Source organism: Arvicola amphibius, chromosome 8, assembly GCF_903992535.2.
Source record: "Arvicola amphibius chromosome 8, mArvAmp1.2, whole genome shotgun sequence".
NCBI classification, from domain to species: domain Eukaryota; kingdom Metazoa; phylum Chordata; class Mammalia; order Rodentia; family Cricetidae; genus Arvicola; species Arvicola amphibius.
Genome location: NC_052054.1, coordinates 66,621,001 through 66,759,506, shown reverse-complemented (window position 1 = coordinate 66,759,506; position 138,506 = coordinate 66,621,001). Strand labels below are relative to the sequence as shown.

Here is a 138,506-nt window from a genome sequence, read left to right as displayed (position 1 = left end):
TTAGACCCACTGTATTTGGCCATTGGTCTGTCTCTTCATTCCACACACGCTTCCTGAGACAGGGCGCGAGAACTCGGCGTGCTTTGGGCACTCTGAAACCTTCCGTGTGACTGGGGTGTTGGGTGAGATGGGGTGAGCCTGGCGATAAGACCGAGCAGGTGCCAGCTCCTGAGAGATTTGGGGCTGGGGTGGGGAGCTTTGAACTCTTCCAAGAGCAGTGGGGAGCCAGGGGAGGCTATGGAGAAGAGGAGGGACCAAGTCAGAGACCATCAGAACGATGCCCTTTTGGGGTTATGGGGGGCCATCCCAGGAAACAGGCTGGAGATGGGTAAAGGCTGAGGTGACAGTCCATTTAGGAGAGGGTGGGTTCTGGAGAGAAGCCCCCTGAAGCTGAAGATTGTTGTTGGTTGTTTTTTTTCTTTACTCTTTTGGGGGGGTCCACCTAGCTCCCAAATAAAACACATGGAGGCTTATTACTTCTTATGAATGCCCGGCCTTAGCTTGGCTTGTTATTAGCCAGCTTTTCTTAAATTATTCCATCTATCTTTTGTCTCTGGGCTTTTATCTTTCTCTATTTCTGTATCTCTCTGTCTCTCTCTATCTCTGTCTCTCTGTCTCTCTCTCTCTGTCTCTCTCTCTCTCTCTGTCTCTCTCTCCCTCTCTCTCTCCCTCTCTCTCTCCCTCTCTCTCTCTCTCTCTCTCTCTCTCTCTCTCTTCTTTCTCTGTGGCTTGCTGTGTAGCAGGGTGGCTGGGCCCTGATGTCCTCTCTCATTCTCCTTCTTCTCTTGTTTATCAATCCTCGCCCTGCCCCCGCCCCAGATTTCTCCTCCCATTTAGTCTCTGCCTGCCAGCCGTGCCTATCCTTTCTCCTGCCTTACTATTGGCCATTCAGTTCTTTATTAGATCAATCAGGTTTTAGACAGGCAGAGCAACACAGCTTCATAGAGTTAAACAAATTCAACATAAAAGAATGCAATACATCTTTGCATCATTAAACAAATATTCCACAGCATAAACAAATGTAATACACCTTTAATTAATATTCTTTAACAGAAGATGACATCAGTTCCTAGTCTGTGGTTTCCAGAGTTCTAAAAATATCCTAACTAGACTACAGTGGCATCTCTGGTCCCTGGATGTTCCCTGCCAAGATGTAGATGCTATATATAAAGTAAAATTAGCATGACATAGCTCAACTGGTAGAGTGCTTGCCTAGTATACACTAAGTCTTGGATTTGATCCATAGTACCACATTAACAAAAATCAAAACAACAACAACAAAAATCCCACAGGTATACAGGGCTAGAGAGATGGCTCAGTGCGTAAGAGCACTTGCTGCTGGCGGGGTGATTGTGGCTCACGCCTTTAATCCCAGCATTCAGGAGGCAGAGGCAGGAGGATTAGAAGCTCTGGGTCATTGTTGGAGGTCAGCCTGGGCTACATAAGATCTGGTATCCCAAAAATATGTGTGTGTTGGAGGGTTTCTTCCAATACTAGGTATTAAAGGCTTCACACATGCTGGATGGAGCAAGTGCTCTACTGCTGAGCTACATCCCTAGCACAACCACCGTGAATGTGTATGTGTATCCATGCGTGTCCAGTTGGGGAGCAATCTTGGGATCTTACACATTATTATTATTATTATTATTATTATTATTATTATTATTATTATTATTATTATATTTTGGTTTTTCAAGACAGGGTTTCTTTGTAGCTTTGGAACCTGTCCTGGAACTTGCTGGGTAGACCAAGTTGTCCTCGAACTCACAGAGATCGGACTGTCTCTGCCTCCCGAGTGCTGGGATTAAAGGCTACTACATTTCCCTTTGAGACACGGTCTCACAAAATGGCCTTGAACTTTCTAATCCTCCTGCCTCCCTCCACCTTCCCCCAAGTGCTTGGGTTACAGACCTACACCATCGCCCTGCGGCAGTTGTAGTCTATAAAATTGCCCAGAATACAGAATGAGCCATGACCGAACCACTGTCCTGAGGGAAGGTGAGAGTCAGGTTCCCAAAAGAGTGGCTACATTTTCATCAGCCAGTCAGTACACAGCTTTGTTTATTTGTGGGTCTTTGTTCAAATATATATCGTTAGAAGCCAGTAAGACGGCACATCCAGTAAAGGTGCTTGCCACCAAGGTGACAACCTGTGCTTGATCCCAGGACCCACAGAGGAGGAGAAAACTGACTCCCCATATACATGCTAAGGCACGCACGGGCTTGTGTGTACACACACATAAATAAATACCAATACACATTTTTTACTTCTCTAATGTTATTACATTTACTTGTTTATTGGTTGTATGTGCATATGTAAATATGTGGGCACTGGTGTGCCACAGTGCATGTGTGGAGATCAGGGGACAACTCCTGGAAGTCATGTGGGTCCCAGGGGTTGAACCCCGGTCATCCGATTTGCTGGCAAGTAAACAAGCTGAGCCACCTCACTGACCGGTAAATAGATACTGTTGCTTCATTGACACTGAACTCCAGACAGCAGCATCCAGCTCCTCTCCGACAGAGCTTGTCTAACACAGACTTGTTACTGTTTGTTTTCTTTTGATTTTGATACAGGTGGATCACATAAGGTCAGCCTAGGCTACAGAGTAACACAGTCTTAATTAAACAAACAAACCTTGATAGTATTTTTGTTATCCTTTTTTTGTCTTATTATTGGTGCTAGGGATGGAACACTTGCCAAACAAACATTTGAACTATTTCCTCAACCCATTTTTTCTTTCTTTTTTTGAACAAAGATTCTCTGTGTAACAATCCTGGCTCTCCTGGAACTCACTTTGTAGACCAGGTTGGCCTGGAACTCACAGAAATCAACCTGCCTTTGCCTCTTGAATGTGGGGATTAAAGGTGTGCACCACCACTATCCAGTTCTCGGCCCACTTTTATTAGTCGATTATTATTGTTATCATTTTGCAAAGATTTGTTTTTTGTGTGGGGAAGTAGGGGATTGGAGGGTGGGTCCATCCCTGCAAGGGCCAGAAGAGAGTATTGGGCCCCTAGAGTGGAGTCACAGGCTGTTGTAGGGCACCCAAGACTCAGGTCCTCTACAGGAACAGCAAACGTCCTTAACCACTGAACCATCCTTCCAGCTAATCAAAGTTGGACCTTTGGTCTGGGAAAATAGAGCAAAGGTCTATTTTCCAGGATTCTCAAGTTGGGTCATTCACATGTCAAGTCCTGAAGGGCCACTCGTCCTGCTTATCGGCTCTTTGTTAGAGAATGCAACAACCTTCAGCTTTCCTCAGATTGCCAAGTGGGCCTATGACCTCAAAGAGTCATAATAGAAAATCTAAAGTCAGATGGGAGGGCTGTGTGGCAATGCCCAAGAAAGCTGCACGTTCTTTCTCCTCTGACTGAGGAATTCTCCGTCAAGGCCAGAGCGAGTGAAAATGTGTCGCTTCTTGAAATGGGGGACGACATTAACAGGCAGCAACACGTTCAGGCAGTGCCGCCACCCCTGCTTATGAGGCTGGAACCTCCCGCGTCCATGCTCAGCAAACAGTGCATCGGAGACAGTGTGTCACATGCCAGACTGGGAGACTTGCTTGGAAGGGAGGAAACTCAACTCATGAGTGCTTTGTTGAGCTGCTGAGGGTCAAAGCAAGTCACAGAAGGTCAAAACAGGATGCTATTTATACAAAATTGAAAAACAGGCAACATGACACCCTATGGCAGTGATGGATTTATACACATGGAGCAAAATGGAGCAAAATCTTTTTTCCATTTTAAAGTCAAGGGTAGCAGGCACCTCACTGAAGCTAGTGGCTGCCTCTGGGAAGAAACAGCAAGATTTGAAGAGGAAAAAGCACACAAAGGGCTTCGGTTATTTGAGAAATTGTGTCTCTTATTGCATTGATTTATTTAGCATGGGGTGTGCCTGTGTGGCATGGCCCACATGTGGAGATCAGAGGACAACTTGCTGGAGTTGGTGATCTGCTTCCACCCTGTGGGTCCTCGGGATCAAACTCAGGCTGTCAGAACTGAAGCAAACAACCTTACGGACTGAACCATCTTGCCAGCCCTTCAAGTGTCTCTTTAACAATGTTCTGAACAGGAGCTGCAAGTACCTCTACATCAGATGGAAGGACCCTGAGGCGGAGGCACATTCATCAGAGTTTCAAAGATCGACAGGAAAAAACAAAGTCAGGAAAGGGTCCCAGGAGGAGCCCTTGGAGCTGGCAGGCCAGAGGACTGGAGGAAGAAGGCTTGGTTCCCAGAGCTCAACTCTGAAGAGGGGAGTTGTGTGTGTATGTGTGCACACCCTAGTGCCAGGCCTGGACTTTCCCCTGCCACACCTGTGTGCTGAGGTCACTCTGGGTGACCCCGCGAAGCAGTTGTTGCTAAATGGGGAGGTGCAAAGCTCCCCGGATCATCAGTGAGCTTGAGGGGAGGGCTGTGACAGGCTGGGGGCCTGAGGGGGCCCCTCCCTGGCTCCTCCCAGCAGGCCCAGGTGGCCACCTCTCTAGCCTGACCTTTCTGTTCTAACTGAACGAATGTGACTGCCATCCCTGCAGCCCAGGTTCACACCACTGACCCTAAATCCCCTGAGCCAGAGAGCATGGGTAAGCCTGGAGATATCCACAGAAGCCCTCTGGATGGGAGCCAGAGAGTGGCCTGGCATCTGCAGACCAGATGGAATATTGACACTTCGTGTCCGTGACCAGTGACTGTGTCTCCATGACTCAGTTTCCCTGCCAGTAATCTGAGAAATATCGTTCCGATCACTAGTGCGTGTCGGGCTTCACAAGCTCTTGGATAAAATAAATTAAGAAAAAGAGAGTACAGTGCCCAGGACCTGTCGTCAAGGGCGTAATATTATCCTCGTGTCATCTTCCGCTAGTTTGGATTTTTTCATAAGCAACACAGACTCATGAGAGAGAAAAGTCAAATAGTGCAAAGGAAACAGCTTTTTGGAGGTTTCCCAAAAGACGTGTAAGGGCATGTGTCATTTATGAAGATAGGTGTGTGTGTGTGTGTGTGTGTGTGTGTGTGTGTGTGTGTGAGAGAGAGAGAGAGAGAGAGAGTGAATGAGTGTGAGTGTGTGAGAGTGAGTGTATGTGTGAGTGAGAATGTGTATGTGAGTGAATGCGTGTGTGAGTGTGTGCGTGTATGTATGTGTGTCTGTACATGTGTTTGCTACATGCGTGAGAATGCCTGAAGAAGGCAGAAGAGGGTGTTGGATTTCCTGCAACTGAGTATATGAATGTGGGTGTGGGTGCTGGGAATCGAACCCAGGTCCTCTGCAACAACAGCAAGTGCTCTTAACTGCTGAGCCATGTTTCCAGTACTGAATGAAGTTAAATTTTCTTTAAAAGAAAAAAATTCCAGAATCTCACTGTGTACCCCTGGCTAGCCTGAAATCCACTGAGATCTGCCCAACTCTGCCTTCTGAATTCTGGATCTAAAAATATGAGCCACAATATATATATGTATATATATATATATATATATGCACATGGGCTCCATCTTGAGGTTAGAGGCTAATCGTACGTGTGGGAGTCAGTTCTCTCCTTCCAAGGGCGGGATGACACTAAAGTTGTCAAGCTGGGCAGCCAGTATCATTATCTGCTGAGCCATCTCCCCAGCTCTGCCATGTATGGGCTTCTGCCTTAACTAGGATATTTAAAGGAGCTGTGAGGGTGGTGTTGAATGCACACTGGCTCTTGGTGGGTTTTAAGGGACAGCAATGTGGTTAAATGGTGATAATGGGCCTACATAGATGGTGCAAAGAGACATATATGCAGGCAAAACAACAAATACACATTTAAAAAAAATTCAATATGTAAATGATAGCAAAATTGTAGTTGACTTGTGCTTTGTTTTATAACTTATTATTCTATGAAGAAAAGCATAAATGTGCTCATATTAGGGGCATTTTGTGCTTTCTCAGAGTCTCCAAACCTCTCTAGTTGCCGGGCGGTGGTGGCGCTCACCTTTAATCCCAGCACTCACAGAGATCCATCTGCCTCTGCCTTTCAAGTGCTGGGGTTAAAGACATACTCTAACTTCACCAGCAGGCTTGCTTTTTTGCTTTTCTTTTCTTTTTTCCTCTTCTCTTCTTTTCTTTCTTTCTTTTTTTTTCCTTTTTCTTTTTCTTGAGACAGGGTTTCTCGTGTAACAGCCCTGGCTGTCCTGGAACTCACTTTGTAGACCAGGCTGGCCTCGAACTCAAAGAGGTCTTCCTGCATCTGCCTCCCAAATGCTAGGATTAAAGGCGCACACCACCACCACCTGACATATTTTGCTTTCCTTTTGAGATATTCTTCCTAAATTGTCCAGGCTGCCCTCAAGCTCATTCATTACCCTCCAGCCTCAGCCTCTTAAGTGCTGTGGGTACAGGGTATGCATCACTATGCCTGGCTCTCTGGAATATTTCACTTAATTAATTAGTTAACTGAGTTCTCCTGAGACAGTATTTCAGTTTGTCCAGGCTGACATTCAACTCTCCACGTAGTTCAGGCATATCTTGAACTTGTGACCTCCTGACTCAACCCCCCAAGTCACTGACATGGAAGGTCTACACCACCATACCTGGCCAGATCTGTTTATTTGATTGTGGCAAGTCTTACTGTGTATCCCAAGCTGGCCTGGAACTCGCTAGCTCAGGACAACCACCTCTGGATCACAGTCCTCCTGCCTCAGCCTCCTGAGTGCTGGGATTATAGGCCACAACACCTGGCTTTACTGGAGTATTTTGTTTTTATTAATTTTATGGCTGTTGTGTGTGTGTGTGTGTGTGTGTGTGTGTACACATTCCACAGCTCATGTGTTGATGTCAGAGGCCCACCTGTGGGGGTCAGTTCTGTCCCTTCACCGTACTGGTTCCAGGGGTTGAACACTAGTTGTCAAGTTTGGTGGCAAGTCCCTTTACCTGGTGATCCATCTCTCCAGCCCCTTGGCGATCTTTCTATGCCTTTGCTGCTTTCCCTAATGGAACACGAAAAAGACAAAGATCAAAGAAAACTCTTCTTCAGTCCAGTCAGGCTCCTCAGGGGCAGCCACCTCAGCCACTTTCCTGGGGATCCTTCCAGAGCCCCGGAGTGCTGTGTTGTGTCTATATTAATAGCCGGCTGTAGTAGTAGTGGAAATTTGAGTGGTGCCCACGTCAGGGTTGTGAGTCACCCAGGCCTGGCACTGAACCTGGCGCCCTCTGCCTTAGTGTAAGGCGATGCTGCTCTCGGAACCTCAGTTTCCTGCTCTACAGGCTGGGGACAAAGCCTGGCGCTGTGGGCAGCTGGGAGGGAGCGGTGTAAAGCCCCTGCTCGGACCAGGGTTAGGGCGGGTTGTAGAGTGCAGAGAGATACTGAGATACTATAACCCACTGTATCCCCAGCAACCTCTGCTCCCCTGTCCCTAGGTGGGATGAGGGTGGACCGCTGGGTCTAGGAAGGAGGGCTGGAGTTTGGAGGAATCCTTTGGGTCTGAGAAAGGGAGGATGGTACTTGGACCCCGGAGTCTGAGAGAAGAGAGGCTGCGATCTGGATTCCTGGCTATGTAGGAGTAGGTCTGGGTCTGAGGGAGGAGAAGCTGGAGTTTGAGGAGTCCTTTGGGTCTGAGAAAGGGAGGATGGTACTTGGACCCCGGAGTCTGAGGGAAGAGAGGCTGTGATCTGGATTCCTGGCTATGGAGGAGTAGGTCTGGGTCCAGACTCCTGGGTCTGAGGGAGGAGAGGCTGGAATGTGGAGCCCTGGGTCTGGGTGTGGAGGACTGGGGTCTAGACTCCTGAGTCTGAGGTAGAGGGCTGAGGTCAGAGTGACCCAGTTTGAGAATGGAGGGTTAAGGGTCCCTATTCCCAGGTCTAGGGGACCTGGACTCCTGCGTCTGAGGAAAGAGGGTTAAGGTTTCAACTTGTATGTTTAAGGCAGGCTGCGGCTTGGGCTTGGTGTTTAGGAGCAGGGCTGTGGGAACAGTCCTGGCTTCTGGCCTTCAATACTCCCAGCCCCTAAAGGAAGGTCCAAGCCCTGGACCAGTTACCCCTGCTAGCTTTGAATGAGTCTCCTTTGCTTTTTCTTCTGCTCTCAGCCTGGCTCTTGGGGGTTCACAATATGTTTCGTCCCCTCTGTCCTGGGACCAGCGCCCAGAGTCCAAGCTGGTCTAAGTTTGGAAGAGGGAGGGAGGGGACAGCGAGTCAGGGGGGTGAGGGAGGCGTGTAGGGGGGACAGGATGTCTCTGTCTCTGAGCTGTCACACACACACACACACACACACCTCAGCCCAGAGAAAGGGAAGGACAAAAGGCTTGGAGAGACAGAACAAAGACGGACCCAGAGACAGCCCAAGAGAGTCAGAGAGAAGGGGAGGCAGAGGAGAGAGAGTGGGGACATCCCATGGGCAGACTCGGTTGACAAGTAGGGGAGGAGTGTATAGGGAAGTCAGAGGTCCCAGCAAACAGAGGCAGGGTAGAGAGAGGGAGAGCAACCTGGGAAGAAACAGGGAGAGGGAGGTGGGAAAAGAGACAGGCGAAAAAATAGAATCAGATATGATCAGAGAGTGAAAAAAAGATTGAGAGAGAAGGAAGAACAAAGACACAAGAGGGGGAGAAGAAGAGAGAGAGAGAGAGAGAGAGAGAGAGAGAGAGAGGAACAAAGACACAAAAGAGGGAGAAGAGAGAGAAGGAGGAGGAAGAGAGAGAAGGAGGAAGAGAGAGAAGGAGGAGGAAGAGAGAGATTCAGAAGGAAAGAAAGACTGCCATAGGTGTAGAGAGGAGATAGAAGTGTGAGAAGATTCAAAAGAAATAAGACAGCAGAAGAAGACACTCCCTAGCAGATGACAGGAAGAAGAAAAGGGAATCTGGGAACTCTCAGGGCCAGGAAGATTGTTTCAGACGGTGACACCAAGGCAATCCTCCCACAGCTTCCCCACACTCAACTGGGAAAGGACCTGTGTGGGTGCCCAGGGTCCCTCAGGCTGCTTCCTCTTTGGGGGGTCTAGATAAGGGGTGCCTACCAAGGTCAGCTGACACCAGGCAACCTGAGATGGAGCTCAGGGCCCTCGAGACCCCTGAGGATGGGGATGCAGAGGTGAGAAGGGGACAGAATGGAGGCAGAGAGACAGAGCAGAAAATAACAGAGGGAGAGACGAAGGACAGAGAGAGAGACAGAGACAACACAGATAAGAGAAGAGAGAGAGAAGAAAGAGAGCTGGAAGCCCAGATTCAGGGAGGGACAGCAGCACAGACCCAATTGATCACTCTCTGGGATCAGAACACAAAGATCAGAATGCAAGGGAGAGAGGATGAAGGGGTCCCATTGGGCTAAGCACGAAGCCATGGTTGGGGTTGAGAACTTCTGGCTGCCTCCCTCAGGTGGGGCAGACAAAGCCTCTAAGCCCAAGACCCCTAACTTTGCTAGGACACAAAAACAGGTGTCCCCAGGCTGGGTGACTCACTGTGACTCATCCTTCTCTCTAGGGACAGTGACCCCTGTCCCTGCATCCACAGCTTGGTTCTAGGCTTGGCCTCTGATCTCTCCTGTTGCTCAAAGAGACCCCAGATGTGCCTCTCAACCATCCCATTCCTTCTCCCCGCAGGAGGACACAGCCACAGCCCTCCAGCGACTCGTCGAGCTGACAGTCAGCAGGGTGGCATCGGTGAGAAGCCTGTGTGTCCAGTACCATCTCATCCGAAAGCTGGGTTCCGGTTCCTACGGCCGAGTGCTCCTAGCCCAGCCTCGCCAAGGGGGTGAGTTCAGTCACCAAGGGGTGGACTTCACATTCTTCCGTCATGAGCCGTCTCTGAGATAAGCCAGACCTGGTAGGAACTCGGAAAGTACAGAGCTCTATGATCTGAGAGACATAGGCCACCCAGGGAGAGCAAGTGGCCGCCTCCAGGTCACACATCACACAGCAAGGCAGGCGAGCAAACTGAACTGAAATTCATGCCACCACCATGTCACTTTATGTTATAGGGAATGGAGGACCAGAGAGGGTAAGGCAGTTATACAAGAAAACACAGCAGTCCAAGGCAGAGCAGGAGGGACACAAGGGAAGGTCTAGTTCCGACCTACACGTCACAGGTGGAGACACTTGATTTTTACATGCAGCTTCTCAGGCTCCAAGAGGTAAAGTGGTTTGCTGAAGATCCCACAGCATGACCAGCGTGTCCCGGGTTCTCATCTGAGCCCATCTTTCTGACAGGTCAAACTGTGGCCCTTAAGCTCCTCCGGCGGGACTCAGTCCTGAGAACAACGTTCTTGAGAGAATTCTGTGTGGGCCGCTGCGTCTCTTCACACCCAGGCCTGCTGCAGACCCTGGGATGGCCCCTGCAGACACCCCGACATTTTGCCTTTGCCCAGGAGTATGCACCCTATGGGGATCTCAGCGGAATGCTCCAGGAAAAGGCAAGACTGGATAGGACGGCTCAGGTCCCTCTCAGTCCCTAACCCCAAATCAGTACCCCATTGAGATCACCCTGAGACCCCAGAATGACCCCCATTTCTAAGTCTTAACACGGCTGCCTACCTGACCCCAACGCTGATCCTATGATCATCCAAACACAAGCTGAAAGAGTTGGCTGGGTTGGTGTTCGGATGGATTGCAGCTACTTGGGGGTGGAGAAGACACAGATTTGAGGCTCCAGCTGGCATAGGGACTGGGAGGTGGAAATGGATGGGTGGGATGGAAGGGTTTATGGTTGGTCATAGGTGGCCATGGTTGTAGAGGAGGAAATTCAGAACAATACTGTGACAAGGGCAGATGGGCACAGGCTGTGTCTGCAGGTCAACTTGGGTTGGTTTCAAATGTTGTTTCCTCTAGAAAGGATACTAGGTCAGGACTGAATCCAGGAGAGTCTAGTCCCTTTTGTGCTTGGAGAGAGGGTACATGGAGATATTAAAGGGGTGGCATTTTGGGTTTGAGATAGAATTAGGGGTAAGGGAAGGATGAGAGGGAGAAGGGAGAGAAGATAAGTGGGGGGATGGATGGATGCATGCATGCATGCATGCGTGCATGAATGGATTAGTGGATGGTGAGTACGTACATGCATGGATGGACTGCTGGATGGCTAGTTTGATGTGTAGAAGGATGGATTCATGGATGGATGGACAGCTGTGTGGGTGCATAGATAAATAAATAGACGACTGCATGGATGGCTGCATGGATAGTTCTATACACACATAACTGCATGGTTAGTAAGATTCATGGATGGACGGATGGATGCATGTATGAATGTATAGATGTATAGATGGCTGTGTGATTGGCTAGTTGTATGGATAGCTGCATGGTTGGCTAGTTGTATGGATGACTGCATGGTTGGCTAGTTATATGGATGACTGCATGGTTGGCTGGTTGTACAGATGGTTGCATGGTTGGCTAGTTGTATGGATGGCTGCATGTTTGACTAGTTGTGTGGATGGCTGCATGGTTGGCTAGTTGTATGGATGACTTCATGGCTGGCTAGTTGTATGGATGGTTGCATCGTTGGCCAGTTGTATGGATGGCTGCATGGTTGGCCAGTTGTATGGATGGCTAGTTGTACGGATGTCTGCATGGTTGGCTAGTTGTATGGGTGACTGCATGGTTGGCTGGTTGTACGGATGTCTGCATGGTTGGCTGGTTGTGTGGTTGGCTAGTTGTATGGATGGCTGCATGACTAATCGGATGTATGGATAGGTGGGTGGGTTGATGGTGGGTGAGTGTGTAGATAAAGTGAATGGAAGGAAGATAAAGAGGATGAGTGCTGGATATGATAACAATAATCAGTTGCTGCCTGGATGCGGAGTGAGTGTGGGGTAGAGTTGTGATTTAACACTGTTGGGTGGAGGTGTGGCTGGCCAGTAAGATAGACTCTATTAGGACATGAGTTAGAAATGAGTTCTGCGTCAATATAGGACTAAGACCAGGATTAACTAAGGGGTTTAGGTTCTCACTGAGACCTTTACTACACTTGGGAAGCAGAGGCAGGTGGATCTCTATGAGTTCAAAGTCAGCCTGGTCTACATAGTGAGACACTGTCTCTAAGAACCAAAATAACACACACATACACACACACTACAGAAAGGAGGGAAGGAGAGAGAAAGAGTTTGAGAATTTTAGGATCAGGAGGAACTTTGAAAGATCTTCTGTGGCTGTAGTTCAGTGGTAGAGAACTCATCTGGCATCCATAAAGCCCAGGGTTTGATCCCCACCACAGTGTAAACCAGGGACATTGGTGCATGCCCGTGATTCCAGCACAGGGCAGGTGGAAGCAGGTGACCCTCAGCTACCAGGTGAATTTGAGGCCGGTCTTGTCTACCCAAAATCCTGTGTCAGAGAGAGACAGAGACAGAGAGACGGAGAGAGTCACAGAGAGAGACAGGGAGAAATAAGTTCTGATGAGAAGTGGGGTTCTGTTGGGGGTGAGTGGAGGGAGTGATAAAGGGTGGCTGGTCTGCAGAACTTGGCATGTTTGTGGAGATATTGGATGGCTCTGGGGACCCTGGGTCCTGTACTTTCAAACCTCAGGAGTCAGAGCCTTCAGGAATCAAGAACATGTCCAGGATGATGAAGCAAACAGCAAGTCCTTTTTTTTCTCCCCAACCTCAGGGCCTCCCAGAGCGGATGGTAAAGAGGGTCCTGGCCCAGCTGGCTGGAGCCCTGGACTTCCTCCATGGCCGGGGGCTAGTGCACGCAGATGTCAAGCCGGACAACGTGCTAGTCTTCGATCCTGACTGCAACAGAGTAGCCCTAGGTGACTTGGGTTTGACCAGACCTGAGGGCAGCCCAACTCCTGCCCCACCAGTGCCTTTGCCCACCGCACCACCTGAACTCTGCCTCCTGCTGCCTCCAAACACCCTGCCTTTGCGACCAGCTGTGGACTCCTGGGCTCTGGGCGTGCTTCTCTTCTGTGCCGCCACAGCCTGTTTTCCTTGGGATGTAGCATTGGCCCCTGATCCTGAGTTTGAGGCCTTTGCCGGCTGGATGACCACCAAGCCCCAGCCCTCTCGGCCACCGGCACCCTGGGACCAGTTTGCACCCCCGGCTCTGACCTTGCTCCAGGGACTTCTAGACCTGGATCCTGAGACTAGGAGCCCTCCACTGGCAGTCCTGAATGTCTTAGGGGATGACTGGGGGTTGCGGGGGAGCGGAGAGGGAGCTGGGAGCTTGGTGGGTGTGTCCTATAAGGATGGGGAAGAAGATGAGGGGGGATCGAGTTTGGAAGAATGGACAGAGGAGGAAGATGAAATTAAAGATGGTGGGAGGACAGGGACGGACAGCAGAGGTTCCTGACCAGGTGACAGAGAGAAGAGGTCAGAACAGAACCCTGGGAAAGACGGGGGGAACACACTTCACTTTTCCCTTATGGAGGCTGGACTTGGATGTATAATGCCCGCCCCCTGCAATGCACACACACACAACTGAGGCCTCAGGGGTCCAGAGTGTGCGCCACTGTTGCTGTGGTCTCCTCACCTCTTCCTCCCCTCCTGCGCTGTTCCCCTCCTTCCCTCTTTCTCTCCTCCCTCCTCCCCTCCTCCCCCTCCCATCTTTGTTTTCATCTTCTTCCTTCTTTTCTGTCTTGCGCTCTCTCTTTCCTCCCCTTCCTCCTCCTCTCTTCTTCTCTCCTCATCATCCTTCCTTCTCCTCCTCCCCTTCTCATCCCGATTTTTCTTCTGAGACAGTCTTGTGTGTCCCACGCTGGCCTCAGACCCACTATGTAGCTGACCTTGAACTCTGACCTTCTGGCTTCCATCTCCCCAGTGCTGGGATTATAGGCATGCATCGCAATGCTGTTTTTGAGGTGGTGGGTAGAGATGGAACCCCGGGGCTTCCTGCACACTAGGCAGGCCCTCTATCAAATGAGGCTCATCCCCTGGCCCTGAGCATCTTCCTGACAAAAGTTTCTGTTTCTCCTGCGATTGTAATTCTGTACCCGGAAACACTGAATGCTTATCATGAATTCTGATGGGACCACTCTTCTCCTCGGAGACCGTGGGTGGCTCCCACCAACTGGGGCACAATATCTGAATATATAGGATCCGATATTATGTTGGTCTAGCATTTCCTGGGTTCTGTGTTGGTGATGTTGTGGGAACTGTTTATGTATCCTGAAGTTAGCTACACACACACACATCACTGCCGACATCACTCAGTCACCTTACATGCTCCACCTGGCACATTTTACTTCCATCTTGGCCTACGGAAACTGGTCCCCACCCCAGCCATCTTGTCTATTCTCCTCCACCTCCACCCATCATCACAAATTTCTGGGATGTGCTTGCTTTTATCTCACTTCTAGACACTTCCAGTTTCTGTTTCCACAAAGCCCCAAGTAATCTGGCTCCAACTATCCCAGCTCCATCTTTGTTCAGGGACCCACCAATCATGAGAGCCGGGACTGGTTCCATGGCTCTTCCTCTCTTTTAAACAGCACACAGACCCCAGCTCAGTGTGCCTCAAGTGCCCAGCACCCGGCAGAGGAGCAGGACCTAGAAACATCCCAGGAATTTATACTTAGAACATCAGGTTCTCCTGTATCCCAGAATGTAGCAGAGGGTGACCTTGAACTTCTGATCCTTCTACCTCCACCTCCCAACTGATGAAATTACCAGCCCGTGCCCCCAGGATGATTTGTACAGCAATGCAGGTTTCAGCGGAACTCCAGAGCTTTGTGCGGGTCAAGCAAACACTGCAAACAGGTCTACATCCTCAGCCCAGAGAGGTACACTTTCTAGATTTAACAGTAAGTTCACTAAATGCACTACGGTGCCCCCCAGACTGGACCTAGGAACAGGAAAGGGGCCTTGAAGGCAACGACGGTGGACAGGTCGACTGTTGTTGGAAGCATAACTAACAGCCACAAATGTCGGGTGAGATGCTGATCTCGGGTGAAGCCAGGTGAGGGGTCCAAGGGACCTTTGCAACCCTGTGACCTTTGCAACTGTTTTTGTAAAACTGAGAACATTTACACGATAAAAAGTGCGTTTGGTCGATGAAAGGAATCCACGTCATCCCCAGTGCTTTAAACCCAGCAGACAGCGCAGCTGTCCTGGAGAAAGGGGAAAAGTCACCCTTGATCCCCAGTTGCTCTACCACCTGTTTCTGGTCCCTCGTCTGAGGTCATTTCTCATGACATCATTTTAGAATCCTGTCTCATTTTATCCCCAAACAGAACCCTAGTGTCTGGGCTTCTGGACATACCTCTGAAAATATTTGTGTCCGTCAATGGGCCAGCAGAGGCAGGAGCTGGGGAGCAGACCAGATGGGGCCAGGTTAAAGGACAGATGGGGCTGTCTGAGGGAGGAGGCTATGGTCTGCACCCCTAGATGTGAAAGAAGAGAGCTAGGATTTGGATCCCTGGGTCAGAGAGAAGAGGTCTAGCATCTAGTCTCCTGGATGGTGGAAGGGGGGCTGGATCCCTGGATTTGAGGAAGGCAGTTTAAGTGCCAGGGTTCTGGGCCTAAGGGAAGATAGCTGGGGTCTGGGATCTTGAATCTAAGGGTAAACAGATGGGGCCAGGACTCTTGAGTCTGAGGAAAAACGGGTGGGGTCTGAACCTTGAATCTGAGCTAAGAGGGTTGGGGTCTAGAGTCCCGGACTTGAGAGAGGAAGGCTGCCCGGACCCTTGGATCTGAGGGAGGAGGGCTAAGAGCTTGGATATGAGAGATAAAAGATGGGACCTAGACCCCAGTGTCTGGTAGGAGGGCTGCATTCTAGACTCCTCCACGGAGGAAGGAAGACTAGAGGGTGGACCCTGAATGTGAAGAAGGAGGCTGAAATCTGAACTTCTGGGTTTGAGGGAGGAGGGCTGTCTGGACTCTTGGGTCCTAGGGAGGAAAGCTGAGCCCCCCCTACCCCCCATCTGGGGCGGTTGTCCAACTACAGCCAGTACTAAGATTCAACACACGGTGTCGCTCTGCCCCTAGAGGGGGGCAGAAGGGGCGGGGCAGAGGGTGGGGCTTTACGACCCCCCAAGGTGGGGGCGGAACTTGTTTGTTCCTGGGCAAAGCGATACTGGCAGGAGCCCTGAAGTGCAGGGCACTAACCGCAGTAGGCAGAAAGGGGTCAGACAAGCCTTGAAGAAGGTGAGGTCTGCAACGCTCAGGCCAGGTCAGAAGCAGGGCAAGGTTAAGCGGTTTGAGGTAGGCTGCAGCTGAACAGGAAAACGGGTGGAAAGAGTCTTGGACCCTCAGCAGGACAAGAAACACCTTGAAGCAATCGGGTACTTGAGTGTTGTGGGGTCCAAACACCCAGGCTATGTGAGTTATAGACGTTCCTGGGACAGTCATAAGTTATGGTTTGGACCCTTAGGTCTCAGGGAGGAGGACTTAGGGCTGGACTCCTGGGTGTGAGGGAGGAGGGCTGGGGTCAGGGACCCTGGATCTGAGGGTAGATGGATGGGGTCTGAACTCCTGAGTCTAAGGAAGAAAGCTGGGGTCTGAACCCTGGATGTGAAGGAGGAAGGCTGGGGACTATATTTCTAGGAGGGGAGCTGGGGTCTAGAACCCTGGGTCTCAGGGAGGGCTGCTGGGCTGTGAGGCTTGGACCACAACATGATCGAGGGTTGAAGAACTGGGGACAGGTCCAAGTGACAGCTCCGGGCAGGACCCTGATATCTCAAGCAGCATAGGGCCCCACCCTTCCCTGGAGGCAGAGAGCACCTGTTTGCTCTTTGGAGGGAGCTTCTCATCCACTCTGGGCCCAAGTCTGTTTGCTTTGGAAACAAGATGGGGGGGGGGTGTCTCAATGGCTTGGTTCATCTTTCACCCTTGTGCCACCAAGTGGCAATGGGAATGGGGGGGCACCTGACCTCTTGATTGACCTCACCTCACACCAGTGACTGTTTTCCACTCCTTGGGGTCCCTCACAGGATGGAAGTGAGTCACACTGAGAACTGGCAATCAGGCCTCAGTCCAGGTCCAGCCTCCTTCAGACCCCAGCCCTCTTCACTTGGACCCATGGGTCCCGACTCCATCCTCCTCCTTCAGACTCAAGACTCCAGGTCCCAGTCCTCCTCCCTCAGACCCAGAAGTCTGGTTTCCTTGCTCTCCCTCCATTGGGCATAGGCTAGTGACCTCTGAGTCCTGAATCCCTTTCTTTGTCTGTCTTACAGAAATGCCGGGCAAACAGTCAGAAGATGGGCTGATGGAAGTGGCAGCTGTGGAGGATGGAGGTGACGAAGGCCTGGGGGGGCTCACAGTAGAGGAGCTGCAGCAAGGCCAAGAGACTGCTCTGGCCTTGGAGGACATGATGGCTCTGAGTGCCCAGACCCTGGTCCGCACTGAGGTGGAGGAACTGTACGAGGAAGTACGTCCCTTGGGCCAGGGCCGCTTCGGCCGCGTCCTGCTGGTTACTCACCGTCAGAAAGGTACTGGGTCCCTGGCACAGGTGCGCCACAGGGTACATTTGAGTGTAGAGACTTCAGGCAAGCTTAGCCGGGACTGGGGAGTCACAACAACATCAACCAGATCTTCACCACTTTATTTCTAAGCTGTGTGTTTTAGGAGTTCCTTTAACTCCTCTGAGCCTCAGCTTTCTGCTTTGCAGAGAAGCCTGGCTTTATGGTGTAAACCTTCATAATCACATCACTCTACCAATCAGGCTGAGGCGGGAAGGTTGCTGTGAATCTGGCCTAAAATGTACATAATGAGTTCCAGGTTAGCCATGGCTACATAGCGAGATGACTGTGTCAAACAAAGCCGGGCGTGATGGCTGATTCCTGTAATTCCCGTATCCCTGATCAGGAGTTTGAAGTCATCCTGTGATCTGTATGGAGTTCCTGGCCAGCCTGGGCTACATAAGAGTCTGTTACAAAATGAGAAAGTCAGGCAGGATGGCTCAGCAGCTAAAGGCACTTGCCAGGAAGTCCAAGGATCTGAGTTCAATTCCCCAGGTTCTACCTGGTGCAAGGAGAGAGCTAAGTGCCCCAAGGTGTTCTCTGACCTCTGCAAACCTCCTCCCAGCAAACACACAATCAAACAGTGTAAAACTAAAAAGAAAGGGGAAAAGAAAAAACTATTCATACTTAAAAAAACAAACAATGATTTTCTAACATACAGTCATGTACACTTATCTCCATTTCCTGGGAGTGTTTGAAACTGTATCTACTGTGTCATCCATCTTTCCCTTCTCTTTCTTTTTAAAATTTTATTAATTTTGTTTTAGTTATGCACATATGGGGGGCAGTTGTGCACATGAGTGCAGTGTCCAGAGAAGCCAGAAAAGGGCAACAAATCCCCTGAAGCGGGAGATACAGGTGGTTGTGAGCTGCTGGATGGTGGGTGCTGGGATTTGAACTCTGGCCCTTTGGAAGAGTAGTGATGATTATTCTGATTGTTTTTTTCTAACTTTTTCTTCCTCTCTTCCTTCCTTTCTTTTTGTTTTTGTTTCTTGAGACAGTGTTTCTCTGTGTAGCCTGGGCTGTCCTGGAACTCACTCTGTAGAGCAGTGTAGTGAATGGAGCGGTGGGCTGTGTTCCCGGAGCCCAGCTGCCCGGCTAGTTTTCACCCGAAATAATTACACAGAAACTGTATTCATTTAAACACTGCCTGGCCCATTAGTTCTAGCCTCCCATTTGCCAACTCTCACATCTTGATCAACCCATTTCCAATAATCTGTGTTGCACCATGAGGTGGTGGCTTACCGGGAAGATTCTAACCTACATCCATCTTGAGCCGGAGCTTCATGGCATCTGCCAGACTCTTCTTCTTCCCAGAATTCTGTTCTGTCTACTCCACCCACCTAAGGGCTGGCCTATCAAAAGGCCAAGGCAGTTTCTTTATTAATCAATGAAAGTAACACATAGACAGATGACCCTCCTACACCATTTCCCCTTTTTCTGTTTAAATCCACAAAGATCCACCTGCCTCTACTTCCCGAGTGCTGGGATTTAAGGTATGCGCCACCATCATCTGGCTCATTTAGTTTTATGCTATGGGTGTTTTGCCTGCATGCACGTCTGTGTACCACTTGCATGCCTGGTGCCCTCAGAGGCCAGAAGAGGACTCCATTCCCTGAAACTGGAGTTACTGATGGTTATTAGCTGCTGTGTTGGGTGCTGAGAATCGAACCTGAGTCCTCTGGAAGAGCACCCAATGCTCTCCACCCCTAAGCCATCTCTCCAGCTTGTCTGCCTGCCTTCCTTTCTTCTTTTCCTTCTGCCTTTTTCCTTCCTTCTTTCCTTCCTTCCTTCCTTCCTTCCTTTTTTCCTTCCTTCCTTCCTTCCTTCCTTTCTTCCTTCCTTCCTTCCTTCCTTCCCCTCTTTCAGACAGGGTCCTATGCAGTCTACAATGGCCTCAAACTTGCTATATATCTGAGGCTGGTTGGGCAGGGCTGAAGATGTAGCTCAGTGGTACAGTGCTTGCCTGGTACATGCGAGGCCCTAGGTTCAATACCCAGTTCTGGACAAAAACCAAAACACCTCATCACATTTCACCATCCTGCTGGGCAAACACCAGTAACTGCAGCACTCAGGAAGCAGAGGAAAAAGTGCTCAGTGGCCTCACCCACAGGCCACCGAGATGGCTCAGTGGGTAAAGCCTTGTAAGTCGTACCACCTGAGCAGAATCTCAGGGTGGAAGGACTAAATTTTCTGTGCAAAGTTGTTCCGTGGTCCCTACATGCTCACCGTGCTGCATGCATGCTCATAAAGTCTCTCTCTCTCTCTCTCTCTCTCTCCCCCCTCTCGATGGAGTCTAGGGGCTGGAGAGATGGCTTCATAGTTAAAAAGCATTTGTTGCTTTTGCAGAGGACCCAAGTTCTATTCCTGGCACCAACAAGATGACTTACCACCATGTAAATCCAATTCTGTAGGATCCAATGCTTTCTTCTGACATCTGTGGTCACCAGGCATACATATGGTTCACATACATACATGTAGACAAACACTCCATGCACATAAAATAAAACTGAAAACAAAGAAAGAATAGGGGGTAGAGAGATGGCTCTGAGATGGTTCTGCAGCTAAGGGGGTGTCGGTTGTGACACACACCTTTAATCCCAGCGCTCGAGAAGCAGATATCCGAGTTCAAGGCCAGCCTGGTCTACATAGTTAATTCCAGGACAGCCAGGGCTACACAGCAAAATCCTTTCCTTTAAAAAAAAAAGGACTGGGGGGGGGGTGTGGTCTTACCCTTCCAGAGGACCTGAGTTCAGTTCCCAGTATCACACAGCTCACAACCACCTGTGACTCTAGTTTCAGGGGCTCTAACACCCTTTTCTGTAGCACCCCACATATGCCTCATATGCTCACACACGCATAAAATACATAAATAAACATCAAAGATCACCCATCAAATTGAGACCAATGTGGTCAATGGAGACCCAGGGCAGGTGAAATTACCCAGAGATCTTGTCTCATAAAACAAAAAGAAAGGGAGGAAAGAAGGAAGGAAGGGAAGCCACATTGGGGGGGGGGGGGTCCTAAGAATTTGTCTTCCACTGTTTGAAGTTGAGGGAATGTAGTTTGGCCCATAACACAGAGAGGCAGAAAGAATGAGAGCGCCACCGGGGTCTGCTCAGAGCTTGGCGGCTTGAACAACAGCAGGGGAAGTGAGAGACTGCCGACGAGCCTTCAACTGCTCAGTTTCACTAGACGGATCAGTTACGCCACTGCAGCCCAAGCTCATGCTAGATCAGTGGTTCTCAGCCTGTGGGTTGCGACCCTTCAGGGGTCAAATGACCTTTCACAGGGGTAGCCTAAGACCCATCAGAAAACACAGATATTTACATTATGATTCATGTAATTTGGATGGCCAAATTACAGTTATGAAGTAACAACAAAAGTAATTTAATGGTTGGGGTCACCACAAAATGAGGAACTGTGTTAAAGGGCCGCAGCATTAGGAAGGGTGCTGCGGGTATGAAGCCATAGGCAGGACAGAGATGCTCACAGTGGGAAGTGAGCAGAGACCGTCAACACACTGGGCGAGACCTGGGGCTGTAGCTCAGGCATAGAGTACTCTACTTGTTTTGAGGGCCCCCAGCTCTGGTTCAGTCCCTAACATTGCCAAAAATAACCACAAAATAACTCAGAGGGTGATGGGAAGTCAAGATTCCTGGAGGAGATACTGCCCCGTCAGGCTGGAGTGTGCAGAGTTTGAACAGTGGATGTTTGTTTAAAGAGGCAGCCGGGTCTATCACTTCAGCCTTACAGGAAGCTGACGGAGTAGGATGGCCATTTCAGGGTTTATCTGAGGCTGCAGAAATCATTCGAGGCCCCTTAGAAACTTAGTGAAAACTTATATAAAAGCAAAAGTAAAAAGAAGTCTGAGGATATAGCTTGGGACTCTGGCACTTGCCTAGAATGTAGCAGTGAGAGGCCAGGGGCACGGCTCAGTGATAAGCGGTTGACCCAGAATCTACCAATGAGTGGGAAAAGCACTGTTCTTCCTTAGAGCCTTTGCCTAGAATCCCCAGTGAGGATGGGGGTGGAGGGGAACACGTGCCTAGCATGCCTGAGGCCCTAGGTTCAATCCTCAGCAATAAAAAAAGAGAAAGTTGGCAGCCTGCCTGCATTGTACAGCAATACAACCCCATGGTAGATAAGATTGCTCAAGAACTAGTAGTCGGCGGTTAAAAGCTTGACACTAGCCATTCTTACCTTGAAGGAAGAATCTAGGAAGGTGTTTCTCCATAGACTAGGATCGTGACCCCTTACCTGGACCTGTTATCCTGTACTCTGTACATTTTCCCCGGTTGCCCCAAGCATGTCTTTGCACCAGCCACGGTGGTCCATACCTACATCCCAACTGTGAGACAGAATGAGCAGGATCTGTTTGTGAGACTCCGAGCAGCGGGGTCAGCACCTGTCCTTAATGCTTGAGTTGGCTTTTGGGAACCTGTTCCTCACACTGGGTGTCTCACCTTGCCCTAATACAAAGGAGGAGCTTAGTCCCACCTCAGCTTGATATGCCATGCTTTGTTGATACCCATGGGAGGCCTGCCCCTTTCTGAGCAGAAACAAAGGAGGAGAGGGATGTGGGGGTACAAAGGGGAGGCCAGTGGAGGGAACAGGAGGAGAGGAAGGAGGGAAAACTCCCATTGAGGTGCAAAATACATGAGTAAAAGTTAATTAATAAAAAATTCTCCCACATGGGATTATTATCATGGGAAGTCAGTCAATGGAGGTTCCAGTTTCAGTTTCTACTCTCCCTGAGAATGGAAATGCAGAGTGGACATGGGTGGACATGGGTAGACATGGGTAGACATAGATGGACATGAGTAGACATGAGTGGACATGTGTTGAAATTGGTAGACATGGGTGAACATGGATGTTGAATGCTATCAGAATAGGTTGGTAGAAAGGCAAGGATTGGGGAACAAGAAGGCACTTGAGAAACAGATTCCATTCGGAAGCCTAGGAAGAGGATCAAGAAAGCTGGTTCTAGTGACCCTAAACTCTTACCCACCTCTGATATCCACCCTTGTTGCATCTGCCCCCACCTTCAGGAACACCCTTGGCACTGAAGCAACTCCCCAAGACCTCTACTTCCCTCCGTAGCTTCCTGTATGAGTTCTGTGTGGGCCTCTCACTCGGCACACATCCTGCCATTGTGGCCGCCTATGGCATTGGCATTGAGTCAGCTGGTTCCTACAGCTTCCTGACAGAGCCTGTCCTCCACGGGGACCTCATCACCTTCATCCAGCCCAAGGTGAGTAGGTGGCCCTGGAGATGGCTTTGTGAGCCTTACCAGGGTTCATGGGAGGCTCCAAACAGCATGAACCCCAAGAATTGCGTTCGCTGTGTTAGGCCACACTGGTCCCCATCTAACCCCAGCTTCTAGAATTGTTGGGTCACTTTAGACTTCGTTGACTATGTCCTATTGAGATTAACCAACTCTCACAAGCTCATAGTCTGATCTGCTGGAGTTAGCGGGCGTCATGGGCTCACAGGGACCCATGTGGCTCCATCAGTTCACACTAGGCCATCAGTTCACACTAGGCCTCACAGATCTCTCCAGGTCACACAAGGTGCTCATGCTAAGTCTCAGCATTCTTACAAGCCCATGGGCTCATACTAGGCCTCAGAGGCCTCAGAAGGTCACAGTCCTCACAGCTAACACCATGCCTCATGGGCTTATGCTGGTTCCTCCTCATCCCCCTCAATAGTTTCCCTCAGCAGCCTGGGAGCAGTGGAACTTTGTTATCTTTTCCTCCTGCAGGTGGGTCTTCCCCAGCCAGCAGCCCAGCGCTGTGCGGCCCAGCTGGCCTCGGCTCTGGAACATATTCATTCCCACGGCCTAGTGTACCGGGACTTGAAGCCAGAGAACGTGCTGGTGTGTGACTCAGACTGCTATCGCATCAAGCTGACGGACTTTGGCCACACCAGGCCCCGAGGGACCCTGCTCCGACTCACTGGGCCACCGATCCCCTATACCGCCCCTGAGCTGTGTGCGCCACCACCCTTCCCCGAGGGGCTACCCATCCAACCTGCCCTGGATGCCTGGGCTCTGGGAGTCCTGATCTTCTGCCTTCTTACCGGCTACTTCCCCTGGGACCAGCCCCTGGTGGAGGCGGACCCTTTCTTTGAGGACTTTCTCATCTGGCAGGCCTCTGGCCAGCCCCAAGACAGGCCACAGCCCTGGTATGGCCTGTCACCTGTGGCAGACACTCTCCTGTGGGGACTGCTAGACCCTCACCCCAGGAAGAGGAACCCTGTGAGCTCCATCAAGGGTTACCTAGGCCAACCCTGGAGGCAGAGGGAGGGAGAGGCTGAGGAACTGGCAAAGGGCCTGAGGGAAGATGATGGGTAGTGAGGCCTCGAGGCTGCCAAGGGGGAGCAGCGAGCATGCCGAGACCTGCTTAGCCTGTGCTGCCTGGCTGTGGCGTCCTCTCAGCTGTCAGTGTCTCCTACCTGTCCTGTGTGTGGTCTGTGTTCCTCCTCTATGCTCTGCACGCGTGCGTGTGCGCACACACACACACACACACACACACACACACGTGCGTGTTGTGTGAAGGTCGGAGGACTTTTGGGAGTCAGTTCTCTCTTTCCACCTTGGGGCCCAGCAAGGGAACTGAGATCTTCTCAGACTTCAAGCGCCTTACTTTACCTACGGGAGTCACCTTGCCATCTCTGGTCTTGAATCTGGATCCTCCTACATCAGAATCCTGAGTCCTGGGATAACAGGCATGCACCGCACTCAGCTCTTCTGCATGGCTGCGCCCCATCCCGCCCACCTCAGGTAGCCTCCCCCACCAGCCCCAGACTTCACGATCCCAGGCCCCTCCTTTACTACGTGTTCCTGGCGCACGCTGCATCTCTTCTGACCGTACACCCTCCCAGATGGGGTGGGTCTTGGCTCCCAAAGGACGGCCCTACATCTTCAGAGTAGTGCCGGGCCTGCAGCAAGCAGCCAAGTAAGCAAACACATCTGTTCACCAGAGCTTCCCACCGGGGCCCCTCCCACTCTCCACCGCTGTCTGCCCGGCTCTGATGTCTCATCTTCCCTCGTGGGGCTTCACGCCACTCGAATCTACTCCAGCTTTTTTCTCCCACCCACCTGCATGGCGGGACACTCCCCCCACCCCCAGCTTACCATGTGAGATACTTTATGTATTTTTGCCTCAGCTGCCCTCTGCAAATAAAGTCCCCCTGGCAACAGTTCTTGTGCTGTGACTCTTTCCATTTAGGAATGCGTAGTGTGTGCACAGGCAAAGAGTGAGACACAGACAGACACCCATCGAGACCGAGGGAGAGACAGAGAAGTTGTAGGACCAAGTGGTACTTGGGTAAGGACTCCCATTGGTTGACTCTTATATGGAGCCTGTGTCGGCAGGTACCAGAATATTGTTCAGACAGCTATTTAATTTTTAATTTTAAAAAGAATACATCAGGGGCTGGAGAGATGGCTCAGCAGTTAAGAACATTGGTAGCTCTTCCAGAGGTCCTGAGTTCAATTCCCAGCAACCACAATGGTGGCTCACAACCGGCTATATTGAAATCTGGTGCCCTCTTCAGGCCTGTAGGGCTCTATGTGTAGAGAGATCACCATATACATAAAATAAGCATTTTTTAAAAAAAGAATTCATTATTATATGCTCCTGTCACAGTGCCCCTGGAGCGATCAGAGGACAGTATGCAGAAGTTGATCCTGTCATGCTGACAGGCTCAGGGGCAGGTGCCATGACCTACTGAGCCTTCTCACCTGCCCAGTTTTTAAATTTTTGTTTTTTTCTTTAATTTTTAAAGATTTAAGTATTTATTATGTATATAGCATTCTGTTTGCATGTGTGCCTGCACACCAGAAGAGGGCACCAGATTTCACTGTAGATGGTTGTAAGCCACCATGTGGTTGCTGGGAATTAAACTCAGGACCTCTGGAAGTTAATGCTCTTAACCTCTGCAACCTCTGAGCCATCTCCCCAGCCTTTTGTTTGTTTTTATAACACAGAGTTTTACTATGTAGGCCTGGCTGTCCTGGGACTCTCTCTGTAGACCCGGCTGGCCTCAAATTCACAAAGATCCACCTACCTCTGCCTACTAAATGCTGCGATTAAGGGTGTGCCACCACTACCAGGCCTTTTTTTTTTCTTACATGATCTTACATAGGCCAAGCTGCCCTTGAACTCACTATGTAGCTGAGGATGACCTTGAACTCCTGATCCTTCTGTCCCTACCTCTTGAGTGCTGGAATTACAGTCCCGCACCACTGTGCTGGGTCTCTGCAGTCCTACTATTGCAACCCAGGGCTTGCGGTGTGCTAAACACACATCCCCAGTCCCATGAGCCACTTATTTCCTCTCTATTTTACCCAACCAAAGTTTGTGCGGTGCCAGTGTCATAGAAAACACAGTCCTGCCTGGGTAGATGTCTCAGCTGGTAAAGTGCTTATCAGAAAATCATGGGGTCCTGAGTTCCTTCCGCTTTTAAAGACATCCTTTAAAAACTCCTGCCCTGAGGAGGAAGAGACAGGCAAACCTCTGCGATTCGCTGGCCATTCAACTTTGCGCGCGTATGCTTGCATAAGCACAGCCGGGTGAGGTAGGTCAGACAGGAACCCAGCCAGTCCTCATCCACCTGGTGCCCCCCCCCACTCCTTCTCACCCTCCCCACACACCCTAGCCCCCTCCTGGCAGCCGCCTTGTTTGCAAACACTCTCTCTTCCTCTCTGTGCCCTGCTTGGCTGCAGGCCCAGAGGAAGGCTACAGCTCAGGGAGGGATCATGTGTCACTGGCTCCCTAGCCCCCTGCGCACACCCCTAGTGCCCCTGCTGTGGCTATGAGGTGCTGCCTGCGAGGGGACTGGCAGAGCATGTGTGCCCGTGTATGAAGTGACCCCAAGGACCCTTGGACTCTGGGTTGCAGCCAATGACGTAGGGATGACAGTTGCTCTCCTGGGCAGCCTGAAGAGTAAAGGATCGCTAGAAAGAATAGATGGGAACGCAAAGGGGGTGAGCTGTGTCAAGACATCCTGCCACCTCCTCCATGGATCGAAAATAGCATGAGCAATTAGGCCAAGAATGTGTCCCATGAACATGGAAGGTGCCTGGGATGAGGGGAACAGACCAGAGAAGGCGGAGGGGCAGAGGGGCGCCTGTGCGCCTGTTAATTGGTGGTGGCAGCTGAGGATTAGCTGGAAGGTGATAATGACAAGCATCGACCTAAGTGACAGGGGAGGATAAAAGATTCCCAGGAAGGGTCCAAGGGAAAGGACAACACTAATTATCAATGCTAACAACACCATTTCACACCAACAACACGGCTCACACACTCTCCCTGCTCTCTGATTCTCTCAGCACGCCAGAGGGGTCCCTGGGACTTTCCCTACTTCACTTCTGGGGTTGTGGTGTGGCACGGCAGCCAGACACTGGTCAGATCTCTCTCTCTCTCTCTCATACACACACCACACACACACACACACACACACACACCAGTAGTAGAACTGACATTCAAATCCCAACAGCACCCCTGCTGTGGATCTGCAGAGGTGTGAGAGGAGGGGCGTGGATAGTGTGAGAGTGTGTGTGAAGCTACAGCCCTGTTGTGTGTGTGTGTGTGTGTGTGTGTGCATCTACAGCCATGTGTGTGCAGCTACAGCCGTGTGTGTGTTCAGCTACAGCTGTGCACGTGTGTGTGCAGCTACAGCCATGTGTGTGCAGCTACAGCTGTGCTTGTGTGTGTGCAGCTATAACCGTGTGTGTGTGTGTGTGTGTGCATCTACAGCCATGTGTGTGTGCATCTACAGCCGTGTGTGTGTGCAGCTACAGCCGTGTGTGTGTGCAGCTACAGCTGTGCATGTGTGTGTGCAGCTACAGCTGTGCATGTGTGTGTGCAGCTACAGCTGTGCATGTGTGTGCAGCTACAGCCATGTGTGTGCAGCTATAGCTGTGCTTGTGTGTGTGCAGCTATAACCGTGTGTGTGTGTGTGTGTGTGGTGTGCAGCCACAGCCACAAGAGTGTGGATGAAAGTGAGAATGCATGTGCCTGTGAGTGTGCACAAGAGACTGGTGTGTGTGTGAGAGTGAATGTTAAGTGTGGGGTGTGAATATGGGTGTGGCTGTGAGGCTAGGCTTGTGTGTGCAGGAGTCAGCATTATGAAGCGGTGGGTGTGATACGAAATGCTGGCATGAGAGGTGAACAAGTGTGGATGTGAGCAGATGTGAGCATGAGCACGTGGACCTGAGTGATCACAGAGGTGCTGGGGCTAGTGTGCTCACAAATGTGGTTATGTGAGTGTGCAAGGATGCTGTGGGTGCAGTGTGAAATGAGTGGGCACATGGGTGACTGAGTCTGAAGTGTGGGATGTATAATTGAATGCACATGAATATATGATAGTGTTTGTGCATGTGGAAGTGAACACAAGTGTACGGAAGTGAGTGTGAGCACAAACATGTGGGTAGGTATGAATTTGAGTGTACACAAGTGTAGGAGTGGGAACGAGTGGGAGTGCATAGTCATAGGTGTGCATATGGGTGTGGAGGTGAGGGTTAGGGCTGATGTGATCATCAGTGTGGTTGTGTGTAAAGGTGGGTGTGACATGAGTGTGAATATGTACAAGAGTGAACTGGGCGGTGTGAAAATAAATGCACATATGGAGTGTGGGCAGGAATGAAAAGTGTGCTCGCGTATGCAGGAGTGTGAACCTGAGCATGAGAGAGGACAAGAGTTGTGATGTGTGTATGTACATGTAGGAATGGTTACTGCGTGCAGGCACACAACTATGTGTGAACATGAAGTGTGTGTGAGAGAGTAAGGGCACGTGTGAACATGAGAGGCTGATTGTAAGTGCAAGGGTGAACACAGGTGTGTGAAAGTTAGTGTGAATATAATCCATCCAGGTGAACATGAATAAAAGTATAGGTGTGGGTGTGAGCATGGGTAATGTAAGTGTGTGTGGAGTGAGTGCTAGGGTTTGTGTGATTGTAAGTGTGTGCATGAGCAGGAGTGTGAATAGGAAATGTGGGGTAGGCATGAAGGTGTGTGTTTATAGGTGTGTGTGAATGAGTGTGCATGTGAGTATGTTGTGTAAGTGTGTTCATACAGGAGAGCATGCTGTGTGTGCAGGATCATGAGTGTGTATGTGGACACGTGGTGTGAGGGTGTGGGGTGTGAGTGTGCAGGTGTGTGCAGGTACACTTGAGTGTGCAAGCATTTGTGAGTGTGGACACAAATGCATAGCTTGCTAGTATGATATGTATGATGGGAGAAGCAGCTGAGCAAGCCAAGATGTGAATGTGAGAGTTGGGTGTGCAAGGCTGTGTGAAGATGGATCTGAGCAGGCGTGAGTGAGCTCAGGTCAGGATAGAAACAGTGTGAGGTGAATACAGCTGTGTCACTGAGGTGTTCACCCCTTCTTGAGTTGTGGCACCTCACTGATAAACACTGAAATCCAAGCAAGAAATACTTCAGACTGGGGAGCATGACCACCACCAATACCGGACAGATGGGCGAGGACGAGGCAAACTGTGCCTCTCACAGGCTGGAGCAGGCTTTTTACCATCATCGGGGGCCAGTGAGCGGGCTCCGTGGCTAAAGGTGCTTGCCACCAAGTCTGATGGCTGAGTTCCATCCCTGGGTCCCACATGGTGGAAGGAGAGAAGAGACTCTTGCAAGTTGTCCTCTGACCTCTACACATGCGTGGTGACACGTGTGTCCTCTTCCCACATACACACACACATCACATATGTAACTCCCACCCATGAGCTACAACAGGCCAGCAATTCCACTCCTAGGTATACACCTGGGAGACATGGACAGGGCAAAGGGCCGCACAGAATGCAGATAGATGGTTCAGCCAGTGTGAGGACCCGAGTCCAGGTACCCAGTATCCACATAAACAAGCATGTGCAGCCAGAACGTGCCTGCAATTCTAGAGAGGTGTAGACTGGGGGATCCCCTAGCGAACCTCGTGGTGAACTCCAGGGCTAGAGAGACCCTGTTTCAAAAAGCTCAGGTGGATTTTTGCAATGGGCAGTAGTTGACAGAGAAATGCAACTGATCAAAATGCCAGGGACAAGGGCCTGAGTGGACCCCTAAATCATCCTGTCCAGGCCTCAGGCGGCCTGGAGGAAGAAGAAAGAAAGTAAAAGTTGGAGGGTGGGAGTAGCGCTGTGAAGCGTGACCTTCCAGATGTGGCGTGGCCGCTCACAGCTTTGCTTACCTGCACAAGGTAGGGCCCTGCAACACTATCCCCGCCCCACTCCCTACGCGCTTAGTGGCAGCTGAGGGGGAACGAGGAGCAAGGATCACTTTCTTCAGTGTAGTCGCTGATGACTGCCCATGCTGCTGCAAGTTACCATAACTGAACTCAGTGCAGAGACAAAATACAAACATGAAAGTAAGAAAACTATCTGGGAAGAACTTCCAACCGGGGCAGCAGGGCATGAGAGACAGAAATGGGGTGAAAATGACCAAAGTTCATTATTTACATGGATGAAACGGTCAGGTTTTTTAATGAAAAACAATCGAAGAGGACATCTGACATTGACTCCTGACGTCCGCACATACACACGTATGCTCACACGTATGCTCACACACACAAAGGCCGTACACATGTCTTCATAGCAACGTTCCCCAGAGAGTGGGGACAATGCAAACATCCGACGAACCCCCGCGTGAAGATAATAGTGTCTCACCTGTGCATGAGATACTGCCAGGTCATGAGAAACAAACATGAGAACAAACGGGACCCACAGCCTGGGGTCAGAGACACCAAAGCCATCAAAGCTAAGTCAAAGAAGCAGTCACAGGGGACCACGGATGGCAACTCCATTCATGGGAAACATGCAGAATGGACCACCCCTAGTTGTGATGGAGCTGATGGAGCTGGGTGCTGGGGTGGCAATGACTACTGAGGCCCATGGGTTTCCATTTCAAGGGCCCGGCATGTTCTTAGGTTAGATTTCGATGAGCTCTGCACAGTTATCATCAAATGCTCACACTCAGGGGGCTGGAGAGGTGGCTCAGCAGTTAAGAGCACTTGCTGATCCCTCAGAGGACCAGGGTTCAGTTCCCCGCACATACATGGCAGCTCACAACCACCCATAACTCCAGTTCCAGGGGATCTAATGTCTTAAAACCTCCGTAGGCATCAGGCACACCCATAGAGTACAGACATACATGCAGGCAAAACACCCATACAGAAGCCGAACAAACAGATCTATGTGAGTTCGAGGCCAGGTTCTCTCTCTCTCTCTCTCTCTCTCTCTCTCTCTCTCTCTCTCTCTCTCTCTCTCCCTCTCTCTCTCTCTCTCCCTCATCTCTCTCTCTCTCTCTCTCTCATCTCTCCCTCGTCCCTCTCTCGTCTCCTCAATCCTCCTCTCCCTCTCTCTCTCACTCCATCTCTCTCGTCTGCTCTCTCTCTTTTCTCCTCTCTGTTTCTCTCTCTTTCTCTCTCTTTCTCTCTCTTCCTCTCCCTCCCTCCTCCCTCTCCATCCTTCCCTCTCTTCTTTCTCTTTCTTTTCTTTCTCTCTTTTCTCTTCTTCTTCTCCTTCTCCTCCTTTTCCTTCTTCTCCTTCTCCTCCTTCTTCTTCTTCTTTCTCTCTCTGTATCTCTCCCTCCCTCCCTTCTTTCTTTCTTTTTTTCTTTCTTTTCTCCCTCCCTCCCTCCCTTCTTTACTCCTTCCCTCCCTCTCTCTCTTTTTATTTCAGACAAGGTCTCACTATATAGCCCTAGCTGGCCTCAAGTTCACAGAGAGCCACCTGGTCCCTGACTCCCAAGTGTTGGTATTAAAGGTGTGTACCATATACCAGTAACTTTCTTTTTAATAGCAACTGCACACTACCCAGGCCTCTTTCAGGAAAGAGGTTGAAGACTCACAGCATAGAGACTAGTACAGAGAGACCAAAGGCCCAGTCTCATAGGTACGATTTTGCTGTTTTGTTGTCTGTCTGTCTGAGTCAGTCTCATGTAAGCCAGGCTGACTTCAGACTTCTTATGTAGCCAAGGATGACCTTCAACTCTTAATCCTCCTGCCTCCATTTCCCAAGTGTAAGGTTACAGGCACACACCACTACACCTGCTTCATGCAGTGCTGGGGATGGAACCTAGGGCCCTGTGCGTGCTAGCCAAGCACTCTACCAACTGATCTATACCCCCAGACCCTGGTAACAAATGTTACCTAGATGTGCTAAGATGTAGGCTGTGATTTGACAAGTCTTTTGCATCTGTTCCTGACCAACTTCCAGAGAGCTGGATGCTGTGTGTGGTGTGTGGGTATGCGTGTGTATGTGAGTGCGTGTGTTGTGTGTGTGTATGTATGTGAGTGTATATGTTGGGGGTATGTGTGAGTGTGTATGTTTATTGTGTGGGTGTCTCAGTGTATGTGTGTTGTGTGTGAGAGCATGTGTGCATGGTGTATGTGTTATGAGTGTGTGCATGCATGGTGTGTGTATGTGGTGTGTGAGAGTGTGTATGTGTGGTGTGTGTATGTGTATGTGTGTGGTGTAGGTATCTGAGTGTGTGTATGTGTAGGGTGTGAGTGTGTTGTATAGGTATGTGTGATTGTGATGTGTGAGTGTGTATGTGGTGTGTATGGTGTCTGTAAGTATATGTGGTGTGGGTGAGAGTGTGTGCGGTGTGAATGTGTTTAATAGAGTTCCAGTTTGGAGTTTTTCTCCACCCACTGAGCTTGCTAGTCCTATGCAGCTACTGTTCTGGGCTTGTCGCAAGTTGGCAAGCAGACATGGAGCTCAGCTGTCCCCCGAGGGAGGTGTCGAGGGTCAGGGCTAGCAGTGGGTGGGGTTGGTTACCCATCCTGGCCAAGGGCCCTGGGGCCAGATGTTTGGGCTTAGCTGCCTGGCCAAACAGGGATAGAATGACTGAGTAATCAGGTACCCGCTTGTTTGGGGCTGGCAGAAGGTAACGGGGGTGGAGAGACCTTGGGCTAGAACACCCATCACACACCCACACACCCCAAGTTTGCAGAGAAACCAAAGCTGCACCCCAAGCTGGGCTCTCTGGCACTTTTGGAGAGATGACCCATAGCTAGGGTCCACCGATCCCACCCAGGGATAGAGAAGACTTTCTTCCAAGCTGGGGTACTGCTCTTGACACCCCAAATGAGCCGGGACAGGAAGGGGAAGGCAGCCCTACTCTCCCAAGGTTAGCTGTCAGCAGTTATTTAAGTCTCTGGCTTAATGAGCTATGGGGACCAGAGAGTTCCCTGCATGTGCCTTTTGCCTGTTGGCGGGATCAGAGTGTCCATCAATCAAGACCCCCGGACACTATCCCACTCCCTGCCCAAACCAGTAACTGGACCCTGCTGGCCTTTGCAGGAGTTCAGGGGCGCCAGGCTCCATCACCTTCCGTGACCTCTGAGCCATGATCTTGGAAGAGAAGAAGGACCAGTTTCCTGGCCAGGGCTGCAAGGGTCAGAAACTGGAGTGCTGGTGGGTGGGGCGGGGTGGGGTCTTCCAAGCTAGCCCTCGGTTTACAGACCAGTGAGGATAGGTTCAGGGGTAGGAAGGGACTTGCTCATGTCACTAAGACAGGGGAACCCAGGGCAAGGACAAAGCAGGAACACTGTCTGTCGTTGTCCCGGCTTGGGTCCCAGCTCTACCGTGAGGCTCTGGGAATGAGTTGGACAGCTCTGAGCCCTTTCTGCACTACAGATCAAGGATCCTCCCTTGCAGGGTCCAATGTGACTGGCTGGTTGTTTATCTGGAGTCCACGCTCCGGAAGGTGGTACCTGCCTGTAACCCGAGGACTTGGGAGACAGAGAGGGGATGGGGTTCAAACCTCAGCTTTGAAGCCAGTCTGAACTACTCTGTGTGTCTGTCTGTCTGTCTGTCTCTCCCTCTCTCCCTCCCTCACTCTCTCCCTCCCCCTCCCTCTCTCCCCCTCTCCCTCTCTCTCTCCCTCCCTCTCTCTCTCTCCCTCTCTCCCCCTCCCTCCCTCTCTCCCTCTCCCTCCCTCCCTCTCTCTCCCTCTCCCTCTCTCTTTCTCCCTCTCTCTCCCTCTCCCTCCCTCTGTCTCCCTCCCTCTCTCCCTCTCTCCCTCTCCCTCTCCCTCTCCCTCTCTCTCTCTCTCTCTCTCTCTCTCTCTCTCTCTCTCTCTCTCTCTCTCTCACACACACACACACACACACACACACCACATTGTTCAGCACAAACAGGCCGTGTCTGGTGTCTGGGGGAGTCACTCTTTTTTTCATCAATCCATTAACTTTACAGGGGACATATGTGGAGGTTAGAGGACAGCTTACCGTAATTGGTTCTCTCCTTCCATTATTTAGGTTCCAGGGAATCAAACTGAGATCACCGAGGCTCATATATCAAGTGTCTACCCACTGAGCCATCTCACTAACCCTGGGCTCGCTCTTGGTAAGTGGGCATCATCACATACCATCTCTGCCCATACATGAACTGATTCACTGGAAATCCTCCCCCATGAGCATGATGTGATTAACATTCCCATTTTACAGAGGACAAAACTGAGGCTGTGAGAAAGGAGCCAAAATTCCAGAGGTACGCAGGCTGACCACAGCCAAGCCTCGACTCCACTTGGTCTGATGTGGCCATGTAATACTATCTGAAGAGCAAGGTCCCTGAGCTGGGAATGAAGTTCTGTTGGCAGAATGCTTGCCCAGCATGCATGAAGCCCTACGTTCAACTCACAATGGTGCACAGATACAGCACATCTGTGATCCCAGCACTCCAGAGGTGCAGACAGAAGCTCAAGGGCATCCACAACACACTGTAGATCAGATTGGGCTCATGCATAAAACCTTCTCTCAGAAGGGTCTGGAGTAGATCAGTCCCCCAGCTCGTGTCCCTGAGAGTTTAAGCACCCTCAGAAACACAATGCTACCGCCCAGTCATGTCCGCATGCCCATGAGCCACACGCTATTATTATCCCCGTTTATAGGTGGGAACGGAGACCAAGGCTCAGGAGCTGGCTCAGGGCTACCCCCAGCAAGGGCTCCTCCCTGGCGTCCAGGCTGCGAGGACATCACCTCATCTGCTGAGCTGTGGTAACAGTACCCTCCTCCGTCAGTGTTAATGGAGAGGGAATGACAGCTGGCCATGGAGGCGCTAAACCAGTGGTTCTCAACCTGTGGGTCATGACCCCGCCGGGTTGCCTTTCACGGGGGGTCACCTAAGACCACCCTGTGTATTGGATGTTTGCACGACAGTTCATAATAGCAGCAAAATTCCAGTGATAAGGTAGAGATGGAAATGACGCCATGGCTGGGGTCACCACAGCGTGAGGAACTGAATTAAAGGGCCGTTGCAGCGTTAGGAAGGCTGAGAAGCGCTGCTAACACAGACACACCCAGTCAGCGATAGTCCCTGTGACCCGCCAGACACGGAGCGTGTGCTCTGTTTTTAAAGTCCCACCTGGGCAGATTCGTCACTGTCAGGGCTCATGGTGATCAGTGTCGTCGTCACGGCCCCACTATTACCGTCACCACCGTCTTCTGTCACCCACCGCTACCATCACGCTCACTGCCACCATCAACACCTTCATTGTTCCTAGTCACCATTATCATCACCTTAGCCATCCCTACCGCATCATCACTAGGATCGGCACCATCCCAGCCATCACCACCATCAGAACCCTCACAAGTACCACCATCAACCTCCACACCCGTCACCACCTTCGTCACTACACCCTCAACACCACCGCTCCACCCTTGTCGTCAGTCACATCGTCATACTTCATCATCAGCGCCCCGATCTCTAGCAACACCACCATCCCCATCATCACCATCACCATCAACGCGGCCACTGCGATTACTGCCTTCATGCCCAGGATTGTCACCATCACCATGACCGTAGCACATGTGAGGTTGACAGGTTAGGATCAACTTTGTGACGCTGTCCCCCCCAGTAACAACACCCACCCTCGGTTGGCAGATACTTTGGTTTTCTTTTGTCTGAGAGCATCTTAGGCACCCTGAATTTCAGAAAGAGTCACACATCTCCCCTCAGAGGCCTCTCCTCCTCCTCAGTGGTGGTGGTGGTGGGCACAGGGGTGCTGGGAGGCCAGGCCACCTCTGCCAGTCTCTTTACAGTCTCACTCAGCTGCCCCAGGCCCTGGGCAGCCTCTACCAACCGGACTAGGCCCAGCCCCAGGACTTGACGTTCCTGCCGGTCTTGTTCCAGGACCTGAGTCAGCCTCTGCAGCTGGTCACCCACCTCCCTCACAGCAGCCACCAGCTCCACCAAGGCAGGTGGCTCACAAGCCATGACCCTTACAGGGGGTACCGGGGACAGACACGGTCCAAGGGCATCTGGGTTGTGATTAGGGCTTGGCCCTTGAGTGAAGCCGTCAGGGGGAGGTTGGTCCACCGGGTGGGCCATAGAGGAGAGGTGAAGGTCGGAGGTCACAGTGGGGTCTGGAGGTGAGCGTGAGGTCTGGAGAGGTGGAGAGGTTAATTCGGGACTCTGGCTTCTGGGTGGTTTAAAGGCCTCCGTGGACGGTGGGTCCACGCTTGGGGCTGGAGAATGCCTAGAGGGGTCAGACTCCGAGGCTGGAGAGGGCTCCAGGTTCTTCATCTGGGATGTGCTTGTGGGAGGGGCTTCCTCAAAGGTCAGTTCCGGGTGTGGGCTAGGCTTGACCCTTGGTTCCAGAGTGAGAGAGGGAAACCCTGTCTCCAGGGAGGATGGAAGGGACTTCGTAGGGGTGGCAGCGGTTAAGGAAGCATGAGGGTTGGTGGGAGGTTGAGGCGTTGCGGTGGGGTGAGGGGTCCTGGGAAGCTGAGGGTCTGTGGTGTGTTCAGGGGTCATGGTAGGGTAAGAAGTTGTGGTGTGTAGAGGGGTGGTGGTGGGGTGAGGAGTGGTGGTGGGGTTAGGGGTGGTGGTAGGTTGAGGGGTTGTGGTAGGTTGAGGGGTTGTGGTAGGTTGAGGGGTTGTGGTGGGGTGAGCGGCTGTGGTGGGGTGAGTGGCTGAGGTGGGGTGAGGAACGGTGGTGGGGTGAGGGACAGTGGAAGGCTGTGGGGGGGTCTTGGGGCTCATGGGGACGCCTGAGAAGTCAGAACTCTCCGGGACTATTTTGGGTGTTGTACCCAAGCCTGGGGTTGTGTCGGATCCTGGGGTCAGTTCTGAGGTAGGGGAAAGGCTGGTCCCTTCTGGTAGCATGGAGGAGTCAGAGGTTAGTCCTTTAGGGGATGTGGATGTGGGGCTCCGGGAGTGCTGTGGGATCCCAGTGGGAAGCAAACTGGCATCAGAAGTGGACAAAGCAGAGTCAGAGGCTGTCAAAGAGGACAGCCCCGGCGTGGGTGGAGATGTTTGGGGAGGGCCTGTGGTCCTCTCTGGGTTTGTGGCTGAGCCAGGGATGAGCTGTGGCCGGGAGCCAGAGGTCAGCGGTGAGCCAGAAGGCGCTGGGGAGGTGGAAGGAGCTGGGAATGAGGTGGTGGGTGCTGTCCTGGCTGGGGTTGGTCGCAGCAGCCGGCGCTCCGGTTTTGGCTTCCTTGGGGAACCTGGAGGAGAAGGCAGGGGGGCAGGGGCAGGTCGGTCTGAGGTCAGTTTGCCCTACCCACCATGTCCTGCAACGCCCCTTGAGGAGCTGACCAATGGGAAGGCAAAGATCATCCTGACATCATGGGTCACCGGCAGACTTCACCAGGCCCTAGTGCCCCCCTCTTCTCCTCCTGTGAGGTTCCTGCCGCCACCTGGTGGTCTCTGCGGGGAAAGTACATGGATACAAGAACGGAGGAACTCTGGAGGATAGCGGAGAGTTTGAAGAGAAGTCCCAGACACCAGAAAGATGGATATGCTTTGGGATGCAGAAATACAGTAAGATACCTAGGAGACACCCACAGTGCGACTCTATGTGATAATTTACTTCCACTGTCGAGTTGACTGAGTTTGGATTCACCTAGGGGACACAGCTCTGTGGGTATGTCTGTGAGTGTTTCCAGAATTTTACTAAGAAGGGAAGAACTACCCCGATTATCCCATGACCTGGGGGCCTTGACTAAACAAAAAGAAGGACCTAGTGAGGTGTGGTGACACACGCCTTTAATCTCAGCACTCGGGAGGTAGATCTCTGTGAGTTCGAGGTCAGTCTGGTCTACAAAGTGGGTGCCAGCCAGGACTGTTATACATAGAAACCTTGTCTCGAAAAACCAAAAAGAAAAAGGAAAATAGAACAAAGAAAAAGAAAGAGAAGAAGGAAGGAAGGAAGGAAGGAAGGAAGGAAGGAAGGAAGGAAGGAAGGAAGTTATTATCTGTCATAGGGTAGACCAGTTCTTAGGTGTCCTAATAATTGCCTGCAACCCTAATGTCTTTAGCTATCACTGTGCGCTGGTTGGCAGAATTCTCTCAGGATTGTCTCTACTCTAGCTAATGACTCCTTGCTGTAGGCTAGCCCTCTGTCGGGTCTTCGTGAGGTAAGAATTGGGTTACCCCTGGGAACTTGAAGCCCATCTCTGCACCCCACAACACAAGCTCCCCAGGTCTCGTCTTTACCCCGCCTCACCTGTGCCTGCACGGGCCCTTGGAGCTGGAAAGGGGTGGCCTGGACTCTTGCCGGTGCCGCTGGTGACAGTGGGTCCGGGTTTGGTCGTGGTAGGGGTCCCTCTGGACAGAACCCTCCGTGAAGGTGTATCCCATGTCCAGGAGAGTTCATAACTGCTCTGCTCACCTGCAGATGTATGAGGAAGAGAGTTGGGTCTCTTCTTCTACCTTCATCTCCCCAGCAAATTACCACAGCCCCCCTCACAGCCCAGGTCACTAGGCCTCCTCAACAACGTGTGTCACCTAGGCCACCAGTGAGGATGCTCTTGGCTACTGAAAGCAGAAATTGATGAACTTCCTCACAGAGGAGACACAAGCATTACTTCCATTCCCCGAGCTTCCTGGCCTTGGGTACGAACCCTCACACTAGCTGGACTATCGTGCTGTCCCAATTTCTTTTTTCTCTTTTGAGCCATACACACATACACATACATGCACAAGTATAAATAAATGTAAATAGATAAATGGATGAATATAAATAAGCAATAAGGGGGCTGGAGAGATGGCTCAGTGGTTAAGAGCACTGCTTGCTCTTCCAAAGGTCCTGAGTTCAATTCCCAGCAACCACATGGTGGCTCACAACCATCTGTAATGAGATCTGGTGCCCTCTTCTGGCCTGCAGGCATATATGCAGACAGAATACTGAGAATACTGTACACATAATAAAATAAATAAATGTTTAATAAATAAATAAATAAGCAATAAGAAGAAAAATCAAATTCCCCAATTTTACAAATCCTTAGATCACAGAAACATTTCCAGGCTGAAGTGAACAAGAAAAAAATAAACACATAGTTAAGGCCAGAGAAAGACACAGAGCTGGCTTTGAAGATGGGAGGAGCTGCATCTAGAAAAGTCGAGAGGGCAGAGTCTCCCATAGGAACCAGCCCAGCCAATACCCTGATCTTGGCTCAGTGAGCTCCATGCATTCTGACCTACAGAAGACCAAGAAAATTAGTGTGTGTTGTTTAAGCTTCTGGATCTGTGGTGATGTTATTACTGCCAGAGAGATAAATGTAGGCACTTCTTGGAGCTTAAACCTACCTTATACGGGCAAGGGGGGTGGCTTTGGTGATTGAGAGCATCTATTGCTCTCACAGATGACCCAAGCTGGGTTCCCGGCACACACTTCAGCTTCAGATCGATGTCCTCTTCTGGTCTCACTGTGCACTGCATTTGTGTGTGTGTGTGTGTGTGTGTGTGTGTGTGTGTATACACATGTGTACAAATAAGCTAAGTGTTTTGAGACAGGGTCTCTGTATGTATCTCTGACTATTCTGGAACTTGCTGTGAAGACCAGGTTTGCTTCAAGCTTACAGAGATCCACCTGTCTCTGCCTCTGGAGTGCTAGGATTAAGTGTGCCACCACTGTCCAGCCATGTATGTATATTTGGTTTTTTGAGGCACAGTTTCTCTGTATAGTTCTTACTATCCTGGAACTCACTGTGTAGACCAGGCTAGCCTCAAATTCAGAGATCTACCTGTCTCTGTCTCATAAGTGCTGGGATCAAAGCCATTGCCACCACTATCCAGACATAAAATAAATCTTAAAAAAAAAAACATCCTAGTCCCGTGACTGTGCACGTTTTCTCCCAAAGGCCTTTGGTCCTCTGAGAAGCCCCGTCCTGGGGTCAGTGAGGAGATAGATGGCTCAGTGGGTAAAGATGCTTGCTGTGTGCCCATACGGTAGAAGTAGAAAACCAACTCATGCAAGTTGTCCTCTGAGCTCCACACCTGTGTCACGGCACACACCCAAATTAATTAAAAATAATTCCCCCCCTGCTCTCCTCTGCTGCTGGATAATATCACATTTCTAGGAGGCTTTTTTTCTTGATTTCTCTACTACAACCACCATTCCAACCTCGGGAACCTGCGCCTATGGGTCCGTGTCATACAGCATTCTGCCAGCAATGCTTTCTGTTATAGGTGAGTTCAAGTGCATTCTGCACATTGGCTTGGGACATGACATCACACAACTCACTCAAGTCCCCGTGGAGTCTAGACTGGTGTCTGCTGAGTGAATCAGACCCCAGGCTTGGTCCTTTGAAACACAACACGCATCACCCTAATGCATCGTGCTGCCTGCCTGCAATTCTACCACCAAGAGTTCAAGGCTTGCCTGGACGACATAGTTGACTTCCAAGCCAGGTTGGGCTGTGGAATAAGATGGTCTCAAAAGCAAGCCAAGAAGCACTAGAGATATCTCTATTTGTAGGGTGCTTGCTTTGCACCACAAGGAACTGAGTGTGAGTCCCAGAACACATGTTTAAAGAAAATAAAAAGCACTGGGTGGTGGCAGCACACACACCTTTAATCCAAGCACTCAGGGAAGCAGAGGCAGGAGGATCTCTGTGAGTTCAAGGCCAGCCTGGTCTACAGAGAGCGTTCCAGTGCTGGGCATTTGGTTCCTATTGCAATCCCAGTGCTAGGGAAACTAAGGCAGGAGGATCTCTCAGGCTTTTCAGCCACCAGCCTAACCTCACTGGCAAGCTCCAGGCCACTGAAAGACTCTGTCTCACAAAAAATGAGGCTTAGACAGTGCCTGCAGAATGGCATCAGAAATTGTCCTCTGTCCATACATTGCAGGGACACACACAAGCATGCCACACACGTAAACACATACATAAGACACAGGCAAACTATTTGAAACAGAGCCCCATCCTCGCCATACACATACTCCATACCTTCTCCTAAGCCTTGCTACATGGAACTTACCCGAGAGTCCCTTGCACCATTTGTTATTCTGCATTTATTTCCCCCTGGAAATCTGTCTCAGGGGCTAGCTGCCTCTACAGCGGCGGGTGCCTCGCATGTGATCAATTCCACCACAAGAGGGCGCTGAGGGACAGGGAAACCGCCCTTATTGCACAGAACAAAGGTTCTGAAACTCCGGCCGCACCTGATTGAGAATCAGGGTCTCTAGGAGATCATTTCCGGCTCCAGCATCTCAATGGTCAACAGTGCGGGGTCCAAGTCACAAATCCCTGAGCCCGCTCCCTTGCTTGACTCTACAGGTAGCAACGCTGGATCCTGGTGGCCAATCAAAATGCGCAGCACTCCTGTGATGCAATGAGGTGCCAGGCAGAGCAGCAGGTACCTGCCCCGCCAGGCCTGGCTGTGCTGATCGTCCCAGCAGTGACGGGCGGAGAGATACACAAACGGGCAGGCATTGCTAACAGTCGGAAGTGGAGAGAGTGAAATGTAGGAGACCGAGGCAAACAGAAACGGTGGTGGGAAAGGCAGGGGATAGGACAGAAATAGTGAAACCAAAGAACGGAAAACGTGACTCAGAACATGACAGGAGCTGACCAAAAAGAAGAGAGGTATATGTGGTACTCTGTGCCTGGAATCCCAGCATCTGGGAGAGAGGTGCAGACAGGGACTCGAGGCCAGCCTCAGCTACACAGGAAATCCCAGCCTGGGCTATAAAACAGCATATCAAAAGAGTGGGGGGAAAGAGTGAAGGAGGAAATGGAAGGAAGGAGAGAGAAAACGGAAGAAAGGGAAGGGACCTGGAGGAGGAACAGGAGCGGGCAGATGAGAGGGCTCACTGGGTGAGGATGGTAACATGCAGGAAACCCTAGTTGGGTACCTGGAACACACACACACATGCACGGTGGCACATGGGCGGGAGCATACTCACGCATGCACACACATACACAACTGATCAACGTAACAAGAATTTCGAAAAAGGAAATAGAAGTGAGACATGAAAGGCAAAGGAGCGAAGTACGGAAGAGATCAAAGGAGAGGGCATGGGAGGACAGTGGAGGGGAAACCCTGGAAGGCAAGAAGAGAGGAAGTGATAGGAACCACAGAGAGTGCCGGGCACGGTGCAGCATGCCTGTGATCCCAGGGCTGGGGAGGTGGAGGCAGGGAAAACAGGCAGGCGCTCTGGGCCAGCTGGGACAACAAAAGAAGAGAAGGAAGGAAAAACAAACTAGTGAGAAACTGGGTGAGGGGAAAACTGAAGGGAACACACTGCGCTGGAGAGATGGCTCAGCAGCTGAGAGCACTGTTAACTGTTGTCTCAGCCGGTACCACAAGGCAGCTCATGACTGTCTGCAACTCCATTTCCAGGGTCTCTGGCACCCTCACACAGACATACATGCGGACAGAGCAATGGTGAAATAAAAATAAATAAATCTCTCTTTTGTAGAAGGAAAGAAGAAGACACAAAAAGAAAAAAGAGGGAGGAGAGGCTAGAGAGATGGCTCAGCGGTTATGAACACTGGCTGCCCTTCCAGGACACAGATTTGATCACGCGCACACACACACACACGTCACGGAGGTCTTAGGAAGTGCCCACGAGGAAGACAGCTGGGTGGGAGGTGAGGAGAGAACACATGGGGCGGCAGCTGGGGACCAGGGTGTCTCTGGATCCCTGTGCTGGCAGCAGAGATGGAAGGATGCAGACAATAGCGAGACAGAGCCATGGAGCAGTCGAGGGACAGAGAGCCTGCTGGGCAGGCTAGGAAGGGCAGGGGACAGAACTCATGCCCCAGGGATCCCTGCCTGTGTCTGAGCTACAGCTGACAAGGACAGACTGTGGCCTGCCAGACTCCGTAGGACTCTGCTCACTTTCCCAGGAGCTGGGGTAGGAAGCTGCCACGGTAACCCTGAGCTGAGGATTCTGGGTCATTTCCACAGACGCTCCGGTTTGAGGAGGTCAGCCTGGTCGCTCAGGACTGGCCTCTCAGAGCCAACCGCTGCCTCTTTCTACTCTAGAGAAGACGAATACAGTCAAGCCCAAGCACGGAACACCTTTAGGATGTCTGGTTAGGTCCAAGGAAAGCCTGCAGGGCCTTGGAGGCCCCGGCCAGCTCAGTTAGAACCATCTTTATGGGTGACCACGTGGCACCCATTTGTAACGTCAACACTTGGGAAGGGAAGGACCAGGAGCTCAAGGCAAATCTCAGTTAAATAGCAAGTTCAAGACCAGTCTGGGAATACATGACACCGTCTGAAAAAACAAACAGGGTGGTCCATACGGCCCAGGGAACAAAAGTGCTTTCTGCCAAGCCAAACAATGTAAGTTTGATTCCTGGGACTCCATGGTGGAGGCAGACCACGCTCCCACACAAGTTCCCGGCCAAGGCCCTCACCTGTGTCTGGCAGCCTCTGTGTTCCTGATGAGGGGACTTCCGGGTTCCTAGTGGTAGCCGCCCAGGAAAGAGTCCGTCCAGGCCGTGCTGCGGTAGTGGTTCCTTTGGTCAGGTCCTCTCCTGAAGTGGGGTCCCAAGTCCAGGAGGGATAATCATCGTCACCTGTGTACCCTGGGGAGAGACTAGGTAGCATGTGTCTCCTTCCGCTATCTGAGGTCCTTGCCTCTGCTCTTTCCTTCCCGTCTCCTGCAGCGACCCTTACGTGTCCGCACCCTGACCCCATTCTGGCCAGTTCCTTAGATGACGCTGTCATCCTGTCCCACTCTGATTCCATCCCCTCAGCCCTCTCACTGTCCCCTGTACCGGTGCAGGAAAGCACCAAGTCCTCTCAGCCCCCCTCACTGTCCCCTGTACCGGTGCAGGAAAGCACCAAGTCCTCTCAGCCCCCCTCACTGTCCCCTGTACCGGTGCAGGTGAGCACCGCATCCCTCAGCCTCCCTCACTGTCCCCTGTACCGGTGCAGGAGAGCACCACATCTTCCTCGTGGTCACAGTTGTGCTTCCCCCACGTCCCCGAGGGGCAGTCGCTCAGTGAGGTCTCACTCCCCTTACAGCCCATGTCATCCAACCAGATGGGCCCGGTCCCAGGGCCATAGTGGGTTTTGCCTACTCGGGGCCGGACCTTTCCACAGCCCAGTTCCCAGCAGGCCACTGTGGCATCCCGAAGGTCCCAGCTGTCATCACAGACCGTCCCCCACAGTCCAGCATGCCACACCTCTAGCCGGCCAGCACACCTGTTAGGCCCATCAGCCAGACGAACCCGGAAGGGACCTGGGGGGCATGGGAGACCCTCGGGTTAGGAAGTAAGGGGATGGCCTCGTTGCTGTTCTCAATCCCTTTCACCCTCTGCTGCTCACCTGATGGTGTAAGGACTCCAGCAGATGGGGTGGGGGCTGGATCTCGGGAGGACTCCAGAGAACCTTCTGGGCTCTCACCAGATGGCTCTAAGGAGGCTTGAGGGATCTGTGTGATGGTGGCCTCAGAGCTCACGTCTTGGGGGCCTTGAGTGGACAGTGATGTTACAGTCTCTGAGGTCCACTCCCAGGGGACCCTGGGGGTCAGTTTTACAGGGGTATGTGACATCTGTCTGTGAGGAGCCTCAGTGGTCAGTCTTTTAGGTAACTCGGAGGTACGTGGGGTTAGATTTAGGGTGCTTGGGGTGCCTGGGACCCTGGAGCGTCTAGTGGTTGGCATCCCAGGGGGCGGAGTGGTTGGCCTCTTCGCGTTTTTAGTCACCCACTTCTTAGTGCTCTTGGGCGCTTTCCCTGGAGCCTTTGTGGTCTTCTCTAGCACACTGGAGGTGAGATCAGCAGAGGGCTTGGTGGCCAGCTCTCCTGGAATCCAGGCATCCTGATCTCTCCCCAGCCCAGGGAGCCAGGTCCAGCTGAAGGGGTCTGAGATAGTATCCAGGCCAGGGGTCCCTAGGAGGCAGGGAGGGAAGAAAGAGAAGATGTAGAAACCATGATGATGGGCTCACGGGACTCTACCACTAACCTCTAGCCCATGTCCTCAGCCCTCTTTTCACTTAAAAAAAAATAAAAATGAAAAAAGTGTGCTGGGCTAGAGATGTGGCTCAGTGGTTAAGAGCATCTGCTGCTCTTCCAGAAGACCTGGGTTTGAGTCTTAGCACCCATGTGGTGGCTCACAACTGTCTGTATCTCCAGGCTCAGAATCTGAAGCCTTCTTCTGGCCTCTGAGGGCTCCAGGCACACACATGGTGCACAGATGTACTTGCAGGCAAACTACCCATACACACAAAAACAAAATAAACAACACACACACACATGTACAAACGCACACACACAGAGAGAGGTTTCTCGAGACAGGGTTTCTGCCTCTGCCTCTCAAGTTCTGGAATTAAAGGTGTGTGCCACTGCCCAGCTAGCAATTTATACTAAGTATGTTTGTTCTCTGACAATTGCAAGCATGTCTATAATGAATGACTCTCTCCATCCACTCTCTCTTCTCTCTCCCTCATCCCTAACATCCCTTTTCCCCTTTCATAGCTTTGGGTTTCGCTGTGTGATCCATCAAAGGCCACCTGTGTTACCACTGGATTGGGGCTGTCATTAGAGCCTGGTACGCAAATTAAAACAACCTTAAGATCCTATCTTGCCCCATCAGAATGACCAACATCAAGAAAACAAATGACAGCAAATGCTGGTGAAGAGGCAGGGAACGAGAATTCCTATTTACTATCGGTGGGGGTGCGGAGTCACGCAACCACTGTGGGAGATCAGCGTGGAGATCCCACAGAAGGCTGGAAATGGGGGCTGCAGGGCCAGCTCAGCAGGGAGGAGAATGTACTCGAGATCCATTCCCAGCACCCATGCCTGCAGGCTGACAGCTACCAGAGCCAGGACACAATGCCTCTAGCCTTTGAGGGCACGGCACTTGTGTGTACAAACCTATGCATAAACACACGTACACGTGATTGAAAATAATAAAAATCAGTGCTTCTTCAAGGCAAGGCACAGAGCTACTTAGAGCAGCTATCCCCTCCCAAGTGCATACCCTAAGGTAGTGGTTCTCAACCTTCCTAATGCTGCAACCCTTTAATACAGTTCCTCATGTTGTGAGTACCCCCAGCCATAATTATTTTTGTTGCTATTTCATAAGTGTAATTTTGCTGTTATCAATCGTAATGCAGACATCTGATATTTCCAATGGTCTTAGGCCACCTCTGTGAAAGGGTCATTGCACGCACACGCACACACACACACACACACACACACACGCACACACACCGCCGCAGGGTCAGGACCCACAGCCTTCATATCTTACTAGTGTAGCAACTGCTTATCTTACTCTTTGAGACAGGGCTCACTCGTAGCCCAGGCTAGCCTTGAATTTGAGACCCTCCTACCTCAGACTCTCCAGTAGCTGAAATTACCGGTCTTCACCATCAAGCCTGGCTTCTCCACACTCAAAGATTTACTTTTATTTGATGTGAGTGTTTTGCCTACGTAAATCTGTGCACCATGTGTGTTCAGTGCCTGTAGGAACCAGAAGACAGCAACAGATCCCCCAGAACTATAGTTAGAGAGCTGCCATGTGGGTGCTTGGATACAGGCAGAACACCAATGTACATAAAAATAAATAATCTTTAAAAAAAAATAAGAAACTCTTTGTGTTTGGGGGACTTGACTTGTGCTATGTTAGTCTATACAGACAATGTGACTTCTGAACAGCCATGTACACATTCAGCTACATCTATGTGGTCAAGTCCCTAAAAAGAAAAAAAAAAGCTAGAATAATAATAAAGCTAAGACCACATGTCTGGTTGGCCATCCTTCTACGTTGTCGCACATGTTCTGGGAGGGTTCAGCACGGTCTGCTTCGTCCCACTGGGACTCACCCTGATCTCTGCTCTGTCCCCTTCCCCTTGCTAAACTCAATCCGACCCTGAGCTGATGGCCTCTCTCATGTCGGGGAGTCCCTTTAGCAAAGGATAGACCTCAGGCTGGTCTCAGAGTCTCCCAAACTCTACCTTGCCACACTGATTTGCAATAGTTTGTGTTCTTTCTCTCCATGAGTACTGTGCTTCTCAAAGACCCTTCCACTATGTCCATTCCATTTGCGCACCCAGCTCCTAGCTCAGTGTCAGAGACCAGAGTCCTAAAAATGGGGGGAAGCTAGTGCAACATTGATTTTCACTAGCTCTTACTTTGGCCAGATTTAGGCAGTGTGTGTATGTGTGAGTGTGTGAGTGTGTGTGTTTCCAGACAGGGTTTCTCTGTGTAACAACTCTGGCTGTCCTGGAACTTTGTAGACCAAGCTGGCCTCGAACTCACTGAGATCTGCCTGTCTCTGCCTCCCAAGAGCTAGGATTAAAGGCGTGAGCCACCACCACCCCACTAGACTTAGGCAATTTGAGTGAGGTTATATGAGCTAAATTACCCACTACAGGGCTCGGGCCTAGTAAGCACTCAGTTAGGTTAACACTACCCTTACTATCCATTCCTTCCCCTAGAAAGCCCAACTAGCGCCAGAAGATGGCTAGTGTGTCCTCACCAGTGCAGGTGACCCCGACATCCTCATTGTGGGCACAGTTGTGCTTCCCCCAGGAAGCAGCAGGACATTCTGACAGTGAAGCCTCCGTCCCCACACAACCTACGTCATCCAGCCAGATGGGGCCTGCGCCCCAACCGAAGCGGCCTGCTGCAGGGTCTGGTTGCCGAGGCCCCCCACAGCCCAGCTCCCGGCAGACCACGGCCGAGTCTCTCATGTCCCAGCTGTCATCACAAACTGTCCCCCAGCGTCCAGCATGCCACACCTCCAGCCGGCCAGAGCACCTGCTGGCACCAGCCACCAGGCGCAGCTGGGGAGACCCTGAAACAGAGGGGGAAGCCCAGAGTTAAGGTCGGAGAGCCCCTCTGGCATCTAAACCTTTACCTATGTGCCTTCCAACTTCCTTTCCAAATGTCCATCTACCCATGATAGGTTTTGCCTCATTAACCCTTCCGTCCAGACAGCAGGTGTGGATCAAGTTCTCTTCTGCATTGGCCACAGAGTCAGGCCTGGCTGGGTGACTCCTCAAAAAGCTAAATATAGAATTACCATATGATACAGAAATCCCACTGTGAGGAATATACCCAAAATACATTGAAAGGGATGGCTCGGTGGGCAAAGGTACCTGCCACAAAGCCTGACCAACCTGAGAGTCTGATCTCTGGGACCTCTGTGTGTGCACGTGTGTCATGATGCACACACAGAGGTAAACATCATCTTAGAAAACTGAAAAACTATATTGCCGTACCCTGGACAGAAATGGTCGTATTATATATAGTAAAGCAAAGGTGTTCCTTAGTGTACGAACAGGCAAACAGAAGATGGTGTTGATCTTTGCAACGCTCTCAAGAATACACAGTGCAGCCCATGCTGGCCTCAAACTCATAATCCTTCTGCCTCAGCTTCTCCAGTGCTGGAACTGCAGAAGTACACCACTGTGCCCACTGAACCAAGGGAATTATTTTACTTTTCTAGTGTTTTTAAAATATTACATTCATTTATTTACTTATTTGTGTGTGTGCATGCGTGCGTGCATACGTGCATGTGTGTGTGTGTGTGTGTGTGTGTGTGTGCATATGCCACCACATGTATGTGAAGGTCAGGAAAATTTGTGAGAGTTAATGCTCTCCTTCCACAAAGTGAGTCCTGGGGTAAAATTTGGGTTGTCAGGCTTGTAGCTAGCGCCTCCACCCACTGAACCATCTTTCCAGCTCTAGAGGATTTCCTGGGTGTTTTGTGGATAGATGGATGTGCATTCGTGTGGAGGCCAGAGGCTGACATCATTCTCTAAATTATTTTTTCAGGCAGTCTCTCACGGACCCTGTGTCTCACTCAACTCACTGGACAGAAGCCCCAGGGGCCCTCGTGTCTCCTGCTCCCTGCTGGAGTTAGAGCATGTCCAGGGGAGTGTCTTCCTGTCATCCCTCACTCACTCCCCCACACTGGAGTTACAGCAAGCCCCAGGGGCCCTCCTGTCTCTCCCTCCCTGCTGGAGTTGGAACAAGCCCAGGGGTCTTCCTATCAGTCCCCCCTCACTCCCTGACTCCCCCCCCCTGGAATTAGCACACGCCCCAGGGGCCCTCCCGACTCTGCTCTTCCAGTCCTGAACTACAGGTATACACTGCACACCCAGTTTTTTCCTCCGGTGCTGGGATCTGAACCCAGGTCCTCATGTTTGCACAGGAAGTACTTTACCCACTGAGCTATCTCCCTAGTCCTCATCACATGAAAACAATTCTTAAGTTGTGCTGTCACTTGGAGCAAGCCAGAGGACATTGTGACAGTTCCACCCCAGGGCATGAGAACCCAGAAGCTTGTGATGGTGGACTCTCATCCTCACCCTTCTGCCCTGCTGAGGGCAGCTACAGAAGGTGGGACCCGTGTGCAAACACAGCCCTGGATTTTAGGGTGTCAGAGGGCATTCAGGCCAGTACGTGTCCTAGTGAGCAGGGGCATGGGACAGTCTCACACACAGCCAGCGCAGAGAGGGACTCACCAGCTTCAGGCCCAGGCTCTGGAGGGTCAGTGGGAGAGGCAGGAGGCCGACTGCCGACTGGGCCTGGGGTCTGGCTCACTGAGGTAGACAGAAGCTGGGGTGCTGAGGTGTTGCTGTTGACTATGGGGACTGTGGGCTGCACATCGCCAAGTGGCATGCCTAGGTCGAGGAAGAAGACACTAATATTACCTCTGGGGCTGCCACCTACACAGATGACGCCCAGGGCCTCAAGGTCTCTGACCCACAGCAAGAAGTGGGCCAAAATAAGAGGGTAGAGGGAGCGCAATGTGCAGGGAGTTTAAAGGCCAGAGAGAAGAGGGGAAGCACCCCTAAGCAGGCAAGACTGGCTTGAACTAGGAGCAAGGAAGTTGGGTTCATCCCATCAAACAATATCCAGTGTCTGTTAGGGAGACCAAGCTACCCCTAGTTAACTTTGACCATGGTTTCACATAAGAATGTAAGATGGGGAAAGAGGGAAATCCACACAGAGGAAATGCAGCATGAGCAGGGACAATATTCTTTCCCATCCACTCCAGGTGGCAACACACCCACTGTCCCCTCCTTCTCCACTGATGTCACTCATAGGCCCTTACCATCACACACGGCCCCAGCATCCTCCCGATGGTGACAGTCATGCTGGCCCCAGGACCTCGAAGGGCAGAATCGCAAGGCTGTCTCATTCCCCCGACATCTGAGATCATCCAGGACAATGGGTCCAGCCCCCTCCCCAAAAAAGGCACCCCCTGGGGCGGCCAACGCGCCCCCACAGCCCAGCTCCCTGCAGACCACAGAGGCATCACGAAGATCCCAAGCATCGTCACACACTGATCCCCAGCGACCGCCATGCCAAACCTCCAGGCGGCCGGCGCAGCCATGGGGACCATCAGCAAGTCGCAGCCTGGGTGCAGGACCTGGATATAGGACAGGGGACAGGATGAGAAGAACTTAGAATGGATGAGGAGCTGCAGATGTTATACCAGAAGGGAAAACTAGAATGAGTTAGCAAGGACCATGTTAATGTTCTGTAGGAGTCTAGCATGGGAGCGCAGGTACGGAGTTAGACCAGTGAGGAATCAGGATGGGTGAATAGGTACTGAGTTGTGCCAACAGGGAACAAGAATGTGGAGGAAAGGGAGAAGGGGCAGTAGAAGGAAGAGAGGGAATGGAGGAGGGAGCCCCCAAGTGCCTTTCCATAACCCCTAGCCCTTTGTTCCCCGTTTCTAGCCTCATTGCTCCCTCGAATGCTGAAGCTAGGTAGGCTAAACCCAAGCTTTAATTCTGCCTCTCCCATTTCTCCAGAGACAGACTTGAGGCCAGACCTTTTACTGCTTCCTGGGGGAGGGAGGGACTGGGACCTGAGAACTGAAGAAAAGGGGGGGTAATCTGTGCCCCACCCACCCATCCCGCATACCGGTGCAGACCAGCCCTGCATCCTCAGTGTGATCACAGTTGCTCCGGCCCCAGGGGCTCCGGGGACAGTCCCGGAGAGCCTGCTCTCCTCCTCCACACCCCACGTCGTCCATCCACACGGGTCCTGCACCAGGTCCGAATCTGGCACCCCCAGGGGCGGCAAGTGCCCCCCCACATCCCAGCTCCCGACAGGCCACTGCTGCATCTCGGAGGTCCCATCCATCATCACACACAGTGCCCCAGCGTCCACCGTGCCAGACTTCCAGGCGGCCAGCGCATCCGTGGGGACCTGAGACCAAGCGCAGTCGCTCTGGGGGATACAGACAGAGAAGGGGAACTGTAAGGGAGACTATAAAAGGTTAGGTCTAATATCAGCTTCTTGTTCCTCTACCTGGGGAAACTGAAGCCCAGAAAGGGCAGTGGACTCAAGTTTGTCCGCCGACTGGCTCATTCAAAAAAGAGAACTGCCATAGGCAGGACCCCTGGGTCTCATAAGGGAAGGATCAGTTAGAGGGCATGGCCAGCCCTGCCTGAATCCTGAGGGAGAACACTGTGAACACTGGCCTCCTTGGAGGGCCACAGGCAGAAGAAAGTCTGGGAACCTCCCAGAGCACCCAGATCAGGGAGGGAGACCAGGGAGATCTGGAGGAAGTTACCTTGGCGGGAAGCTCCATTTGTCAGTACAGGGGCCCGAGTGGACTTGGCCTGCTTGGGTGGTCGGGGGTTCTTCTTGCGAGGGCCATTCTGGGAGCTTGCTGCTGGTTGGGGAGCTGAGAAAGCGACACGTGACCGGGAAGTCAGGGTCTGAGCTACTCACCCTTCCTGACTCCTTGGCGCCTGTCTAGGGCTCTCTCGCTGAGGGTCTGAAGTGTGGCCGACTCCTGGGTCATGCAGGACACTAGCTCACTAGCTCTCAGAAAAACATCTGCAGCAAGATAACCTTCCCCCATAGCTGAGACAGACCGGGTTGTGGGACAGGAGGCCTAGTCCTCTGTGCTCACCATGAGTCACTGGGGGCTCCTCTGAGCTCGGGCTCAGCTCTCCAGAGAGTGGTGGCCACGGATCCCCATCCAGTAGGGATGTTGCATCTTCTCTAGAGTTAGCTGCACGCTGACCTTTGGGAGAACACGGGAGTTGTGAGGATGGCCACGGGGTAAGGAGAAGACAGGTCACTTGATCCTTGGGACAGAAGAACCACCTGGATGCCTGAATTCCCTAGGGCTCAGAAATAAGTGATTGTAAGCTGGGGGATCCTGGGATGGGGCACCTGGCCTTATGGGGATAAGTAGGCACCTCTCAGCTTCTAGACAGCTTAGATCTACAGGAACTAAGGACTTGGGGGTTCCTGGGGCCATCAACATAAGAGGAGTTTGAGTCCTTTACCTACACAGACGACGCCTGCGTCCTCCTCATGAGAACAGATATGGGCCTTCCAGCCCCGGTGGGGACAGATACCCAGCTGTCCCTCACTGCCTCGGCAGGCCAGCTCACTGAGCCAGACAGGTCCAGTGCCCTCCCCGAAGAAGGCACCCCCAGGGGCAGCCAGCGCCCCTCCGCAGCCCAACACACGGCAGGCCACTGCAGCATCCCGAAGGTCCCATCCGTCATCACACACGGTGCCCCAGCGCCCGCTGTACCAGACCTCCAGGCGTCCTGCACAGCCGTGAGGGCCATCAGCCAGGCGTAGTCGCTCTGAGGGGTGAAGCAAAAGCTGTGACTCCAGACAGGAGAACTATAGTCTGGAGGTTAGGGGACAGTAAGGGAAGGGAGCTATCTTGTAAAGTACCATCAGGAAGCCAGCTACCCCAGAGACAGGACTCTGGACCCAGACTCCTGATACAATGAGTGGAGTGTCTTAGAGATACTGAGGGCTGTGTGGAAGGTCAGCAGGGACCAGCAGGAGAGTGACGACAGGAGACTTGCAGCTGGGTGAGGCCAACTGGAGAATTGGGACACTTACCAATAGCCTGGGTCCCCAGCAGTAGTGCTGCAAAGGAGGTTGGAGGGGACAGAGTGAGGAGTGAGTCAAAGGGGAGGGGTCCTTTCCCCAGGGCATGCTCCAGGCTTAAGTTCAGTCGCATACAGATCCAGTGGCATACTGATTCCTCACACCTCTGAGTCAGAAACCCCATGGCTAGAATGGACTTTGGGTGGAGGCTGGGATAAGTTACAGGTCCCTGGGGCGGGTGGGGCCCCAGAGAGATGCCTGACCCTTGAAGATGGGGCTGGGGACCAGATTGAATGGTAGGGAGTGATACCTCCCACCCTCTCCCCCCTCAGTGAGAACTGCCAGTGCAACAAAGGGCAGGTCGCTTGGGTTGCTAGGCAGGACACGCTAAAGGCTGGGTCCCTGAGGGTTAGGGTGGCCAGCCAGATGTCAGGCTATCCCAGAGCACCAAGGGCCAGAACTGGCTCCCTGAAGCCTGAGTCCCTAAATTGGACAAGCTGAAGGGTCAGAGGTGAAAGTCCAGGTCCCTAAGGTACTCACCCCCCAGGAATTGGTCACTCACCAAGGAGGCAGGCCAAGACCCTCATGTTTGCAGAGTCCGGGGCAGGGGATGGGGGTGAAGGGGGAAGGAGGGTAGGAGAAGGGAGGAGGAGGCAGCCAAGGAGGGAAGGAGGGAGGGAAGCCGGCTGCCGAGGCGCCCTGGACAGCTAGGAGCAGGCTGGGCTGAAGGCTTTGCCAGGAGGGAGAACGGCTGCAAGGAGGCAGCAGGGGACAGGAGGGGGAGGGGGCTGGCCGCAGCTGAGGCTGAGGGGGGGCGGTGGGCAGGCAGAAGGGAGGTGTTCAAGTGCAGACACCCACACTGGAGCGAGGCGGCCAGCCAGGCTCCAGAGGGCCACGTGCTCAAAGATGCTTATGGGGATGGCAGCTCTGGGAAGGGACAGGCCTGCCTGGGTTCTGGGGGGGACAAGACTGAGGGCACACCCTCCTGCCTCCTCTTGTTATCCAGCCAGGGAAGTGCGGCTGGAAGTGGACAGATTTGGGGGGAATCCTGCAGTAGCAAGAAGGCCTGCAGCCAGACACTAGGAGGGACTTCCTAGATTAAGAAAAGAAACGGAAAACAAACAAACAAAAAGGCTCTCTCCATTTGATACCCACTCTGTTAAATCTGCATGGGAAACGTCTAGTCCCTATCTGAGGAAGGAGTATCTAAACTCAGTAGTTCTCAGAACAAAGGTACGGAGGGTAGGGAGACCAAGGGGTCAAGGCTTCAGTCTGGAGGGGGTGTACACACACACACACACACACACACACACACACACACACACACACACACCAGGCAGCTGCAAGGGGAAAAAATGTGGTAATGGGGAGCATGACTCAGAAGGCCTGGCAGGGGCCCGGTGGCCGCTGTGAGCTCACTGCCTCTGCCTCTCCTTCTCCCAGCGCACTGCTGCACCGCCCCTTCCCGAGCAATTAACATCAACTTTGGAGAGGAGGAGCCAGACGGAAGGAGGGGGTTCGGAGGGAGCAGCTGGAAAAGGCATCAGAAAGGAGACAGACACGCAGAAGTCTCAGGCTTTATTAACAAACGGTAAAAAAACAGATGGGCTTGGAAACTCGGTGCTCCCAGCCCCACCCATTCCAGAAGATCTGTCCTTGGGGGTTCCCTGTCACAGACTCTTAACTCTGCCTCTCACTCTCCCCAAATATCCTTCGAGACCTAAAACACACACAACAGGGGTTTTGTAGAACCAGAGGTTTGTTTGTTTTTTCATTGTATACAGACTAGGGGGCAAAGAGTGGACAGGGTGACCGCTAGCGGTCCCTGGGGTTTGCCAAGAAGAGACCCTACTGCACCTGGCAGGTCCACTGCGGGGCATGTGCATCCAGCAACCTCAGTTCTTCACCGAGGGAGGGGATCTAAAGTGCCTGGCACAGAGTAGGTGCTCTTTAGGTGCCGGTTTCATGCCCATCTCCCCAGTGGGCATGGTCTATAATCACAGATCCTTGCTGAATTCTCTAACCATCATATAGCCCATGCAGCCCCAACCTCCCTCTGCCTGGTAACCACAGGCCTCCAATAACCCTGCCAGCCCCCAAGCAGCCACAGCCACTGGGACCACCAGCCGGGCCTGAGGCTCCCCCACACTCCCAGCCCAGGCTCGAGCTCTGGACTCAGCAAAGGCCAGCAGTCTCCTGCCTACGCCCCTGCGACGGTGCCACCGAGAGACCGAGAGGCGGGTGACTCGGGCTCCGTCCCTCACATTGGCACCAGGAGCCAGAGCCAGGACCCCACACACATCGCCGGAGCCGCGGACAGCCACCCAGGGTCCCCCCAGACCGCCTGGCGGAGGCAGAGAGCCCCATCGGGCTCGCAGGCCCAGCTTCAAGGCAGCCACGGCCAGAAACACCGGCAGCAGGAGGGCCAGGGCGAAGGAAGCCAGGACGAAGCGCAAGCCGCTGCTGGCTGCAGCCAGGAGGAGAAGGGCTGGTGGACGTGTCAGAGCGTGGAGGGCCACACGGTTTTCCGTGTCTTTTACACCAGCCTGTGGGTGGGAGTAGGGGCTCAGCCACTCGTTACATTGGACCGCCCGAGGAAGGGTTCCCATGTGGGAAGAGAAGACAGCTGTTGGGGTAGTTCCAGTCTGACCCACTGGGTATGAAGGGCTGAGTGAATGAATGAACCAGGAGGGCCTGGAGCCAATGAGTATGGAGGGCATGCTAGGGTAAAACACCAGACAAGACTTAACAGGATAGGGAAAGTGAGGTCGTGGGCTCTTCGCAGGAGGGTCTGGGGGATGAGAACATCTGTCGTTTGGGGGCTGGTGAGGCCGACTGGCGGTCAGGAGGCCTGAACATCCAGCCCCCACACCCTTCCAGCTGTTTTTTTTTTTTTTTTTTGAAAAATAGCAGCTGAGGTGTTAAGAAGGAACTAGAGATAAGGGACCATTTGAAAACAGTCGAGGCAAAGATATTCCCCCTTGGGAGGTCCCTGAGAGCGCAGGCAGGTGGGCGGGGCAGGTGGAACCCACTTTGAATGAACGTCCCTGAGGAGCTGCGCATGCTCACTAGTGCCCCTGCAGGCCTCTCACCTTCAGCATCTCCAGCACCAGGGGCTTCTCATCTTCCCTCATCTCCCGCACTGACAGGTGGTTGGGGGCCATGGTAGCCCCCAGGCCGCCGCCCCCTCCCCAGAAGGGAGCTGGCGTCGTGCACCTGCTGAAAACAAGTAGGTCTGTGTTAGGTGGGCACCTGAGTCCTCAGAGCCCTGGGAGGAACGGACTGCAGCATTTCCCAGATCACCAAGGACGCTGGAGCACCGCCAAAGAGGGCTGCCACAGTGGCAGGTCAGGCGCCCCTATTATACCCACTGGGGCTCAAAGTCTCCCCGAATCATCCTCCACTCCGGGGAAAGCATTCAGCCATCTGTCTGTAAACTCGTTCCCTCCCCACTCTCCAGGAGCCCGTCTCCTGCAGTGGTCCCCATGCGGCGAGCAGGAACAGGGCCCTGCAAGCACCTCGACGGGGTTGCTCGAATCCCTTGACAGCAAGGGGGGGGAGCAGGGTCAGGAAAGGGTCACCAGCGGAAGTGACGTCCACACTCCCGACTGGAGGCGGGGCCGGCGCCTTAGCAACTGTTGCCAAGTTTCCCCCACCACCGGGCAGGGGTTGGGAGTAATGAGGAAACTGCGAGGGCGAGGCAAGAGCAGTGACCTGCTGGAGGCCGGTGGGAGAACCATAGGGAAGGAGGAAGGGGGTGGGGGACAGAGAGGGTTTCTTACCCGGGCCGGCCTGTGGAGGGTTAGCACAGCTCCTTTCTAGCCGGTCCTTCGTTGCTAAGCGACCTAAGCGACTTCAGGAGGAGGAGGAGCCTTTGCTTGCGAACCTAGTCTCTTTGGCGCCTGGGTCTTCCGGGTAGGAGCGGGAGCAGTACTGAGCATCCCCATCCGCAGGAACCTTTATCTCAACCCGGTGGCACCTGGGTGTCGTTTGGATCAATAATAGCCCTCTACCTACCTTTCCGGTGAGGTAAAGGTGAAACTGACTTACACGAAAGCAGTGGAGAATCTGGAATTTGATCCCTGCTCCTCCCTACTACAGTGACCACAGTGACACGCATCTGCGCGGACGGACGGACACACACACACACTAAAGGATGGGAAAGGACCAGAGAAATAGTTCAGGGAGTAAGAGAGCTTGCCAAAAGAAAATCCACATGGCAGACGCCCACAAAGTCTGCGACCTCCACAGGTGTACCCACCCCACCCCAACCCACCCCACACACAATAAAACTCTTCATTAAAAATTTAAAGGATGGGGGAACTGAGCTGCACCCTGGAGAAGCAGCTAGCCTCCGAGTACAAAGTACGTCATCTCAGAGCCGGTGGCAAGAATGAAGACTTCCAGGTCCTAGGCAGGAGTTATGCCACATGGCTATCCTCTTCCCCCATGAAAACGAAACCAAGAAGAGACTCTGTCTTTATTAGCAAGCCCAGCCAGCGGCCCCCCTTGACTCGGCTGACCCCAGCCCAGCTGAGGAGAACAGTTAGTGCGGCGGGGGGGTGGGAGGGAGTGGAGGGGGTTTGTGGCAGACGGAGGTACTAGTAGGTCTCTTCAAAACGTGTGTACCAACTGGACTGCAGGCAGAGTCTGTACAATCTGGATAGAGGGCAAGCTCTGGGGAGCCATGACCCCCGAGCCAGCCACTGCAGGGACCACTTGTACCATCTGGGAGGTGGGAGCTACGGGCACCCCGACAGGGGCAGAGGCGGGGCCAGGTGTTGGTGGGGCCAGGAGCTGCAGGGTCGCGGCGCCTCCTGCAGCTCTGCTGCTCTCCAGCAGGTCGGTAGTGGGAGCGCTCCGAATGATGAGGAGTTTCTGTCCTGCCGGGGCAGTGGCGGCTGGCTCTGTCAGCCCAGGGGAAAGGGTTTCCACCTCCTGCACACAGAGCCTGGTCTGCTCGCCATCAGCTCCACTCAGCACCAGCACACTCTGCAGCCCTTCATCTGTCTGCAGCGTTTCAAACAGGACATCCTGAACCACACTGGCACTGGCTTCGCTGTCCCCCACCTCCCCAGGCCCAGGGTCGGCGAGCAACTCTTCAGCAGCCCCAGTCTGAACCACCAGCAGATTTGGAGTGTCCGTAGCCACAGCTCCTCCATTAGAACTGGAGACTTGGCCTGCCAGGGGCTGGAGCTGGACCGTGGTCACTTCCTGTGCTGGTTGGAGCTGGACCGTGGCCACTTCTTGTGCAGGCTGGAGTTGGACCGTGGCCACTTCCTGTGCTGGCTGAAGTTGAATCCCACTCACTTCCTGTGACCCTGTCTCCCCAGTCCCTACATTCTGCAGAACAATGAGGCTCTGGCTTCCCCCGCTAGCCCCTGCATTACCCCCTCCCTGCATCCCCAGACCACTTGGGCCTGGAAACCACATTACCCCTGTCCCCTGTCCAGTTTTCCCCACAGCCCGAGGGCCCTGTCTCGCAGCACCATTGCCCATACCCCCAGTATTAGCAGGAGGCAGCAGAATGAGTTTGGGGGGTGGAGGCGGTGGTGGAGGGGTAGGGGGGTGGACACTGCTAGGGATCAGTTGAAGGCCCTGGGCAGTCTGTACCAGGAGAAATGTCTGGGAGTTGGGGATGACTTGGCCTGGGGGTGTAGCCTGAGCTGTGGTCCCAGCTACTTCAAGGGAAAGTGTGGCCTGTAGGTTGGGGAGGACATGAACATCTTGGGCGGCCAGTGGAGCTGGAGCTGCGGCCAATGGGGCAGGGGGCTGTGGAGCAGTAGTGGTGCCCGAGGCTGCTGTGGCTGGGGTGTGCGTCCTCAGATGCCGCTGCAGATAGGCAGCCATGACAAAGCCACGGCCGCAAATGGGGCAGGCAAAAGGGCGCTCAGCAGAATGGGTGCGCTGGTGCAGCAACAGGTTGGAAGAGTGGGTGAAGGTCTTGGGGCAGAGTGGGCAGCGGAAGGGTCGCTCGCCCGTGTGCACGCGTTGATGCTGCCGCAGGTTAGAGGTCTGTGCAAAGCTCTTGCCACACACGCTACAGGAGTGCGGCCGCTCGCCAGTGTGCACGTGTCGGTGGCGCCGCAGGCACGATGTGTTCCGGAATGCTTTGCCACATTCGCTGCAGGCATAGGGCCGCTCACCTGAGTGCAGTCGCAGGTGGTACTGGTAGTGGGACGACCACTTGAAAGTGAGGCCACACTGACCACAGGTGAAGGCTCGAAGGCCCGTGTGCACGCGCTGGTGGATGGCCAGCAGAGAGGAACGCTTAAAGGCTTTGCCGCACTCCCCGCACTGGTAGGGCCGCTCGCCCGTGTGATCCCGCAAGTGGTAGCGCAGCCCGGAAGAACCCTTGAAGGCCTTGCCACACTCGGCGCATTTGTATGGCCTCTCTGCAGAAACAGGGGCAGGCGGGGGTGGAGGTGGAGCAGGAGTGGCTGGGGCTAGAGGTTCCTGGGGACAGGTGACCTCAGCAGCCTCAGCCTGAGGGGGCGGGCGTCCAGCGGCCGCCTCCTCCACATGGCACTGCTGGTGAGCCAAAAGGCTGGCCAGCTGTGGGAAGGCGCCATCACAGCTGCCGCAGCGAAAGGCCTGCCCACTGGCTGCGCCATGGCTGTGCTGGTGGCGGGACAGGCCAGCCACGGTCCGGAAGGACTTCCCGCAAGGAAGGCAAGCAAAGTTCGGGGACCCTGCAGTGGCAGGCGGGGACTGTGGCAGAGGGGGGTCGGCCTGGGGCATTTCAGCAGGCGCATCCTGGGGCTGGGCGGCCACGGCGGGACCCGGACAGGGCTGGTGCTCCAAGAGCATCTCCTCGCTGCTGAAGCCCTGCTCACAGCCATCGCAGCGGTACACCAGCTCCACGGTGGTCTCCGCAGCAGCCAGAAAGAGCTCAGGCACCACGGGTGGGGGTGGAGGGGGCGGGGCTTGGGGTGCAGGTGGGCTGCGGGGCTGCAGGTAGGCATCAGAGACCAGGACCTTGGTGCTGGCTCTGCTGGTCTCGCCAGCAGGGGTGGGGATGGAGCCAGGGGCGGGGCTGTGGGTGCGGTGGTGCAGCAGCAAGTTGGAGGAGTGTGTGAAGGTCTTGGGGCAGAGCTGACAGCGAAATGGACGCTCCCCTGTGTGTACCCGCTGGTGCTGGCGCAGATTGGTACTCTGTGTGAAGCTTTTGCCGCAAATGCCACAGGTGTAAGGGCGTTCCCCGGTGTGCACATGCCGGTGGCGCCGCAAGCTGGACGAGTTCTTGAAAGCCTTGGGGCAGTCTGGGCATGGGTAGGGCCGCTCGCCAGTATGCTGTCGCAGGTGGTACTGGTAGTGGGATGACCACTTGAAGGCCAGGCCACACTGGCCACAGGTGAAGGCTCGCAGGCCCGTGTGAACACTGCGGTGGATTTGCAGCAGGGAGGAGCGCTTGAAGGCTTTGGGACAGTCTGGGCACTGATACGGCCGCTCGCCTGTGTGGCCCCGCTGGTGGTAGAGGAGGGCTGAGGAACCCTTGAAGGCTTTGGGGCAGTCCGGGCACTTATAAGGCCGTTCGCCCGTGTGCGTGCGCTGATGGTGCAGGAGCCGAGATGACCACCGGAAGGACTTACCGCACTCCCCGCACTCATACTGAGCAGCGGGGGTGGGTGCTGGGGCAGTGGGGCCTGGCTTTTCCTCGGTTCCCTCGGTGGTGGAAGCTGGTGCCATGTCCACGTGGGAGCTGGCCATCACACCTGGTGGGAGGATTCTGATCAGAGTGGGCTAGCACTGGCCCTCATCACCTCTCCAAGGAACGGGGCAGCCTGCCTCCCTATGTCACCCACACTGTAGGGGTTCTTCCTTAGGGTTAGAGCTTCCAACAGCCTAGGCTTAACACACAGTATCACACACAGACTATGAGAAATAATGGAGTACCGGGGATGGTGGGCTGCAGATAGAGCACGGCCTTCAGGACACTTGTTCCCTGGACGGCAGTGCCTTCGAAGCCTCTGGCTTTGCTTCCTGCTCTGGTTTGAAGACTTGCCCCTACCTTTTCCCACCTCAACAGTTGTTCCCCCATCACACCCTAAACAGTTTAACTCAGTGACCAGAACCTCTCCCTCCCACTGCCCCTCCCCTCTGTCTTGGGTCCCCAAAATCTTCCATGTCGCCATCACTACTGTGACCTCCTCCCATCACGCCATCACTTCCGGTGTCACCTGGCCTCCGTGCACTCACTCCCAGGTACACCCCGGCTTTGGCCTGCCTGTTTCACTGTTCCTACACTCATGTGCACATTCTGGACACTGCCCATGCTCTCAGCTCACACTGCACTATCTGGTCCCTGCTCCTCAAAGGTGACCTTGCACCATCATTCACCACAGTGACTGGGAAGAGAAAAGGTGTCAGAACACATCTCGTGCTCCACGAGTGCTCTTCCCACTCAGGGGGCAGCCTGCGATGCCTGGAGACACTCACTGTTGCTTGTCTACCAAGTGCAGGGGACAGAGGTGCTTCTCCACACCCTACAGTGCACAGGATGAACCCCACAAAGATCCAGGCTAAAACAGCAGCAACACAAGGCTGAGGAACTTAGGATCCCCCCACACATGCTGCCCTGTGCCACGGCCTCTGACCTCCTGTGGCATCCTCCAGGTTTTCAGCAGCACACACAAAAAGTGACAGCCCCTCAACCTGTTCTTCCCTCGGTCACCTGTCGTCCCCAGCCCTTGCTGCTCAGATTTTCCTTAGGCACATCTTCCTAGCTTCAGGAGGCTGCCGCTCCTTCCTGTCACATCTCAGCCTCTGGGCTGGATCCTTCTAAACCTGGAGGTTGAGTTAGAGCACAGTCAAGAACTGCTCTTTCGCCGGGCGGTGGTGGCACACGCCTTTAATCCCAGCACTCGGGAGGCAGAGGCAGGCGGATCTCTGTGAGTTCGAGGCCAGCCTGGTCTACAAGAGCTAGTTCCAGGACAGACTCCAAAGCCACAGAGAAACCCTGTCTCGAAAAACCAAAAAAAAAAAAAAAAAAAGAACTGCTCTTTCTATCTACCCCCCTCTCTCTGGAAGCCCTCACCCCCTCTTAGGATTCCACAATCTATAAATAAAGGACCCCAAAACTACAGCTCCTGAAGACTCTCCTTTGCTACCCATGCTTGCTGCACTGTGCCTGAAACACCTTGCATTTAACCAAAATCTAACTCCAGGTTATTTTTTTCCTTCTATGCCCTGTTATCAAGTATTTAAAAGTAGGGCTGAGATGTGGCTCAGCTGATGGAGTGAGCGCCTGTCCATCACACACCAACCCAGGCCTGAACCCAGCACTGCACACACTGCGCTGAGATGTGGCTCAGCTGATGGAGTGCCTGTCCATCACACACCAACCCAGGCCTGAACCCAGCACTGCACACACTGCGCTGAGATGTGGCTCAGCTGATGGAGTGCCTGTCCATCACACACCAACCCCAGGCCTGAACCCAGCACCGCACACCCTGGGCTGAGATGTAGCTCAGCTGATGATGGAGTGCCTGTCCATCACACCAACCCTAGGCCTGAACCCAGCACTGCACACCCTAGGAGGATAAGGGGTGGGGGCAGCCTAGGTAGCAGTCACGCCTGTATGAGAAGAGGACGAACCTCTTACAGCAGCCTGCTGGATGTTCAAGACTGGTGGCCTTTCTCCCCTTTTGCTGGCCTCCTGTCCCTCTAGCCTCAAGCAGGCAGGGAGAGTGACCCCATCTTGGGGCTCCCACCTAGTACACCTTCTTTCCACCATCCACAATTCACTCTGTCACCCATGTCTGCACTAAAATTACCTCAGAGATGCCTCCTCAGACCACCCTCCTTAAGCCCCTTCAGCACTCCCTTGCTCTCTCTGTATACTCGGTTTGCTCCATTCCTCTCAGGGCCCATCAGCTAAGTGCTACCCAGCCAGAATGTCCCAACCTCAGCAGCACAGAGATTTGAGGATGGGGCATTCTTTGTCAGAGGGGCCGGCTCATACATTGTTGGGTGTTTGGCAGGATTCCTGACCTGTCAACCTGATGGATGCCACTGGCAACAAAAAACGGTACCAGCTTGATCCTGCCCTAGTAAACCCTCCAGTCACTGCTACAGTGCCCCCCCAAGACATTTAGCCTTCTTGCTGCCACTTTTATTCTGTCTAATGCTCGCACCATGTAAACAGGGAGCCCTTTCTTGTTCACGGTTGCATCCCAGCACCTACCAGAGCATCAGCTGAGTGCATGCTCAGTAATTATAGTCCAAGTGAACTAGGCATTCCCTTTAGACAAGCTATGGAGGATTTCTGCATTTAAAGGATGGGCAACAGGCTATGAAAGATTTCTTTTTTAAAGGATGGGTGTCTCTTTTGCCAAGTAAGCCACCAATGAGGTTAAGCTCCCATGTGCCTTTGAGAGGTCAGACTGCATCTTTTAACACGAGATGCCCAAAGAAATAGGAACCCATCTTAGCAGTAAGAGTCCCCTTTAAAAGGCTGGGCTTTGATACTCCTGGGGCCTGGGATGTAGCTCGGTTGTTAGTTAATGACTGACATGCATGAAGCTCCGGATTCTATTCTCAGTACAGCAGAAAAAACCAGGCCTGGTGGCACAGGCCTGTAATCCCAGCACATAGAAGGTGGAGGGAGGCAGGAGAATCATAAATTCAATGTCATCCTCGGCTATACAGTGAGTCTGAGGACATCCTGAGCTACATGAGACTTGTCTGGAAAAAAATAATAAAGGTTAAATGCCCATCTCTATCTTTGTTCAGATATTCTAGGGACCAGCAGGATTACAAAATTTTTCCTTCAATGTCTGGGAAACTGTCACCCTCTTTTAAGAGAAAGGGGGCGGGGGGAGACAGGAAGCTTTGCAAAAATGCATAGCTAAACCCAGTGCCCTTCTCCTTTAAGAGGGCGGGGCCGATCGAAACAGATTAACTATCGGAGGCAAGTAGCCACCTTCCCTTTAAGATACCCCTTCCGGTTTCCCGCTCGCCGTTGCCCAAACGACTCCGCCCTCCGGCCCTTCCCCCCTACCGCGACCTCGGGTCTCTCACCTGTGGCCCCGGCCTGGGAGGGGAATCAAGGAGAACCCCAGGGCCTTCCCGCGGGGGCTGACGGGAAGCGGGGCCCGGCACAGCGCTGCGGGAGCCGCGGCCCGGGAGGGGCGGGGGCGCGCTCCCTCCCCACGGCCCCCGGCGCGAGGCACTCAACCTTTATCGGCGGCCTCTCGCGCACACAAACCCCGCCGCCGCCGCCGTACGTCATGACGCAACGCGCCGCTCCCTGCCCGACCCCACCCCCCGCTGGGGTGCTCCAGGTGCTGCGTGATTCCTGGGGTCCTGGAGTGAGGTGTGTGTGGGTCTAGGTCTGGATTCCGTCCTCCTGGAGAGGAGTTCCTCGGACGGGGGAAACTGAGGCATGCAACCTTCCTGCATGGCCTGGGTCTCGCGGGGAGTTTGAAGTACCCCCTGCAAACCTGCCTTTTTCCTCCTGTTCGCTGGCATCCACGGTGTGGATCACGCAGGCTTTCTCAGTCAGGGCAAGGATGACTTAGGACAGATTATTTTGTTTTATTTATTTATCTATCTATTTATTTATTTATTTATTTTGTGAGGCCACGGGTTCATGTAGGTTGCCCAGTATGCAGCCCAGACTGGCCTTGAATTCATAATCCTCATGTCTCCACCTCCCCAGAGCTGGGATTACAAGTGTGATCCTGCATACTCACTTGAGATGAGTTTGGGCTTTGCTTGCTGGTTTTTCGTGGGAGCTTCTTGTGCATTGTAGTGTGGTCACCCGGAGCACCCGTCAATGCCCAATAGTTACCGCGCGCGCGCTCACACACACACACACACACACACACACAATCACAGCACCAGTTCCTTAAAACGCTCCAGAAAACCACTAGGTCAAAGCCAATGCCTCAAGCCAAACACTCTGGGACTTCGAAGCTCACACCCACACACCACCAGCTCCATGCTGGACTTGATTTCCTAATCCTGCCTCTATCTCTCAAGTGCTGGGATTGCAAGGGTGCACCACCGCAATGGACTTCTACAGGCTTTTCTCTATGTTTATTCAAAAGATACTTTTATCACTAACTCACGTCTGCCTAGCTCTTACTGGAGGTATCCATGATAACCAGGGTCCTCTTGTCAGTAGCAAGGGGACAGACCTAGTTCCACACAAGGCCAGCCTGGTTGACAAAGCAAGTTCCAGAACAGCAGGGTTGCACAGAGAAACCCTATCTTGAAAAAGAAAAGGAAGAAAGGAAGGAAGGAAGGACAGAAAGAAAAAGAAAGGAAAGGAAGAACTCAGAAGAAAGACGCATCCAATGTAGACATGAGCTTCCCAAGGGAGAGTCGGGGGATAAGATGCACTCAAGTGTAAGGACAGGCTCCTAACTGCCTTAGCATTAGCCACAAGGCCATTTCTTATTGACTCTCAGGTTACATCTCAAGAGGTTGCTAAGAAAGGACTCTTAATTCCTGGGCAAGGGGAGCAGATTCTTTAAGATTTGTTTGTTTGTTTGTTTTTTAAATATTTATTTATTTATTATGTATACAATATTCTGTCTGTGTGTATGCCTGCAGGCCAGAAGAGGGCACCAGACCCCATTACAGATGGTTGTGAGCCACCATGTGGTTGCTGGGAATTGAACTCAGGACCTTTGGAAGAGCAGGCAATGCTCTTAACCTCTGAGCCATCTCTCCAGCCCCCAAGATTTGTTTGTTTTTAAATTTATTTATTTATTTATTTATTTTCTGTGTATGTGCAAGTGTCTACATATATGTCTGTGCACCACATGTGGGCCTGGTGTCTGAGGAAGCCGAAAGAGTGTCAGATCCTCGGGAGCTAGAGCAACAAGCAGTTGCAAGCTGTCTGGTGTGGTCACAAGGAACTGCAACCCTGCTCTGTAAAACCAGCTATTGCTCTTAACTGCCGAGCCATCTCTCCAGCCCTGCATTAGCCGTCTTAACTAAAAGAACGACACGCAGAGGGCTGGTGAGACAACGTGGCAGGTACGGCCTTTTGCCGCCCAGTCTAATGACTGAGGTCTAATCACAGCCATCGGGTGGAAGGAGAGAACCAGCTCCCACAAATAGTCCTCTGACTTGAGCCCATGTTGTGTGGCATACACATGCTTGTACACACAAATGAAATAAGGAGATAAATGTAATTTAATTTTTCCCTTTTATTTCTTTAGAGTGTGTGTGCGCATGTATACCATGATAGTCTTGGCAGAAAAACACTTTTCTTAGTACAGTTCTTGCCTTTCATCCTCTCAGGGACTGAATTTAGGTGTTTAGACCTTTACCCAATGAGCCATGCAGATGACCATTAATTTAAAAAAAAATTAAGAGGACTGGAAAGGTGACTTGGTGTTTAAGAGCACTAGGTGCTGCTCCAGAGAATCTGCTTTGATTCCCAGCACCCACACGATGGCTCACATTGTCTGTAACTCCAGTTCCAAGGGACCTGTTGCCCTCTTCTGACCTCCAGAGACACCAGGCACATGGGCACAGACATAAATGGAAGCAAAGCAACTATACACACAAAAATAGATATATTTTTAAGTTCAAAGGCTCTCCCAAGATTCAAGGCAGTCCCTTAGCTGTGAGCCCCTGAAAAGTAAAAAGCAAGTTCCATGATTCTGATATACAAGGACAGAGTAAGCACTCCCGTTCCAATTGGAGAGCTGGAAAGATTGCAAAAAGAGACTGGACCAAAGCAAAACCCAAACCCAACAGGGCAGACATTAAATCCTGTACCTCCACCGGCAGCATGGGACACGTCATATCATGTGGGCATTGGTGCGGCATACATGGCCTCAGTCTAAGCACGTTCCTCCCAGACCACTTTCTTTACCCAATGGTCTACGCTCGTGCTGTCTTCAACATCCTCGGGCTTCCGGCACCACTTAAACTTCACTCCATGCGTTGTTCATGCCAGGTCTTCCTGGGAAGAGCCTGCCCTGCTCCATTGTCTAGTCTTCTGGGCTTCTCTCTCCCACCTTAGTGCAAGCTCCCATAACCTAATAATTCTTTTTGTTTGTTTGTTTGCGTGGTTTTCAAGACAGGGTTTCTCTGTGTAACAGCCCTGGCTGTCCCGGAACACTTACTTTGTAGACCAGGCTGGCCTTGAACTCAGAGATCTGCCTTTATCTGCCACCTGAGTGCTGGGATTAAAGGCATGCACCACCACTACCCAGAGAGGTGGGCGATTCTTGACTTCTGACCCAGACCAGAAGATCATTAAGGACCCAGTCCAAGAGCTGGAAAGATGGCTCAGAGGTTAAGAGCATTGCCTGCTCTTCCAAAGGTCCTGAGTTCAATTCCCAGCAACCACATGGTGGCTCACAACCATCTGTAATGGGGTCTGATGCCCTCTTCTGGCCTGTAGGCATACACGCAGACAGAATATTGTATACATAATAAATAAATATTTAAAAAGGAAAAAAAAAGACCCAGTCCGAGCATCCTTATCCCTCATCTCTGAATCCCAGGAGACCACCCTGAGTCCTGCCCGGTGGGAGGGAAGGGGTGGTTATGCCTCCTGCTTGAACAACTGGACTTGGAAATGCAAATGAGACTTCTGAGTGTGGAGGGGGTGGGGGATAGTGTTGGAGGAGGTTGCTTGTTTCACTGGGCACCAGTTTGTTGTGGGAAGGCCGCTTGGTCATTCTGGCCACTTGGCAGCTCAGATCCAAAATAACCACACAGAAACTATTAATTAAATCACTGCTTGGCCCATTAGCCCTAGCTTCTTATTGGCTAATGCTTACATATTAATTTAACCCATTTCTATTAATCTGTGTACTGCCACGTGGTAGTGGCTTACTGGGTAAAGTTCCCAGCATTTATCTCCAGCAGGGCTACAAGGCTTCTCTCTTGACTCCACCTCCTTTCTCCCAACATTCAGTTTAGTTTTCCCCACCTACCTAAGTTCTGTCCTTCTATAGGTCCAAAGCAATTTCTTTATTCATTAATGGTAATCACAGCATACAGAGGGAAATCTCTCATCACCTTCCCTTTTCTGTTTACATAAAAAGGAGGGTTTTAACTTTAGCATAGTAAAATTACATATAACAAAACAGTTAGCAAGCAAGAATTGCAAGTTACAATATTTATATCTATTTTATCTTTTATTATAACTAAGGAAAACTAACTATAGTTATAAATTCTTCAACTCCATCAAAGACTCCAGAAGGATATAATATTACCTAAGTAAACAATAAGTTCATTGTAAGCAACTTCCAAAACTCTAGAATTGACAGAGACATCTCGCTACCTGGACAGTCACCCAAAGTTTCTCTGTACCATTGGGGCATCCATCTTGAGCCAACAGGCCCATAGTATCCATCAGACTTTTCCATGAAGCAGGAAATTTCAAAGACAGGTCCGCCTATATTGGCAGTTTGTCAGTCACTTTCTTCTGTATCCTGCAGAATGTCCCACAGACTTTTTCATGAAGCAGGAACCCTGATATCAGGACTGAGGGTTGATTGAGGAGAGGTAGACTAGAGACTCTGCTCAGGTACACCTCATGAGGTAGAAAAGAAGTCTCATAGACTGGGACCAAAAACTGAATTTTTTTTTCATCCCCCTGCCTCTGCCTCCCAAGTGCTGGGATTAAGGGCGTGAGCCACCACCACCCGACCTGAATTCTTCCTTCCTGATAAATCTCTTCTCTTGGTGAGGTCTGTTGCGTCATCCAGAGCAGAGCCCAGCTATAACAACTTTGCCTGGCGGGGAATGGAGTGGAGCAGAACTGTAACATTGTCTCTGCGGAAGCAGAGGGGTAGAGTTGTTACACTCCGGGGGACCTGAGCAGAACTCTAACTCTTTCCACAGTGGAAACTTTCCCTTAGTTAGCCCAGCAGAGCTGTAACACTTTCGCTGGGTTAAGCAGAGTTGTTACATTTGCCTTGGGAAAACCTTTCCCTAGGGCAGGGCTGTAAGATGCTGCACTTAAGGTATCTTTGTGGTATTCTTTAGCTCCCAACTAGCAGGATACCTTTCGGTCGGAATTGCAATGCTTACAGTGAGGCCTTGGGACAGCGAAAGAGGGCCTGGTGAATTCTCAGTAGTACCTGTGAATGAGCAAGACTTCAACAGACACTCCATGAAGCCGGTCCCCAGCCTGGGAGATTCTCATACAAAATGGGACAGGAGGAAAGGGGGCCTGAAACTGAGTGGGACCTCCCAACATCAGCATGAACATTAGTGCCCCCTGGTGGAGCATACCCAAGATGCAAGCTGTGTGTGCTTGGGCCAGCTGTGGAGGATGTTTCTCTTGGCTCCTAGGAGCAAGGAATCCAAGTCAGTTTCTGGAGCTGGGCTAACAAGAGCACTGTCCTAGCTACAGCAGTGGTAACCCCTGGCTGGCCCTTGGACTATGAACCTTTCATTCTACGCCCCAGAGACCTGAGAGCACACTCCCAGCAATCCCCCAGCCTTCCCCCATCCATGAAGATTTGTAAAGAATGGACTGTATCTGAAGACAGAGACAAGCCATTGTCTCCTTCCTTAAGGTCTAGGAAGGCAGGTTCACCTTAGGATGATATACTTTCCATCTCTGAATTCTCACCCACTGCTGAAGTCCCAGGAGCCACCGGGAGCTTCAACTGGGTCTGTGTACCTTTCTTGGAAAAGTTTAATAACCATTTATATCTTTTTCTTCTTTTTTCATCAGACTCTGGCAGAGCCTAGGCATGCACTTAAACTCCCTAATCATGGCTTTGGGCTTCCTTGGTCTTTTTCTACAGATCTCATCCCTGCCGGGTGGCTACCTATTGTCCTGTGGATGACCCCCGTGATCATCATCATCTCCACCCTCCTCCGTTGCCTGGCAACTTGTTAGTAAAGGGTTTTCCTTTACTAACTCTGATAAATTGTCCTTGAGCTTCCGAGTCTTTTCTTAATTCTTTTACTAATGAAACTAAGGACAGGGGACCTTGATTTTCCCCTCCCTGCATCATGACAGCTCTGCTAGGATGCCTCAGGAGATCCTGGAATGTTTCTGTCCTGGCTTTTACTTCTTTAAATCAACAGAGAAAATGAACCTGTGTGTGCCTCACTAGATGATAACACACACACACACACACACAGAGAGAGAGAGAGAGAGAGAGAGAGAGAGAGAGAGAGAACTGACCCTATCGATTGGAAAGCCAGCCAGAGCAACAGTGAAGAGCATTCAGAGAATGGAGCGTGGGGGTGTACTCTTGTAAGGTGGAGGCAGGCGGACCAGAAAGTTCAGAGCCATCCTCAACTACCTATTGAATGAAAATAATAGCATGACCACTCCTAGGTATGGTCGGTGAGAAGGTTTTGTTGTATATATGAGATAGAGAACAGCCAGAGGCATCTGGAAAGTTCCAAATTGAACCGAGCGGTAAGGCGGGGTGGGGGTGGGGTGGCAAGAGTCAGAGAGAGGTGAAGAGAGGGGCATGTGGAATCCAAGAGAAAGTGTGTGGACCAAGAGAGTGACAAAGTGCAGAGTTCTGTAGGGAATCAGACTGGGGCGGGCGGGGGAGGGGAGGAGCCAAGCCACGCCCCTGGGAGGGGCTATGGTAAGGGGCGGGGCAGGAGGTACTGGGAGGAGCCACAGTTACTGAGACAGACTTGTGCTGGATTTCTTTGGGACCTGACACTTGTTAAGTTCAAAGTCAGCCAAGAACTACATAAGACCCTGTCTCAAAAAAATGAAATAAAAAATAAAAGCCGAAGAGACACAGGGAGTCTCCAGAGACTCTGAGAGGAGCCAAGAAAGACCAACACGGTGGGAGAGAAAAACAGAGATGCGAAAGAGGAGGGAAGTGTGGACCCCAGGGAAGGACTGGGAGGAGGGGGGACGACACCTCAAGAATGAGAGGGGCAGCTTGATAGCCAAGAAGCTAGTGAGAGTCAGGAAGGTTTTAGAGGTGGGAGAGAGTCAGGGACGGACAGAGTTCAGGGACGGATGGAGTTCAGGGTGGGACAGAGTTCAGGGTGGGAGAGAGTCAGGGACGGACAGAGTTCAGGTTAGGATAGAGTTCAGGGTGGGACAAAATTCAGGAAGACTTTTTCTTTAAGTGTGTGTGTGTGTGTGTGTGTGTGTGTGAGAGAGAGAGAGAGAGAGAGAGAGAGAGAGAGAGAGAGAGAGAGAGAGAGAGAGAGAGAGAGAGAGAGAGAGGAGAGAGAAGAGAGAGATTCCTTCCTGCAGCCCAGAAACCAGAGGCCTCAATTTCTTCTTCATGATTCTGGCCCCAGGAAAAGAAGTAGACCCTGGGGTCGGGTGAGCCTGGGGTGGTGGACTGATGTGGAGTTCTTTACTCTGGCCTAGAGGTGCTGGCACCCCTCTCAGAGACTGGACTCTTCCTCCAACCACCGGCAAACCCCTCCCCAAGTCTCCTAAAGGCCCTCGACATTAATCGCTGTGGTTGACTCTACGCCTGCCCCGGCCTTGCTAAAGAGGCTTTTGTCCCCTTAATTGGCTATCTCCGAGAGCTTTTCTCTGCCTCCGCACCCACGCGCCCCTATTTTATATCCTAGGCCCAACTATGTGTTAATTGGGCATATTGGAGATGCGTAGAGCGCCCTTTCCACCCTGCCCCCGCCTTCCTATAACAGCCCTTCACCTGCAGACATCGGAGTCCAGCATCTGCGGTGGGACAAGCACAGCGGGAGGCTCACCCTAACTGCCAGGGTGGCTTCTCATTCTGCAGTGCCAGACCTTGAGTCCGGATGCTCCTCCTGTCCCATCCCGGGTTTGGGGGTTGATTCCTGATCTGCGTTGTGACTGCAGAGCAACCGCCATGCACCCTGGATTCCCTGTGGCCCCTGGGCTCTCTGAACCAGGGCCCGGAGAGTTGTGCGCCTTTGTGAGCGGGGCTTCAGCCCACATCCTGCGAGCCCTGCAGCCCAGGCGTACCCGCCCCCCCAAGCGCAAGCCCAACCACCGGAGGTTTCTACACAACCAGATCTGCAGGTGAGGAGGGCACTGGAGGGGAGGCACCGGGTGGGCCCCGGGAGGCCCCTCGGCTGCATTTAGCACCGTTTAGCGTGCGTTTGCCATGCACCTTCTTCTGTGGGCTTCAGTCAACACCGATCACTGAGCAGGGTCAAGGAAATCTCCAGCCTGCACTGAGTCCCTGTGGTAAAAGGTAAGAAATGGCCTGAATAAATAAGTATATGAGCCAGGCATTGTGGCACACGACTGTAATCCTAACACTTCTGAGGTCGAAGCAGGAGGATTGCTATGAATTGTGGCACACGACTGTGAGACCGAGGCAGGAGGATGACTGAGCTTGCAGCCAGGTTAGGCTACCTCACAAGTGAAGTAAATAGATGAGAGGGTATGGCGCCACCGTGTGTATGGACCTTGAAAAGGCGATTCAGGAGAAAGTGCACCTCAGCTATCCAGCCGGATGCCGTGAAGACCCCACAAAACTGTCAGGCACACAGAGGCAGGGAGAGGGAGGCAGTGGTTACAGGTAAGAGGTTCCCTTTGGAGGGGATGAATATCCTGGAACTAATTAGAGACATTGCTTGTAGAAGATAGTGAACACTGGTCTATAACCCCAACACTAACACTCCAGAGGCCGAGGCAGGAGGATTTCTGCTAGTTGCATGCCAGCCTGGTCTATACATGAAGTTCAAGGCTATCCTGGGCTACATAGTGAGATCTTGTGTCAAAAAGGCAGGCGTGGAGGGGGGACCTGATGGGAAGGTAGGTGTGTGTGTTAACTCCAGTTTTTTGTTTGTTTGTTTGTTAGGGTTTTTTTTTTTTTTGGTTTTTGTTTGGATTTTCAAGACAAGGTTTCTCTGTAGTTTTAGTGCCTGTCCTGGAACTAGCTCTTGTAGACCAGGCTGGCCTCGAACTCACAGAGATCTGCCTGCCTCTGCCTCCCGAGTGCTGGGATTAAAGGCATGCGCCACCACCGTGTGGCTAGAACTCCAGTTTTGAACTATGTATTTTAAATCATTACGAGTAGGTCCATCAAACTTCCAGTTTTCAAAAGCAGAACGCGTTGACAGGAGCTGCGGGCTGAGTTCCCACCCAGCTCCAGCACGGCTAGCTTAGCCCCGGAAATAACAACACACAAACTGTATTTTTTTAAAAAATATTTATTTATTATGTATACAATATTTTGTCTGTGTGTATACCTGGAGGCCAGAAGAGGGCGCCAGACCTCATTACAGATGGTTGTGAGCCACCATGTGGTTGCTGGAATTGAACTCAGGACCTTTGGGAGAGCAGGCAATGCTCTTAACCACTGAGCCATCTCTCCAGCCCACAAACTGTATTCTTTTAAACACTGCGTGGTCCATTAGTTTCAGCCTCTTATTGGCTAACTCTCACATCTTGTTTAACCCATTTCTAATAATCTGTGTAGCACCACGAGGTGGTCCCTTACCAGGAAAGATCTTTTTTTTTTTTTTTTAAAGATTTATTTATTTTTTTATGTACACAGTGTTCAGCCTCCATACCTGCAGGCCAGAAGAGGGCACCAGATCTCAGTACAGATGGTTGTGAGCCACCATGTGGTTGCTGGGAATTGAACTCAGGACCTCCGGAAGAGCAGTCCGTGCTCTTAACCTCTGAGCCATCTCTCCAGTCCCACCAGGAAAGATCTTAACCTGCGTCTGTCTTGGAGAGGAGAAGCATGGCAACTGACTGACTAGGCTTCTTTTTTCCCAGCATTCTGTTCTGTCTACTCCGCCTACCTAATTTTCTGTCCTAGCAAAGGTCAAGGCAGTCTCTTTATTAACCAATGAAAGTAACACCTAGACAGATGACCCACCTACATCAAGAACGAATTGGGCTGTGAGGTTCTACCTCATCTGCTGTAGTCACCTGACCTCTGGACAACTGACTGCCACTTTTTCAAGTTTCTCAATCTGTGGGTTCCGAATGACCCTTTCACAGGGGTCAGATATCAGATATCCTACATATAAGACATTTACATTCTGATTCATAACAATAGCAAAATTACAGTTATGAAGTATCAATGAAAATAAACTCATGATTGGGGTCACCACAACATGAGGAACTATATTAAAGGGTCACAGCATAAGGAAGGTTGAGAAATATTGTTATGTATGGTATTTTTACATTTATTTTTAAATTGGTGTATGCTGTGTACACATAAAAAAACACATCGTTTTTATTCAAAATAGGAACCATAACGATCAACACATTTTTGCCAAAGAAAAATAAGGGTTTATTATCATCATCATCATCATCATTCCTGTAGTATAAAAATCCAATCTTGAAGGGGTGGAGAGCCGGCTCAGGGGCTGAGAGGGAGCACTGAACACACGTTCAGTTCCCACCACTTACATGGGAGATCTGAAGCCCTCCACCTTCAGTTCCCACCACCCACACTGGAGATCTGACGCCCTCTTCTGGCCTCCAGGGGTAACTACACTCATATGTGCTCCACAACTGACTGCCACTTTTTCAAACATTTCCATGTATGATTTTTTCCAAAGATGTCATTTATTATGTGTACAGTGTTCTGCCTACATGTATTCCTGCATTCCAGAAGAGGGCACCAGATCTCATTACAGATGATTGTGAGTCACCACGTGGTAGCTTAAAACTCAGGACCTCCGGAAGAGCAGGCAGTGCTCTTAACTGCTGAGACATCTTTCCAGCCCCCCACCCTCCTTTTTGAGACAGGGTGTCTGTCTCTGTGTAGCCCTGACTGTACTGGAACTCACTCTGTAGACCAAGCTGGCTTTGAATTCCAGAGATACACCTGTCTCTGCTTCCCAAGTACTGGGATCAAAGGTGAGTGCAAAGGTGTGTGTCACCACACCCTGCAACCCATCTTCTTGAGCCACCATGGGCCTGTTTGTTCCTTAGAAGTTCCTGGGCAAAATGCATTGTTGATCTTTTAAATCATCTCTTCTGCTTTATTTTGTACTCGGATTAAAAAAAAAAACCCACTCACATTTGCTTTCTGTATGGTGTCTTTTCCATAGTATAAAAACTATATAGAGTTGGGGCTGGAGAAATGGCTCAGAGGTTAAGAGCATTGCCTGCTCTTCCAAAGGTCCTGAGTTCAATTCCCAGCAACCACATGGTGGCTCACAACCATCTGTAATGAGGTCTGGTGCCTGCAGGCATGCAAGCAGACAGAATACTGTATACTTAATAAATAAATATTTTTTAAAAAAACTATACAGAGTCAATTAGCAAAAATAACATAAAGCGACAAGTGTGGGTAGAAACGATGTTTCACATAACCGCATTTGTTAACAATGTATCCCAATATCGAACTTCACCGTTGCAATAACACAAAACTGAAACCATTTTGTGCCAACCTTATGCCATGCTTGCTTAGCATGAATGAAGCTCAGGTTGCGTCCTCACCACAGTGTGAAGCCAAGCATGGTCAGCAGCCTGTGATCACAGCACCCAGGAGGTGGAGGCAGGGTGACCAGAGTATCCTGAACACCCGTGGATTAACTGACCCCCCTTTTTTTGACAAAGGGTCTTGCGTGTCCCAGGCTGGCCTCAAACTCAATTATATAGCAAAGGATGACCTTGAACTCCTGATCCTGATCCTTCTGCCTCAAACCTCTGGAGTCACCAGTGTCCACCACCACGCCAGTTCAATGGGGTAAGAAAATCAGGAATTCAGGGTCATCCTCTGCTACACAAGGATTTCAAGTCCGGCCTGGGCTATGCACAGACCCTGTCTCAAAACAAGCAAAACAGTGAATTTTACGTTACCTAAGTTTTTACCTAGACTTTAAAAGTTAGGCTTCATTGGAAGGTGGCAAATGCTATGGAGGAGAAATGGGCTAGGAGGGAGTGTGGCTGAGAGAGCAGGTTTGTGCAAAGACTTGGAGAAGGTGAGGGGGGCACACTCAGCCAGGGTAAGCGCACTGGTGCTGAAGATAGGGTGATGGTGGTGATGTGGCTGATGGTGATGATAATCAGGATGGTGATGACAGTGACAGTTATGATGGATGGTGGTGATGATAACCATGATGATGGTGGTGATGGTGATGGTGGTGATGAAGGTGATGATGATGGTGATGGTGGTGATGAAGGTGATGATAACAATAATGGTGCTGAGGGTGATAGTTGTAATGACAGTGATGGTGGTGATGGTGATGATAATCATGTGGTGAGGGTATGATGGGGATGTTGGCGACAATGATGACGCCTATGGTGACAATAATAACGGTGGCTATAATGATGATGGTAGTGATGACAGCTACATATGACACGTGTACCATGTGCTCCAATAAGCCCCTGACTTAATTCGTAGTGAGTCAGCACTCACTGATGAGTGTGCTTCTGATCCCCCTGCCTCAACTGATCAGGTGTGCACCACCACACCCAGTGTGTTCGGTGCCCAAGAATTTGTGCACGCTAGGAAAGCACTCCAACTGAGTTATATTCACAACCGTAAGGGAGTAATTATCCTCGAATTTATGTATGTGTGTGCATGTGTGTGTGCACGTGTGTGTGCGCATGTGTGTGTGCGCGCACGCACACGTGTGTGGGCTGTTGTTGCTGTTATTTTGAGATAGAGTATTTCTTTGTCCTGGTACATGTTATGTGAGCCAGATTTATCTCAAACAGCCACTAATTCTCCTGCTTTAGCCTCCAAGAAAATTGAGATTACATATGTAGCACTGTGCTCATCTGATTTTGGATTATTATTTAATATCCCCTCTCTCTCTCTTTCTCTCCCTCCCTCCCTCCCTTCCCCCTTCTCCCTCCTTCCCTTTCTCCATATCTCCCTCTCTTTTCTGTCTCTGGAATTCTTACTTTGTTGATGTGGGATCTCATATAGCCCAGGCTGTCTCCAAATTCAATATGTGACCAAGGATGACACTGGATGCTTGATCCTCCTGCCTCCATTTTCCAGTGCTGGGACTACAGGCATGAGCCCAGCACCTGCTATGAATGGTTATTAACAGAACTAAGCTAGCCTGGAATGGTTTGTCTCTTGAGTCTGCAACATCCTAATGTGTAAATCAGTCAGTCTTGTGTGTAGACTCTTTATTGCAGGTGTGGCTATTCCCTTCTCTTTTAAAATTTAATTTCAAAAAATAGTATACAAATTAAATTAGTATACAAAGTAACTGGTTTCCTTGTGGGGTTTTAAAGATTTATTTTTTATTTTATGTGTTTCGCTGCTTGTGTGTCTGTGCACCACACACCATGTTGTGCCCTCAGAGGCCAAAAGAGGGCGTCATCTCCCTTGGGACTGGCATTGACAATGCCTATGAACCTCCATGTAATAGTTGTGCTGGGGATGGAATCCAGGTCCTCTAGTAGAGCAGCCTGCGCTGTGAGCCCAAGCCAGCTCTCCAGCCCATCGGTGGCATTTCCACACACACTCAGTTTGTGCTGGTCCCACCCTCCTTGTTCCTCCCCCTCGTCTCCGTGACCCCGTGCCCCAGGCTCACTCATACCCGTCCACCCACAGTCGTGCACTGTCCTGCCCCTTCTGTAGCTCAGGTGTTGCTACTCTCCTCAGCTCCCTCCCTTAGAGCCACATTTCTCCTCTCACGGTCCGTTTCTAGTTTTCCTGTCTCGACCGACACTCACAGAATACACATATATACAGATTAGCCACTGCAGGCCAGCTAGACAGCTCAGCATGTAGAGACACGTGCAGCCAAGTCTGACTTATTGAGTCAACTATCAGGAACAGGGCTGAAGAGATGGCTCTGGTTAAAAACACCCTCCTGCTCTTCCAGGGCTGGATGCAGCTCTCAGCACATGCCAGATGGCTCGCCACTACCTGTAACCCTCTTCTGGCCTCTACAGGCAACCAGGCACACTCCCATAAATACATACACATTTAAAGAAGTTTTTAAAACAAAATCCATATAAAGCAGTGCTCTGACCTTCGTGTGTGGTGTGGAGAGAGGGGCAGGAAAGGAGGTGGAGGGAACATACACACAAAATAAATAGATGGGTTTTTTAAGTTACATAAAATTTAATTTTTAGAAATAAAAGAATTTGGGGGCACAGTTCCGCCCCAGTTGTTTATGAAAGCCACCCATGTGATGCTGAGGGCTGGAAGTGCCAGGAGACATCAGTGTCTTAGCTTCTGGCAAGAGACACAGGGAGTGGGCAGCACTGTAGGATGCACACTCAACACGGTGGTGCATGCCGGCCCACGGCTCCCTTTGCAATTATTGATTGGAAAGGCACTCTTCCCCCGAGACGGTTCGTTTTTATATATTGGAATAGGGCGATAATAAATCTTCACCGTCAGGATGTGCAGTGCACAACCCTACAGCAATCAAAACCTTCCTGAGAAGACATATTGACTTGCCAGACTCAAGAAAATGACGGCAGGGGCCAGGAAATGAGCCTGGAGGAAAAAGAAGGGGGGGTTGAAAAGAAGGAACAGTATCTCTGGGTAACGCCGGGGATAACTAGAAGAGAGGACTTTTGCAGGCAAAGCTGAAATTCTCTCTCCCTCTCCCTCTCTCTTCCCCCACCCCCAGGCAGTTTGCCAAGATTCAAGCCGCCACCCAGCACCTGGCCCTGTCCATCCTGTCCCAAACAGCGCCTCCCCAGAGACCACCACCCAGAAGACCACCTCCACCGCCTCCATCCCCCTTCCTGGGGGTGGCCTGTGCTGAGGCCCCTGTGGAAGTGCCCCACGACAACGGCCCCAGCCTAAGTCTAGCTGCTCTGGACACCTCGACCCTTGACCTCTTTGACGACATTCTGCTCACTCCTGCGTGTCCCCTGGTGGCTACTGAAGACCTCTGCCAGACACCCCAGGAGGCGTCTGAATTCACCTCTCATACTCCAGGCCCAGGAAACCAGAGAGACCCAACCCCAATGCAGGTTCCAAGGTTCTCCAATCCTCTGCCCCCTCCCCAGAATGCCCACGGGGGAAGTCTGGAGCCTACAGCTCTAGGCTGGGGCTGGGTGGACAGTTGGGAGGAACCTTGTGCCTGGGATCCTAGAGGAATTCTGGATGGCTGGGGGACCCTTTGAAACCTATTCGAGACACAGGCCCGACCCATCTCAGGTCCAACCAAACTCTCCCCTCTTGACAGACCTGAGATGTACAGCTCAGCTGGTAGGTTCCAGCCTAGAACCCACAAACCTGTAAAACAAACCAATCCCAGACACTCACTGGGTACCTCTGTCCACTCCCTGCCTATGCATTTTCCTTTCTCCCTTCCCAGCACAGGTTGCCTCCCCTCCCCTTCCCTCCCTGACTCTTCTCCTCTTCTCCTCTCTCTCTCTCTCTCTCTCTCTCTCTCTCTCTCTCTCTCTCTCTCTCTCTCTCTCTCTCTCTCTCTCTCTCTCTCTCTCTCTCTCTGTCCCCCAATTCTTGGTGTTAGAACCCTGCAGTAGACAAAGGTGGACAAGAGTCCACCTTGTGGCGCTCTAACAGGGGGTGGGGGTGGGGAGAGAATACATGAGAACCCTCAGAGAGCTTCCATAACCAGATGAAATTCCAATTTCTGATCAGAATGGCTGCTGGGATATAAATAAAATGTGCTGCTGACAATTGGCTCCTGGACATCAATCGATCAGTGTGGTCTCAGACGCCGAGCGGAAGCAAGCTGTAGGAAGGCATGGGATCCAGGAGCAGGAACAGCAAAGCCACTGAGGTGGGACTCTGGGGACTAAGGCTGGCCAGTGTGACTGGGGGTTCTGAGCTGGGGAGAATTTGGACCTAGTTTTTATTTGGGGATCTTGGGGCGGGGAGGTGGTTCTGAGACAGGGTTTCTCTGTATAAGTTTGGAGCCTGTCCTGGAACTCACTCTGTAGACCAGGCTGGTCTCGAACTCACAGAGATCCACCTGCCTCTGCCTCCGGAATGCTGGGATTAAAGGCGTGCGCCATCACGCCTCGCTCGCTCTCCTAGTCTTCCTGTCCTGACCATGGCAGGTCTTGCCTTCCTGTGTGTATGCCCGTGTGTCTCTTTGTCCAAGACACAGTCTTGGGTTTGGGAGATGGCCTGGGGTGGGGGTGGGGTTGCTGTCCAGTCCTCCAGCTCTCAGGCCTAGAAGGGAGGCCTACGATTTCTCCCTCCCACAGGAGCTGCAGGGAGTGGGGTCCAGATATCTGGGCGGTTGGAAGGCAGGCTCAGACTCCAAACTGGCCAGGGGTAGTGGCTAGCCCTTCTCCTCACTTCACCTCATTTTCTTCCCCAACTTGCACACCCCAGGAGCCACTGTGATGCCCCACAAACCCAATAACGGTTTAGTGCACAGTCACATCAACGTTTATTCGGAGTCTGGGGTCCAAGTCTGTGACACTTCTCTGCCCTTTCTTGATTTTTCCATCTCATGAGGTGGACCTGAGCTGAGTCCCTCATCCACCTCTCCTCAGTCAACCCCCTGCCCCCACCCCTTCCACACTCAGAAGTCTCATTTGCATTTCTAAGTCCAGTTGTTCAAGCAGGAGGCATAGCCACCCCTCCCCTCCCACCGGGGAGGCCTCAGGGTGGTCTCCTGGGATTCAGAGATGAGGGAAAAGGATGCTTCCCCCTAAAGTCAGGGTCTGGAGTTCAGCAAGAGGGGGTTCTGGCCTTGGAAGAGGCCCAGCAGCCCACTGTCTGGGACTGGCTCCTTAATGATCTTCTGGATCTGTAGGCAGAGAAGGTCTGGGTCAGAGGTCAAGAATCGCCCATCTCACTGGGCAGTGGTGGCGCACGCCTTTAATCCCAGCACTTGGGAGGCAGAGGCAGGAGAATATCTGTGAGTTCGAGGCCAGCCTGGTTTACAAGAGCTAGTTCCAGGACAGGCTCCAAAGCTACAGAGAAACCCTGTCTCAATAATAATAATAATAATAATAATAATAATAATAATAATAATAATAATAATAATTTGCCCATCTCCCTGGTCCTCATGGCAGCCTCTTTCCCCCAGCCAACTACTCTCCTAAAAGAGTTTTCCTTGGGGTAGGAGAGATGACCCAGTGATCAATTGCACTGGCTGCTCTTCCAGAGGTCCTGAGTTCAATTCCCAGCAACCACATGGTAGCTCACAACTATCTATAATGATATCTTGTGCCCTCTTCTGGCATGCAGGTATACATGCAGACAGAATACTATATACTTAATAACTAAATCTTCAAAAAAAATAGCAAAATAGGTCAGGTGGTGGTGGTGCACGTCTTTAATCCCAACACTTGGGAGGCAGAGGCAGGCGGATCTCTGAGAAGTCAAGACCAGTCTGGTCTACAGAGCAAGTTCCAGGACAGGTTCCACAGCTACACAGATAATAATAAAGGAAAAAGAAAGGCTCCTCTGGAGATGGGCTGAGGGGGTGACTCGGTGTCCAAGTGTGAAGAACCCACCTAAATTGGCAGAGACGGGACCCCCAGAACAAGCTGTCTGGTGAGACTAGCCACAGGCTCAAGCTGTAGGACTGACATGGAGACCCTGCCTCCGTGTGGAAAAGCAATCAAGGAAGATTCTGGACACAAACCTCAGGCCTCCACATGTGTGTACACACATATATGCTCACCACACACACGTGAATGCTCACATACACCCACTGTACTGAGATCTGGCGCACTCCTCTGGCGTGCGGGCATACATCGAGGCAGAATGTTGTATACATAATAAATAAATAAATCTTAAAAAAAAGAAATAATATTTCTTGCCGGGCGGTGGTGGTGCATACCTTTAATCCCAGCACTCAGGAGGCAGAGGCAGGAGGATCTCTGAGCTCGAGGCCAGCTTAGTCTACAGACTGAGTTCCAGGACAGGTTCCAAAGCTATACAGAGAAACCCTGTTTCTAAAAACAAGCAAACAAAAATAAATAAAAAAAGAAAGAAAAAAGAAAAGAGAAGAAAAGAAATGCTACTTTTCAGTACGGCATAATGTGCACAGCTGTAATCCTAGCGCTCAGGAGGCTGAGGCAGGAAATTCCCATGAGTTGGGACTACAGACTGTTTCAAAGGGAAAAAAGTCAAAAACAAAAGCAACCAATGAAACAGCAACAAACAACCAGAAAGGACCAGGGCTAGCAAAATGCTTCAGTGAACATGGGCTCCTGGGACCCAGCATGGGTGAAGGAGAGAACTGACTCCCTCACGTTGAACTCTGACACACACACACACACACACACACACACACACGCATGCGCTCTCCCTCCCTCCCTTCCCCCCCCCCTCGTATAAATTATAAATAAAATAGGAAGCCCTATACAGAGTTCTAAAAAGAAAAGCCAGCTGGATGTAGTGGCTGTAATCCTAGCACAGGAGGCAAAGACACAAACAGCGCGAGTTTAAAGCCGCCCTTGGCCACACGGTGTGTCCTAGGACAGCCTGGCACACAGGAGACCCTTTCTCAAATAGGAAGTATCCTTCTATTCACAGAAGCCCAAAGGGCCCTTTACCTCCTTGAACTGGGGGTGGGCAGCGTCCCTCACAAGCTGCAGAATGAGTGCCTCGCTGGTGGAGAGGAAAGCCCCACTCTGCCTCATGCGGGCCAGCGCCACCAGCCGGTCGACCTGGCTACAGGAAAGAGGGCAGGCATCCATGCTGTAGTGTGCCTGACATACATAGCAGGGGCCACCCCCACTGAGACTGTCTCACCTTCGAGAAGAGCAGGCGTCCACCACCACGTGGACCTGCAGTCCCCGGTCCAGGAGGTCCAGGGCCGTGTTCTAAGAGCAGAGAGGTCCAGGTCCAGACCCAGAGGAGGCTCAGCCAGCACCCCAGGGAAGGAGGGAGGGCCAGGAGGTAAAAATGGGGAACCCAGGGGACAGGCAGGGTCTCACCAAGATGCAGACTTGGGTCTCAATGCCACAGAGCAGCACCGAGCGCAGCTGGGGCCGGCCATCCAGCTCCTTCTGTAAGGTAGGCACCATGCTGAAGCACGTCTTACTCACTGGCCTAATGCCCTGAGCGCCCAGCTCTGGAACTGTGGGACCCAGGCCTTGTGGGTACTGCTCCGTCAGCAAGACAGGGACATCTAACAGCCGGGCCACCTACATGAGAAAGGACACATAGGGCTGGATCCCAAGGATGAGGGCTGCGGACCTGATTCCTGGGTCTGGGGGAGGAGGGCTTGGGCCTGAACCCCTGGGTCTTGCAAGACGGAGGTAGTTGGTACCTTGAGCATTCGAGCAGCCACCGACACGATCTGAGGGAAATAGGCTATGCTGGGACGGAACTTCTCCTGCATGTCACACAGGAACAGGACGGAGGACTCTGGGAGGATCCGGCCCAGGCTAGCCCTGGCTGCTGCCATGGTCTGGGGGTGGTAGGAGGGACAGTAGGCAGGATCAGGTGGGATTGTAGGCATTCAAGGGAAGTCTTCCGTGAATGGGAACTATTGGCATGCTCACGACCATGACAAAAATCAAACCCTCAGACCCATGGGAAATCGACAGATCCTTCTTCAGACCTGAGTGGGAATACTGACAGTGTGTGCAGAAATGTCCACCACTGCTTTGTTCCCCCACCCAGGACGAGACTGCCCCCTCCCTACAGAGATTGCCCTCTGCCTAAGGAGACTGCCCCCTGCCTAGAGAGACTGCCCCCTGCCTAAGGAGACTGCCCCCTGCCTTCAAAGACTGCCCCCTGCCTACAGAGACTGCCCCCTGCCTACGGAGACTACCCCTACCTAGAGACTGCCCCCTGCCTAAGGAGACTCCCCCCTACCTACAGAGACTGCCCCCTGCCTACGGAGACTGCCCCCTACCTACAGAGACTGCCCCCTGCCTAAGGAGACTCCCCCCTACCTACAGAGACTGCCCCCTACCTACAGAGACTGCCCCCTGCCTAAGGAGACTGCCCCCTACCTACGGAGACTGCCCCCTGCCTACAGAGACTGCCCCCTACCTACAGAGACTGCCTCCTGCCTACGGAGACTCTCCCCTACCTACAGAGACTGCCCCCTGCCTACAGAGACTGCCCCCTACCTACGGAGACTGCCCCCTGCCTACAGAGACTTCCCCCTACCTACAGAGACTCCCCCTACCTACGGAGACTACCCCCTACCTACAGAGACTGCCCCCTGCCTTCAAAGACTGCCCCCTGCCTACGGAGACTCCCCCCTACCTACGGAAACTGCCCCTTGCCTACAGAGACTGCTCCCCTGCCTATGGAGACTGCTCCTACTCCAGCCAGCTAAACCTGCCTCTTTGTGCATCCCTATCCAACACCCCCGCCCCCTTGTTTATCTGTATGCCACAACCGCCTCCCTGTTCAGCTGGAGATAATAAAGATCCTCAGGTTGTGAGGCAGGGTGATGCTGGAGCTTCTTCATTAGATATTACATAGCCCAGGCCACCCAGCCGCATGTTCGTGTTTGTGTATCCCTGTACCTTCCTTTTCTTCATGCCCTTGCTGCCCCAGTAAGGTCAATCACTGGAGCTTTGCACGATGCACCCGGGGATGAGGTTCAAACTCATCCAGGGTTCCCTCACTTGGTTTTGTGGTCCCTGTACCTTGTGCTCCTGCTCCCACCTCTAGGCCTTTCTGTCTGCTGTCATTGGCCTGAGATTTGCTCCCTCCTTCTCTCCCTCCCTCCCTTTTTCCTTCCCTCCCTCTCTCCTTCCTTCTCTCCTTCTCTCCCTCCCTCCTTCCTCCCTTCCTCTCTCCCTCCTCCCTGTTTTAGATCCGAGCACAGATACCTGCCTCAGCCCCCCCTCCGTGTCCCCCCCAGGACGCCCTCCCCAGCTCTCTCCTTCTGCACAAAGGTTGTACAATGTCAACAAGTGGCTTCCTCAGTCTCACCTGTCACTAGTGGCGCTCACTGAGGCCTCCACCCCTGGGGAAACTGAGGTCTAAGCAGTAAGGTAACCTGCCCAAGCACACAGATCTGGGACATTATCTTTGAGATTAAAAAAAAAAGCTATGTAGCTCTGGCTAATAAGCACATGCCACCATGTCAGGCTCTTTGAGACCCTTAAAGCCAGGCTTCCAGAAAGCTCAACAGTTGCATGCCAGCCTCAGTTTACCCACGTATAAAACACTGTTGCTGAGGGCAGTGGTGGTACATGTCTTTAATCCCAGTACTCTGGAGGCAGAGGCAGGCGGATCTCTGTGAGTTTGAGGCCAGCCTGGTCTACAGAGTGAGTTCCAGGACAGCCAAGGGCTACACAGAGAAACCCTGTCTCAAAACAAATAACCACCATCACCAACAACAACTACTGTTGCTGAACCTCCTGCTGGGACTCGGAAAGCTACCCACATGATGGCATATCACCCAGTCACAATGAAGCTCTACCAGGCACTACCACTCTGGCAAAGCCCAAAAGTGCGGTATTCAGCGTAAATGGTCCCTAAGAAGGGCCATGAGACTACTCACAGGAAATGTCCAGAATGACCCATGACTGTAATTTCTGCACTCAGGAGGCTGAGTGTTCAAGGCCAGCCTGGAATTAAAAAGAGAGCTCCAGGCCAACTAGGAATATGGAATAAGACTTTGTCTTAAAAAGCCAATGAAGGAACTGGATAGATGGCTCAGCAGTTAAGAGCTCTGGCTGCTCTTGCAGAGGACTTGGGTTTGATTCCCGGCACCCATGTGGAAGCTCACAACCATCTGTAACTCCAGTTCCGAGGGATTCAATGGCCTCTTCTGGCCCCTGCAGACACCAGCCACAGATGTCATACTGCCATACATGCAAGTAAACCACCCACACATGCAAAATAAAATAATAATTTTAAAATAAAAATGAAGACTATTAAACAACACAAAATTAATAAAAATTTTACAACAAAATTGAAGGTTAAATGCACAGAGGGCACATTTATGTGTGTGCCCATCACCATTAACCTAGGTACAGGGCATCTTCATGGCTGCAAGAAGAAATCCTACATCCATTAGCAGTCACCTCAAACCCCTCCCTCCCCACCCCTGGCTGGGTGAGCCTATGGCTTTGCCTGTCCTAGCCATTTTTTTATCTGTGGGGGCGGGGTGCCGAGACAATGTGGGCGTACACATACATGCCACTTGTGGAGGCCAGAGGTGCTGTCCACTTTGTCACGTGTGTGTGTGTCTGTGCGCGCGCGTGCACACGAGTGCATGTGCGCGTGCACACGAGTGCATGTGCGCGTGCACACGAGTGCATGTGCATGCCTGTGTGGCTGCAGCAGGATATCCAGTATCTTCCTCTACTGCTCTTCATTTTATTGCCTTAGACAAGGTCTCTCACTAAGCCAGAATCTCTCTGCCCTCCAATGTGGGGCAACAAGTACATGCCACCATGCCCAGCCATTTCTATCAGGGCCAGGGATCTGAACCCACGCTGGCTTTCTACATGGTGTTCATGCCTGTACAGCATGCACTTGGCTGAATGAGCCATCTCCCCAGACAAGTAGACAAGTTTATTTTATAGGTAATTTCCCACAATTTAAAACAAAGAAGAGTCCAAAGCCACAGAGAAACCCTGTCTCGAAAAAACCAAAAAAAAAAAAAAAAAAAAAAAAAAAAAAAAAAAAAAACAAAGAAGAGGTAAGGTGAAGTCACCTGCCCAGTAACACTCTGACAAGAGAGAAAGCTGTGTGCCAAAGGGCTTCCCGCTAGTGTCTGTACACCCACAGGGTTGGAGGTTTCGCAAGCCATGGCACGCGTCAGTCAGTGTTCCTAGGAAGCTGTGTTGGTGCTGGGTCCTCTAACTGCTACAGAACTGGGGGTTCCCATTGGGCTTTCTCTGCAGCTTTTCCCCACCATCTCTGTGTGGATCTGTTTGTACTCAGTCACCACCTATTCATTCAGTGGAGTGTGGGGACACAGGGACCCAGCAGAGAGGGGCACTGAGGGAGGTGGGGACCCAGCAGAGGGGACACTGAGAGAGGTGGGGATCCAGCAGAATGGACACTGAGTGAGGTGGGGACCCTGCAGAGGGGACACTGAGCGAGGTGGGGACCCAGCAGGGGGGACACTGAGCGAGGTGGGGACCAAGCAGAGGGGACACTGAGGGAGGTGGGGACCCAGCAGAGGGGACACTGAGGGAGGTGGGGACCCAGCAGAGGGGACACTGAGGGAGGTGGGGACCTAGCAGAGGGGACACTGAGGGAGGTGAGGACCCAGCAGAGGGGACACTGAGGGAGGTGGGGACCCAGCAGAGGGGACACTGAGAGAGGTGGGGATCCAGCAGAGGGGACACTGAGGGAGGTGGGGACCCAGCAGAGGGGACACTGAGAGAGGTGGGGATCCAGCAGAGAGGGGCACTGAGGGAGGTGGGGACCCATCAGAGGGAACACTGAGGGAGGCAGGATCCATCAGAGGGGACACTGAGGGGGGTGGGGACCCAGCAGAGCGGCACCAAGGGGGATGTTGCTGAATGACAGACTTATTTTTTTAAGCTATGTGGTAAGGGTGCAGATATTTGTTATTACAAGAACTCAGGCCAGGTGTAGTGGTGTAGACCTTTGGTCCCAGCACTTACATGGCAGAAACACACAGATCTCTGTGATCTACAGCTTGGTCTACATAGTGGGTTCCAGGACAGTCAAGGCTACATAGAGAGATCTTGTCTCAAAAAGCAAAAATAAAACAAACAAAACCAGGGGCTGGGGCTGTAGCTCAGTTGGTGGAGTGCTTGCCTAACATACACAAAACCGGGGGCTCATCCCCAAAGATGCATAAACTGGGCATGCTGCTGCATGCCTGCATCCTGGCACAGGCAGATGGAGGCAGGAGATGAGAAGACTTGTATCTTTATATATTGAGTTCGAGGCCAGCCTGGGTACTATGAGACTTGGTCTCACCTGCCCCACAATCTGCCAATGTGTCTATCCTAAGAAATATGTTCCCATGGGGCTGGAGAGATGAGGACTCAGGTTTGGTTCCTAGCACCCACATATGGGTGGCTCAAAACCTCCTGCAACTCTGGCTCTAGGAGACAATGCCCTCTGGCCTCCATGGGCACCTGCGTGCACGTACTGTGCATAAAATCCATGCAGGAACACACACGTAAATAAAAATATTAAGTGAATCTTAAAAAGAAATGTGTTCTGTTTGTGTGTGTGTGTGTGCGCGTGCGTGCGCGTGTGTGCGGAGGTCAGAGGTCAGTGTCCTCCTCTACTGCTGTCCACCTTATTGTTTTTGAGACAGGGTCTCTCACTGCAGCTGAAGCACATAGATTCTGATTGTCTGGCCAGACCGCTTTACCTGGCTTTCAGCATGTGCGGGCTTTTCCCAAGGGAGCCATCTCCCTGTCGCAGGTAATATATTCTATCTGTAAAACATGTCAACTTCAATAAGATGGGTTTTGTGTCATCCTAACTACTCCCGGGGAGGCTGAGGCAGGAGGATCCAAAGTTCAAGGCTAGCCCAGCCAACCCAATGAGATTTTTGTTCCAGTAAAAAAACAAACAGAAGGCTGGGGTGTGGGGTTCAGTCTACAGCGTATGAGAAGAGTGAAGCTCAACCAGATGTGTGACGCAAATTCTACCCGGTCTTAATAATAAAAACCGGAGTCAGATATTCAGGGTGAAAGCTGAGAGGTCAGAGAAGCAGCGCAGCCAGCCACATGAGTGTTCTCACCTCTACCAAAGGGGCGAGCCTGTCTCTACGAATCCAGACTGCTGTCTCAGACGACAGCTGAGCTCCTGTCTCTTCCCACCTTATATTCCTCTGCCCTCACCCTCTCCACCCCACGTCTCCACCTCCCTGGTGCTGGGATTAAAGGTTTGTGACTCCCAAATCCTGGGACTAAAGGTGTGTGCCACCACTGCCTGGCCTCTAGTCGCTTAGCTCTGCACTCCCATCTTCAGGCAAGCTTTATTTGTAAAAACACAAACAAAATGCGGCTACACAAATGTGGGCGTGGACATCTGTAATCCTAGTCTCCCCTGGAAGACGACAGTAACTACTATCTCGGCCACACCACCGCAGGCTGGTTTGCTACCTGGAGACCCTATACAAATCTTCTATTTATTTTTCACTGATCACCTGTTACGAGTTGTGCAATCTTGTTTGTTTGTTTGTTTGTTTGAAAGACCTTGTACCCCTGGCTGGCCTCCAAGGCTTGGCTCAGTCTCCTGGCAAACTCAGATCTCCCGAGTGCTGGCATTACAAGCATGTGTCACCATGCCCTAACCTCTATTCCATTTTTTTTTTTTTTTTTTTTTTTTTGTTTTCGAGACAGGGTTTCCCTGTAGTTTCTAGAGCCTGTCCTGGAACTAGCTCTTGTAGACCAGGCTGGCCTCGAACTCAGAGATCCGCCTGCCTCTGCCTCCCGAGTGCTGGGATTAAAGGCGTGCGCCACCACCGCCCGGCTCCATTTTTTTTTTTTTTTTTGGTTTTTCGAGACAGGGTTTCCCTGTAGTTTCTAGAGCCTGTCCTGGAACTAGCTCTTGTAGACCAGGCTGGCCTCGAACTCAGAGATCCGCCTGCCTCTGCCTCCCGAGTGCTGGAATTAAAGGCGTGCGCCACCACCGCCCGGCCTCTTCCAATTTTATAATGCTTGTAGTTCATTTATAAGAAAAAAATTTGAAGACGAAGTGGGACCTGGGGTGAGAGTTTGGGACAGAAAATGACCAACTTGACAACGAAAAAGAACCAGGGGAGAGTGTGTAAGAAGGAGTGGGGATGTCTGGATAGAGAGATTTGAGGGCACTGTAGAGGTTCTGGAAGGAGTCCTCGGTGGGGGAAGCCTGTCCTAGGATGAGGTGGGTGACCTCCTGTGGAAGGATCGCGATGAGGCTGTTTAATTCGGCAAGTGGCCACTGCACACACTACTGGAACCCAGATTTCCTAGCTGTGTGACCTTGAGTGAGTTTCACTCCCCTCTCTGGGCATCCTTTCCTTCCTGGAAGAAATAAGGGTGAGAGTCGCCCTCTCCCGGGGACTGATACAAAACTTAGCTCCGGGGAGGGTTCGAGTCCCTCCCTGACGGTCCATCCTGACACCAACTGGAGTCCCGCCTCTGTCGGGCAAGGCTTCCGTTTCCCGGTCTGCAAGGAGCAGCGGTTGGACTTACCCGGCGGTACCAGGTTCGGGTCCAGCCAACCCCTCCAACAGGTGCCTTCTGCGCACTTTCGTCACTAGACACTCACAGGTTCCGGGCTGAGTCACCGTTTTGCCCGCTTTGGACACTTGGTCCGCGCCCCTTACGTGTCCGCCCCTCCCTCCCGAGCAAGCCAATCCGCCCCGCGCCTCTGCGGCGGCCTGCGAGGGGCGGGGCGGCTAAGGCGAGTCAGATTCTAGAATATGATTGGTCTGCAGAAGCACGATGGGGCGGGAAGATAGAGTATCGGACCAATGGAGAGCCTATAAGGGCTTGAGTGGCGGTGAGGGCTGATCTAACAAGGAATGTGGGTGGAGACGCGCTAGGAGGCCTGGCCAGGTCGCTGCGCTTTACGCCCTTCCAAGGCTGCTGGAGTTCTAAACCTATTACATGCTAAGGTGGTAGCACCCGCATGTAATCCTAGCTCTGGAGAGGCTGAGGCAGGAGGATGTCAGTTCAAGATCATTTTTGGGCTACATAGTGAAAGCCTCTCTCTCTCTCTCTCTCTCTCTCTCTCTCTCTCTCTCTCTCACACACACACACACACACACACTACAGAATTAATAATGGGTGACACAAAATAAATAGATGAAAAAATTAAATAAATACAACGTAGGGAAACCCGGGCAGTATTTGCTTATTCTGACCCTCCTGACTTATCCCCAGCTCACTCCAATGCATGAATCTCAGGATTCCGTAGACGACCTCCTAACAGAAGTCAGCCATTCTATTTCCTGGAGTCATTTGGGCCTCAATTTCCCCTAAACTGATCCTGGACCTCGAGCTCTGGGGTGATGTGAGCCTGGGGGTGAAGCACTTGACCCACACCTGGAGGTGCAGACACCCCTCTCAGAGACCAGACCCTTCTTTCAACAACCCGCAAACACCTCCCCAAGTCTCCTTCTGAAGGCCCTCGACGTTAATTGCTGAGGTTGACTCTGTGCCTGGCCTGGCTTCGCTAAAGAGGCTTTGGTCCCCTTAATTGGCTATCTCCGGGAGCTTTTCTCTGTCTTCCCACCCACGCCATCTGTTTTGTATCCCAGGTCCAACTATGTGATACCCAGGGAGCCGGCTCCCTCCCTGCCCGCACTTCTATAATAGCCCCTCAACCCGCAAGCCCGTGTCCAGACTCTACCCATCTATCTGGTGAGATAGATAGGGGAAGGGTGTGATGGTTTGAAAGAAAATGGCCCCCATAAGAAGTGGCATTACCCTTTCTAGGAGTAGATGGGGTATTGAGGGGGAAGAGGGGTTGGGGAAACTGTGATTGGTATGTAAAATGAAAGAAAAAAAGACTTACCAAAAAAAAAAAAAAACTGGCCCAAATAAAAGTGTCACAGAACATGGCTGTAATTTCAACACTTAGACACCGAGGCAGGAGGTCTATTTGGAATATAACACCAGCCTAGGCTACATACCACAATCCTGTCTCAATCAGAACAATGAAGTAAACTACAAGGAAGAAAAACACTGTGTGGCTGCATCACGAAAAGAAGACGGAGAGGAAGTGATCACACAGTAAAAACCAGATCCAGGCATCAGGCTGAACATCCACCTGAAGAGATGTCCAGTGAATATGACCTTTAGGAGATTGAGTTCAGAGATGTTTCTCTGTCTTTACTGTTATTCAGTGGAGAGGATTAGCTCCTTCCTGGTCCTCCTGCCTCTGCCTCCTAAGTGCTAAAATTGTGGGTGTGGGGGCTGGAGAGTTTGCTAAGCACTGCCTGCTCTCCCCAGAGGTACTGAGTTCAATTCCCAGCAACCACATCTATAATGGGATCTGGTGCCCTCTTCTGGCCTACAGGCAAATATGCAGACAGAACACTGTATACATAATAAGTAAATAAATCTTTTAAAAAACTATGGGTGTGGGCCGCTATGCCCAATTAAGAGCCCGTTTTCCTTACCCCAGAGACTGCTGATGAGGGGATGGTGAGGATGAAGGTGATGATAACGGTAGTTAGGGTAATGGTTGTGACAGTAGTGACGATTGTTGCATGAATTTTGGGGGGGTGGGAGAGATGAACACCTGTTCCCCCTTCCCAAATAAGGCTCCAAAGAAAGACTAGGTAAGAATTTCACGAAGATCCATTATGGTGAGTCAATCTACTTATAGAGCAGAGGGAGGGGTCCTTGCAGGACCTCGGGTTATCCAAACAGCCTCCCCGGCATCAAGTCTCACCCCACAACCAATGACGACTTCCCCATGGCTGCATAAGTGAGCTTTCCCTTCACTTACCTTCCACGGGGATGCTCTGTCATCTCCTGAGACCACAGACCACGCGACAACAGGAAGTGTGGCAGAAACATACGACTGAGAAAGAAACACTGAAACGGGGCTGGGCTGCTCTTCCAGACGTTTTGGTTACCCGCTCTCTTTGTACTTTGGGGCCTGTTGGCTCCCTCTCCTCACATGGCACAGCTCAGTCTGGCCATGTCCACTCTGGACTTTCCCAGATGTTCCTACATCTGGCCATGCTCTCCTGCGTGTCCGTAATAAACCTTTCCCCTCCACCATACCTAAGAGCAGTATTTCCTCTCCTTTCCCTTTTATTTTCCTTTACATTCAGTGGTGGTGGTGATGGTGGTGGTGATAGTGGTGATTGTAGTGGTGGTGGTGATGGTGGTGGTGATGGAGATGATTATGCTGGTCACTATAGCACTGGTGGTGATGGTGGTGATATAGTGGTACCTACAGTAGTGTGACACTTACCGTGAGTCAGACATAGGACTAAGCACTTTAACGTTGGTTTATAATGAGTTAGCACTCCCTCACAATGGGTACCAGCTCCATAAGCTCCCCACTAACCCTGGAAGGCAGTTGCTAATTAATCCTCACTTCAGATGAGGAAGCTGAGGCACAGAGAAGTAAAGGGGCTTGACTCAGGACCTACTTTTCTGTAAACAGGTGGCTATCCCAGCAACCCCAAAATCTTCCCTCAGGAAACTTTTGACCCAAGTTCAAGTAAATGGCGGTCCAATACGCCAAGCCCTCCTTCTCCCAGGACGCCCAGCCCTGCCCGTGCCATCATCCTCTCCTACTGGGAAGAGGAAACAGGTTTCCTGAACAGCCCCAGACACCTCCACAACCTCTCAGACGCTTTGAATGTTCTCCGCACCCCACTCCTGTTCCAGGGACACCGGTACCTTTTGCAGGTTCTTGGCCTCAACAATTAAATAAAGCATACTCAAAGAGGCACTTGAAAACAATATTGGCAATCTGAGAAAAAACAGTTGGAAAGGAGAAATACACTGGGCAGGAAGTCTAAGTAGTGGATGTCTGTATGACTATATGGCAGTGTGTCGATTCTTGGGGCATATGAGTATTTATTTCATCAAGAGGATTATTCTGGTTTTTGTTTGTTTGTTTGTTTGAAACAAGGTCTCAGGTATCCCAGGGTGGTCTCCCACTCCCTATATTTAATGATAACCTTGAACTCTTGAGCTTCCTGCTTTGCTCCTGCCTCCCAAGTTCCGGAGTTGCAGGCATGTGTCACCATGGAACCCAGGGCCTACCCGGTGCATGTTATATAAAAAGTTAATTGCCACAAACTCTGGTGACTTGAGTTCAATCCCCGTGACCTATGTAAAGGAGGAAGGAGAGCAGCAACTTCATAGAGTTGACCGCTGACCTCCACACATGCACAGCAGGGGGCACTCATACCCACCCGCACACACAATAATACTAACTAATTTTTCCAAAAGGAAAAGCTCTCTGTCCCAGAATTCTGAGCATATTTACCCTATGCTGAGCTCTGCCTCTGCTCCCCAGGGTTCCAGGCCTCCCACATATAAGCCTTTAGGGCAGCCCAGGTAGCAAAAAGCACTTTGCCATGGGCTCTGTCTCAACCTAAACTATCTAGGTCAGAATATCCTTAGCATTTTCCCACACAATGCTGCATCCTAGCTGCAGGTTCCCCTCAGGCCCTGCTCCCCTGGGGATTACCCTGCATCTCTGCTATGACTTTTTGTCATCTTATTATGAAACATTTCAAACTTGCAGAAAAGTTCAGACCATTGTCTGATGGAATGGATCTCAAAAAAAAAAGGGGGAACAGAGCCAGTTTAAGGTCATCCTTGGCTACATATTGAGTTCCAGACCAGCCTGAGCTACATGAGATCCTCTGTGTGTGTGTGTGTGTGTGTGTGTGTGTGTGTGTGTGAGAGAGAGAGAGAGAGAGAGAGAGAGAGAGAGAGAGAGAGAGAGAGAGAGAGAGAGAGAAGCCCTATGTCTTCCCATGTGTGCCCAGGTCTTGTCAGTGGCAGAGATGCTGGGGACTCAGCTCCTACTGAAATCTGAGTTCTTCTCTGAGAATTCCACTCAGATAAGCTGGGATGCTTGACTTTGCAACAGAACAAATTTCAGGAAGAGTCAGTAGGAAACAAAGTTGGAGCTTGTTGAGAAGAGATTTTTAGCAGAGATTTAGGCATAGATGCTCATATAAGGAGGAGCTTTTGGAAAGGACAGTTCTCATCCAAGTGTGGGCGTGGACCTAAGTGTCTGTCTTCCTCCCTCCCTCCCTTCCTCCTTCCCTCCCTCCCTCCCTCCCTTCCTTTCTTTCTCTTTCTTTTTCCCTTCTCCTTCCTTCCTCCCTCCCTCCCTTCCTCCCTCCCTTCCTTCCTTTTCTTCTATTTTATGTGATAGAGTTTCACGATTCTGGTGCTTTTGAGACAGGATATCACATACTCTAGACTAGCCTCAAACCCAGTATATGACTGGGGATGACCTAGAACTCCTGATCCTTCTGCCTTCACTCTCAAGTGCTGGAATTACAGTATGTGCCACCACATCTTGTAATGTCATAAAGGCGGGATCCAGGCCTTCCTGAATGCCTGGCAAGCACTGTGCCAGGAGCTACTTCCCAGAGCTGTTCAAAGGGATTTTAAAATTACATTTATTTATTTGTGCATGCATGTGTGCACACAAGTGTGCTCAAGCATTTTTGGACATGCCGCAGGCTGTATGTGGTATCAGAGGATGATTTAGGGGTATTTGTTCTGTCCTACCATGTGTGCCCTGGGGACTGAACTCAGGTGACCAGGTTTGGTTGCAAATGCCTGTACTTGCTGAGCCAGCTTGACAGCCTCTCCTCCTCTATTTGTAAAATATATACATATTTTTTCTTGGTTTTTTGAGAAAGGGTTTCTCTGCAGCTTTGGAGTCTGTCCTAGAACTCACTCTGTGATCAAGCTGGCCTTGAACTCACAGAGATCCACCGGTCTCTGCCTCCGGATGCTGGGATTAAAGTTGTTCGCCACCACCGTATCATATGTGCACATGTGTGTGCCTGCATCAGTTTATGTGGATGCCTGGAAGTTGAGTCACAAGTGACTGTGAGCCCCCACGTGAGTGCTGGTAACTGAACTCGGGTCTTCTGCGAGAGCAGTACTTGATCTAACTATTGGTCCACCCCTCTAGCCTCTTACTACCTTTCTTTAAAGACAAGGCTGGCCTGGAAGTCTTTGAACTCCTGATCCTCCTGCTTTTACCTGCAGAGTTCTGGGATGACAGGCGGGGCCCATCATGCTGGGTGCTATACAGAACTGGGGAGTCCAGCCCAGTGGTGGTGGTTTAAATGAGTCGTTAGGCTTTTGAACACTTGCTCTCCAGCCAATGGTGCTGTGTGGGAAGTTTAGGAGGTATGGCCTTGTTAGAGGAAGCATATCACTGGAGGCACGCTTTGATAGTTATTTAAAGACACTCAAATTTCTAGCTCACTTTCTCTACCTTCACACTTACTGTGAAGGATGTAAGCGCTCAGCTCCCGTCCCAGCCGCCATGTCTGCTGCTTGCTGCCTCTGCTCCACTATCGTGGACTATTATCCAGGAAGCCAGAGTAACCTTTCTTCTATAAATTGTCTTAGTCGGGGTGCTTAATCGCCACAACAGGAAAGTAGCTAGCATACAGGGCTTTTTGTACATTCTAGGCAAGCACTCTACCCACTGAGCTACACCCTTGGCCCCTACTTTTTTGCTTTATTTTGATGGGGTTTTTTTTGTTTTTGTTTGTTTTTTGGGTTTTTTTTTTTTTTGGTTTGTTGACATTGGGTTTCTGTGTGTGACAGCCCTGGTTGTCCTGTCCTGGAACTCTCTTTGTAGACCAAACTGGCCTTGAACTCACAGAGATCAGCCTGCCTCTGCCTCCCAAGTGCCAGGATTAAAGGCTTACAACACTTCGCCAAAGCTTTTGGCGATTACTTTTGTTTGTTTGTTTTCAAGACAGGGTTTCTCTGTAGCTTTGGAGACTGTCCTGGAATGCTGTAGACCAGGCTGGCCTCAAACTCACAGAGATCTGCCTGTCTCTGCCTCCCCAGTGCTGAGATTAAAGGCATGCACCACCACTGCCCAGCTAGGCACCTACTTGTTAATAAGTCCCCCCAGGCTGACTTCGAACATGTAATCCTTCTCCCCCATTAACTGAAATTCCCAGGTGGGGGAAGAAAAAGCTTTGAAGCCTGGTGCATCATACAGCTATAATCCTAACCTTCACGAGATGGAAGCAGGAAGATTGAGAGCTCAAGGACAGCGTCAGCTACTGAGGCCAGCCTAGGATACATATGATACATATGGCCCTATTTCGGAGAGAGAGAGAGAGAGAGAGAGAGAGAGAGAGAGAGAGAGAGAGAGAGAGAGAGAGAGAGAGAGAGAACATATGTGTGTGAGCACATACACTCACTTAGACACACAAATAAAATGAAAGTAATTCTTGTTTCAAAGGGGGGAGGAGCAGCTAGAGAGATGGCAGTAACTGCTCTTTCAGGATGATGGGAAAGTAGATGGAATTGGGAAAATATATCAAACAGAGTAACTCTGGCTCGGGAAAGCAAACACTGCATGTTCTTTCTCAGACGTGAATTCTGGCTTTCACTCTTTAATATATGTGTATTGTGTGGGAATGAGTGTGGGCGGAGGCCGGGAAACTAGAGAGGGACACAGGAGGAGAAGACGCTGTGAGGAAGGGAGCTGGGGAGGGTAACGGAACACCTGTGGTGTGGAAGTGGAAAGGGGAGGACCGATTGTGGGTGGAAAGGGTACAGGCAGGGAAGTGGCAGGAAGACAGAGCGGAGAGGAACAAGTGGAATAGGAAATCAACCTAGAGTCAGTGTGCATGGAAATGCCATAATTTTCATATTTCTATGCGAGTTAATGTCTGTGCTAATTAAATAACAACATAAAAACTGCCAGAGTGCTAGGGCTCCATGGGTAAAGGGGTTTACTGCCAAGACTGATGACCTGCATGGTAGAGAAGCATCTCTATCATTATCCGCTAATGTCCACATGGGCACCAGCACCATGGTGGTCTCTCTCTCTCTCTCTCTCTCTCTCTCTCTCTCTCTCTCTCTCTCTCTCTCTCTCTCTCACACACACACACACACACACAAACGCAAAAGAGATTGTTTGTTTAAGAAAAGAGGGTCTGGGCTGGAGAGCTGGCTCAGGGGTTAAGAGCACTGGCTGCTCTTCCAGAGGACCCTGGTTCGATTTCCAACACCCCCATGGTGTCTCAAAGCTATCTGCTGACTCCACCTCCAGAGAATTCGACACCCTTACACAAACATGCAGGCAGAACACCAGAAAAAGAAATAAAACTTAGTCAGGATGTGGTGGCGCCGCCTTTAACCCCAGCACTTGGGAAGCAGAGGCAGGCAGGTCTCTTTGAGTTAGCCTGGTCACTCTGGTCTATGGAGTGAGTTCCAGGACAGCTAGGGCTACACATTGAGTCCTGTCTAGGGGAAGAAGCAGGAGGAGAAAAGAAAAGACAAACATCACTACAGTGTTAAAAAGTCTACAAAGTCAATTGATCCATGCTCCCTTAATAGCAGCTGTTCATGCTAGGTGCAGTAACGCAAGTCTGTAGCCGCAGCACCGAGCCCGTGGCTCTTGCCTGGGGTGAAATGGACAATTAGGAGGCCCCTTGTGCCTGGCGTTTCAGGAGATCCTTGAGAAGTGTGTGTGTGTGGGGGGGGGGCTCATGAAACCCATTCATATCACAGGTTGGGCCCCAGAAGAGCCCAAGGCAACCCCTCAGGAGTCCCCACCCATGTACTCCCTCCCTGGCAGAGCTGTGGTATAACTCTGTTAGTGAACACTTGCCCAGGATGCATGAAGCCCTGAGTTCAACCTCAGCACCACAGAAATCTGTACAAAAATAAACCTGGGAAAATAAGCCAAGCCCAGACTCCGGTACTGGACCACAGCGCCAGAGCCTTCTCGACTCAGGGCCCGGGGCTATCCCAGCACACACTGCTCCCCTCCCCACATCACTCTTCTCTGCCTGGTGTCTGCTCTCTTTCAACAGTGCCCCAGTTCCACTGAGAACTGCTATGGACCTGGCCCAGGAGACAGGAACTCGGATGCAGTCTGAGGATTCAGTCTGAGGGTTCCTAGGGACAGGGTCGTCCCTTTGGCATTGGTAGAGGTAAGAAGCAGGCTGACTGCTCTGCTTCTCTGACCCTTCAGATTCCATCCCCTAATACCTGACTCTGAGTTTTAATTATTAGAACCAATTAGAATTCATGCTACACTAGGTGTTAGGACTTTGAAGCAAAGTAGACAAGAACCCCACCTCGTGGAACTCAAGTAGGTGCATGTGAGATCACACGTGCATGTGCACACGCACACGCACACACACACACACTCACACACACACACTAATACACAAGAATCTGCAGAGAGCTTCGGACAGCAAGATGGAAATTTCAATTTCTGATGGGGACAAGTGCTGTGCTATAAATAAGATGTGCTGCTGACGGACTACATTGCATGGTCAGAGAAGACCTGGAAGGCTGAGGAGAAGCAGGCTATGGGGAAGCATGGTGTCCAAGAGCCAGGAACAGCACACAGACCCTGGGAGGCCAGTGTGGCTGGAGCTCAGACCAGAGAGGGTGGGAAGAATTTGGGTTGTGTGTTTCTTGCTATTTTGTCTTGTTTGGTTGGCTAGTTGGTTTGTTGGGGTTTGTTTTGTTTGAGGCAGCGTCTCTGGATGCACGCGTGTTCACTACACTGGAGAGACTAACGAACTTCTGCTATGATTCCCTCCCACTTTCCAGGTGCTGGGATTGCAGTCCTCACCCGTTGGGTTCCACTTCCCCGTATTTATATAGTGCTGGATACTGAAGCCAAGGCTTCACGGGTGCCAGGCAAGCGCTCTTCCACTGAACTACATCCCAGCCTGTAGCACAGACAATAATAAAAACCCAGAGACAGACATTGGGCCTCAAGCTGAAGATCAGAAAAGCAAAGCAGCCACAGCTGAGCCACTAGAGAGTTCTTACCTCTGCCAAAGCTCAGACAAACAAAGAGGCCATCCTGCCCTCAGTGTGACTGCAGACTGCAATGCTCCCCACCAAACCCCAGACTGCAGCTGCGTGGGACCCCGAGTGCAGGGCCAACTTTGTGTGAGTTCTAGTTCTTCTTTTTAGACAGAGTCAATCTCGTGTAGCCCAAACTGCCTTGAGTTCTTTTTTTATTTTAGACGAAAAGGAAAATATAGTGATATTTTATTTGTGTTTTAATAAATAAAACTTGCCTGAGGATCAGAGTTCAGAGCTAAGCCACTAGATGCCAGGGAGTGGTGACACACACCTTTGATCCCAGCACTAGGGAGGCAGAGATGCTGAGGCAAGAGAGGTGTATAAGGCAGGAGGAGACAAGAGCTCAAGGAGCTTGAGCTTTGGTGGTGGGCATTTCAGTCTGCAGTCACGATGAGGACAGGATCGCCCCTTTGCCTGTCCTAACCTTGGTAGAGTAAGAACTCTCTAGTGGCTGCTTTGCTTTTCTGATCTTCTTCTTGGGCCCCAATATCTGTCTCTGGGTTTTTATTAGTCTTGTCACACCAGCCTTGTTTCTTCTGTTTGCGGGACAGGGTCACTCGCTGTAGCCCAAGCTAACCGGGGACTCTATGTATATATAACTCTGACTGGCCTCAAGCTCTCCCCCAAAATGATCCCCTACTTCAGCCTCCCAAGTGCTGGGTTTACAGTTACCCACCATGCCTAGCCTTCTTTTCAGATCTTGAAATCAAAGAAATCCTCCTGCCTTCGTTTCTGAGCATTTGGGATCATGAACAGGAAGCACCGTACTCAGCCCCCGCCCCCATTGCTTGAATTTAAAACGGTCCTCCAGCTCGGATTACAGAAGGGAGCCTCCACACCAGGTTTATGTATTTGGACGGAAAACTCTGTCTCTTTTAACCCCCATTTCTAAGCCTAGCGTCAGTTTATTCGACCACCCAAAGAGGCAAGTGTTGAATACTTGGAAAAGGAAAAAACAAACCGGTTAACCGGGGGGGGGGGGGGGGGGGGGGGAACGACAAAATGTTCTTTTGTTGTTCTGGTTTTTGATGACAGGCTCTCACTGGGTAATCCTGCCTGGTCTTGAACGAGCAATCCTGCTCTAGCCTGCCTACAGCCAGGTTTACAGGAGAGCATTACCGCTGAACGCCCTGAGGGAGTGAGGAGGCCCCAGCTCTTTACACTCACACGGGAAGAGCTAGCAGCCCCTGGCAGCATCCACCCAGATTCCCGGTGAGACGCTGAGCTCTCAGTCAGGGGCACGCCCTCCGTGCATTCCCATTGGTCAGGTGCACTGTATCTCCGCCTTTTTGAGCTTCTACAGACCAATCAGATTAACAGAGATGAAAGCGTTCTAGAGGCGACTATTCATTGGCCCGAGGAGTGGGACAGAGTGAGGCCAGCACCGATTGGGTAGCTCGGTACGGGAGGGCAGGACCGTGACCCAAGGACCTCACGTGTCCCTACAGGGCAAAAAGGAGACCCAGTCCGGAGTCCGTGGGAATCCAGAGGAGAAAAGTCACAGGTGGAAAGCGACCGGATTCGAACCTGGGACATTCAGGGTAAGCCCCATTCGCTGAGCGCACGCTGCTTGTAAAGCCACTGTCTCAGTGAGAAACTGAAGTCTTGAGGGGCGTGGGCCGGGATTTGGGATGGCATTCCAATTGGTCCCGGGATAGACCCGCGGGAAGGGACTCCAAACCTCTCCAGAGCCAACTTTTGCATCAGCCCCGCGAGTGGGCTAACCCAGGAGGGAAAAGAGGCCCAGAGAAGAAGCGAAACTCACCCAGGGGCACACAAAGCACTCCCGACTTCTCCCAACTCCTCCCAACTCTTGTCCCCAGTCCGTCTCCATCACATCTGGCAGTACTGGAGAACTGAGCCTGGGGCGTCAAGAGTGCCAGGCAAGTTATCCCTCAACTACAGTCCCGGCCCCTTCGCCCCTGTTCAAGGCGTATGCCACAAGTAGCACGCCACACTAGGACGGAAGTCAGGCGAATTGTTACCGAGTGAACTCCCAGTTGTTCTAATGAGGAAGTGGAGCGTCAAGCTGAGAGTGAAGTTACTACATACCTGGAGTTCCTAGGACACGGGGTAGAGGCAGAAGGGTCAGGTATTCAAAGCCAGGCTCAGCTACATTGTAAGGTCTCTGTCAACCCAGGATGCATGACGCCCTGCCTAAAATAAATGAATGAATAAAGAGAACACAGTCAGGGTCAGTTAGCGCATGGAGATAAAGGCGGGAGGATTAGGGGTTCAAACCAGACTCAGCTGGATAGCAAGTTCTTGGTCAACCTAGGATACAGGATACCCTGCCATCCTTTAATTAATTAAAAAAGAGGACACAGCCAAAGTCAAGCTTCCTTCACACTGTGCCTACCAAAAATGGTTCCCAAGCCAAGATTGTGTGTGTATGTGTCTGTGTTTGTGTGTGTGTGTGTACATGCGCGTGTGCGTAGACTTAATTCAGTGGTTAAGAGCTCTTGTTGCTCTTGCAGAGGACCTGGGTTCAGTTCCCAGAACCCACATGGTGGCTCACAACCACCTGTAACTCCAGGTCTAAGGGATCTAATGTCCTTTTCTGGCCTCCACAGACAATGCATGCATCAATGTCATGCCAAACAGTCATACAAAATAGACCTAATAAACACACACATTTGTGTTCCCTGGGGACCCACATGCTGGAAGGAGAGAACTGACTTCCTCAGGTTGTCCTCTGACCCCCATGTGTGCAACATGGTGTGCTCTCTCCCATAAATAAGTTAAACAAATTAATGGATTGTTTTGTTGTTTTGTTGGTTTTTTTTTTTTTTTTTGAGACAAGGTTTTTCTGTGTAGCCTTGGTGCCTGTCCTGGAACTAGCTCTTGTAGACCAGGCTGGCCTCAAACTCACAGAGATCCATCTGCCTCTGCCTCCCGACTGCTGGGATTAAAGGTGTGTGCCACCACCGCCTGGCATAAATGGAAGTTTTTAAGAAAAGTAAAAACCTACATTTGCCATTTCGTGGGAAGCGGGGGCACAGACGGGAGTATCCCATACCATGCTTTCTCTTTTCATGTCTCTCGGGCGCTTTTCGAGGTGTCGAAGACCTTCCTTGCTGTTGTTTCCCGCTACAGAGAATTCACAGTGAGAACTGGGTCCTGTGCAGGCTTGTAATCCCAGCTGCTCTGCAGCCTCAGCAGGAAAATTGCAAATTGAATTCCAGGACTCCCCTGGGCAATTTAGCACTGTCTCAAAGTCAACAGTGTTGAACCTGATACATAGCACCGAATGCATAAACTGTTTGGTGATGCTGGCTGATAATTCTAACACTCGGGGTGGAGGCTGGAGGACCCGAAGTTCAGGGTCGTCCTTAGCCACGTAGTGGAAAAGCAAAAGAAAACAATTATCACAGCACGGTGACTCTGTACCTGTAATCCCACGCTTTAAACAGCTAAAACAGGAGGATTGCCAGGAGTCCGAGGCCGCCTTGACTACATGAGAGGCTGTCTGCTGTACAGCCATGTGGATGAGAATGGATAAAATACCATGGATCATTAGGAGTCAGTCCCTAAATGTTTGTGTAAGACATGGTAGATCACCATATGGGCCAGGCTGCAAGGGTCCATAGTCTCGGCACGTCTGTATTTATGCTTGACCGTTTGTCTCCGGAGCCCTGTCAAAGAGTCCTGTGATTAATAACCTGGTCCCTGTCAGATAATACTTAGGGACAGATCTCTGGATAGGAGATTTGTGTCTCTGTCGCTTTGAGGGCGCTGACCATACTCTTCAGGTTCCGACAACTGTCAAGCTAGGAGACATTCTGAGCCTCCAGTTTTGACCCTCTGGGGCTTCTTGCTGCCTTCAGCCAATTGTCAGGCCTTTGCGATCCTCCATGTGACCCTCCAGCTCATCGGAAATATCTCTTGCTGCCGGTGTGTTCCTTGTGCTCGGGACCAGGAGACAGCCCTGGGGATGAGAAGGGTCCTCCAGGGACTGGGTAGATTGCTCAGTGGGTCAAGTGTTTGCCATCCAAGCATGAGCAGTTGAGTTCAGGATCCTCAGCACCTATGTAAAGCCAGACATAACTATAATTTTAAAACTTACGCTGCCAGGTGGGAGGTAGAGATGGGAGACACCCCGGAAGTTCCCCAGCCAGCTAGCTGGCTTGGCCCATGCTGTAGCAGCCAACAGGAGACTTGCCTCAGGGTGGAACACCTGAGGTTGTACTCTGATCGGCACCTGTGGGCTCTCTTGCCCACACACAGGCACTCACTGGTCCTCCAGGAAACGGGGTGCAGGGGCTGTCGAGTGGGCTACAGCTAGGGCTCTGAATCCAGAGCCTTGTGGCCGTGTGGGCAGGGCTTGCATCTCTGTTCTTAGGACTGGGAGATGGCTGGAGTCAGAGGGAAGTGGCTGTCAGTTTTGGAACTCATCCCACGGCTTTTTTTGCTGGCTGTTGACTTTATCTCAAAGTTTGTGTTCATTCTTCACTGGACAACCTGTTATACATTGTGCAATCTTAAATCTCTTATTGTTTAGCTTTTTGGGGGCAAAGTTACTACGCAGCCCTGGCGGGCCTCCAGCTCTTGACACAACTACACGGCTCCCAAGTGCTCTGCCTCACACATTTATTCTCATTTTATAGCACCGTGTTTCAATTAAAAAAAAAAAAAAAAAAAAAGAGGGAAGCTGGATCCAGCCCCCATGGGGCGGGTAATAGCTGTAACTCCAGCTCCAGGGGACTTGATACCCTCTTCTGGCCTCGGTGGGTACTGCATTCACGTGGCCCACAGACATACATGATACACACATACACATAAAATAAAAAGAAATGTCTTAAAAATCAAAAGTGAAGGCTGAGCAGTGGTGGCACATGCCAGCCTAGTCTACAAAACCCCAGTGAGCTGGTTAATTGCAGTATGACACATACTGAGAGACAGCTCACGAAACCTGGCCTTGCGTTAGCAGGGTCTACAGACCTCTCCCTGAAAAGGTCATGTGTAGCCCAGGCTGCTTAGAATCCACTTGTAATGGAGAATGACTTTGAACTTCTGAGCCTCCTACCTCCACCTCCAGAGTTCTGGGGTTCCAAGCCTGTGCCACCACACAGTTTTTGTGGTGTGAGGCGTAGAACCCAGACTTTTGTGCATGCTAAGCAAGCACTCTACCAACTGAGCTACATCCTCAGCCCCTCAAAATAAGTGGGCGACTTCTCCCCCATGAGTTCTTCCAGGCCTGAGGTGCAAGTCGAACAGTCTCAGACAAGCCATGTTCCTACCTCAGGACTCTTGAGTGTGTGTGTGTGTGTGTGTGTGTGTGTGTGTGTGTGTATGTGTGTGTGTGTGTGTGTGTGTGTGTGTTTTGCCTGCATGCAAACCTGGTGCCCAAAGAATTCAGAAAAGGTCATTGGATCCCCTGGAACTAGGGTTAAAGACAGTCGTGAGTCACCATATAAGTTCTGGGAATCAAACTCTGGTCCTCTGCAAGAGCAGCAAGTGCTCTTAACCACCGAGCCATCTCTCCAGACCCCCGTGTACTTATTTTATAAGTGTGTGTGTGTGTGTGTGTGTACACCAGGCTTTCTTTTTTTGGATCACCATCCAGCTCCCAAATCATGACACGGAGACTTGACACTAACCTGGTCCAACCTCTTAAAGATCATTGGCTGAAAGAGATTCCCCTTCGTTTTTAGTTATGAATGCTCAACCTTAGCTTACGCTTGTTTCTTGCTAGCTCTTATAACTTAATCTGTTTCTCTTCATTATGTTTTGCCTTGGTCTTTTTACCTTTCTTTCTTTCTGTATGTCTTTCTTTTTTACATAATTTTATTGTTTTTATTGGGCTATACATTTTTCTCCCCTCCCTTCCTTTACTTCCCCCCACACACTTCTACCCTCTCCTGTGACCCCCCTCCATGCTCCCAATTTACTCGGGAGATCTTGTCTTTTTCTCCTTCCTATGTAGATCTATATATGTCTCTCTTAGGGTCCTCTTTGTTTTCTGGGGTTGTGAACTGTAGGGATTTTGGTTTTTTTGTGTTTTTGTTTTTGTTTTTGCTTTTGCTTTATGTCTAGAAGCCAGTTGTCTTTCTGGGTCTGGGTTACTTCACTCAGTATGGTTTTTTCTAGCTTCATCCATTTGCCTGTAAATTTCAAGATGTCATTTTTTACCGCTGAGTAGTACTCCATTGTGTAAATGTACCACATTTTCTTTATCCATTATTCAGTTGAGGGACATCTAGGTTGTTTCCAGGTTCTGGCTATTACAAATAATGCTGCTATGAACATAGTTGAGTACATGTCCTTGTGGTATGATTGAGCATTGTTTGGGTATATACCCAACAGCCTATTGCTAGGTCTTGAGGAAGACTGTTTCCTAATTTTATGAGAAATCACCATACTGATTTCCAAAGCAGCTGTACCACTTTGCATTCCCACCAGCAATGGAGGAGTGTTCCCTTTACCCCACAACCTCTCCACATAAGTTGTCATCAGTGTTTTTGATCTTGGCCATTCTGACGTAAGATGGAATCTTAGAGTTGTTTTGATTTGCATTTCTCTGATGGCTAAGGATGTTGAGCATTTCCTTAAGTGTCTTTCAGCCATTTAAGATTTGACTGTTAAAAGAGTTCTCTGTTTAGGTCTGTATTCCATTTTTTTATTGCTTACTTTCTTGCTTCTCAAGTCTAGCTGGCGACTGCCTGGCTTCTGGCCCTGGGTGTCTCTCTCTCTTCTCTTCTTGTCTCTAGATTTTTCTTCTCTCTGCCTGCCAGCCCCACTTATCCCTCTCCTGACTAGCTATTGTCTATTCTGCTCTTTATTAGATCAATCAGGTGCCTTAGGCAGGCAAGGTGAAACGAAGGCAACACGTCTTTACATCAATAAACTCATCCTTTCATCATGAAACAAATGTAACACACTCTTACACAGTGTAAGTAATATTCTTCAGCATAAACAAATGAACACATCTCTGCCTAGTGAAAATAATATTTCACAACATGTGGGGGTGTATGAAAGAGAGACATGGAGGTCAGAGGACGGCTGTGGGGTGTTGGTTATTTCTTTCCACCAGAGCCAGTCAACGACGGGTCCTTGGGTTCAGTGGTGGTTCCTTTTACCCACTGAGCCATCTTGTTGGCTCTGTTTTTGGCTTTTTGAAACTCTACAGCTCAGGCTACCTTAGAACTCACGTAGTTCTCAGCAAGTCTTGATGTTCTGGGCACTAGGATCACTGTGTGAGCCACCACACGTGGCTCGTTCTGGCCATTTCGAAGGAATGGATGGGTCATGCTCTCTTTAACTAAGCATAACATTTTGGGGGTTCTATGCCATAGCACGTGTTAGACTTTTGTTACTTCCTGTGGCTTATTAACACCCATTCTGTGGGTACACCACCCATTCTTTACCAGACCCAGAAAGTTCAGCCATGGTATTTTACTCATGGGTAAACTGAGGCTAAAAGGAAGTATTGGCCAAGCTGGGAAAGTAGGCTTTAAAAGGATCTCAAAGAATCTGGGATTGTGGCACATGCATGCTATCCTAGACCTCGGGAGGCTAAAGCAAGAAGATTGTAAGTTTAAGGCCAGCCTGGGCTACATAGCAAGACCTTGTGGCACTTTTTCTTATAATTTTTGGTCATGAGCCTAGTTGTTAATGACTGAGCTATCTCTCCAGCCCCTTGTGGCACTTTTTATCTCAAAGACAATATCCAAGATCTGTGTATCCCTGAGTGGGTTACCTTATTGCTTAAGCATCAGTATTCCCAGGGGGTGAAGGCCTGAGTGAGCGGGGACAGGTAGAAAGAGGTCACAGAAGCTGGGCGGTGGTGGCGCACGCCTTTAATCCCAGCACTTGGGAGGCAGAGGTAGACAGATCTTTGTGAATTCGAGGCCAGCCTGGTCTACAGAGTGAGTTCCAGGATAGGCTTCAAAGCTGTACAGAGAAACTGTCTTGAAAAACCAAAAAAAGAAAGAAAGAAAAAGGAAGAGGTCACAGCATGACTTGCAAATATTGTAGTCTTTGGGGAGAAGAAAAGGAAGGTGCAGTCATGGGGACAGGGGTGGCTGACACTGGCCCTGGGAATAAGGTAGACATGATCAGATAAGGCTTTGGGGGGCAAGTGTCCTCACCCATGAACTGGGCAGGAAGAAAAAATGGATCAGGGCAAATCCCAGGCCAAACAACAACAGGTGAAAAGGCCCAGAGGTAGAAACGGGAAAAATGAAATACATGGGCCACAGAGCCGAGTGCACAGATCCTGGATGAATCCCTGAACCTTCATCCCTACCTTACCCTGCCTACTGTCCCTCTCTCCACCCCCAGGCAATGGCAGCAGCCAGGGCTGGCCTGGGCCGGATCCTCCCAGAGTCCTCCATCCTGTTCCTGTGTGACATGCAGGAGAAACTTAGAGACAGAATCCTCTACTTCCCACAGATCGTGTCAATGGCTGCTCGGATGCTTAAGGTACATGCCAACTTTTTTCGTAAGACCCAGGAGTGGAGACCAAAACCCTTGGACCCAGGAGTCTTGTTCTCAGCCCTCATCCATGGGTCCCAGCACAATACTTTCCCTCCCATACAGGTGGCTCAGCTGCTAGATGTCCCTGTCTTGCTGACGGAGCAGTACCCACAAGGCCTGGGTCCAACAGTTCCTGAGCTGGGCGCTCAGGGCATACAGGCCGTGAGCAAAACGTGCTTCAGCATGGTGCCCCCACTGCAGCAGGAGCTGGACAGACGGCCTCACCTGCAGTCGGTGCTGCTCTGTGGCATTGAGACCCAAGTCTGCATCTTGGTGAGACTCCTTGTCCTCAGGGGTCCCTACTCTTCCCGTTAGCCCTCTCTTATCCTCTCTCCTACCCTGGGTCTCAGCTTTGCTGTGAGCCTCTCTCAGCAACTATTGTAGTCCTCTGTTCTGCTCTAGGGTTCTTGCACCCTCGCTGCTACCAGCTCACTGCTGTGGGGCTCACTGACCTTTCTCTGCCCTTAGAACACGGCCCTGGACCTCCTGGACCAAGGGCTACAGGTCCATGTGGCGGTGGACGCCTGCTCTTCTCAAAGGTGAGACGGTCACTCTGTGGTGAGTGGATGCTGGGGACATCTGGGAACCCCAGCACTCAGACATCTCCTCTCCCTAGAGGAAACCTAGCTGTAACCATTGCACCAAAGTCAGTGACTTTCTTGATTTTTTAAAATAATTTTATTTTATTTTATGTGCGTTAGTATGAGGGTGTCAGATCTGCTGGAACTGGAGTTCAGATGGTTGTGAGCTGCCATGTCGGTGCTGGGAATTGAACCCAGTCCTCTGCAAGAGCAGCCAGTGTTCTTAACTGCTGAGCCATCCCTTCAGCTCCACGTGTGGCATCTTGTTTACATCCCTGGAAGGGATGTTTCCATTGAGAGGAAACTGTCCCACAACACATATGTGGCAACAGCGTGAAAACTAAAACATGCCCTCTCCTCCTGCTCTGTCCTCCGCAGTGAGATAAACCGGCTGGTGAGCCTGGATCGGATGCGACAGAGTGGTGTCTTCCTGTCCACCAGCGAAGCGCTGATTCTGCAGCTGGTAAAGGACTCTACCCACCCACGGTTCAAGGAGGTAAAGGCCCTTCTCAGTCACCCAGGCATAGAGAAATAGTTCCCGTCCTCCATTTCTTTTTAACTTTTATTTTGTCTTACTGCACATTTTGCCTGCATGTATGTCTGTGCCCTACTTGTGTGTCTGACGCTTGGTGCCCTCAGGGGCCAGAAGAGGGTATTGGGTTCCCTGAACGAGAGTTAAAGACGATTGTGAGCCATCATGTGGTTACTGGAAATCAAATCCGGGACCTCTGGAAGAGCAGCCACTACTCTTAACTACTGAGCCAAGAAACCAGCCCTCTTTTTTGTTTCTGTTTGTTTGTTTGTTTGTTGTTTGTTTGTTTGTTTGTTTGGATAGGGGGTTTCTCTGTGTGGCCCTGGCTGTCCTGGAGTTTGCACTGTAGACTAAACTGGTCTCAAACTTACTGAGATCCTCCTACCTCTGCCTCCTAAGTGCTAGGAATAAAGGTGTAAGGCATGCACCATCACCACCCAGCTGCTCTTTTTTTTTTTTTTAAAAGATTATTTGTTTATTATGTATACAACTTCTGCTTCCATGCATGCCAGAAGAGGGCACCAGATCTCATTATAGATGGCTGTGAGCCACCATGTGGTTGCTGGGAATTGAACTTAGGACCTCTGGAAGTGCAGTCAGTGCTCTTAACTCTGAGCCATCTTTCCAGCCCCCGCTGCCCTTTTTTTTAATTTTAATATGGTGGTGATGGAACCTAGGGCTTTAAGCCTGCTAGGGAAATACCCTACTGATTGAGCTGTATCTCCAGCCCTATTTATTTATTTGTTTTATTTTTTAAAGATTTATTTATTTATTTATGTATAAAGTGTTCTGCCTGCATGTATGCCTGCACACCAGAAGAGTGTACCAGATCTCATTATAAATGGTCGTGAACCACCATGTGGTTACTGTGAATTGAACTCAAGCCCTTTGAAGGAGCAGCCAGTGCTCTTAACCTCTGAGCCATCTCTCCAGGCTGTCTAGCCCAGACTGGCCTCAAACTCATGATTCTCCTGCCTCTGCCTTCTTCAGCAAATCGTACTAGCGTGTGCCACCACAACTGGCTCTTTCTTCTGATAGTACAGGCGTGTGTGCCTCGCACTGTGCGCTGGCAGTGTGTGTGGTCAGAGGACAACTTGTAGGGGTCAGTTCTTTCCTACCTCCTGGGCTCTGGGGGATTGGACTCAGGTTGGGCTAGCATCGCAAGCACTTCTGCTTGTTGAGGCATCTGGCTGGTCCTCTGTCTTTTGTTTGTTTTAGTTTGGTTTTTGATTTCTTGAGACAGGGTTTCTCTGTATAGCCCTGGCTGTCCTGGAACTTCTCTGTAGACCAAGCTGGCTTCAGACTGGTAGAGATCTGCCTGCCTCTGCTTCCCGAGTACTGGGATTAAAGGAACACACCACCCCTGCCCAGCTGTTGCTTTGCTTTTGAGATAGGGTCTCACTATGTAGGCTGTCCTTTGGAATTTAATGTGGAGACCAGGCTATCCTTATGGGGATCCGCCTGCCTCTGCCTCCCCAGGTCAGGGGTTAGAGGTGTGCACCACCACCCCCTGTTGTGGCACTCCCGAGGTCTGGGGTTAGAGGGGTGCTCCACCACACCCCGTTGTGACACTCCCGAGGTCTGGGGTTAGAGGTGTGCTCCACCCCCTGTTGTGGCACTGTTGAGGTCAGGGGTTAGAGGTGTGCTCCACCCCCTGTTGTGGCACTGTTGAGGTCAGGGGTTAGAGGTGTGCACCACCCCCTGTTGTGGCACTCTTGAGGTCTGGGGTTAGAGAGGTGCTCCACAACCCTCTGTTGTGGCACTCTTGAGGTGCAGGCAGTAGGGTCATCCTTGGCTACTTAGTAATTTTGAGTGGTGCTATGTTGGACCCTGTTCCCCACCCCCAAAAAAAGGTCACCTCATGTTCATTAACAATATAACCTGGAGCAGGACTGCGAAGAGGAGTGAAAGAATGGGAATGGGGAACCTTGAGCCCGAGACCAGGAGACTGTTCCAGGAGGTAGCTGGAGCCAAGATCAAGAGCTAGGGCTGAGTTTGCCTTCTTCCAAGAATTTTGTGTAGCTGAGTGTGGCCAACACTAGCAGGTTTGGGAGGAGAGGGAAACAGGAAAAGATTTGGGGTTGCGCAATAGCCCCACTAATGGGGTGCCCCAGAGCAGTCCATGAATGTTGCTGCTGTCAGGTAGCTGTCTAGCCTTGGCAAGGCCCTACGCTCTATCCCAGCAACACCAACATTTATTTCTTTACGAGAAGTAAAGAAAGCCTGTGTGGGGAGTGTTTGCCTGGTCCATAGAGCCCCAGAGTGGATAGGGTAGGAGTCAGCTCCCTCTTGGTAAGACTGCATGCATGCTTTGGGGTTTATCTTCTTCCTACTAGGGAATCCCAGAGGCTACTGGGGCTGCAGGATGAGAAAAAACAACTCTCTTTGTTCCTAAAATCTATTTTAAAACATCTTAATAAACTTCAACTATGCTTCTTTTAAAAGAAAAAAAGAAAAGAATAGGAGCTGGCCGGGCCGTGGTGGCACACGCAGAGGCAGGCGGATCTCTATGAGTTCGAGGACAGCCTGGCCTACAAGAGCTAGTTCCAGGACAGGCTACAAAGCTACAAAGAAACCCTGTCTTGAAAAACAAAACAAAAACAAAAAGGAGCTGGCCACCATCGAATTGGAATAGCCAAGGGATTTCATTGGTGGCCTGGAACAGAAGAGAGGCCGGCTTTCACGCCTCCTCGGGTCAGTAGTGAGACTTAACTGGGAAGAGGCAGTGGAAATGCGTGATTTGCGGGTTTTGTTTAGTATTCTGGAGATACACTTGACTGAACTGGCTGGTTGACGGTAATAGGATTGGTTCCTCCTGTTCAACCAAGAGACACTTGTGAGAGTGAATTGAGAGTCCATGCTCACAGTGTGGGTCTGTGTGGGAACTGAGGGCTTAAAGGAATGACGGGAAGGTTGAGATTGGTGAAGAAGAGGGCAGTGTTGGCAAGAGAGCCCAAAGGACACTCCTCCACCCTTAGTGGTCCAAGGCAACAGAGCAGACCAACCTGGGGGTAGGGTGTAGCTCAACCTGGCGAGTGTGAGGAAGAGGCCACCAAGAAAACTTCTAAGTGGTTGACCGGAGAAGTGATGCTGTCAGAATAATAAGGGGATGAAGATGAAGAAGTGCTCCTCAGATTCGATATCATGAAGATGAGAGGAGAGTTCTTGACTTCTTGACCTCCTCTGCCTGCAGATTCAGAAGATCGTTAAGGAGCCAGTCCCAGACAGCGGACTTCTAAGCGTCTTTCAAGGCAAGAACAACCCCCTGTTGCTAAACTCCAGGCCCTGACTTGAAGGAAGGACCCACCCTCCTTGTCACCCAGACGTTGATGGATGCCTTTTCCTTCATCCATGGATCCCAAGAGTGGTGCAGTCCGCCAGGAGAACTGCCCCCGTGGGGGAAGAGGCGTGGTTTTGCTTTCTTATTGGACAGTTGGTCCCGGAAATGCAAATAAGACTCCTGTTGCTGGGTGGGAATTGGCTAAGGAAAAGGTGGAGGCGGGGCTGGGCCCCGGGCCACTTCACGGAGCGGGAAAAGGAGGGGGAAGGAATGTCACAACTGGGACCCGGTCTCAGAGAATAAACATTGATGTGGCTGAGGACCGAACCATTATTGCGTTTGGGGGTCATTATAGGGGCTACAGGGGTCTGTGGGAGGAAGAAAGTGGGGTCTCCTGCAAGTGGGGTGGGGGAGGCGCCTCTTCTGAGCTCCAAGCCGGCGAGACACAGGCGAGGGCTGGCGGCGGCCACATCTGCACTGGGGGGGCCGGTGCGCATCTGCACGAGAAAGAGCTGCCGGCCAGGGTCCCCGCCACGCTGCCTGCCGCCCCCACCCCCATCGGCGCGCGCGCGCGCCCAGCCCCGCTGGCTGGCAGACACGCGCTCGCGCTGCCTCCCTTGGCTGGCCCCCACGCTACCACCCCCGATTCCCCGAGGGTCCCGCATCCGGAAAGTGAGGTGAGCGCATCCGTACCTGGTGAGAAGGGGGAAACTGAGGCACGGGGGAAAGAGGGGAATAGGGAGGAAAGGACAAGTGTATGAATGGATGGATAGATGGGATGGACAGCTGCTGCTCAGTGGTTTGTACTCGCCCAAGACGCAGAATTCTGCAGCCCCTAAGGAGATCAGAGTGTTGAAACTCTACAGACTTCCCCCCTCAACCTCCACCGCCTCAAACCCTCACCCAAGATTTACAGATTCCTTCCCCAGTCTTGGAAGCCCTTAGAAGGAATCCTGTGTCCGCCAAGGATGCACGAACCAGTCCGATCCCATTGACAATCAGACTCACCCCACCACCACCGCGGATCCTGGCAGCCCAGCCCCCTCCCACAAGGCCTGTCACCCTAGTCCAGCATACCCTCCCCGGGGACCTAGGAGTACCAGCCATCCTCCGGAGCCCTTTGGGACACGGGCGTCGGAGCCCCGGCCCCCGCCTTCCGGATCCAGGTGTCCCCTCCGCACACCCAGCCCGAAGCCTGCGTCTCGAGGCCGCGCTCGCGTCGCCATGGCAACGGGAGTCTATTTTGCGCCGGGAACACACAGCTCCTCCGCAGCGCCCCCCACCCATCCTGCTTAAGAGTAGGGGTCTCAAAGGGCTGGGATGGGGAGGCAATGCCGTGATGGGAATCAGACAGAAGCCTGGGATAGGCGTGCAGAGATTGAGAGTCCGTGACAGAAGTACTGGGTGTGGAGACTACAGGGAGGATAAAGCTCCAGGCGGGGGAGGCTGGAGATGGAGGCCCCAGACAGAGATCCGGGACAGAGCCCCAGACAGACGCAGAGATGCAGAGGGACCGAAGCAAGGACCCGATAGCAGAGTCGGGTTAAAAGGAGAGAGAAAACAGCCGGTTGGATGGAGGCAGGGGTCCTGACAAGAGGATGCACTAAGTGTCTATCTAGGCAGGGACCTCAGACAGCCCAGATAGAGTAGAGCTGCTTGTAATGCTAGCGGGGGAGCCACTCTTTCCTCTGGCAAGGATTTGGCCAGGACCGGCTCCGCTTCCCTCCCTCTGCTTCTTCCACAGGTCTTCAGTTTTTCCTGATTTCCGCATTCCTACCTCAAACTGCCTTCCTAATCCCCGAGATTCCTAGGAACCCCCTCCACTTGCTCTCCAGCCCCTGCCCTGATCTGCTCTCCCGCTACCGCCTCCACCACTGCCACCTGCAGACCCTACTCAGGCCATTTTAAGAGGCTTTGGTCCTTGTTGGTTATGCCCTCCCTCTCTGGGTCTCACTTCTCTCACTCTCTTGCCCACCCCCCCCCCACTCCCCTGCCTCTCTGTTCCTCCCTCTCTGGGTCTCCCACTCTCTTTCTTTCTCTGTCTACTTCCCATCACTCTCCATCCTTCCGGTACCACCTTCCGTGGGTTTCTATGTCTTTCCTAGCTGCCTGGCTCTGTCTTCTTCGTTTCTATGTTCCCCTCTTCCTGGATCCTGTTCATCTGTCCCTTCACCAGCCTCCCCTCCACCTGCTGCTGTTCTCTTCCAGGACCCTCAGGAGGCACTCCTGCTCTTCCCAGCCCAACCCACTTCCGCCATCCTAGCCAAGATTCTCCACCCCCAGCTAGCAGGGATGGGATAGGACTTGTTGGGGGCTTCCTCTCTCCAATCTGGCTCTCTTTCTCTGTGCCTTGCGTCTCTCAAGTCCTGGGCTGGATTTGAGAACCAAGCAAGGTGCAGCAGCTGGAAGAACCGGGGGTTTGGGCCTCCCTTTCCACCTACTCCCTCTGGCTGTGGAGGAGGACATTGACTAGTGAGTGAGAACTAGAGGTTGGGGGCGGTCTAGGGCTGGGGGCGGAGTAGGGAATGGGGCGGGTACGCAGGATCCACAGGAGTTCTCACAAGCCAGTGCGGATTCTGCACAGCTGACCCGGAGTGTGCTTGCACCTAGAAGGCTGCATGAAAGCGATAGGATGAGCGTGGATGCCTGCCTGCCTGCCTGCCTGCCTGCCTGCCTGCGCCAGCGCAGGGAGCTGGCTTCTGGTGGTAATGTCTCTGGTGTGCCTTGACATCTGAGTCTTGGGTACTGAAGGCTAAAATATGTGCACATGTTTGTATGTCCGTGTAGAGTGATGTGTGTGTGCACACACTCACACATGCTCTGGAAGGAGGTATCGGTGCATCGCCAGGATGACACTGAGTGTCCTTGCTTTGGGGCCACTGCTTAGGTGTCCTGTTATCTGTTGTGTATCGAGCCTGTTATGAATCTTGAGCAGTGTTGTGTGAGGGAAACAGAGAGCCAGTCCCTCTGTCTCCAGTGTCTGCACTGGTTGCTGCATCTGCAGATGGTTGTCCTCTGTCAACTCCCAGCCTTTGAGCAAGGGAGACAGCTGCCTTCCGCCCCATCAGTCCAGATGGCTTTCATTCTTTCAGCCAAATTCTCATTGTACATGTCAGTGCTCAAAGAATGAAGGGATCTATAGGGCTGTGTCTGCCACTCTCAGAAAGACTGACTCTCTAGGTGTCTCCCCTCCCTTCTCTGTGTGTGGGATAAAGCCATCTAGACTCTTACCTGGAGACCCAGGTTTACAGACTAGCCCCAAGTCCGGGCACTGTGGGGCATAGGCAACCGATAGAACCTCTTAAAATTTTTTCTCATCTTGGGGGTGGGTGGGATATGAATATCCGCCTCTCATACCTGCTTCAACATTTCCCGAGATATAAATGTTCTCCCGAGCATTTACATGTACCAGACACTGATTCTGAGTGCCGTAGAAAAGCAGAGATGTAGATCCAGCCATCCGCCTTCATGAACATTCTAGTCTAGGCGTGAAAGGTGCATAGCAAGACAACGTGTGCATCCCGTGACAAATGCACAAGAACTCTAGAAGACACCGAGCAGGACCGGGAACCCCAGCGGGTCTGGGGCTGCTTGGGGACTGGCTGAGATGCTCAGTGAGAGGTGCTAAAGAGGGTGGGGGGTGGCTGACAGGCAAGAAAGTAGAGAGTTCTTCGGCATGACCCTAGAATGGCCTAGAGAAACGATTCTCAACCCCTTTGGGCTCTTGGGGGTCGCCTAAGATCGTTGGAAAACAGATATTTACATATAGTTAATAACAGTAGTGAAATTACAGTTATGAACTTATTAATTATGAAAATAATTTTATGGTTGGGGGTCACCACAACAGGAGGGGCTGTATTAAATAAAGGGTCGCAGTGTTAGGAAGGCTGAGAAGCGCTGGCCTAGAGGAAAATGAAAGGGAGAATACTTTGGGTACTTCAGGTGGACTGAGGCAAAAAGTCAAGACAGTCTCAACAGGGAAGTTGTTGATGTCATCTACCCATTTTGGTTTTTTTTTGTTTTGTTTTTGTTTTGTTTTTGTTTTTTTGAGACAGGGTTTCTTTGTGAAACAGTCCTAGCTGTCCTGGAACTTACTCTGTAGACCAGGCTGCCCCTCAAACTCACAAATCTGCCTGTCTATGCCTCCCAAGTGTCGGATTAAAGTGTGTGCCACCTGCTGTTTGCTTTTAAAGACAGGGTCTCATGTAGTCATGATTAAGCTTGAACTCACTGTGCTTTGAACTCTGACCCTCCTGCTTCTACCTCCCATGATAGCAGGCACTATCATGCCTGCCTCCATCTTTAAAGAAATTGGGTAAGATGTGATTGGATGTGGTGGCGCACACCTTTAATCCCAGCACCTGAAGGCAGAGGCAGGCTGATCTCTATGAGTTCAAGCCAACCTGGTCTATATAGTGAGTTCCAAGCACTGTTTCAAAAAACAAAACAACAAAAATGCTCAGAAAAATGATGGAAACAGATGCGGAGACCCATAGCCAAACAGTCCTCCAGGGATCCTGCCAGAGAGGAGGAAACACCACAAGAAAACCCACAGAATCAACTAACCTGGGTTCATAGGGGCTCACAGAGTCTGAGCTGCCATCCAGGGAGTTTGCTGACCTATGCCCTCTACACATGTTACAGTTGTGTAACTTGGTCCTCTTGTGGGGCTCCTTGCAGTGACATCTTGAGCTGTTTTTGACTCTGTTACCTGCTTTTGGGACCCTTTCCTGCTATTGGGCTGCCTTGTCCAGCCGTAATAGGAGAGAAGGTGTGTAGTCTCATTGCAACTTGATAATGCCATGGCTGGCTGATATATACATGGGAGGCCTGCCCTTTTCTGAAGAGAAACAGAGGAGGAGCAAGTGAGGGGGGGAAGAGAGGATGATGGGAGGGACATGGAGGGAAGGAGGGAAGCAGAGGAAATTGATTGGAGTGGACAAAAAAATAATTAATTGTTAATTAAATATTGGAAAAAATTTAAATTTACATTTAGCACCTTAAAATGCACAACTCAGTGATAGCTGGCATATTCCCTATGTTGTGTGATGATCAATTTTATTTTTGCTCATGTACACGCATGAATGTGCGCCATGGTTCACATACAGAGGTCAGTGAACAACTTTTAGGAATCCCCTTTTCCCCTTCTTCCATCTGAAACCCAGGGGATCCAATCGAGGTTGCCAGCTGAACAGTAAGCAATTTTACCCACCGAGTCACCTTGCCTGCTCTAGCTCCAGAACATTCTCACCACTGCAAAAGGAAGCCCTCTGTGTATGAATCCCTCCCTTCCAGATACAATATATAAGTAATAGGATTTCTGTCTTGGGCTTTACTATTGTCGGCACTTCATGTAAGTGAGCTTATATACTGTGTAATGTTTCATTTCTGGCTACTTTTTCTTAGCACACAGCTTCGAGACGCATCTGTGTTGTAGCATCCGTAGTTCTGGGTGTAACTCCTTCAAGGCTGAGTAATAGTCTACTGTATGGATGGATCATATCAGTTTAGCTAGCTGTCTGTTTCCCTAAGTCAGTTTTGCTTTCTCTTTATAATGCATAGAGATACTATGGACTTTGGTGCGTGCATTTTGTATACTCATATGTATTTAGTTCTTTGGGGGTGAACACAAGAAGTGGAGTTGCTGGTTTCTATGGTAACTTACAATTGATATGTGTGTGGTATTTAGGATTAAACCCTCAGACTCCAGCATGCTACACAAGTGCTCTATCACTGAGCTATATGCCCAGCTCACTTTTTGAGTCAGGGTCTTGCTAAACTGGGCTAGCCTTGAACCCACTATGTACTCGGGCAGGTCTTGAGTTTGCAGACTTTCTGCCTCAGCATCTCAAGCAGACTGGATGGCCACCAGATCTGTTTAATTTTTTTTATGTGTCACCAAACTCTTCAACCAAGTGAACCAAGCCACTTCTAAAGTACCAATAAACACCCATATGAGAGGACCCAGTAAGCCCTGAAATATTCTAGGCTGGAGTTTAGGGAAGAGGTCTAACCTAAAGCTAAGTTGAAGGCCAGGCATGCACTCAGGAGGTAGAGGCAGGATTCAATGTTAGCCTTAGTTACATAGTGAGTTTGAAGCCAGCAAGGGCTCCATGAACTATTACAATAAAATCAAGCAAAAAGTAAGGAGAAGGAAGGACAGGAAGGCAGAGGAGTGGCTGGAAAGAGTAGAAGGGATGGAAGGAAAAAGGAGGAAGGGAGGGAGAGAGAGAGAGAGAGAGAGAGAGAGAGAGAGAGAGAGAGAGAGAGAGAGAGAGAGAATGCATTCGTGCACCTGTAATCTAAATTCTTGGGAAGCTAAGGCAGAATGATTCACTGGTTTCCAGCTAGCCTGGGCTACATAGTGAGTTACAGATCAGCCTGGATTAGAGTGAGACTCAGTGGTTTAAAAGAAAAAAAGTTGAGACTCCATGTGATAGAAGAGTTGGAGCCAAATCTTAGGAAACCCCAGTACCCCAAAACCATCTTCCATACTGTCTAGCACTTTTCTTGACAGTAGTTACACACACACACACACACACACACACAAAGGAGAGAGAGAGAGAGAGAGAGAGAGAGAGAGAGAGAGAGAGAGAGAGAGAGAGAGAGAGAGAGAGGCATGCAGGCATGCACAGTGGATAGAACAAATTATAAAATCACCTAATGATTTTTTCTTTAATACATCCCCCATCTGCTGTTTTAGTTCCCTATGGGTCTGTCACTTCTCAATGTTTCTCCTCAGTTGTCTGAGCACACGTGATAGTTCTGTCTAGCCACTCCCTCATCTCTCTGGAAGGTCAATCCTAGACCCCCAGGAAACTGTGTGCTTGCTTTATTCGAGGTTCCAGCCTCGATGCTCCTGACAGCTCGGGGAGGGTGGTTAGGATCCTCAGGCATGGATCCAAGTTGTTTCCAGGAGTCCCTGTCCACGCACTAGGCACAGCCACGCACTGAGTCTGTGGAAGGAAGCTCCTGGGCAGCTGGTCTCTCTGGGGTTTGTCAAGATGCCATTCGAGAAGAGGGGGAAATTTTGAGGGGAACCACCCAGAGCCTGCCTCTGCCTGCAGCCCTGGCTCAGAGCTGCTTATCCTGCCTTGCGGTGGGGCTCTGCTCTCCCGGCTCCCTGCCAGACTGTCTCTACACCCCCGTAACTTCTCCTGCCCACTCTGGTCTGTTCCTGACCTGCCTGGACCGTTGCCATGGAGACAGCTAAAAGACCTGCCCTTCTGACCCACCTCCCCAGTTACGTTTCTCTTCTTATCACCCCCACATCGAATATGTTTTTTCCCAAACTGTGAACAGCAGTGACAGTTTTGTATATGAAATCGTGCGCATGCACGTGCGTGTGCTCGTGTGTGAAAGAGTTCGGGAATGTTTGGAGAATTGAGAACCAAATAGCTGTAAGCCAGTAGTTCCTAACTATACTGTGTCCCCATCACCAAGACAACTTTCCTTTGTAGGTTTGTTTATTTGTCTCCGATGTATCTTTGATTGGCCTGAAACATAACTCTATAACTCAGGTTGGCCTCAAACTTCAGACAATCCTCCTGCCTCCACCTCCAGAGTGCTGGGGTTACAGGCATGTGTCACCATACCAGGCTTTTTTTTTTCTTCCCCATACCAGGAGGCATCTCAGGTTGTCACATAGGGACATGCATGCCTGTCAACTGTTCTACAGGTTCATAGGACAAGATTGTATGATGACTCCCCACTTCAGTATGTGTTCCTGCACCCATGTTGAGAATAGGGGCTTAGCTCGTGGCTTAGCTCTGAACTAATTTTCATATTCTCATTCCCTCTCTCTCTTTCTCCCTCCCTCCTCCCCTCCTCACATCTGCCTCCTCTATTATCTTGCTGCCCCACATCATCTCTTCCCTATCCCTCTTTCTGCCCTCCCTTCTCTTTCCTTCCCTCTCTTCTTTCTTTCCCTCCTTCCTGGACTCCGCGGGTCCCTGGCTGCCGCTTACCACCCCCTCCCACACATCTTCCTCAACTCCCCCTCCGCCTTCTGCCTTCACACCTTCCTTTTCTGTCAAGTCCTCCCTTCGTTATAACTTCTGCAAGCCCCTCCTCCATCCCCGCCGACCTTTCTTTTCTCCCGTTTCACTCCCCTCTCATTGCTCCCTTTGCCCTCCCCTTCCACCCCTGCAGTTCAGCTCCGGGATCCGCAGCCTGGCGTCCCGGTGCGCACCATGCGGGCCCTGCTGCTGCTCGGGAGCATCGCGCTGCTGGCCTCCGCCGCGGGTCCAGCCATGGCGCGCCCATCCAACGATACGAGCGCAGTGGCCCCGGGCCCGCTGCCTGCGCTCCTCGCGCACCTGCGGCGCCTAACCGGGGCTCTGGCGGGCGGCGGGAGCCCGGCGGGCACCGGCGCTAACGCCACCAAGACCAGCCCCGCGGGTGGCGCGGGTGCAGCGGCACGGGCGCCCCCTCCGGCCGAGCTCTGCCACGGCTACTACGATGTCATGGGCCAGTACGACGCCACCTTCAACTGCAGCACCGGCTCCTACCGCTTCTGCTGCGGCACCTGCCACTACCGCTTTTGCTGCGAGCACCGCCACATGCGCCTGGCGCAGGCCTCTTGCTCCAACTATGACACGCCACGCTGGGCCACCACGCCTCCGCCTCTAGCCGGAGGCGCCGGGGGCGCTGGGGGTGCGGGCGGGGGCCCGGGACCGGGCCAGGCAGGGTGGCTGGAAGGAGGTCGGGCCGGGGGCGCTGGGGGTCGTGGGGGCGAGGGCCCCGGGGGCAGCACGGCCTACGTAGTGTGCGGAGTCATCAGCTTCGCTCTGGCGGTGGGCGTCGGTGCCAAAGTGGCCTTCAGCAAGGCGTCGCGTGCGCCCAGAGCGCACCGGGAGATCAACGTGCCCAGGTAGGTATGCGGAGGGGCTGGAGGGACAAGAGGGAGCACGCAGCCGGGGCACTGGGAGGCCAAGCAATCTGATGGAGGCAGTGCCTTAATGCTGGGAGGTGAAGCTGGGCACTGGGAGGCCCAGCAAACTGACTGGGGGTGTGGCCTGAGCGATAGGCGTGGCTGATGGGGCGGGGCCAACGCAGTGGGAGGTGGAAGCTTTGAGGTGTGGCTACACGGATGGGTGGGGTCCAAGTTAGTGGTGGGAAACAACTGGGGCCTGGCTATAGAGAAGAATTGGGATGGGAGAGGTCATTCATTCAACCAATATTTCTTTAAAAAAAAAAAAAAACTTTCTGGCCGGGCGGTGGTGGCGCACGCCTTTAATCCCAGCACTCGGGGGGGCAGAGGCAGGCGGATCTCTGTGAGTTCGAGACCAGCCTGGTCTACAAGAGCTAGTTCCAGGACAGGCTCCAAAGCCACAGAGAAACCCTGTCTCGAAAAACCAAAAAAAAAAAAAAAAAAAACTTTCTGTGGGGCAGTAGCTGGGAATACAGAATGGGACAAAAGCCCTGACCTTCTGAATAAACCTGTGTCCCAAGCCCAAGCATTCTGCTAGTGATCTATGTGATGTGGGGTCTCTGTGCCTAGGGTTCCTCGCATAGACAGTAGGGCTAAGAACAGACCTCTGTTTGTTCGGATTCTAAAAAATAACTGAGCTGACTCATATAGAGTCCTAGCTGAGTAAATGTTCATAAATATTTGTGGTAGATCCAGAAAGCCTACATGCCATGTAACTCTAGACGTTGACAACCGCTATGGGGGAAAAAACAATGTACAATGTAAAGAGTTAAGAGAAGGAGTGTTGGTTTCGGGGAGAGGTTTGTTTAGTTGAAGATCGGAAAGAGTCTGGGCAGGACCCTGAAGGAATTAGAGTCAGGCAGCTACTGTATGAGGTCCTTCCAGGCAGAGGGCACAGACACATTCCAGTGTGTACGTGGTGTCTGAGGCGGAGCAGAAAGGGGCTGCATTTCTTCTGTGTGCTATGAAGAGCCACTAGAGGTGGGCAGAGACCATTGCAATACCTAGACATCCTGTGTGAGGGTCGACTGTGATTTCCGGGTGGGAGGGGCGCTGAGCAGTGAATGGATGGCGATGTATTGTGGAGGTCTACTTTGGAGGACTGGAAAGGGGAAAAGTTCCAAAAGGTTTGAGGTCTGCCTAAGTGAACGAGTAAGGCATCTTTTATTGCAACCAGCAAGGCCACCCAAGAAACAGTAATAAGGTTCATGGTGGGGCAAGACAACACAGGAACGCGTACATGGATGGACCACAGATTTTTTTGGAGGACTATGTCAGTCAGGAAGTGTGGCTGAGAAAGGTTGACCTTAGAAGGCAGGCGCCTAGCCAGACGGTGGTGGCTCACACCTTTAATCCCAGCAGGAGGCAGAGGCAGGCAGGTCTCTGTGAGTTCAAGGCCAGCCTGGTCTACAAGAGCTAGTTCCAGGACAGGTTCCAGAGAAACCTTGTCTCGAAAAACCAAAACCAAAAACAAAACAAGGGCCTAGTCAAAGATGGACCACATCTCTGCCCTGCAGATTCCCTACAGAAGAGAGTAGGGAGGGGAAAGAAGCCTGGGCCTCTCCATCTCCCTCCCATCCCAGTCCCTGACTACCCATCCACCTATCCACCAATTTCAGAGCCTTGGTGGACATTCTGAGGCATCAAGCAGGACCAGCAACCCGCCCAGATCGGGCCCGAAGCAGCTCTCTGACCCCAGGGCTAGGAGGCCCAGAAAGCATGCCTCCCAGGACACCCAAGAACCTTTACAACACCATGAAGCCCTCCAACCTCGGTGAGTGCAAGTGACAGATGCAATTTCATCTCTGCCAGGCCCTCAACCCTGTGGTTCTGCCCTTCTTCCCCATGTGACACCCCCCTCCCGCTTGATTCCTTGGCCCCACTCTGGTCTCCATCCATAAGCCTTGACCCTCTCATTTCTCCCTTCACCGCCCATTCTACTCATTTAGGGAGAAATCCCAGAGGCCATAGTGGACAAGAAAGATTCTGGTCTTTGAGGCAGGAAATGGGGGAGGGTGGTGAGAGGGTGGTGGGGCAGGCTTTTCCCAGAGAGAAGAGTAACTTTAGCTGCAGGAACTCTGGGTGGCTGGAACAGAACTTATGAGAATCTCAGTCCTGAGACCGCAGACATCATGGCTTCTTTGGTGCCAGGCTGAGCTCGGGTACCCTGCTCTGAAATCAGTGGGGAACCACTGAGGTGTTTCAAGCAGGAAGCAGTGCAGTCAGATGTCAAAGCACTAAGTTGTAATCTCAGAACTCTCAGTGAGGGCTGAGACAGAGGGATCAAGAGGTGGAGAGCAGCCTGGGTTAAATAGCAGGAACCTATCCCAGAAAACCAAGGGGTAGGAATGCAGCTCAAGGGTAGCATGGACCAGTGAGGAGCTGGAAGGGGACCCATGGGTAAACCACGTGTCTAGCACCAACAGGAAGGGATTTGGGGTGTAGTTCAGTGATAGGGTGTTCACTTAGCACGCATAGCGCTCTGGCTCCCATCTCTAGCCTGGAAAAACATAAAACGGAAGTCAGATTTGGTGGCTCATGCTTTTATCTCAGCATTCAGGTGTTGGAAGAAGGTGAATCTCTGTGAGTTCAAGACCGGTCAGGGTTACACAGTGAGACCTTAAAAAAAATGATGATACCAGGCGGTGGTGGCACACACTTTTAATCCCAGTGCTTGGGAGGCAGAGGCAGGCAGATCTCTGTGAGGCCGAGGCCAGCCTGGTCTACAGAGTGAGTTCCAGGACAGGCTCCGAAATTACAGAGAAACCTTGTCTTGCAAAGAGGAAAAGAAAAAAAGAAATAAAGAAAAAGAAAAAAAAAGATGAGGTAAAAGAACTATGTTCTGGCATCTGCAGCCTCTGTTAAGGGAAGAGATGAGATGAACGAGGCCCACGCAGTGACAGAAAAGGGTGTGGGCCCCGTCAGGGGTGCAGGGAGGAGGTGGGTTTTTCGAGACAGGGTTTCTCACTCTATAGACCAGGCTGGCCTCAAACTCACAGAGATTTGCCTGCCTCTGCCTCTGGAGTGCTGGAATTAAATGGGATTAAAGGCGTGTGCTACCACCACCCGGCTGAACTTGAACTTCTGATCCTCCTTCCTACATCTTTCAAATGCTAGGATTACAGGATTACAGCATCAGGTTTTTTTCCTAGTATAAGGTATCACACTGTACCGCAGGCTGCCTGGAGCTTCTGTAGCCTGGGCCGACCTTGAATTCATGGCAGTGCTTCTGCCTCAGCTTCCTATGGACTGGGGCTGCAGTCATGAGCCACTTTGTGAAGGCTCGAGCTAGATCTTGAGGGAGGTTTCATTCTTCAGGCAAAGAGGGGAAAGAAGAGATTCGAGGCATTGAGACCAGTATTACAGAATGTGCAACAGCCCTGTGGCAAACCTCGGGCACCGCCCACACGGTCCACTTTTCCTGTTGGGGATAGTGAACCACAGAAGGCATGTGAGTGCCCGAGGGACAGCCGCTACGGGGCTTCCCACCTCAAACTGGCACATCTGATGATTCAGGGCGAGGGTGCCTGTGAAGGCGCAGATGTGGAGTCAGGAGCGGCCACTAGGTCTGAGTGGTGAGAGACCAAAAGGTGGTACGGAGACCATCAGCGTTCTGGCCTGGGTATTGGGGTGAATAAGAGGGACATCTCATCCTCAGCCATAATCCTGAGCCCCCATCCTGTTTCCTCGATGGGACCGATAGGATAAGTCAACCTGTGGGGCTCTAATAAGGGGGTGGGAGCGGCATGGAACTGGGAGCCAGAAGTGACACACTTCCGGGCAAGTGTCAATTGGGATGGCGATGACAGTGACGTCACCTCCCTTCTCGGTCCCTCAGATAACCTGCACTACAACGTCAACAGTCCCAAGCACCGCGCTGCCACACTGGGTACGCAGAGGGCCGAGGCGCCCTGGGAGTCGGGGTCCTTCAGGCCCTCACTGTGGGCAGCCCCAGCCTGGTGCTGGGTGGAGCCCCAGTAAGACCCCCGTGAGCCGATGCTCACGTGGGGCTGGCCACCAAGGCAGCTGCAGTGTCCTCGAGAGGACACCGGAAGTGGTGATCTCCTTCCCGTCAAGTTTTGGGAAGATGCGTGGAATGCATCCCCAGCTTGGGCCAGGATTCAGTGGGTGCTGACAAATGCCAGCGGTCCCCAACCTGGAATGTGATTTCATCCTCAACCACAACCCTGTCCACTGTGGTGGGAAACGAGGGGCTCCTAAAAGGTCGGAGCTCTCTCAGGCTAGAACCCAGATCTCTCACCTCCCAAGCCCCAGACCTCTGAAGGAGGAAGGCTGGAGCCTGAAATCTTGGGTCCGAGGGAGAATGGTTAGAGCGTGGACTCCTGGTCTGAGAAAGCAGGGCTGGGATCTGAAATCCTAGGTCTAAGGGAGAAGGGTTGGACTCTTCCGCAGACTCTTGAGTCTGCGCGGGGCGGGGGTGGCGGGATCTCCTGGGTCTAAAGGAAGAGGGCAAAGAGCTACTGGACCCTTGGTCTCAGGGAGGAGGGGTAAGACCTGGATTCCTATATCAGAGGGAGGGATGGAACCTGGCCTTTGGGCTTGAGGGAGGAGAACTGGGGTCTGGACTCCCGGGCCTGGGGGTGGAGGGTTGGTCTCTGGACACTTGGGTCTGAGGGAGGGCTTGACTTTGGGAACCTGGGTCTGAGGGAGGAGGGCTGGACGCTGGGTCCCTGGGTCTGAGGGAGGAGGGCTGGGCACTGGGTCCCTGGGTCTGAGGGAAGGAGGGCGAGGCTCTGGAACCTGGCTCTGAGGAAGAAGGGCTGCACTAACCTGGCCTTCCCCTGCCACAGACTGGCGAGCCATGCCACCACCCAGCCCTTCCCTGCACTACTCCACGCTGTCCTGCTCTCGATCCTTCCACAACCTCTCGCATCTCCCCCCATCCTATGAGGCCGCTGTGAAATCAGAACTGAATCGCTACTCCTCTCTCAAGAGACTGGGTGAGCTTGGGGAAGGGGAACTCAGCCAATGGCGGGGGTGGGGTGGGAGGGTGCGTTGAGTTCCAAGGACAGCAGTGGGGTGGTGGAGAGCTCAAAAGGTTCCAATCTTCCTACCGAGTTTTTTCCTAGTTTTACCTGAAATATTTTGGGTTGGGTTTTTGTTTATTTGTATTTAATTTTATTGTTCTGAGACTGAGTCTTCTTCGCCTTGTAACCCACTTTGTCCTGGAACACACTGTATAGCACAGGCTGACCTCAAACCCAACTTCCCTAGAGTTGGGGTTGCAGGTGTGAACCACCATGCCCTGCTTAGCTTGCTGACTCTTGTTGCTCAAACATTAAGACCTCCTGGGTGCGGTGACTGGAGAGATGGATCAGAGGTTGAGAGCATTGGCTGCTCTTCCAGAGGTCCTGAGTTCAATTTCCAGCAACCATCACAGCCATCTCTAATGAGATCTGGTGCCCTCTTCTGGCCTGCAGGCATACATGCAGGCAGAACCTGTATATGTAATAAATAAATCTTTAAAGAAAATAAAACCTCCTGAGTTGAGTGCGATACGGATGAGGATACTCTGGGTTGTCATGGGATCTGTCTTTTCTTCTCCTCCAGCTGAGAAAGATCTAGACGAAGCCTACCTGAAGCGCAGACATCTAGAGATGCCCCGTGGAACCCTGCCTTTGCATGCACTGCGGCGGCCTGGTACTGGAGGTGGCTACCGCATGGATGGCTGGGGTGGTCCCGAGGAGCTGGGCCTGGCACCGGCACCCAACCCCCGGCGGGTTATGTCCCAGGAGCATCTGCTGGGTGATGGCCGAGCTTCCCGCTATGAGTTCACATTGCCTCGAGCGCGGCTGGTGTCTCAGGAACACCTGCTGCTGTCCTCACCGGAGGCCCTCCGCCAGAGTCGAGAGCACCTGCTGTCACCACCACGAAGTCCTGCACTGCCCCCAGATCCCACCACCCGGGCCAGCCTGGCTGCCTCACACTCCAACCTGCTGCTGGGGCCTGGGGGGCCCCCCACACCACTGCATGGGTTGCCTCCATCAGGCCTGCATGCCCACCATCACCACGCCCTTCACGGCTCTCCTCAACCAGCCTGGATGTCCGATGCAGGTGGGGGTGGGGGCACACTGGCCCGCCGGCCACCCTTCCAGCGCCAGGGAACCCTGGAGCAGCTTCAGTTCATTCCTGGGCACCACCTGCCACAGCACCTGCGCACTGCCAGCAAGAATGAAGTGACTGTCTGAGGCCAGGGTAGAGCGCTGGGGGCTGCAGCTTCTGAGGCCCCCTCCTCCCAGCCCGGATCTCCATCACAGGCTTATCATACACACCAAGGGTCTGCGACCAGATGGGCCCTTGGATCGGAGACCACGCCTCCTTTGGGGATGTCACAGTAGATGAGATCTCTCCTCCTACTCTGTCACTGTTTGAACCAAGGCCTCCTTCCCATGATGTCATCACAGAGGAAGAGGCCTGTACATGAGGTCATCGCTAGCAAATATGTCTGTGTTCTATGGCGTCATTGCAGGAACTAAACCTCCTTCCTATGAGGTCACCACAGAGGAAGAGCCCTGCCTGTGAGGTCATCACTAGAGGCTGTGTCCATTTTGCATGACATCACCAGAGACTCCTTCCCTGTGATGTCACCACAGACAATGCCTTGTCCCATCCCATCATCTCTAGAAACAAAGATTTCTTCTGTGATGTCACTACAGAGACAAGTCTCCCACTTCTTGAGACTTCTTGATATCGTCCTGAGCACCAAGGCCTCTTGAAACTGTCCAAATGTTTCTCTGCTCTAGAGAAGATGCCTCTGCCCCATGATGCCATGACTACAGACGAAGCCATTTTCCTGGGACACACACTGCAGGGGACCGTGCCCTACCATTGTGTCCTCACTAAAGATTAGGCCTCCTTCCCACAGTGCTGTCACAGGATTTTGCCTCCCTCCTGTGATGCCATCACCAGAATAGGTGCCTTGCCCGATGGCGCCATCACAGGGACCGTGCCTCTTCAAGTGATGTCATTACCAGTAATGACCACCTGTTCCAGGGACCTCTCCAGGAGGAGGCCCTGCTGTGGTGTGACCACCAGTTACCACCCGCTTGGAAATGACACCAGGGGGGGACAGCTCTGTTGCTGTGCTAGGTTGTGATAAAGTTGGGCGTGTCCAGTCCAAGACCATTTCGGGAAGATGCCAGAGAAAAGCAGCTTTTCCTGAGATGTACTATGAGGGTGTCAGCACTGGGGATGCCAAGACAATGACCTGTCTGTAGGAGGCTGGCGATGATGCCCTCCATCGCCTGGACATCATCATAAAGGGTTTCCTTCTCAGAGGCGGTCCCCACTCTCGATGGCCACCAGTAGTGATTGTCATCAGAGTCCTTGTCTTGCTTCCCTATAACTTAGCTCCATGGCTTCTTCCCATGACCCCAGGGACATGGCCAACAGGATGTCTATCAGCGCCTCTAAAGGGAGGTTGGGCCTGTGCAGTGAGTCCTTGGGGATGGCACCCATGGATGAGCTTCAGCTCCAAGGAGGCCACTTTGATCCATGAGGCTTCTAAATCCTGGGACTCATAGGTGGGCCAAAGGCTGGCATTACTTCTGCCATATCTAAAGACATCAGCTCTGTCAACAGAGTCCCCATCTCCTATTGGAGGGAGAGGGTTGGGGTAGATGTGCCGCTGACCTTGCCAATGACATCATCAATGCTACCCAGTGTACTCCTTTCATGATGGCATAGCAGTTGGGGTCCAGTGTTAATCATGTCATTTCCCAGGATTCCATAAGATTCACCTCAACTAGCACATCATCATCTACCAGGAATTGTCACCACTAATGATGTCACCATTGTCTCCCAATATTCCTCCCTCCCAACCATGGTGTCACCATCTCCTATGAACCACCACAGCATGTCATGATGTGCCAGGATTCACCACAAACATGTTCTCATCACCTCCCAGAATCCCATCACAATATGCTCACCTCATCATCTCCCGGCATTCACTACAGCCATAGGTCCCCACCATCTCCCGGCATTCACTACAACCCTAGGTCCCCACCATCTCCCGGCATTCACTACAGCCATGGGTCCCCACCATCTCCCGGCATTCACTACAGCCATAGGTCCCCACCATCTCCCGGCATTCACTACAGCCATGGGTCCCCACCATCTCCCGGCATTCACTACAGCCATAGGTCCCCACCATCTCCCGGGAGCCATCAGAACCATGCTGTCCTCATCTCTCAGGAGCCACTACAACCATGATGTTCTTGTCTCCCTAGTTGTGCCATGACCAATAATGTTCTTACCTTCCAATTATTCCAAATCTATTATGCCTCGTGGTAGCACTCTCCAAGAGGACTTGTTAGGACAGATAGTGCCGATGTTTCTCATCATCACAGTGTCGTCATCTCCCAAGATCTACTTCTACCACGTCTCATGTCTCAGACACCAGAGCTATGATGTCACCACCTCAAAGATCCACTGTAACTATGGTGTCCTTGGATTCATGCAGCCATGCATCTCCACATCCTGGATCCATCTGAGTGTCACAGTCATAATCCACAGGAATCCATGAGAGCCATGGTGTCCCCACCTCCAGGCCCCACTCCAGTCGTGTCCTGTCATGACTCAGCAGGAGTCACTGTAACCATGGTGCATCACCTCCAATCAGCCATAATAGCCAATGGTGTCTTCATCTCCCAGGACACACTCGAACCCCATTGTCTCCGTGACCTAGGGTCCCTGAGACCCAGTGATATCATTGTCTTTGGGGTCTCTCATAACCACGGTGTCATCATCTCCTGGATCAAATAATGCCATCATTTCCAGAGTTCACTTCAGTCATGGTGTCACTGCCTCCCAGAATCCACGTTAAAACTGTGTCCTCATCTTCCAGGACCCATGGCACTTGTGTGCCATCTGCCAGGATCCACCATCTTAGGGTCCTCTGGGGTCTCATGGCATTTACAGTTCCTCCCTTCAGGGGAACCAGCACAACAGGCCATTTCCCATTCCCTCGCAGGACTAGGGTGGAGCCCGCTGTCTCCCTTGGATAGTGTCCCCCTCCCCCACTCTGGCCCTTCTTGATTATGTCACTGCCTCGCTCCTGATCTGAAGACATACCTGGGTCCAGACTTGGCCTTGGCCAGCCTCCTTCACCCACTGGTGAGTGCATCCAAACTCTTCCTTGTGTCACCACTGTCCCTCACCCAGCCATCAGATCGGTGACAGGGTCAACCCAGTGATTTCACAGCAGCAGCAGAGGTAGGGCTTCCCAGCCCTTGGGTGGCATCACTGCCCTACCCAACTCAAACCCTGTTAATTGGACCCCACCACCAGATCAGAACTCACTAGCTTGGGCCAAACTCTCTTTAGAATCATGGCCTGTGGGAAGATGCCACAGCTGGCAAACCACCTGCTGGCCAGTTCCCCGGGGTGGGGATACCTGAGAGCATTGGGCACTGCTACCTTCACCTGCAAAGGCCAAGAAGGGTGCTCCTTCACCCCTTCCCGTAAAACACCAGGGAGTCCCTAACACCCAGTGCACAATTTGACCCTCCACACAGTTCTCTGTACATATAGCCATGTTTCGGGGGGCGGCCATTCCCCACTCTTAAAGGGCTACATGTCCCCCTCCCAGCCCCCAAGGCGAGGAGAGGGCTCTTCTCCCTCCTCTGGGCCGCCCTCTCCCTCTTATACCCTCTTACCCCACCAAATATTGGCCTCTGTGCTCATCCCTTCTCGCCAAGAGCCTGGATGGGATAGATGGTGCCAGGGTCTCACCATCGAGGAAGGTAGGATGTCACCACCAATCCTCCTAAGCTCCAGCACCAGGTTTTCAGTCTCCCGGCTAATAGACGTTCCGTGGGCTCCCCTTCCATTGTAGGGCCTCCCTTCAAGCGCGCTTAACACTCCCACGGAACACACAGCTTTCTTCAGCCCCGAGCATCGCAGGGGTGCGGGAGCTTTCGGCTTTTGTTTGCCCCCTTCTCTCAATCTCTCCCTCCCTCTCTCCATCTTATCTCAATAAAGCCATAGTGGGGAGAGGTCTCTCACACACCCCACTAGCACCACGATGCTTCCAGAGCTGGGACTTGGCCTTCTGAGTCTTCCCCCTCTGTTCCCCAGTAAACACGCAAACACACATGGATGGGGTGTGCACTGCTCTCCTTCTGGCTGGGGCTTGCAGAGGGGATGTCAGATTGAAGTACTCCACCGGAGGACCCTCCACACCTCTGAATCCCAGCCTCACTCCCCTCCCCCACTCTTCCTTCCAGTGCTGAACCCACCTTCGACTTCCTGGTGAGGACAGTGAGAAGAGCTGGCGCTCAGTGGGGGGTGGTTTTTGTTTTGGAATAAACGGCTGTTTTTCCTGATCTCCAGTCTCCTGGTTTTCACTGGGAAATTGGGGACCTCCTCCCCCTTTGTAGTAGATATAGGCTTGGCCAAAGGCAAAATGATATTTGTCAGGGGAGAAATTTCTAAAGGGGTTTCCAGAAAGCTCAGAGATGCCCCTTGCCTTGTGTCCCATGAAGCTGAGGAGTCAGAGAGGGAAGGGGAGTTATTTTTGTTGTTGTTGCTGTTCTTTCTTTTCTTTTTCTTTTTTTTTTTTTCTTTTCTTTTCTTTTTTTTTTTTTTTTTTTTTTTTTTTTTTTTTTTTTTTTTTTTTTTTTTTGAGACAGGGTTTCTGCTTTCTTGGAACTCACTTTGTAGAGCAGGCTGACCCTGAACTCATAGATCAGCCTGCCTCTGCCTCCTGAGTGCTAGGATGGGTGTGCACCACCACTGCCCAGCTGGAAAGGGGTATTTTAATGTGCTTTTTACTCATGGTTTTCTTTGTTTCTTCTTTTAAATTTTTTATTATATATATATTATATATGATATATAATATACATATAATAAAAATATATAATGTGAAATATAAAAGTATATAATTATATATATACCACCATCTATATATACATATATGGTTATTTTGCCTGCATGCATGTTTGTGTAGCATGTGTGTACTTGGTGCCCTCAGAGTTCAGAAGAGGGTGTCAGGTCCCCTGGAACTGGAGTTACAGATAGGCATGAGCCACCATGTGGGTGCTTGGTATCAAACTTGGTCCTCTGCAAGATCAACTAGTGCTCTTAACAACTACTTCACCTCTCCAGTTCCTTTAGTTTTTAATACTATATTTATCTACCGTGTGTGTGTGTGTGTGTGTGTGTGTGTGTGTGTGTGTGTGTGTGTGTAATAGTAAGGGCTGAATGTAGGGCCTCATTAATTTGCATATTAAACAGGCGTTGTACCACTGAGATATATTTCCACATTTTTCTTTTTTTTTTTAATAGTCTTTTTTCTCCTTTGGCCATGAAGTGGTAGCAGACACCTTTAATCCCAGCACTTGGAAGGCAGAGATAGGCAGATCTCTGTGAGTTCAAGATCAGCCTGGTCTACAGAGTGAGTTCCAGGACAGGCTCTAAAGCTGCAGAGAAACCCTGTCTCAAAAACCAATTAAGAGGCTGGAAAGATGGCCCAGAGGTAATGAGATCTATAATGAGATCTGGTGCCCTCTTCTGGCAAGCAGACACACATACAGACAGAACATTGTATACATAATAAGTAATAAAGATATATATATATATATACATATATATATATATATATGGAATTCTTTTTGGTCTTAATAAAAACCCAGAGTCAAGCCGAGCGGTGGTGGCGCATGCCTTTAATCCCAGCACTCAGGAGGCAGAGGCAGGAGGATCTCTGTGAGTTTGAGACCAGCCTGGTCTACAAGAGCTAGCAGGACAGGCTCTAAAGCTGCAGAGAAACCCTGTCTCCGAAAAAAAAATAAAAATTAAAAAAAAAAAAAAAAAAAAAAACCAGAGTCAGCTATCAGGGGATAAAAGCTGAAGGCTCAGAGAAGCAGTGCAGCCAGTCACAAGAGCTCTTACCTCTAGCAGTGCTTAGACCAAAGGGGTGACCCTGTCCTCAGACTGCCTCTTCCGATTGTACTGAGCTCCTGTCTCCTCCTGCCTTATTTTCCCGTCTCCACACAGCCATATGACTCCTGTCTCCACCTCCCTAGTGCTGGGATTAAAGGCCTGTGATCCAAGTGCTGGGATCACCTTTGTGTGCTCTGTTTCTCTTTTAGACTGGATCAGTTTCGTGTAGACAAGGGTGGCCTTGAACTAACAGAGATCCATCAGCTTCTGTCTCCCAAGTCCTGGGACTAAAGGTGTGTGCCGCCACTGCCTGGCCTCTAGTGGCTTAGCTCTGCACTCTGATCTTCAGGCAAGTTTCATTTGTTAAGACACAAACAAAATATCACCACAAAAAATGCCTCATGTTTCCATTCCCCACCCCAACCCCGCCCTGGCCCCAGTTTACCCAGGAGATCTCATCTATTTCCACTTCCCAGGGAAACCCATAGTCCCTCTTAGGGTGCTCCTTGTTACCCAGCTACAAGAGGCCCGCCCCTTCTGGAATGAAGGAGGAGGGAATGTGGTGCAGGTAGACTGGAGATGGAGGAGGGAATGGGAGAAGAGCAGGAAGGGGAAACTGTGGTTGGTATGTAAAATAAATGAAAAAAATTAATAAAAAATAGTAAATTAAAAAGAAAGAGAATGCCTCACAGACATGGTCCCAGGCCAGTCCCATGGAGGCAATTCCTCAGCTGAAGTTTTCTCTTTCCAAGGATATCAAGATGACAGCTGAAGCTAACCAGAACAAAGTAGTGTGTGGCAATGGGCACAATTATTTCTCTGCTGGGGGGAGGTGCCTTCGTGAATCTACTTGTGAACTCTGAGAACGCTTTGGGGCCTGTGAGGTAGCTGGGCAAGTAAAAACACTTGGAGTCAAGCCGCCGACCTGAGTTCAATCCCTGGAAGCCACATGGTGGAAGGAGAGAACCAACATTTGCAAATGGTCCTCTGGTGTCCATTATTCACCTGCATGAGTGATTGTATTACACATGCACACACGCGCGCACGCACACACACACGATAGATAGATGATAGATAGATAGATAGATAGATAGATAGATAGATAGATAGATAGATAGATAGACAGACAGATAAGGAGATGGAGAGATGGCTCAGCGGTTAAGAGCAACGGCTACGGAGATGGGGGGTCATGACGAGGGGGAAGAAAGGGGGCGGAGGATCCACAGAAACAGCTGACCTGATCTCATGGGACCAACCTAGGCCCTCCTCTGCATGTGTGTGACAGCTCCTAGCAGTGAGAGCAGGACCTGTCCCTGGTGCTCAGCTGCCTTTTGGGACCTGTTCCCCATGCTGGATTACCTTGTCCAGCTTTGAAGCACTGGGAGGAGCTCAGTCCTATTTCAACTTGAAGTGCCAGGCTTTGTTCAGGTCCATGGGAGGTCTGCCCTTGCTGAAGGGAAAAGGTGGAGGAGTAGAAGGGGAAGGAGGTAGGTGGGAAGGTAGAGCTGAGAAGAGAGGAGAGAGAGGAAACAAGTCGGTATGTAAATTAAATTTTAAAAGGTATTTAAATAAAATAATTTTTTATAAAAAAGAACACTGGCTACTCTTCAGAGTACCTTGGTTCAATTCCCAGTTCAAGGCCAGCCTGTTCTACAGATCGAGTTCCAGGACAGGCACCAGAACTACACAGACAAATCCTGTCTCAAAAAGACAAAAACAAAACAAAAAATAAACAAATAGATAAATAAATAAACAAACATAATAAAGTTGACCGAGAACATAGCACCGTCAGTAAAGTGTTCCACTCCCAAGCTTGGATCATGAGTTGAATCTCCAACATGTATACACAGAGCCAGGGACAGGGACACTGGAAAGGTGGGGACTAGCTTAATCCCCAAGCTCCAGTAGACAGCTCCTGAGGAAGGACACTGTGGGGTTGAGATCTGGTTTCCACACACACACATGAACACATGTGCATGATCCACACACACATAGCACCGTCAGTATAGTGAATACCAGTCCAGCCATGGCTGCATAGCAAGAACTTATATTAACTGCCTCCTTCCAAAAATCCAGAAATGACGGAAGAGGAAAGGGGAAGGAGGAAGAGAAGGAATATGGACTGGACTGTTGGGAAAAGTACGGAAGGGGCAGGGATAGTATGAAGGCAACAGTCACCTAGCCCTCCCTGGGGACTCAAAGGAGCCAGCTTGGATTCATATTTTTGTTGTGCCAACCCGAAGATTTATTCAACAAAATGGAGTGAACAGCACAAATAAGTCCCTGTTCTTGAGGAGTAAATGGCCCTCGGAAGTTCCTGAATTCTCCCACAAGCCTCTCTTGATTGGGCTCCCATTCCTGGCAGCCAAATGTGCCCTGACAATGGTGGTGATTGTGAGAGGAGCAGATGAGAGCCAGGGAAGCTAGGGGAGGGCCAAGTGAGCATCAGCCAGTCAAGTTCCATTTGCATTTTTATGCTTCCTTCCAGAATTTTCCTCATGCAAATACATTTTCCCCCACAAAGCAGTCTTCCTATATATAGGCAGCTCTGTAACCTGCTTTTCCTCATCTAATAACACAAGAGTGTTGTGGCATACATATATTTAATTTATGGGCACCCAACTGTATGTCCTTGGTACAGAGTGAGAGGAAGAAAACAAGAGGCCAACAGTGAAAGTCATCAGGAGGAAAATAATAAAGATGGCTTTTTTGTGACCCGCATGCCTGAAAGGGATACTTCAAGATGTTGTTGTTGCTAAGAAGCAGCAGGCAGGCCAGGGAGATGGTTCTGTGGGTAGAGGCTTATGCTGCCAACCCTGACGAGCTGAGTTTGTCCCAGGAACCAACATGGTGAAATAAGAGAACCAATGCCCAAAGGTTGTAGCTGGACCTCCACACATGCAATGGCACACCTCTACACATACATCACACACACCATAGATAGATGATAGATAGATAGATAGATAGATAGATAGATAGATAGATAGATAGATACATACATACATACATACATACATACATAGATGGGCTGGAGAGATGGCTCAGCTGTTAAAGGCTAGGCTCACAACCAAAATAGATAGATAGATGATAGATAGATAGATGATTGATAGATAGATAGATAGATAGATAGACAGACAGATACATACATACATACATACATACATACATAAATACATAGATGGGCTGGAGAGATGGCTCAGCTGTTAAAGGCTAGGCTCACAACCAAAATAGATAGATGATAGATAGATAGATAGATAGATAGATAGATAGATAGATAGACAGATACATACATACATACATACATACATACATACATGGGCTGGAGAGATGGCTCAGCTGTTAAAAGCTAGGCTCAAAACCAAAATAGATAAATAGGTATAGATAGACGATAGATAGATAGATAGATAGATAGATAGATAGATAGATAGATAGATAGATAGATGAAGCGGCGAAGATTGGAAATAACCAAAAATAGTCCTTTTATAATTACTCAATTTTAATACAAAGGGAGATAAGGGAACTCACAGAACCAAGGGTCCAACGGAGCAGAAGGAGAGCGCAGGGCAGCGCAAATGAACAGGCACCTTCCGGCTCCCCAATCCTATTTAAGGGGAATGCTACCATGCTGGAGCAGCCACGCCCCTGAACGCAGGGATTGGGCCAGCTGCCCCAACATCTCCCCTTTTTTGTCTAAATAAGACAGATTCAGAAACCAAATACAACTATATACAATGGGAACAGATCATATAAAATTACAAAAAGTAAACAATATCAGGCGAGAAGTATATAACGAAGAATTTTTCTAATCACTCTACTTTGAGAAGTCTAAATAATCTAGAAGGTAGCTACCATTATCTAATCTTCAACCCCATCAAAGATCTGAGAAGGAGAGTAAAATTACCAAAGCAACCAGGAAGCACAAAATGATGAGGAGAGTTATCTGTCTATGTTTCTTTCATTGGTTAATTAATAAAGAAAACTGCCTTGGCCCTTTAAGAACAGAAAATTAGGTAGGTGGAGTAGACAGAACAGAATTGTGGGAACAAGGAAGTAGAGTTGGAGAGACGCTTCAGGCAGTCACGATAGTGAGTCTCCATGCTGCTGCTCTCTGAGATGGACGCAGGTTAAGATCTCTCCTGGTAAGCCACAACTCGTGGTGCTACCCAGATTACTAAATATGGGTTAAAGCAAGATGTGAGAATTAGCCAATAAGAGGCTACAGATAATGGGCCAGGCAGTGTTTTAAAAGAATACAGTTCCCGTGTAATTATTTTGGGTAAAGCTAGCCGGCGGCGGGTGGCGGGACGCAGCCCCGCCGCTTCACACTACAGATTGGCGCTCCAACGTGGTGCTAAATCCACTTAAAAACCTTGCCCGCTTGGGATCGGAAAGAAAGTACTTTGAGACCATGCCAATGGCTCACTGCTCCCTGCCTGCACCTGGGCAGATGGCGGAATCAGGCTTAGGTGAGCAGGACAGCATTTGCGGATTCCTGCCGCCATAGAGAGAGAGAGATGTTTTCAGACTGCACGGTGCTCTGCGCGTCAGATTTGACTGTAACTTGGATAAAGAGTTTCTGTGCTGCACGCTCAGTATCAAAATTAAACTGCTGAGTGCAGCTCCAATGTGGACTGCTGTGTACCTGTAACTGTGTGCAGCTCAGGGACACCAAATGACTGAGGCAGTAGCAGCTCTGGCTCTGCTCCACCATGCTGAATTGTGCTGACCTCAGGCAGGAACTATCGTAATTAGCATGATAACAGCGCAGTTAAGGTTTAGACTTGGCTATAAACAGGCAGTACCTTATTATTTTAAGAAGTGGTTAACCTTTTAAGAAATGCTCCTGGATAGTAAAAAATTACAGATTCACAATAGAAAAGATTCAGACATAGAAGGCCTTTAAATGGCTCACGTAGGCTTAAAAGAGAGAAAAAGAAAATATAGAGAATAAAGTTAATGCCTTAAAAAAAAAAAGGTTAAAGTCTTTAAAGAGACAGAGTACAGATAGTTATAGATTAAAAGAAGTAAAGTGATAGAGTAAAAATAAGCCACGTAAAAATGGAAAATTCACAGAGAGTCTGGATTATGTATTTTGTTGTGTTTTCTTTGATTTTTTTGACTGTAAAGGAGCTAAGTACAGAGAGACATTTCATTATATGGGCTGCCAGGCTAGACCAGAATGGACATCTTAACGGTATGACTTCAGGATTTGGATCTAAGAACATGATGCTTTGGAAAAGAGTTTCTTCTTTTGTTTTCACAGAGGACGAGACTCTGTGGATTGCTTCTATCCCAATATGGTATGATAGACCACGCCCTCCTGAAAGGTTGCTGTGAACACCCTCAAAAAATTACTTCGCTCAACTGCCAACTGGGATGAACCTAGCACACAGGTTACACCATAAAAGACCTAAATAACAGCGCTCCCATTCAGCAGGAAGCAGTTTGGAGAGAAAAAACTGCGCCCATTTTCCCAAATATTGCTTATAAATGTTCTTTTACATTTAAAGGGGGAGATGATATAGATATGAATTTGCATTGGTATAGATTTTAAGGTCAATTTTGTTATATGTATATGTATTTCTGATCTTGATTAAGCTATTGTGATTGTAGTTCATTTTAAAAATTGTAATGTATAATTAGGAAATATAGGTTGTTAATGGATAATCATTGATAATAGTTAAGCTTGTAGTCATGTTATTAGATTTTCTAGATATGTAGAGATATATTTCAGTTAGATAGATATTCTTCATATCTTTCAAAGACTGCAGAATATGGCATTTAATGTTTTAATAACTTAGGGTTTTTCATGACAATGAGACACGTCTGCTCCTGGCAGCACCAATCTACTTTGAGAGGAAGATGGGCATCGAAGAGGCTACTTATGGAGTTTGTTAGCCACTTGGGCAAGAAACTGCTCTTGGCTGGATTGTTGCATAAACTGGACACAAGGAACCCACAGAAAGAGGACTGCTGAACTTGCCTAAAGGTGAGATGGTCTTTCGGGGTTCCTGATTCATGAAAGAGTCTGCGAGACATTCTGCAGGACACAGTAGAAAGTGACTGAACTGTCTTTGGAATTTCCTGCTTCATGAAAAAGTCTGCTGGACACTATGGGCCTGTAGGCTGAAGATGGATGCCCCAACCGTACAGAGGAACTTTGGGTGACTGTCCAGGCAGCGAGTTGTCTCTGTCATTTCTAGAGTTTGAAAGTTACTTACTTCTTGTTTACTTAGGTAGTCTTATATCCT

The 138,506-nt window shown here is 51.1% G+C and overlaps 9 protein-coding genes across 13 annotated transcripts; 5 read left to right on the top strand and 4 right to left on the bottom strand.

Annotated features, from left to right (window-relative positions):
• The first annotated feature begins 8,994 nt into the window (after positions 1-8,994).
• Positions 8,995-13,222, top strand: Sbk3 (SH3 domain binding kinase family member 3). Its single transcript, XM_038340894.1, has 4 exons — positions 8,995-9,039; positions 9,548-9,698; positions 10,154-10,356; positions 12,539-13,222. Exons 1-4 carry the CDS (start codon positions 8,995-8,997, stop codon positions 13,220-13,222), a joined length of 1,083 nt encoding a protein of 360 aa, XP_038196822.1.
• A 3,822-nt stretch (positions 13,223-17,044) lies between these two features.
• Sbk2 (SH3 domain binding kinase family member 2) lies at positions 17,045-23,682 on the top strand. The gene is made up of 3 exons (XM_038338355.1): positions 17,045-17,297; positions 22,379-22,581; positions 23,092-23,682. The coding sequence occupies exons 1-3, from the start codon at positions 17,045-17,047 to the stop codon at positions 23,680-23,682; spliced, it is 1,047 nt and encodes a 348-aa protein (XP_038194283.1).
• Positions 23,683-35,283: 11,601 nt separating this feature from the next.
• On the bottom strand, positions 35,284-52,946 carry Ssc5d (scavenger receptor cysteine rich family member with 5 domains). Its single transcript, XM_038339939.1, has 14 exons — positions 52,922-52,946; positions 52,372-52,398; positions 51,795-52,103; positions 51,413-51,526; positions 51,068-51,181; positions 50,413-50,721; positions 49,595-49,912; positions 49,002-49,160; positions 47,009-47,326; positions 43,852-44,415; positions 43,451-43,765; positions 42,936-43,106; positions 37,793-37,957; positions 35,284-36,791 (listed from the first exon to the last, which is right to left on the bottom strand). The coding sequence occupies exons 1-14, from the start codon at positions 52,944-52,946 to the stop codon at positions 35,284-35,286; spliced, it is 4,416 nt and encodes a 1,471-aa protein (XP_038195867.1).
• Positions 52,947-53,922: 976 nt separating this feature from the next.
• Nat14 (N-acetyltransferase 14 (putative)) lies at positions 53,923-56,606 on the bottom strand. 3 transcript variants are annotated; one of them, XM_038339686.1, is made up of 3 exons: positions 56,142-56,606; positions 55,452-55,578; positions 53,923-54,905 (listed from the first exon to the last, which is right to left on the bottom strand). In XM_038339686.1, the coding sequence occupies exons 2-3, from the start codon at positions 55,521-55,523 to the stop codon at positions 54,357-54,359; spliced, it is 621 nt and encodes a 206-aa protein (XP_038195614.1). In that variant the 5' UTR covers positions 55,524-55,578; positions 56,142-56,606; the 3' UTR covers positions 53,923-54,356. The 3 variants fall into 3 exon arrangements, with proteins under 3 accessions (XP_038195614.1, XP_038195616.1, XP_038195615.1); XM_038339688.1 differs by having other exon boundaries at positions 55,452-55,575; XM_038339687.1 differs by lacking the exon at positions 56,142-56,606 and adding an exon at positions 55,727-56,128.
• A 219-nt stretch (positions 56,607-56,825) lies between these two features.
• Positions 56,826-63,582, bottom strand: Znf628 (zinc finger protein 628). The gene is made up of 2 exons (XM_038339300.1): positions 63,382-63,582; positions 56,826-60,074 (listed from the first exon to the last, which is right to left on the bottom strand). The coding sequence occupies exon 2, from the start codon at positions 60,067-60,069 to the stop codon at positions 56,974-56,976; it is 3,096 nt and encodes a 1,031-aa protein (XP_038195228.1). The 5' UTR covers positions 60,070-60,074; positions 63,382-63,582; the 3' UTR covers positions 56,826-56,973.
• Positions 63,583-71,123: 7,541 nt separating this feature from the next.
• On the top strand, positions 71,124-78,579 carry C8H19orf85 (chromosome 8 C19orf85 homolog). Its single transcript, XM_038339653.1, has 2 exons — positions 71,124-71,296; positions 77,800-78,579. Exons 1-2 carry the CDS (start codon positions 71,124-71,126, stop codon positions 78,299-78,301), a joined length of 675 nt encoding a protein of 224 aa, XP_038195581.1. The 3' UTR covers positions 78,302-78,579.
• Positions 78,580-79,521: 942 nt separating this feature from the next.
• On the bottom strand, positions 79,522-89,277 carry LOC119820923 (isochorismatase domain-containing protein 2A). Of its 2 annotated transcripts, none has more exons than XM_042055534.1 (7): positions 89,210-89,272; positions 84,589-84,655; positions 82,387-82,527; positions 82,052-82,261; positions 81,867-81,937; positions 81,668-81,785; positions 79,522-79,908 (listed from the first exon to the last, which is right to left on the bottom strand). In XM_042055534.1, the coding sequence occupies exons 3-7, from the start codon at positions 82,522-82,524 to the stop codon at positions 79,816-79,818; spliced, it is 630 nt and encodes a 209-aa protein (XP_041911468.1). In that variant the 5' UTR covers positions 82,525-82,527; positions 84,589-84,655; positions 89,210-89,272; the 3' UTR covers positions 79,522-79,815. The 2 variants fall into 2 exon arrangements, with proteins under 2 accessions (XP_041911468.1, XP_041911469.1); XM_042055535.1 differs by lacking the exon at positions 79,522-79,908 and adding an exon at positions 81,005-81,064 and having other exon boundaries at positions 89,210-89,277.
• A 10,692-nt stretch (positions 89,278-99,969) lies between these two features.
• Positions 99,970-111,741, top strand: Isoc2 (isochorismatase domain containing 2). The gene is made up of 6 exons (XM_038339892.1): positions 99,970-100,092; positions 106,835-106,975; positions 107,093-107,302; positions 107,498-107,568; positions 107,989-108,106; positions 111,336-111,741. The coding sequence occupies exons 2-6, from the start codon at positions 106,838-106,840 to the stop codon at positions 111,429-111,431; spliced, it is 633 nt and encodes a 210-aa protein (XP_038195820.1). The 5' UTR covers positions 99,970-100,092; positions 106,835-106,837; the 3' UTR covers positions 111,432-111,741.
• A 7,873-nt stretch (positions 111,742-119,614) lies between these two features.
• Positions 119,615-126,563, top strand: Shisa7 (shisa family member 7). 2 transcript variants are annotated; one of them, XM_038340781.1, is made up of 5 exons: positions 119,615-120,294; positions 121,974-122,128; positions 124,193-124,243; positions 125,166-125,315; positions 125,926-126,563. In XM_038340781.1, the coding sequence occupies exons 1-5, from the start codon at positions 119,615-119,617 to the stop codon at positions 126,561-126,563; spliced, it is 1,674 nt and encodes a 557-aa protein (XP_038196709.1). The 2 variants fall into 2 exon arrangements, with proteins under 2 accessions (XP_038196709.1, XP_038196710.1); XM_038340782.1 differs by lacking the exon at positions 124,193-124,243.
• Positions 126,564-138,506: the final 11,943 nt, after the last annotated feature.

Excerpts from the sequence above, each read along its gene's own strand:
- Sbk3 (XM_038340894.1), top strand. The coding sequence starts at position 8,995 with ATGGAGCTCAGGGCCCTCGAGACCCCTGAGGATGGGGATGCAGAG. Across the intron at positions 9,040-9,547 it reads CTGAGGATGGGGATGCAGAG|GAGGACACAGCCACAGCCCT; the intron begins GTGAGAAGGGGA and ends TTCTCCCCGCAG. Across the intron at positions 10,357-12,538 it reads GCGGAATGCTCCAGGAAAAG|GGCCTCCCAGAGCGGATGGT; the intron begins GCAAGACTGGAT and ends CCCCAACCTCAG.
- Sbk2 (XM_038338355.1), top strand. The coding sequence starts at position 17,045 with ATGCCGGGCAAACAGTCAGAAGATGGGCTGATGGAAGTGGCAGCTGTG. Across the intron at positions 17,298-22,378 it reads GGTTACTCACCGTCAGAAAG|GAACACCCTTGGCACTGAAG; the intron begins GTACTGGGTCCC and ends CCCCACCTTCAG. Across the intron at positions 22,582-23,091 it reads TCACCTTCATCCAGCCCAAG|GTGGGTCTTCCCCAGCCAGC; the intron begins GTGAGTAGGTGG and ends TTCCTCCTGCAG.
- Ssc5d (XM_038339939.1), bottom strand. The coding sequence starts at position 52,946 with ATGAGGGTCTTGGCCTGCCTCCTTG. Across the intron at positions 49,913-50,412 it reads TGCAGGGCTGGTCTGCACCG|GTCCTGCACCCAGGCTGCGA; the intron begins GTATGCGGGATG and ends TCCTATATCCAG. Across the intron at positions 37,958-42,935 it reads ACAGAGGCTGCCAGACACAG|GTGAGCAGAGCAGTTATGAA; the intron begins GTGAGGGCCTTG and ends ATACATCTGCAG.
- Nat14 (XM_038339686.1), bottom strand. The coding sequence starts at position 55,523 with ATGGCCCCCAACCACCTGTCAGTGCGGGAGATGAGGGAAGATGAGAAG. Across the intron at positions 54,906-55,451 it reads TGGTGCTGGAGATGCTGAAG|GCTGGTGTAAAAGACACGGA; the intron begins GTGAGAGGCCTG and ends TCCCACCCACAG.
- Znf628 (XM_038339300.1), bottom strand. The coding sequence starts at position 60,069 with ATGGCCAGCTCCCACGTGGACATGGCACCAGCTTCCACCACCGAGGGA.
- C8H19orf85 (XM_038339653.1), top strand. The coding sequence starts at position 71,124 with ATGCACCCTGGATTCCCTGTGGCCCCTGGGCTCTCTGAACCAGGGCCC. Across the intron at positions 71,297-77,799 it reads CTACACAACCAGATCTGCAG|GCAGTTTGCCAAGATTCAAG; the intron begins GTGAGGAGGGCA and ends CCCCACCCCCAG.
- LOC119820923 (XM_042055534.1), bottom strand. The coding sequence starts at position 82,524 with ATGGCAGCAGCCAGGGCTAGCCTGGGCCGGATCCTCCCAGAGTCCTCC. Across the intron at positions 82,262-82,386 it reads TGGCTGCTCGAATGCTCAAG|GTGGCCCGGCTGTTAGATGT; the intron begins GTACCAACTACC and ends TTTCTCATGTAG. Across the intron at positions 81,786-81,866 it reads GACGCCTGCTCTTCTCGAAG|CCAGGTCGACCGGCTGGTGG; the intron begins GTGAGACAGTCT and ends TCTTTCCTGTAG.
- Isoc2 (XM_038339892.1), top strand. The coding sequence starts at position 106,838 with ATGGCAGCAGCCAGGGCTGGCCTGGGCCGGATCCTCCCAGAGTCCTCC. Across the intron at positions 106,976-107,092 it reads TGGCTGCTCGGATGCTTAAG|GTGGCTCAGCTGCTAGATGT; the intron begins GTACATGCCAAC and ends CCTCCCATACAG. Across the intron at positions 107,303-107,497 it reads AGACCCAAGTCTGCATCTTG|AACACGGCCCTGGACCTCCT; the intron begins GTGAGACTCCTT and ends CTCTGCCCTTAG.
- Shisa7 (XM_038340781.1), top strand. The coding sequence starts at position 119,615 with ATGCGGGCCCTGCTGCTGCTCGGGAGCATCGCGCTGCTGGCCTCCGCC. Across the intron at positions 122,129-124,192 it reads CATGAAGCCCTCCAACCTCG|ATAACCTGCACTACAACGTC; the intron begins GTGAGTGCAAGT and ends TCGGTCCCTCAG. Across the intron at positions 124,244-125,165 it reads GCACCGCGCTGCCACACTGG|ACTGGCGAGCCATGCCACCA; the intron begins GTACGCAGAGGG and ends CCCCTGCCACAG.